The sequence below is a fragment of the Vidua chalybeata genome, chromosome 28 (genome assembly GCF_026979565.1).
Source record: "Vidua chalybeata isolate OUT-0048 chromosome 28, bVidCha1 merged haplotype, whole genome shotgun sequence".
Taxonomy (NCBI): domain Eukaryota; kingdom Metazoa; phylum Chordata; class Aves; order Passeriformes; family Viduidae; genus Vidua; species Vidua chalybeata.
In genome coordinates, this window is record NC_071557.1 from 958,760 (window position 1) to 1,101,326 (window position 142,567).

The 142,567-nt window shown below is 50.0% G+C and overlaps 1 protein-coding gene and 1 long non-coding RNA gene across 3 annotated transcripts; one reads left to right on the top strand and one right to left on the bottom strand.

Moving 5' to 3' along the window:
* Positions 1–3,938: 3,938 nt before the first annotated feature.
* Positions 3,939–97,308, bottom strand: UNC5D (unc-5 netrin receptor D). Its single transcript, XM_053966264.1, has 17 exons — positions 97,230–97,308; positions 60,399–60,617; positions 55,037–55,180; positions 51,629–51,732; positions 36,489–36,669; positions 36,114–36,281; positions 34,975–35,139; positions 31,253–31,285; positions 26,208–26,393; positions 24,310–24,687; positions 21,865–21,949; positions 20,140–20,308; positions 19,021–19,248; positions 16,394–16,543; positions 13,471–13,635; positions 11,442–11,620; positions 3,939–9,047 (listed from the first exon to the last, which is right to left on the bottom strand). The coding sequence occupies exons 1-17, from the start codon at positions 97,306–97,308 to the stop codon at positions 8,846–8,848; spliced, it is 2,835 nt and encodes a 944-aa protein (XP_053822239.1). The 3' UTR covers positions 3,939–8,845.
* An 8,569-nt stretch (positions 97,309–105,877) lies between these two features.
* On the top strand, positions 105,878–112,570 carry LOC128800872 (uncharacterized). 2 transcript variants are annotated; one of them, XR_008435065.1, is made up of 4 exons: positions 105,892–105,969; positions 109,590–109,710; positions 109,975–110,123; positions 110,534–112,570. It is a non-coding gene; the product is annotated as an uncharacterized LOC128800872 (long non-coding RNA). The 2 variants fall into 2 exon arrangements; XR_008435064.1 differs by lacking the exon at positions 109,590–109,710 and having other exon boundaries at positions 105,878–105,969.
* The last annotated feature ends 29,997 nt before the right edge of the window (positions 112,571–142,567 follow it).

Consider the following 142,567-nt stretch of genomic DNA (forward strand, 5'->3'; position numbering starts at 1 on the left):
GTACTGGGATTGAAATAAGCGTGGAAAGAATGAGCTCTGCCTGTCTGGGATATTTCCTAAAGGGATATTTCCTAAAGGGATATTTCCTAAAGGAGCTGGCAGCTGTTTAGGAAAATGAGCCGGGGTGTAACTCATCCTTCAAGGAGATCGGGGGAAATGCACTTTATAAAGAGCAGCGTCCTTTTTTTTTTTTTTGGTGTAAACCTTTTGCTGTGATCTCTGCAAACTCCGGAGCAGGGCTTTAATGAGCCTCGTGTTTGCAGAGAGCTCCGAGTTCCCTCCACAGCAGGGAGAATGAAACAGAAACCATCAGTGAAGGGCAGGCTGCTGGGAAGGAAAGCGCTGCACCTTTCCCACAGTCAAAATTTAATTTGACTTTCTCCGAAGCCAAACGGTGAAGTTCTCTCCCCAGGAACGTGGAATGTGGAATTCAGCGCTGTCACAGCTCCTTAAATGGGTCTGATGGTGACAAATCCTTTCAGGAACGCTTGTCACTCCTCGGCGAGTTTGTAAATTGTGAGTCGGAGCTCAAGGTGCTTTTTCTTGCCTTGCATTTTAATGTTGTTGGTGTTTCCACGAGCCCAGATCTCTGCTCCTCGTTTCCTGCTCACTCCCGGCTCCCTGAAGCTGACAGGAGCCCGTGATAATGAGCAGTAAATAATTGCTAGCCGTGGGCAAGTGTCTGAGCAGGAGCCCGAACATTCCAGGTAATGAGGGGGAAAATTTACCTGCACATCCACCGAGTGGGGCTGGGGAAACCCAGGCTCCTGCTCTCCGAGGTGTTCGTCACCCACAGACGGGCTGGCATTTCTCAGAAGGGCTCAGCTGCTAATTAGCACCTTTAAAAATCCGATTTTTAGCTCAAGACGTGCCAGCAGCTCGCAGAGCTCCCAGGAGTGCCAGCGGTGCTTCGGGTGTTTCTCAGTGCTCGGGAATTTTTGGGTCTGGGCTTTGGGAAGGGCTTTAAGGTCAGTTTGTGTTCCAGGTGAGGTTTCAGAAGCTGCCCGGAGCTTGAGGACGTGGGATCAGACAAAAGGGGAGCTGTGCTGCTCTGAGGGGAAAACGCTCCGGTGGGGAGGGCACTATCTCTATTTTTCTTCATTTAATTTATTTGGGTTTTTTTTTTTTTCAGGTTTTACCTAACCGGTGTTGATGTAGGGCTCTGCATTGGAGCTTGCAATCAGCACGGAGCTCTTTGTCGCCAACTTGCACGGGCTTTGATGGGAATATTTGATTTTGCTCCACTAAATTAGCTGCAAAGCCTCTCCTCCCCTCCTCCGGAGCTGAGCTCAGCTCGGTGGGAATTCCTGTGGGAATTTTGTCCCGGGCCCTGCCGCTCTCCCCGCGTTCCTGGAAAGTCTTGAATAATCAAATGGGTCATTTCTGCTCGCTGCCGTAATTTATTGTCCCGCCGAATCCAGATCTTCTGAATGCTAATGGAAAAAAACCCCATCAGCCGGGCTGGTGCCATTCTGCTTTATGACCTTATTAAATCTTACACTTTCCTATCATGTGGTGACAATTACTGGAGGACAGGCCGGGGCTCCTGCCACCAGCACTCAGCGCTGTCAGCGCCGGGCCCGGGAGATTTACACCCCTGAGCAGTCCTGAGAGACGATTTTACACTGCTGACAGGATTATATAACAAGAGAAAAGGCCATTAACAAATAAAGGAATGAGCGGCAGGGAGAGGGCAGCTGGAGAATGGGGCGGTAAATCCCGGCTCTGGCAGCCGGGATAAAATCACCCGGCGGGATCGTGGATGAGGGGGGCACGGCTGGCACCCCGCACGCCCCGGGGCTCCAGCCCTGCGGGGGATGTCTGTGCCAAGGGATGTCCTGGGGTGTCCTGGGGTGTCCTGGGGTGTCCCTGGAATGTTCTGGCATGTCCTGGGATGTCCCTGGGATGTCCCCGAGTGTGGGCACGGCCCGGCCCTGCGGGGGGATGTCTGCGCCAAGGAATGTCCTGGGATGTCCTGGGATGTTCTGGGATGTCTTGGGATGTCCTGGGATGTCCTGGGATGTCCTGGAATGTTCTGGGGTGTTCTGGGATGTTCTGGGATGTCTTGGGATGTCCTGGGATGTCCTGGGATGTCCTGGAATGTTCTGGGGTGTTCTGGGATGTTCTGGGATGTCCTGGGATGTCTTGGGATGTTCTGGGGTGTCCTGGGATGTCCTGGAATGTTCTGGGGTGTTCTGGGATGTTCTGGGATGTCCTGGGATGTCCTGGGATGTCCCTGGGATGCCCCTGGAATGTCCTGGGATGTCCTGGGATGTTCTGGGATGTCCTGGGGTATCCTGGAATGTCCTGGGATGTCCCTGGGATGTCCCTGGAATGTCCCCGAGTGTGGGCACAGCCCGGCCCTGCCGGGGGATGTCTGTGCCAAGGAATGTCCTGGGATGTCCTGGGATGTCCTGGGATGTCCTGGAATGTTCTGGGATGTCCTGGGATGTCTCTGCAATGTCCCTGGGATGTCCCTGGATTGTCCCTGGGATGTCCCTGGATTGTCCCTGGAATGTCCCCGTGATGTCCCTGGAATGTCCCTGGGATGTCCCTGGATTGTCCCTGGGATGTCCCTGGGATGTCCTGGGATGTTCTGGGATGTCCCTGGGATATCCCTGGGATGTTCTGGGATGTCCCTGGAGGTCCCCAAGCCCGGGCACTGCCAGCCCTGCCCTCCCTGCCAGGCACCAACCGCCAATATTCAGTTTTTTCACGCTCCCTCAAAGCCGGGGTCCTTTTTCCCCTCCGTGGGAATCTCTCAGCTCCATCCCTGATTTCGGGGCTGCTCTCAAACCCTCTCCCGAATTCTGCAGGAAAATCCTGCTCGGAGCAGGGGCTGGCGAGCTAATATAATAATATAATAAAGTAATAAAATATTAAAATAATAAAATAATAAAATAATAAAAAAATAAAAATGTAATTATAAAAATATAATAATAAAAAATAAAAAATAAAAATGTTGAAGAATAGGTGGGGTTTGGAGCTTCCCTGGTGTTGGAAACATCCCCTGGGGTTTTTGTGCTTCCAGGACCCAAACTGGGCCTTCAGGAGCTCCTTGGCACCCACTGGGGGCTCCTGGTGCCGGGGCTTTGTCCCTCCTGCAGTCCCTGCGAGGCACAGGGAGGGTCTGGGGAGCCTTTCACCAACTGCTCTTGGGGAGGACTGAATAATAAATTAAAGGATCACAGAATCACAGAATAATGAGGTTGGAAGAGACCTCTGAGATCACCAAGTCCAACCCATGCCCTGACACCTCAACCAGACTACAGCACCAAGTGCCACGTCCAGTCTTCTTAAAACACATCCAGAGATGGTGATTCCACCACCTCCCTGGGAAGACAATTCTTAAAATATAGAAAAGTTATTATTAAGTTATTATTCTTATTATTATTCTTATTATTCTTATCTTATTATCTTATTATTACCTTCTTCTTCTTCTTCTTCTTCTTCTTCTTCTTCTTCTTCTTCTTCTTCTTCTTCTTCTTCTTCTTCTTCTTCTAAAAGTTATTATTCTTTAGGTGAATTTTTTTTTCCTAATATCCAACCCGTACCTCCCCTGACGCAGCTCGAGGCTGTGCCCTCTTGTTCTGTCAGTGCTGCCCGGTGGAAGAGACCGACCCCACCTGTCTGCACCTCCCTTCAGGGAGCTGTGGAGAGCAACGAGGTCACCCCTGAGCCTCCTCTTCTCCAGGCTGAGCACCCCCAGCTCCTCCAAACGTTCCTCAGAGGATTTGTGTTCCCAGCCCCTCAACGGCCTCATTGCCTCCTCTGGACACGCTCAAACACCTCAACGTCCTTCCCGAACTGAGGGGCCAGCACTGGGCACAGATTTGATTAACAGCTAATTAATTGGATGACTAAAACCAAAAAGGTGTGAGCCGCCCTTCCCCGTGCCTGGCCTGAGCCCAGCAGTGAAAGGACAGCAGGCTCAGGGGTCAGTAAAAGACTCTTTATTCATAAATAGCTGCTATCCATCATTCCCACCTGTACACCTCTCGCCAACGGGGCCTCACAGCTCCGGAACTCGACAGAAAACACCCAAAGTGTCCACTCGGACTTCTCCAGGACAATAGAGCACAGCTGCCTGGCATTACCAAATATATATATATATATATATATGTATAGATATTTATATATGTACATGTGCTGAAAAAAGAAGCCAGTGCAGCCTTTCCCAAGGAGTCTTTCCCAAGTATTTTCACTGTACAACATTCAGAATTTACATCGATAGAACAAGGCACAGAAAGTGTGGTATGAAGCCAAGGCCATGCTTTTGATTCCACGTTCTGTCTCCCTTCCCCGCTGCTTCAGCTCCATCCTCAGAAGGGCTCGGAGCTCTGCCCTCCTTCACCCCAAACACGCCGAGCCCGGGGCAGGGAGGGATGCTCGGGCAGAGAACAGACCTTTCCACAACCCATTCGTTGCACAGAGAAAGGAGCAGAAGAGAAAACAGCTCTCTCTAGAGGAATACTTGTGGGTTTTTTGGGTTTTTTTCCTCTTTTTAGGAATTATTTCTATTTTGTGTTGGACTGGGTTGAAGTTCCTCCTCCCCTTTTCACCTAAGAGCTGGTCCAAAGTTGTGGGAGTTGAAAACGCAATGGGAATTTTGTAGTCTCTTGTCTGACACGGCTCAGAGTCTCACCAGACTGACCAGCACCACATTTTATCTTCTCCAAATGGACAGGAGGAGCACACTTCACGTTTTTGTAGCCGTTCATCAGCTGGGATGGGGCCACAGCGGGACGGGGAGGTGGAGGATTGGTGGAGGTGGAGTTTGCTGTTCCCAAAGCTGTGTCTGTGAGCCAGGTTTGTGTGTGCCCTGCCCAGCTGGGACAGGCACTCAGGAGCCCTGCGGGGCCTGGGGTTGGGGCTGAGAGGGGAAAGGATGGAAAAATCACAGCTTCACCTAAAAATTTGGGGCTGGGGTTTGGGGTTTCCTCCCTCCCCCTCCAGTGCCCGAGCAAGGGACACCTGAAGGAATTCCTTGAGGAGTTCCCCCAGCCATGGATCAATATTCCCAGTTCCAGCGTGGGTTTGGCAGGGGCTGGATGTGCCACTCTGCCAGAGCCAAGGGAGGAACCCCCAAACCTTCCCCTCCTGCCCTGCCAGGCTGGGTGCAGGGCACCCCAAACTTCCCCAGTTCCACCCAAATCCGGGGCTGGGCAGGGAGGTCTGTGCACCCCCCAACCCCTGCTGGAGCAGGAGCAGTGTCCAGGGAGGAATTTCACCAATTCCACCCAAATCCTGGGGCTGGGCAGGGAGGTCTGTGCACTTCCCAACCCCTGCTGGAGAGGGATCAGTGTCCAGGGAGGAATTTCAGCAATTCCACCCAAATCCTGGGGCTGGGCAGGGAAGTCTGTGCACCCTCCAACCCCTGCTGGAGCAGGAGCAGTGTCCAGGGAGGAATTTCACCAATTTCACCCAAATCTGGGAAATGTAGCATGGGCAGGCTCTGGGTGAGGGATGTTCAGCCTCTCCTGATGTGCCTCAGGTGAGAGAGAACTCCCTGGGGGCATCAGCCAAGGAAAGGCCAGAGAGGAAAAACCCTGGAGATCATCCAGGGTCGTCAAGGATTTCAAATCTCGTTTCCTGTTTTCCTCTCAGTTAATTACCAGCCAAGAACGGACACAGCTCTTTGCTGCGGTCTGTGTTTTACAGGCAGGAACAGCCTGAAAATGAAGATTCAGGTGGTGACCAGAAGCCCAGCCCGGTCCCTCCCTTGTTAAACACATCGTGGACCTGAGCTGTGCCTCTCTTTTGTGGAAAATTGGAATTGATCAGTTATTGAATGCTTTAAAACTCACACAGCACTGCCTCGCAGGTGGGAAAGAAGAATGGAGTCGCAGTGTGATGTGAATATCCTGGACCCTGCAAGATCCCTTTTTAGTGATTTATGCTGAATAAGATTCTCTGGAAGCCAGCAGAGCCCAGGCCAGAGAGGGGGAGGGCAGCTGTGGCCAGAGATAAAAACAATGACAAAAGCAGTTCGCTGGATTGTAAGAGGATTGTGTTGATATCTCTTCATCTATTACAAAAATCCCAATAAAATTTCTGTGGGAGTGCAGGGCGGTACGAGATGGAAATGAGCTTTATGGTGCTGGCGGAGCTGGGAGTCATTTTTAAAATGCAGCCATTAGTCTGCAATGAGTCATGGCACAGAAATACCTGGGCAAAGTGCTCAGGAAGATGGAAATCTATTAAAGCAGATTCTTTGGTGATGTAAAATCAGAATGGCTCTTTCCCCTGCATAGAGCCAGGGCAGCCACGTGGAATCTACAGGGGGGAAATTCACATTCCTCTTTCTTTTGCTTTCCGGTTCAAGAAAATTCTTTTTCAATTATCATAATTTATACAACAGAAGAAAGGAATGAATTTTTAATTTCTGGCCTCTAATCCTTTTCCAGGTGCTCCTCCACATCTGTGTTTTGGGTCAAATCATCTGAATATGTGCAGAGATTTCCAAAAGGTCTTTTTAGGAGAAAGGGAGGAAGGAAATAAATATTTGGGGCATTTCTGGTTCATTTGAAGAACACAAGAGCATCAAAGCAGTCAGGAATAGGAAGGAAAACTCGGGAGTTGTTGATTCAGGTTCCCAAAGAGTGAGATCAGCAGCAAAGCAACCTGATTTAGCCAAAGGGAAGAAAAACCAGGGACCAAAACCTAAAGGGCAACACCCAACTGAGCCCTGCCCCGGGCACGGGGGAACAGCTTCCCTCTGGAATCGTCCACTTTGGACATGTATTCCCTTCCAGGACACGACCTCCGTGGGACTGTGGGTGGATCTGGGATTCTGGGGCCGGGCTGGGGTCCCTGTGAGCGGGGTGTCCTGCCCTGGCGGGGTCTGCAGAGCTGCCAGGGCTGCGCAGAACCCGGCTGTTCCCTGAGGAAAGGCAGCAGGGGCTGAGCCCACGCAGCTCCTGCGGCTCCTTTGGGGTGTCGGGACACCTCCCGTGGGTTGGGACAGCAGAGCAGGAGGATGCAGCTCCCAGGAATGCCCCGGGGGACACAAAGGCAGCCTGCTCCGGGAGCAGAGAACGAACTCCCTGCTGCAGGCAGAGCGGGCTGGTTTCCCCGACAACGGCAGCTCGCTGCGCTCGTTCCCCGGGTGCCTCTCCTTGTTTTGTTTTTTCTGATTCCTGACATTTTGTCCAGCGAAGAACAGGTTTCTGAGGAGGAGGACTGGCAGTCACTGGAGATAGAACTGGAGGAGCGTGTGCTGCTGAAAGCAGTGACAGCTTGCAGCCGGTATTTCTGTCTGCCCCTAAACCTGCGCCAGGAGCCTCCTGCCGGGCTGCAGGAGATGCTGAGCTGCAGGCAAGGTTTGCACAGCTCTCAGGATTCCCAAGACTCGGGATTTCCAAGTCTCAGCCTATTCCTGAGCTGGGCAGGCAGCGACATTCGTGATTTCAGAGCAGCAGGAGCAAGGGCAGAGCTGTTGCTGCTGTTGTTGATCTCGTTGTTGCTGTTGTTCAGATTTTCACACTGCAGTCCCGAGTGAAGGAGTAGTTCCAGACTGGACCTGCCCTGGGGGCTGCTCTCAGCCAAACACGAGGCTAAAACAGCCCCCCAAGTCCTTAGTTTGGGTTTCCTGCATTTCCACTACGCTCCCAAAGCCTCATTTCTGTTCCTGTTTCTCCTGACTGTGCCCCGGCAGCCCCACGGGCCGAGGAGCACCTCGGCTAGGGTGAAGGATGTGAGTGAAAGGAATGGTCAAAATAATGCTGACATTTGGCTCGGTACCAGCTCCGCCAGGCCCTTGCTCACAGTGACAGCTCTTTTTTGGTTTGGTTGAAGTCATAAATCATATTTGTATGGAACGGGTAAAAAACGAGGCGAATTCTCCGCTTAGATTCTGATTTTGGGGGTAAATGCAATTTGTAGCTAAACCAAGGTAACACAGCCAGCTCTGCACCCGGTGAAATTCCCAAAATGTGCAACGAAATCAAGGCCAGTGCTGGCAGTGCCGTGTGGGGTTTGTGGTCTCAGTCTGAAACCAAACCAAACCAAAATGAAGCTGTGCTGATTGCCTTCACCTTCAGCTCAGGCACAGAGCATGAAGTAATAAAAATAAATGTCTCAACGTGCTAAAATAGGGCTGGAAATTTCCCGTGTGTTATTTGGTTATTTAAATCCACCCCCAAAGACAGGTTTTTTTGACTAAGAAAGTTTGCAGACGTAGAAAATTAGAAAATTCCTCTGGCGTGTGCACACCCCCCAGTCTCAGAGAGAAGGGGTTTGTTCTGGAATTTTGGTAACAGAGCAGGCAGCAAAGCTCTGCAGCAAATGTACATTCATTAAGGGGCTGAATTTTTAAAACAAATTATTTGGAATACACATGATATGAAATAATGATGAGTTCTTCTAATTCCTCAAGCATCTGAACAGGATAAGGCCAAATTTTCAGTTTTCCTGTAGCAGACATAAAGTGACAACGTGATGGGATTTTAAACCACTCTCGAAGCGAGAAACCTTTTAACCAGGACCAACCTCCAGTGGCTCAAAATATCCAACATTATTTGTTGATTTTCACTAGGCAGTACACGAACATGACTGTTCCTAAACACAAATAACATTTACCTCTTATGGCTCTGTGTCTCTCTCCCTCCTGCCCCGGGACCGACACAAGTGCAGGTTTGTTTGGGGCACCAAAAGGTGGATTTTAAGTGGAGGAGGACAGGGAGAAGCTCGTTTTTCCTCATCACCGGAGGGTTTTTTTAGCAGGGCTGCTTCTGCTCCTCCCGCTGCCACGGATGTGGGGTGGGTCCCATCCCCACAAACCCTCCTGTCCCCCCGGCCCGGGCTCAGGGCCGGGCTGGCCGCGCGTCCCGGCGGGGCAGAGGGACTAAAGGCCCTTCCTGCTGCAGGGGAACTCGGGCTCCTCCAGCTCGGGCTCTGCCACCTCTGAGAGCTTGGAGTGTGTCCTGCCAATCTCCTCCAGGGCACAGGCCAGCGAGTCCAGGTCGCCGTCGTGCTGGTGCCGCGCCTCCCACAGGTCCAGGATGACGGCGGAGGGGCTGCTCTGGGTGGCGAAGAAGGAGAGGTTCCTGCAGGGAAAGGAGAGACAAGGATGAGGAGGAGAGGTTCCTGCAGGGAAAGGAGAGAAAAGGATGAGGAAGAAGGAGAGATTCCTGCAGGGAAAGGAGAGAAAAGGATAAGGAGGAGAAGTTCCTGCACAGAAAGGAGGGAAAAGGATAAGGAGGAGAGATTCCTGCAGGGAAAGGAGGGAAAAGGATGAGGAAGAAGGAGAGATTCCTGCAGGGAAAGGAGGGAAAAGGATGAGGAAGAAGGAGAGATTCCTGCAGGAAAAGGAGGGAAAAGGATGAGGAAGAAGGAGAGATTCCTGCAGGGAAAGGAGAGAAAAGGATAAGGAGGAGAGATTCCTGCAGGGAAAGGAGAGAAAAGGATGAGGAGGAGAGATTCCTGCAGGGAAAGGATGGCAAGAGGATGAGGAAGAAGGAGAGATTCCTGCAGGGAAAGGAGGAAAAAGGATAAGGAGGAGAGGTTCCTGCAGGGAAAGGAGAGAAAAGGATGAGGAAGGAGAGATTCCTGCAGGGAAAGGAGAGAAAAGGATAAGGAGGAGAGATTCCTGCAGGGAAAGGAGAGAAAAGGATGAGGAGGAGAGATTCCTGCAGGGAAAGGATGGCAAGAGGATGAGGAAGAAGGAGAGATTCCTGCAGGGAAAGGAGGAAAAAGGATAAGGAGGAGAGGTACCTGCAGGGACAGGAGGGAAAAGGGTGAGGAAGAAGGCAGAAGGAGAGGTTCCTGCAGGGAAGGGAGGGAAAAGGGGATGAGGAGCAGCCTGGGCTGCAGCCGTGCCCTGTGCCCAGCATGATCCACGTGTTTGGAAAGTAAAACCCCTCCCGCAGAGCTGGGGGGATGAGCTGAGGAGCCCCCGGGGGTGGTGGCTCCTCACGCGGCCCCCGCCCAGCCTGGCACAGGGACAGTGACCACCAGCCCAGGGTGTCCCCAGGCCCAGCACTGCTGCCCCTGGGATGGGCAAGCAAATCCCTTCTGGGAAGCACCACCAGGAAACACAGCAAGGATTTGACAGGGAGAGGAATTTCCAGCAGTTGATGCTTGTGGCCGTGCAAAGACACAACACCTTTTATCTGTGCCTTTCTGTTTTTGTCAGTGTGCCGCTTTTAGGTGATTTGTACAGAATTTGGTAAAGCAAAGTGTTTATCCAAAACTCTTTTTCCTTTGGTTCAGATGTGGTTTATTGAGGCTCCCACGCAAAGCAGGAAGCCAATGGAAAGTTACTTTGCTTGATTTAAGTATTCCTCTGCTCTCCTGGGAATGCATTTATAGAGTTTGTGACAATCAGAAAATATTTTTGTGAGGAAGCTGCCTCCGCCAATTTAATTTAGCCAAGCAGAAAAAGCAGAGTAAGAAGTAAATTGGTTTTTACAGCATCTTTCAGTTTTAATAATCATAATATTATTACTCCTAAGAGTAGAGCATGATTGTCTCTTTTAAAGATGTCTTTCCCTTAAACAAAAAAAAAAAAAATCTGCAGGATTCATTTTGGAACAGGAAATGCACCCATGAGAGCCAAGGGGATTTGTCTGGGAGAATGTGCAGCCTCCTAAGGGCTTTGAACAGCTCCTCAACAATGGACAAAATCCTTCTGCAGCCTTGGACTCCTGAGGGTGGACAGAAGGACGTCCAGCCCAGCACGAGGAGCTGAAACGAGGAGTGAGCCCCACTCAGCCCCTAATTCCCACCCACACCGCTGACACCTGCAGCAAATCTGTTGGAATCCAGGGCATCCCTCTGGCTGCCCTGGCTGGCTCCAGACCCTGGCAGGGGGCTCGGAGACCTTGGCAAGAAGTCAAAAACACCTGTGGCTTCCATTTTAGCCCGTGGGAGCGGCTGCCAACTTTGTGTGAGGAATTACAAACCACAGGGGTTTGAGTAGTGTGGGAGTTGAGTTAACACAGGGTGGAAAAGTAGAATTTTGGGGTTTTTAGAATGTTATTCAGGGGCACAAGATGGAGGGATTTGGGCGTGTCTTAGCTCTTTTCTCCTTCTTGTCCCCCATGTCTTGCTGTGATGGTGACGCTTTTCTATTGGTTTGGGATGGGGACACACCGTCCAACACAGATCTTAGGTATTGGTATGGGAGCTGTGAACATGGTACACGTAATTTTGGGTATATAATGTGGGAGATACCCGGGGCTGAGCAGAAACTGCCATGGCTTCTGTACTAGCTGGACCTCAGCAGGTCAGACAGAAAAAACTTATAGATAAGGAAAAATAAACGACCTTGAAAACTTGACTTCATGCATTCCAGACCTCTTCTTCGCATTTTTCGGGGAAAAAAATGACTTTCACACTGTTGGGATCTTGCCAGCTGACCCCGACACAAACCAACAACCCCTGAACGGCCAAAAATTCCCATTCCAGGTGCCAAACCCCTGCCAGGGCGCTGCCATCACCTGCTGATGCTGTTCTTCTGGGCCAGCATCTGCCAGTCCTTGCCCTTGGCGCTGGGCGCGTCGAAGGTGGCGCAGATGCGCTGCCGGATGGAGCGCGGGATCTTGAAGGCCTTGGGGCCCAGCTGGGCGGGGAAGGCGCTGTCCTCGTGGCCAAAGAAGGTGATGTTTTCTCTCTCAGTCTGCAGGGAACGGCAAAGCAAAGCGGGGAAAGGAGAATCAAACCTCCTCAGACTGCTCCTGTTGCTTGAACTGACAGCAGAAAACGGCTGAGCTAAGAGGTGCTTTTGTGGATTGCAAAAGAACACCTAGAAGGTGTTCCTTCAACATCACGAGGACTTGTGCATAAAAACCTTTAAAATGGTGGTTTTCCCTTCCACGAGTTTTCTTATTTGTTTATTTTTTGTTACAGAGCAGTGCTGGGTTTCTAAATCTTTAATTGCTTAAACCTGGAACATGGACACACGAATTTGTGTTTGTTTCTCTCTCTCTTTGGGTTTTTTTAAACGCTTGAATTCCGTAAGCACCTCAGCTCTCCCAGCCCCTCTGGAATCCAGGTCCTTTGCGGATCTGGCCCTTCTTTTCCCGTGGAATCACAGCAGCCTTGCATAACAGAGTCAAATTTCAGTGCATTACTCATCCGAGAGTGACACAGCATCAATATTAAGCAGCAGCGACGGTGCAGCCTCCATCCACCATTGGTGACAGGTCCCCAGGGCCAGCCAGGCTCGACACTGGGGGCTGCAGCTCTGCCCTGGGCTCTGCTCAAGATGCAGAGCAGGAGAAGCTCCTGCCCTGCACGTGTGAGATAAGCACAGCGACCCGGGCGCTGCGGGGATTGTCACGCACGGAGCGGCTCCGGGGGGGGACTTGTCACTCACAGATTTATTTTGCAGTCAAATTATCCTCCCTCTTCAATCACTGCTGGAGATAGGCATGAGAAAGCCTTCCACAGCAGCAAATCTGCTTGAAGCAGAACGGGAACATGCTCTGGGGACTTGTGTACAGACAGGGCCCTTAAAAACACAGCAGAGAGGGAGAACAAGGCAGCAGCAACACGGGCTGGAGGCACAGAGAGTGACAGAGGGGTTTTATGAAATAACAGCAAAGGAGCAGGAAACACTTGGCCAGTCCTGAGGAGTGTTTGCACAGGATGATGTTCGTGCTGCTCTTGTCCAGCTGCTGCACTCCCTGCTCAGAGCATTTAGGGGTGCGGAGCTCTAATCCAGAAGTATTAATCTGGATTAATCAACAAAGATGCTCAATAAGCTTTAAAAATGCAGCTGCTGAAGTTCTCATGGCTGTGGGACACATCGGCAGCTTGCTCAGCTCTAGGTCTGATTTCTTTTAGCCACGAGCAGGGCCCAGTCCCCATGAGACACAGTTTGTACCCCTGTCCCCAAGCCTCAGTGCTCTGCAAGCCTTCTTGCTAGGAAACTGCAGCCACCAACCCCAACAATAAACTATTAAATTGTCAATAAATTATCGTTGGTGCTGCAGAGTCTCTGTGCCTTGATTTCTGCTGGAAATGGGATCTGCAAGGCTTTAGAGACTGCTTCCAGCTTTGAGCAAAAACTACAGGGGGAAAGGACAAAAGCGGGGAGGGAAGCGGTGCGCAGAGAGCGGGTGCCCCATCCCTGGAAGGGTCCAACGGGTGGGATGGTGCAAGGTGGCCCTGCCCATGGCAGGGGTGGGACTGGATGGGCTTTAAGGTGCTGCCAACCCAAGCCAACTCAACCCAAGCCAACTCAACCCAACCCAAGCCAACTCAACTCAACCGAACTCAACCCAACTGAACTCAACCCAACCCAACTCAACCCAACCCAACTGAACCCAACCCAACTGAACTCAACCGAACTCAACCCAACCCAACTGAACTCAACCCAACCCAACTCAACCCAACTGAACTCAACCCAACTCAACCCAACCCAACTCAACTCAACTCAACCCAACCCACCCCACCCCATCCCAGCCCAGGATTCTGTTCCACGACCATCCCGCCCTACAGACCAGGGGGTGCTGGTGGCTGTACCTCGAGGACGGAGGTCTGGACGTGCAGCAGCTGCTCGTGGCCCTGCAGCTGCCTGACGCACACGGTGCAGCACAGCTGGGTGGTGGCGGGGCTGAAGCGCTCCAGGGAGAAGGCGCCGAGCAGGGGCCGGGGGCTGCCGCGCCACACGCGGGAGAACGGCACCTCCTGTGGGACGGGGACACGTCAGGGACAGGGGACACGGCCGGGGGGGACACACCCAGCCCCGCTCTGCTGGGGCGAGCTCGGTAATGTCCCCTCCAGCTCTGAGCAAAGCCAAAAAAATGAGGATTGTGTTCATGGATGCTGAGGTGTGGCAGTGACCGAGAGCTCAGGGGAACAAGTAACGGAAGACCCTTAAAAAACATGTTTAAAGACACTTAAGAAAGGTGCATTTCACTTCCTCCCCCTTGCCAGGATCAGGATGCCTCTCTGCGTCTCCTTGGAATCACCTTGTAACCAGAATCCAGGGAAAGGAACTTCCCACTGAGAGCTGTCCTGGCCCCGCCACCCTTCCCTTCTCCATCCCAAAGGAACTTCTCACTGAGAGCTGTCCTGACCCTGCCACCCTTCCCTTCTCCATCCCAAAGGAACTTCCCACCAAGAACTGTCCTTGCCCTGCCACCCTTCCCTTTCCATCCCAAAGGAACTTCTCACGGAGAGCTGTCCTGGCCCTGCCACCCTTCCCTTTCCATCCCAAAGGAACTTCCCACCAAGAACTGTCCTTGCCCTGCAACCCTTCCCTTTCCATCCCAAAGGAACTTCTCACTGAGAGCTGTCCTGGCCCTGCCACCCTTCCCTTCTCCTGCCCCCAGCTCCCTGCCTGTCCCCAGCCCCAGGCTGGATCCTGAGCTGGAGGCAGCAGCAGTAGTAAGATGCTCACAGTGCTAAAGGAAACATTAGCAAAATGCTAGAAGTGGAGCAACTGTAATTAGATTTTTTTCAGGGTGATCATCTCTGCTTTCACTCCGAGTGGAAGAACCACTCAGCTGAAAGGAGCTGTGTGAAACAAAGCAGAGCAGCAAGGAGTGCTGGAACAATGAGTGCTTGGAGTATTCCGGAGATGCTTTCAGCTCCACTCCGCGTTTATAATTAAGCTCCTTGCAGACAGAGGGGCTGTAAATCATCTCATGGCGCCAGGCAGAGCTGGATCCTCCACGAGATGCAGGGTGGGAGGCAAATTTGAGCACCCAGAGGCGCCTGCCCAGCCCCTGCCGTGCCCATCCCTGCACCACCCACGGTTTGCGGGGATCCCCGGCGGGCAGGGAGCCCAGCCCCGGGCAGCTGCTCCTGCCAGGCCAGGACAAACACAGGCTCTGAGCAGGATCCTGGTGCCACCTGCCTTCCAGCAGCTCCTCAGCGTGATTGATTCATCTGCTCGGCCTCAGAGCAGGATCGCTGCTCGTCTGAGACATCATTTCCATAAAGCCTCCCTCCCCCACTGCCCGGGGAGCTCTGGTGGTGGACCAGAGACATTCCTGGAACAGGCTGTGTTCAGTTGTTCCTGCCAGGCAGCACAAGCAGCTGCTCTCACAGGGTGGGACGTAGGAGAGGAACCCAGGGAACACTGGAAGAAACTCCACGTGCAAAAATAGATCCTTTTCTCTATAAAGAGGCTGGAACCAAACCAGAGCTGTCACCAGACTTTCCACTGCGAGGGAAGCACAGAGCCAGGGGAGGTTCTGCAGCTCCTCTGAGGAACAGCGACTGTGTCTCTGAGCTGCCCAAGCCACCCCAGTTACAGCAGGTATAAAATGTAAATTTTCCTTTGGTCAGGGTAGCCCTGGTTCAGCCCATTCTGGCGGCACAGGTTTGGCACAGGCTTTTTTCCAGCCCTGAGCCCCTGCTCTGATCAGGCTCTAAGTGGCACTTGGAGGTGGAGTTCCAGTCTGTCACAGACATTTATTATTCCTGTTTGGAGAAGGGATTAGGAGACAATAAATTAATCAAAGTACAGAGCTCTCTAATCTGCTGAGGGCAGAAGTGAATTTGTTGTGTTGAGGGGAAACTCCTCTGATTTGATTTTCTTTTGGGCACACACTGGCAGGTCTCTGCTGGAGAACTGGGACATCCTAACCCTGCTTGGTCTGGCATTTAAAATACAGGTGAGTGAGAAGAACAAACAAAACACTGAAATGCTCTTCTCCCTAAGAAGCTGAAAAGGATTCCTTTATTTAATTTCTTAAACTGTAGCCCAAATCATGCCCACGTTGTTGACGAGGAGAGGCTTGCTCTGGCTCTGGGTCTGTGTTTGTAACTCTCAGAGCCCATTACCCTCATGTTTTGGGGAAGGTGGCAACACATTTAAAATAGGGTTTTTGCCAAAATCCTGGAGGATGCATAACTGTGTCTCTGCTTCTGGGAGAAGGGAAATTGTACATTCTAATTGAGTGCTGTGTTTTAAAACCAGCCCACTCCATGTGCCAGCACATTCCTTAGGATTTCCAGTCATCAAAATCCTTGGAAATTCTTCTTTTGTTTTGATTTTTCCTTTTCGGTTTTCAACAGCCTCTTTAATTAATGGAGAAGAGAAAAACCAATTTGCTGCTCTTCAGTTCTAATGCTTGCTCTCTGCGTGCTGTGATTTGAACTCATGGTTACATTTAAATGTCATTTTTAGCCATATTTCCATAGTTATATCAAAACTGGAATGACAGATATTAGAAACATCTTGAGGAGTGGTTAAGTTTGAGCAGGAATATTTGCCTTCTGTTGGAGGCAACTGAAAGGAGGGAAAGCACCAGCATTTCTGTAAAATGACAAATTTACAGCATTCTGGTGTAAACGAAATCTGTGTTTGTCAGAATCAAAAGGCAACATGTTTTTGTTAAGTGCTCGGGAGGTTTAAAGCTTCTGAAACAAAAGGAGCCTTGGTTCCTTTGGGCTCTCCCCCAGGGCAGAGGGAAGCAGGTGAAATGCCAGGTACCTGACAGGCAGTGAAGGGTTTGATTCTCCACAGGAAGGGAGGGACGTCCAGCACTGAGATCTGCAGGCTGCAGGTGTTGCCTTTAAAATGCAAAAGTTTGGGCTCCTCCAGCAATTGCCCACCTTGGAGTCTTTCATCTGAAACCACTTCCTGCAAGGGAGGAGTGAGAGAACATTTTCAGTATTGGGAACAAACCCCAAATCCAGTGAAAATCCCTCTCCGTGGGGGTCCCGGGTGCCCCCACAGTGTCCAATGCACAGCGGAGTTTCTCTCGTGGGCAGCTGATGGTATTTATATCTAGAAATATTTGACATTGATATTTCCCAGAAGGCTGGGTTTGGGCACTGCCAGCCCCATTTTCTGGGCAGATAATGCTGGTTGGACACGGAATTTTTGGCTGTCTCCCCTCTCCAACACCCCCAGTGCAGCCCAGCACAGCTGGACTCCAGAGCAGCTTTGCTGAGGAACTTCTCTCAGGGCTTTCCAGAGCCCTCAAACGCTTCAGGTGAAATCATTCCCTTCCATTTCCCACCTCTGGGGCACTTCCAGAATCACTGGACAAGACCCTGAGCAGCGTGAAGGGCAGACTCTGGGCAGGGTTTTGCACTACAGCCCTCCAGAGCTCTGTTCCAAGAGAAATTTTTATGTAATTCGGTGAATTTAAAACATAATGGCAAAAAAAAAAAAAAAATCACCCCTGCCGGTGCTTAAGCAATGTTTATTCCTGTGCTGCTGCAGTAAAAACACCAGTGAGGGAGGAAAGGTTGCAGAAGTCTTTAAAAATCAGCAGGCAAGCAGTGCTTCCAAATTACCTTTCTCAAGCCACATAAATTATATCAAATGTGTGTCCATCGAAGGGGTTTAGTGCTTGTCAGGACCAAAGTCGTCGTTAGAGGAGCTCCTGGAATCACTGTGACCTTCTGAAAATTCAATGCTCGAGCTCTCTGAAACTGCACTAATGGATTTCTATTATAAACCTATTTTTCCAGGCATTTAAGTTGCTTTAACCCCTGGTGGTCGGGTTCACCCGAAGGAAGAAATTGGAAGATTTCAGTTTTTGGTCGCCAGCCACAGAGGGAGCAGATTATTTCTTAAGCATCCCCAAAATTCCTGGAGTATCTTGGGGGTGTTTTTGAATGTTCTGTGGGTGCTGCTCTGCCTTCAGGGACAGACGTGGGACTCCTCCCACAGCGGCAGCATTTGGGCAAAACACCACAAGGACCTGGGTCTCCTCAATTTTGAGAGCCAGGAGTTTCCCAGCACACTCAGAACTTCACAAAGGCCCAATTCCGCTGCTGGAGGAGCAAGGAGAGTTTTCAGCCAGGGAAAAAGTCAAAAACAAGAGAATTTTGTCTCTTACATAAACCTGCACCGTGCAGGATTAACTGTCAAACACCACTTGGCAACCCCAACTCCGATATTTTATCCAAAAATCTCTGTAATATCCCATATTTTATCCAAAAACCTCTGTAATATCCCATATTTTATGCAAAAACCTCTGTAATTCCCCATATTTTATCCAAAAACCTCTGTAACTCCCCCACTAATATTGCCTTGCTTTTAGGGCTGCATCCCTCCATAAATGCACGGTTGTCTCACTATCTCCACACACCCGGCTCTCACTCCTGGGAAGGCAGAGAACTGGTAATTATTCTTCTGATCATTTCCTCCAGACTCATCAGGAAGACACCGGTACCCACTAATTGCCTAAGTGTTATAAAGAGGATAATTACAGAGCCATTGTGAGCCTCTAACAATGCTTTTGGTGCCTTGGCTTTTATTAGAGGCACAGAGGCAGCAGCGTGTGCTCCAGTCAGAGCCGTGTTTCCATTCCTGTGCCACGGCAAGGGGAAGGAAAAATTCATCCCACAACTGTTTGCATTTCGGTTCCCCAAAGAACAGCATTTTGTTAAAGCCCCTGAGTTTACCAAGAGCCAGAGAATGTCATTGTTGTGGCCTGGAACACGGTGCAGGAAAATCTTTCTCATCCCAGCTGCCACGTGGGGATTGGGCGCTTTTTTTTTAAAGAGGAAATGCAGGATAATTGAATTTTTGTAAACCACTGCCACCCTGTTCTTCTGAGACTTTTAAAGTTCTTCCTAAATTTCCCGTGCCTTCTGATATTTACATATTTCAACTGAGTTTTCTCACGCACTGTTCATGTAAATAACTTTTTGTTTTGCATTCTTCTTTGTAGGTAGAGAGAATTGATGGAGTGTTGGTTTGACCAGTGTGGTTGGAGAGGTGGCAGCTTCACCCTCCGATCCACTGTAATTTTTAGTATTGTATATATAGTGGAGTCAGAAAATGAAGTTTATTTTTTAGGTTCTTTTTCTTTCCTTTTCCATCTAGCCTGCTTCTGTGAGTCATTTCATGTCGCGGTGTGACAAAGCAGGGCTGGGTGAGTTTGGGTAGTCGAGAATGTGGCAAAAAATGAGAGAGCAAACAAGAGAGTTTGGCTGCCCTAAAGCCCTCAGCGTAAATCCACAACTGCAGGGAACTGAAGGGATTTATTCTAACGGTGCAGCGGCGCTTCAAAAATCCAGTATTCTCATTGGGAGTAAAAGGATGCCGGCATTTAATGGGAAAATAAAGAAAGCCCAGAGGAGCAAAGCGAAGCCATTTACCTGGAATGCACAAGGGGTGTTATCCACACAATAAACCCTCAGATTGTAATCCAGAGAGTTGCAAGACAGGCAGCCAAAAACGGCGACTTTCAGCTGTCGAACGGCGCAGTCTGAGATGGGTTCCCCAATTAGGGCATAAGTTCCAAAGCTGTTTAAGAGAATGTGACAGGCATAAGGATCCAACAGGCAGTAGCAAGAAGTAGTTTCCTCTTCCACAGACATCACTTCCTGCAAAATGAAATTCAGGTTTAAAAAGAATAAAGCGCAGTCCAATCAATAGGCCTCGACAATAGGAGTCATGGCATTAATTCTTTATTTTTATTCAACTGGAATGCAGAGTGTTGCTGGGAGCCAGGCTGCACTCTCGGGGAAGGGGAGAAGGGGGACTGCTTCCCTGAGTAAATATTCCCAATTTAGCCCTGAGTCAGCAGCAGGATTTATGGCCATGCCCTGTGCAGAGCTCGCTGTGTACATACAATAATAATGATGATGCCTAAGCAATTTTAGCAGCTTTTTTCAAGTGCTCTTGACTTTCTGGCTAATTTTTCCCCCCAGTGTCAAGTTAAAAAATTACCTTGAAGGTTAAAGTCAATATGCAAACCTTGAACAACGGCTGGGGTTTGACTTCCTTCCAGAACACCCATTACAGCCACATTTCCCTCCCTCAAAAACTCCCTCTGCCCTGCCTCTGCTGCTCAGTCCTGCCCGGTGTCCCCGTGTCCCTCTGTCTCTGTGTCCTCTGTCCCTCTGTCCCTGTGTGTCCCCACGTCCCTCTGTCCCTCTCCTTGGTGACCCAGCTGTCTGAGGCCAGCACTGCCCAGGGACTGAGTAAATCTGAGTGAGGGAAATGGGACTGGGAATGGTTTAAAGCAGAGCAAAACCCAGGCAGGGGCTCGGAGAGGGACAGGACAGAAGGACAGGCTGCAGCCGTGGGATCCATGCCTGGGCTTTGTAGCCATGAACTTGCTAAAACACCCGAAGCCAATTCTGCTGCTTCTTCACAAAGCGCAAAACCTTTTCGCTGTGATTGTTCCTCTCAGGCGTCCCTCTGTGTCTGTCCCTGCACCACCAAGGGCTAATTCCACCTCCATGGTGGGCACAGGCTGGGGCTGGGCTTACCTCCCACTTGCCCTGCTGCGTCCTCCTTTTGAGGCGGATGCTCCAGTGCTGGGGGTCGGCGTGGGCGCAGTGCGGGATGCTCAGGGCACACGGGGTGCTCACGGCCAGCTCGGGGGGCCCGCAGCTCACCTCGGGCCCCAGCAGCACCTCGGGGCCCTCCGGCTCCAGGCTTGGGGCAGCAAAGACAAGAGTGGCTGTCAGGAGTGAGAATTCACTGAAAATATTTCACTGCAAATCCAAGCACCCCCCCGATCTGCTCATTTCTGCTCCTTTCACGTGGAAGCAGCAGCTGGAGATGAAACAAACCCATCAGACCCCATCTAACTCCAATCAGCGGCTGGTCAGTTTAGGACTCCGGTATTTAAAGCACATTTCAATTTGTTTAACCCAAATCCAGCACTGAAATTGCTCTGTGCCAGCCAGCCCAGCTCCGAGCACCAGCTGGTCCCGTCCCCACCGTGCTCTGCCTTCAAACGCTGCCATCAACAATATTTTCACAGGAGCGAAGATAAAACAAATTATGGCTTAAAAAACACAGGCTCATAAATTCTTCCAGATTGAGTGTGATCTCCCTGCTTTGAAAACCCATTTGTATTCTGCAGGAGGAAGGAGCTCAGTGACTTTTCCAGACTCGGGGAGAGGGCCGTGCTTGGAATTTGGGCTGGGCCAGGTGGAGCCATGGCTGTGGCTGCGGGGCAGGCAGGGGAGAGCCCACCTGAGCTCCAGGGATTCACCTGGGCTCAGTTAATGCCTGCTTCCTCTGCCTGCTGCCTTCCAGAGATGTGGAATCTGCTTCTCTTCTCTCCCACTCCAACAAATTGGACCCACTCCCACATGCACGTGTTTTCTGTATCTCTGGGAATAAATCCCCGGGCAGGAGCGGGGCCAGAGTGGAGGAGAATCCCTTGGACACTGAACCAGCAATTGAAACTCCTCTTGTCCTGCTGCTTTTGTTGCTGTTTGGTTGTATTTTAATCCATTTGGGTGGTGTGATCCCCATGGTTGGGTTCTAAATTACTGTTCCCTCTTCAAATGAAAGCAAATGGTGTTTCCAAGGTAAGAAATAAGAGGAGGAACCTCAACCAGGGTAAAAAATTAGGGAAAGGACCCCAGCCAAGATAAAAAATAGAAGATTCAAGAATAAAACCAGGATATAAAAAGGGGAAAAGCCCAAGCTGGCTTGGGTACCCCGTTCCAGTGCCCGTGCTGACACCCTGACGTAGAGCTGTAGCTGTGGGTGCTCAGAAAATGCCCTTTCCAAACCCCATTCCTGCTCAAGAGAGGCTGGAATGTTCCAAGCCTCCCCTCAGTCCGTGTGTACAAGTGTTGCTGAGAGGGAGACTGCAGGGGAGGAAAAAAAGCCACAACAGGGTAACAAAAAAAAAAGGCCAATTCTTTTTTTTTTTTTTTTCCTTTCTCAAGTGTCACAATAATAAATTCTGCTGAAGCCTCGGTGCTTCCAAATGTCTGTAGGATTCTCAGGCTAAAAAAAAACCTCAAAGCTCTCCCAGAGCCTGAGGTGCTGAGCTCCTCCTGAGCAGGGAGAGGAGCAGCAGGCACAAGAAAATCCCATGGGTTCCACAGGAGCAGCGCTCCAAGGCCATTTTTGGGTCCCTCTCAGGGTGCCAGCAGGGCGGTCACCCCAGCAGTGGCACCAGGAGTGGCTCCCCACGTTCCACCCCAAACCCATTAAGGGAGGCAGGCACGTGAGCCCGGATCTCTCACCTGGACTCCTTCTGGGTGATGGCCAGGTAGATTTCCCAGGAGCTCTCCTCAGGAATAGCCCCGTGTGGAATCAACAGACTGACCCCTGGAAAAGAGCAAGGGCAGGACTGACCCTTGGGAAGGGCAGGGATGACAGGGAGCACCGGCCCCAAGGGAATGGGAATGCTCCTGTGAGCTCCTGCTCCTCGTGGCAACCTCGTCAGATGAGAGGAACATGAATTAGCAAAGGAAATTAAGCTGTTGTTTTTCCATTAAAGGAAAAGACATCTTATTTCCCAAAAAGCTTCTTGGGAGCTCTTTCCTTTTTTGAAATCACACCTGATCATTGTGGGATGCCAGGGAATCTCCCCATGGAGAGGGTGATCCCCACTTTGTCCCCACACATCCCAGCTCCTGCACCCAGGTGATCCCATTCTCCTTCCACAGCACCAGGGTGGATCAGAAGTTAACAGGGGAGTTTTCCACTGGGAAAAATGAAACTGCTTTATCTCGCTCTCAGGAGAGGGGGAACGTGTTTGGCTTTGCATCTGTCACACGATGCAGAGCCTTGGTGAGGCATTGACTCGATCACACTGGAATTCACAACTGCTTGGCACAGCTGATCTTACATAAAGGCAGCAAGAATTACATAAATTTCAAGTGGACCAAATACATATTTTAATAATCTAATTGATGGGCCTATCATTACATAAAGTAGCTAAATATACAGTATGAGGGAATTCTTAATTCATGCCTTAACTTGGTGCCTCTGCAATGTTCCTTCCTCAGCACAAAACCAGTCTGTGGAGAAATGAAAACATTCCCCACGTTGTGCATGCCTGGCCTGTCACTGCTATCAATCCTCTCTAAACACAAACCACGTTTTTTATGGTAACCTTTAAAGCACCCGTTTTGTGGGACATGAAGGATAAAGCTCTAAATCATCCAGTTCAACCAGAGAGCAGCAGATAATCCTGGAGCCACCGCTCATACGAAAGCAGAGCTGAATTGAAAGTGAATAAATATCACGGGAGTTGAAGGATGATAACACCCGGCCGGCAGTGGGGTTTTTGTGCTGCCTTTTGGGGAGAGAAAATACCCAGGGTGAGGGCTGGGATTTGGGGTGATGCAAACACAGCCCTGGGCTGCGACTGCAGGGCCGTGACCCTGCCAGCCTCCGCTCTGCTCTTCAGCTCATTCCACACATCTCGGGGTCTGGGTGTTGGGATGACCCCAAGAGTGTAAAAGTGTAAAAGTCCTCGTTTCCCAGCCCGAGCAGCCAAAGGAGGAGTCTGAATGCGCAGGGTCGGCTTCTCAAGGTTGTTTATTTTCCCTTCTCTAGAACATTCTCTCTCTGCCCTGCTGAGCTCTGTCCAGCAGCTCGGCCGTGGCATTCTGTCTGCCCTCAGGGCACTGTTCACATTTTATACCAAAAACTCCGTGTGCCATGGTTACAATAACGTGCCAATGTCTGTCATTGATGTTGGGCAGTGTGTCTGTGCCTGAAACCAACAGAAAAGTGTCACCAGCACAGCGAGACATGGAGGGCAAGGAGAAGGAGAAGGAGGTCAGGACACGCCCAAATCCCTCCATCTTGTCCCCTTGAACCCCATTCTAAAAAGCCCCAAATTTCTACTTTTTCACCCTGTGTTAACTCAACTCCCACACTGCTCAAACCCTTGTGGCTGTAATTCCTCACACAAAGCTGGCAGTTTTTTCCACGGGCTAAAATGGAAGACACAGGTGTTTTTGACTTGGTGCCAAGGTCTGCGAGCCCCCTGCCAGGGTCTGGAGCCAGCCAGGGCAGCCAGAGGGGTGTCCTGAATCCCCACACACAACCAGCCCTGCAGGTCCCCAGCACGTCCCACAAAGGGACCCTGGGGTCCCACAACTCCTGCCACAAAGCAGAGGGAGCACCCAGCCCGGGACAGGGCTGACGGGAAGGGCCCCGCTGTGGGAATCTGGGGAGCTTTTTGCTCCAAGAAAGGGGAAAACAGGCAGGCAGGAGGGGCAGGAGCCTGGTGGGGCAGCAGTGGGGCTGTGCCCAGGCCTGGCTGCTGTCCGTGTGTCCCCCAGTGGGGCAGGGCTGTGGGGCTGGAGCTGCTGCTGGAATGTGAGCTCTTTATGTAAGATCCAGCATCGACCCTTCCTGGGGAGCCTCTCCTTTGGAGCAGGATCCAAGCACGGCACGGCTTTGATTATCGTGACTTTCATGCTGAAGACATCAAGAGAGGCAGTAATTTAAAACAGTTCAAATAGGCATAATGCCTCTTCAGTCCTCAGGCCAGGCTTCCCTCTGATCACTCGTGTCCTGTGTGGGCAACGTGCCCTACTTCCAAAATTTGCATTAACGGGGCCCCTGCTTCTTCTTTCCTGGCATTTTTTTTTTTTTTTAAATAAAACACCACATCAGGCAGCCTAATCTCAAACTCCTCCATGGGCTTGGACGAGCAAGGAGCTACCCACCTGTGTTGGGGACCACCAGGCGGCCCCCCAGGTGCCCGAAGAGGGCCGAGCTCCTGAGCTCGCTGCTGCTGGAGATGGAGGCCAGGTTCTGGATGAACATGGCCTTGTTCCTGGCCTGGAGGGTCCCGAAGGGCCGGGGGCTGCCGTGGGGGAAGGTGCCGGGGTGGGCCTTGCCGTGGTACTCGGCCCTCTCGGTGACGCCCAGGGACACCATGAAGGAGCTCTGCACCTTGACCTTGATGTCGGCCAGGGGGTTGAACAGCGAGGACTCGGTCATCAGCTCCTTGTCCAGGGGGTCCTGCAGGCAGATGGGGCCGCTGTAGGTCCTGCTGACCGTCAGCTCGGGCTGCAGGGACGAGTTCAGGAGCAGGGAGTTACCTGTGGGGACAGCAGGGGATGGAGGGGACACCTCAGCGATCCTCCCCCGTCCCCTCTGGGACCCTCCCCGAGCTCTCGGAGCCCCAGATCACACCAGGCCACGCCAGAGAGCAGAGGAACTGCTGCCAGGATCTGACACTTCACGTCTGCCACGCCTCAGGCAGCTGCAGAGTGCAGGAATCCGAGGAGGAGCCTCCTTTGGTTTGGATTCACGTTTTTTTGTGTTTGCCCTTTTGCCTCTCTTGTTGTTTTCTTTCCTTACATTAAACCCCACTGGGTGACAACATCTTCCTGCAGACCTTTTACACAAACCCACAACTTCGTGCCTGAGGGAAACTGGGTTGAAAGGGAGGTGGGACAAGAGTGATACATGGGAAGACACCACAGTTATTAATTCTGAGGCGTTTTACCTCAGAAAACACTCTGAAACATGAGGAGTGGATGGATTTTGGGGTCTGAGTCCTCTGGCTGTTTGGTTTTGTGTGGGGTCTTTTGGTTGTTTAGTTGGGTATTTTCAGAGCATGCAGAATGAAAGGTTTTAAGCATTAAGCCAAGCAAACAATTCCCCAGACTCAAAACAAGATTCGAACTGAACCACAAAGGAAAATGTTCTTGTTTGAGACAGTCATTGGGATTTACACAGCCCTAATTAAAGGTTTGGATTTAGAAATGGATGAATGAACTTTCTTCAAACGTCCTTGTCTGCCAAGCCCTTTTGCCAATTTCTTGCAAGTCATGCTTGGTGAGGAACGTCTCCAGGAAATAAAGAAACTGTAAAAACAGCCCCACAAACCCCCCCCCCCAAACAAACTCTGCAACATATTTCCCTTTTCTGAAGAGAGAACAGAGACATGGGGACACTTTCACACCCTGCCCACACTCCCACCCACCCACAATCAGGCAGGTCTGAGGTAGAATGGCAGCACAGAATCAATAAACATCCTGCTTTCATCCCCGTTTCTCTCCCTCCCCACCTTCCTGTTCAAAGGGAACAACATTCCTGAAAACCTGAGTGCTGCTTTTAGTAAAGGTTTTGTCCATGTCTTCTGGCACTGGTGGTTTTTTCTAGAGCTTTAGGGGTCCAGCCTTACACACATCGATTTCCCTCAGTGCCTGTGTTACAGCAGGTTACAAAACACTTCCAGCTGGGGGTCTCAGATTATCAGGAAAAGAATAATTCCTTTTCTTGGAGTGAAGGAGAGCTCTGTCACTGAGAACAGGAGGAGCTCCAGCTGTGGTGCCCGGGCTTGCTCTGATTTGGTCGCTTTGCTTCGATTTGAGCTTTTCCTACCTCAGTCTGGGAGCTGGGCATTTTGGAAGGGACGTGGGGATTTTGGATGCTGGACAGCAGCGCTCCTAAAGCACCTGGAGCGTGGCCAAGGAGGGTGCTGTGTTTGTGGGACAGAGCAGAGCCAACTCCAGGTCCCTGTCCCTGCCCTGGCCGCCCCAAACCCCCTCCCCAAAGGCGGGCGCCTGAGCAGCGGGAGTCTGCAGAGAAGGAAGGAAATCGCCGCACTAACCTTGTCTGACTGTTTTAAAATTAAAAGTCTGGAAGCCTCCCGTGAGTGCAGAGGAATCAATGACATCCACGCCGTACTCACTCTGACTGCGCCGGTACAGGGTCACCCCCAGCGCCAGCACGGCCACCGCCAGCACCGCCGCCGCCAGCCCCGAGTACAGCGCGATGTCCCCGCCGCGCTCCACGTCTGCGGGAGAGAGCTGCGTCAGGGACACGGGGACACGGGGACACGGGGGGACACGGGGGATGTGGGGGTATGGGGGCACCTAACTGTGTCAGGGACACAGGGACATGAACTGTGTCAGGGACCCGGGGACATGGGGGGACATGGGGACATGAGGGGACATGGGGGGATATGAACTGCATCAGGGACATGGGGACATGGGGGGACACAGGGGATGTGGGGGCATGGGGGCACCTAACTGTGTCAGGGACACGGGGACATGGGGGGACATGGGGGGACACGGGGGGACATGAGGGGACATGGGGGGATGTGAACTGTGTCAGGGACATGGGGACACGGGGGGACATGGGGGGACACGGGGGGACATGAGGGGACATGGGGGGACATGAGGGGACATGGGGGGATATGAGGGGACATGGGGGATATGAACTGCGTCAGGGACATGGGGACACGGGGGGACACGGGGGATGTGGGGACATGGGGACACCTAACTCTGTCAGGGACACGGGGACATGAACTGTGTCAGAGACACGGGGACATGGGGGATGTGAGGGGACATGGGGGGACATGGGGGGACATGAACTGTGTCAGGGATGTGGGGACACGGGGGGACACGGGGGGACACGGGGGATGTGAGGGGACATGGGGGGACATGGGGGGACATGAACTGCGTCAGGGACATGGGGACACGGGGGGACACGGGGGATGTGGGGGCATGGGGGCACCTAACTGTGTCAGGGACACAGGGACATGGGGACATGGGGGGACATGGGGGGACATGAACTGCATTGGGGACATGGGGACACAGGGGGACATGGGGGGACATAACTGTGTCAGGGACACGGGGACATGGGGGACATGGGGGGGACATAACTGTGTCAGGGACATGGGGGATGTGGGGACAAGGGGGGCCATGGGCACGTGGGGGGACATGGGGACATGGGGGACACGGGGGGGACATGAACTGCATCAGGGACATGGGGGGACGGGGGGACATGGGGACATGGGGGGACATGAACTGCATTGGGGACACGGGGGGACGCGGGGGGACATAACTGTGTTAGGGACATGGGGACATGGGGACATGAACTGCATCAGGGACACGGGGACATGGGGGACATGGGGGACACGGGGGGGACGGGGGGGACATGGGGGGACACAGGGACATGGGGGACACGGGGGGGACATGAACTGCATCAGGGACACAGGGACATGGGGGACATGGGGGACACGGGGGGGACATGAACTGCATCAGGGACACGGGGACATGGGGGATGTGGAGGGACACGGGGACACAGGGACATGGGGGGACACGGGGGGGACAAGAACTGCGTCAGGGCCGTGGGGACACGGGGAATGCGGGAGACACGGGGGGACACGGGCACGGAAGCACAGCTTTGAGGAGGAATCCACCTTCTGTGGCAGGCCAGGAAACCACACTGAACAAACTTGTAAGGTTACAAAATTCAGCTGCCTAGAACAATTCCACTGCCACACGGTTCGACCAATCAGTCACTACAAGAGAAGCTTTTTTTTTTTTTTCTGAAGCCTTATTTTTTTTTTTTCCATTTTTTTGCCATGAGACCCCCCCTTAAAAAATGCTGTAAAGAGAATTTTAAGCTCAGTTCGGGGTCGCAGAGAGTGAGATACTGGCTGATAATGTAACGATGGGAGAGGCCAGACAGAAAAAGCAAATGCAAAGCCCCAGGGTCACAAAGGCAAACTGGAAACATCTCAGATCCGACCAAAACCACACAAAGCCCAGCCCAAGCCCCACTCCCACCGCTCGGTTTTGTTCCCCAGCACCAGGTGCAGAAGGGGAAGTACAGGCAATAATTACATTTCTATTTCTTCCAATTTCCTATTCCCAAGTTGCTTTGTTGTTACAGGGAATTAATTACGAAACGCTATTGTTGAGTTAATTTCTGTGGGTAATTAGAGCAATGAATGAGGCGGGAGGAGGGAGGGGATGGATCTCCAGAAACCCAGGAACAATTGGGGTCTTTGCCTTCCCAGGGAGCCATGGAGAGCACAAAGCATCTCTAGCTCTTCCCTTTGGATCGCTGCTTTAAAAAAGGAAAGTGCTGAAAATGTGAATTACCCCTCCTGCCTTGCTGGGACGATAAATGATCGAGTCTGAGAGATGCAGAAATATCCTGGCAGGAAAAGCTTCCAGCCCCAGGACAGCTGGGGCAGGATCCCAGAGCTGATCTCCTGCCGCCCAAAGCAGAGCGCGAGGCACTCCTCGGGTGCTCACTGGAACTGCCATTTCTGGCTCTAAATCTCCTCAAGTGCTTCAGCATCTCCTTTTCCATCGATTCCCGTGTCAGGCAATTCCACTTTCCCACCTTTGAACGGCTGTACATGGGTTAGAGATGAGAGGGAGGGCACGAAATCCAAAAAAATGGGAGCGGTTTGACTCGAGCAAAAATCTTTCTGAGGAGAAGAATTTTCTTTTCATTGACTCTGAAGTATCTCCAGAGCTCGAATTGGACACTGGTCTATAAATCTGATAATAAAACCTCTCACAGGAATTCCTCCTGAGGTTCCTTCCCTGGAATGAGTTGCTCCTTGCTCTGTTCCACGGAGCACCTGGAGGAGTCACCCCGGTGATCCCAGAGCTGCCCCACTGCCAGGAAAACCCTCCACAAACCTCAGGGGAACGCAGAGCTCAGAGGCAAAGGATCCTTCCCAGGATTTAGTGGGGTTTTAAACAGCTTGATGCTAAAAAGGGCAAACCCAGAGTGGCTCAGTGTTCCTTGAATTATTCCACGGAACACAACTGCATGAGAAAGGAGCCTTTCTTTTTGGCTTGGGATTTTGGTGTTTCTTTAGAAACAGCCACTGGGTTTTTTTTTTTTTTTTAAGTAATTTTTCCCTCTTCACCTTCTGATCTTTTCTTTTGGAGAATTGCTTCCATGGGAGATTAGAAATTAAGGGAAGGAGGAAGGCGTGGGAAATCTGGGGGAGCACAGTGAGGTTCTGCTTTTATTTTTTCCCAGAAGGGAACAAAGTGGAAACCAACCAAACAAACCAGAAAAGCAAACATTTATGGTCCACCAATTATTCCTTAATGAGGAGCATCCTCCCGGCCCGGGGCGGGAGGGACCCTGGCAGGCACCACGAGTTTTATCCCTTTGTGCTCCAGGATCCCTGTTTGTGGTAATTGCAGCCCATTTTTCACTCCACCTCCTGCCACTGTTACACAACATTTATTGAAAGCACATTTGACGGTAATGAAGTTTCTATTAACTATGATTAAGTTTCATAAAGCACCTGAAGATAATTTAAGATGTGCAGGAGCAGAAAACGAAACATTTGGTTTAGTGCATTAGGAGATGTAATTGATTAAATTATCTCATTTACAAAGAGTGCTTTGCAGGAGCTGTGCAGGGCCCACCTCCCCAGCTCCAGCAGGGAGAGGAGGTCTGGGACCTGGGCAGGAGATCCCAGAGGCTCTTCCCAGTGCTGGGTCCTTCCCCATCCCTCCCACAGCCCAAAGTCCTTCTCCTCACTCTTGGAGCGCGAGGATCAGGAGCCAGGGGCTGGGGGAAGAGACCCTTCAGTGGAACAGGTTGTCCCTCAGTGATCTTCATCACTGGCTTTGATTTTGTGTCCCTGATGAGTCGGGAAGTCCTGGAGCAGCTCCTGCTCCGTGAGCTCTGTGTCCCTGCTCCGGGGTGGAACCCAGCCCTTTCCATCTCCAGGCCTCTCCCAGCCCAAATCATCCCCACTGCAGCTCGTTCTTGGGGAAATCACAAAATCCAGAGGCTGGACTGAGGTTCTCTCAATTTTCTCTATGAAATGGAGCCGCACAGACAAAAAAGTGAGGCCATTGCCAGAGCCCAGCCTGGCCCAGAGCAGGGACCCACCAGGGCTGATTCTGGGGACACCCAGAGGTTCAAGGCATCCTCAGCCCCTTTCGCAGATCCCTGCACTGATTTTGGGTATCCTGAGAAAAAAACCAAGAACCAGGAATGTAAAATCACAGAGTCACCAAGGTGGAAAAGCCCTTGGAGACCACCAAGCACCACCGTGGTCACCACCAGCCATGGCCCAGGTGCCACCTCCAGGGGTGGGCACCTCCTGGGCAGCCCCTGCCAATGCTCTACAGCCCTTTCCAGGGGGAAATTCCTGATATCCAACCCTGGCACAGCTCTACAGCCCTTTCCAGGGGGAAATTCCTGATGTCCAACCCTGGCACAGCTCAAGGCCCTTTCCAGGGGGAAATTCCTGATGTCCAACCCTGGCACAGCTGGAGGCCCTTTCCAGGGGGAAATTCCTGATATCCAACCCTGGCACAGCTCGAGGCCCTTTCCAGGGGGAAATTCCTGATGTCCAACACTGGCACAGCTCGAGGCCCTTTCCAGGGGGAAATTCCTGATGTCCCACCCTGGCACAGCTGGAGGCCGTTCCCTCTCCTCCTGTCCCTTGTCCCCCCGTTCTCCTGCCCTGCTGGGGTTGGCAGAGCTCCGGGTGCAGGACAGAAACCCCAGAGCAGCCCCGAGATGATCCCAGGCACAGAAACACCCTCCAGGTGAGACAGGAGGGAGCTGAGCAGGGCCAGAGCCAGCAGCAGAACCAGATCTGCACCAGGAACCCCAAACTCCTGCAGAAATTCCTTTTTTTCCTGATTCCAAGTGCTCCAGAGCACGCCCAGAGCCAGGGCTCCCTGTCAGATGCCAATTGCTGAGGATGAGCACTCCCCTGGCTCGCTGAACCTGGGATCACAGAGATGCTTTCAGCAGATGCTAAAGCCTCTCATAAAACCTTGGCTCCTACTTAGCTCCTAAACAAATAACCCAAACGGCAGAGAAGATGAGGAAAATCATATTTACAAGAGGGGAAAAAAAAGAACTTACTTTGGGATTTTATTTCATGAAGAGGTTTTTTATCTGAGAGGGAGAGAGAGAGAAAGTTGCACTTAATAAATTTACATGGAGCATATCTATCTCCTATATTGCTTCTGTCTCACTCTATAAATGAAACATTTTCTCCTCGTTTGCTGACAATATGAATATTTTATGTTGTCCGTGTTTTTCTCTTCATCTTCTCTTTTTTTTTTTTTTTCCCCTAAATCCCTATCAGGAAGTTCCTTTGCAGCAATTTCTCACTTGGTTAATTCGGGTTATTTGTTGGCTCTAGCGGATGCTGTTGTTTATTTACACCTCAGCAAGAAGGAAGTTCAATACCTTGCAGTGGATCACTGGCAAAGAGACTCAGGTCAGAATTAATGATTCCTTTGTGTGTTTCATGTATGGAAAGGCTGGTGATGGGCACTTGAATTAGTTATAAGATATAAAAATGCCCAGTTTATTCACATTTTTGTACTAAACACCACCTGTGTGTATGTGAACACACACATCCACGTGCCCCCAACAGATGGAAATAAGGGACAAAAGGGGTTTTCTATGGGACTGCAGCTCTCAAAAATGAGCCTTCTCTGCCTCCCTCATGCCAAGCACTTGAGTCACCATTTATAACCTAAAACCTGCCAAAGTAATCCCTAAAACTGGGAGACTCAGGCGGGTTAGGGCCAATCCTTCTCTTCACTTTAATGTTTGTGAGGATGCTCAGTTCAGAAATACTTAACCCAGGAGATCACTGGATTTTCGGCTCCTCACCAAAAAACCTGGTGGGAGGAGGTTTTTATTTCCCTGCCCAAGGCTGGTTTTGGTTTTGCAGGAAAATGAGGCCCAAAAACACCCAGAGAGGAGGGTCAGGCTGGAGTCTGCAGTGGAGCAACCCCTTCCCTGCTGCTGGCAGGGGCTGTCTGCACCAAACTGCAAAGGGAAAAGCATTTCCCATGAAAATAGAGATTCCTGGATCCAGGAGCCTCCTGGCAACAGCAGCAGCGCTGCTTGGAAAATGGAAAACAAAATGATTTGTGATTGCGCTGTGATTATCCGGGGTGCATTAGTAAAAACATGTTTGCAGGTCAGTCCTTGTGGCCCTACTTGTTTGTTTTGGTTTTGGGCACTGGGAGAGGAAATCAATAGGTTTTGAAGTCAGGAGAAATAACTTTAAAGCAAACAGATAAAAGTAAAAGAAAAAGCTCTCAAAAAAAAAAAAAAAAACCAAAAAACAACAAACCCTCTCTTTTATTAACAGAGAGAAAGCTTTCACCTCTGCAGGGAAGAGAGAGAAATCCACCCTGGCAAAGCATCCAGCTGGGAATACTGGGAGGGAATAAACACGGGGAGAACAAACGTGCAGCACACCAGTGAGGTACTGGGACTGGCTGGGGCCAAAGCCACCTTTGCATCCCACGGAACCAATCTGGCAGCCCTGGAAACCTCTCATCCCTATCAAACCCCACGTGAATCCTCCTCCTGCATCTAAGTCTGGTTCTACACAAGAGTTGCGAGTTCCAGGAGAAATTCCCTGAAGGAAAAGCTCTTCCAGCTGCTCCTCAGCAAGGGCTGGGCCACCGGGACCCACCCAAGGCCAAAGGGAGCACTGGGATGTTCCCAGGTGGTGTCTTGGGGTTATTCCCAAACTCTCCAGTCAGGGACTGAATAAAGAACCCCAGAGCTGATCCATTTTATCCCCCTTGCATTCTCTGCCTCCCGATCTGAACGCTCACCCCAAGGATCAGGATTTTCCCAGCCAGCTCCAGGCTGGCTCTTCCCTGGCACCCTCCATTCCCATCCTCCCCTTCAGCCCAGTCCTTATTTGTTAACCAAAGGGACGTTGCTATTTTTGCCTCACAGAAGGAGCAAAGTTAACGAGTTGTGCCTGATAAAAAAACCTCCAAGAGATTGGTTTGCTGTGGCTCAGGGCTGCATTTCCTCCACAATTCCCCACGGGATGAGAGGCGGAGCAGGAAAGGCACATACTGGAAGATGAACGGGGGAGAAGAGATCTTTTAAAAAATAGGCTAATTGCATCAATTCCTGCCAGCTGAGAAAGCAATTACAGCCCTAAAAAACAACCAGGACACGGGGACAGCTCGAGCCATGAAGGAGGGACGGGATCCCACCTCGAGGTGGAAGGAGCAGGAGACGTGGGGTGCTCCAGTCCAGCTGGACCCACAGGGAAATGCAGCCTGGGGGTGCTGGACGGGGCTTGGAGCCACCTGGGACAGGGGAAGGTGTCTCCACGGAGGAGAGTGGGACTGCAGGGCTTTAAGGTCCCTTCCCACCCAAACCGCTGGAGGAAAAGGAGGGAATGAGTTTGTGCCGACCCCAAAGGCCTGGCAGGGCAGGGCTGAGCCATCTCCCTCAGTGCCACAGGCTCCTGGCACAGTCCTGGCTCTGTCCCTGTGCCTCCAGGCACGGGTGGGGTGTGGCAGTGCCCCCTGGGCTGCCAGGAGGGAATTTGGGGCAGGACAGGAGCATTTCCCACCGGCAGTGACCTGAGTGGGGCCACCTTGAACGGACCCTGGGGACACCACAGATGGAGCCAGGGGGGTGGCAGGTCCCCTCTGCTGTCACACCCCCACCGTGCAGCCTCAGCTGCTGCTCCTCACGCCCTTCCCACACGTCCCCCTGCCAGCCCCCCACGGACGGACACCGGGATGGATTTGGGATTGAGCCAGCCATCAATGGACAGGGAGGAGAGAGACCCCAGGAAACAGCCCAGGATCAGCACTGAGAGCTGAGTGAATGGCACTGCTCCCAAATCCTCCTGGGTATTCTTTCTTAAAGCACAGGGAAGGGAAAAAAAAAAAAAATAGATTACATTTCTGTCCTTGGACACCTTGGAGCTGTTCTGTAGGCAGAGTGCTGAGTGTTCCCTCCCACCAAACCCCAGCAAAATCTGATTGAAGGTCTCAGCTCAGGTATCTCTGAAGCCTGAATAAATACACAGGATGCTCTCTGCCACTGGGAAAGTATTGAAATCTCAGGGCAAAAAAAAGAGAAGTCGTTTTGTTTAGAAGAGAAAAGGCAGTGCAGAACCGTAGGAACAAGGACAGAGGGCTGGTTGAACACAACATTACAGAAAACAGACACATCCTTGTTTCCATCTCCCAGCCCTGGCACTCCTGATGGCCCCCAGGGCTGCTGTTCCACCTGAGGAGGTGCCAGCCCCTCCACAGGGACAGGAGCGGGCTCGGGGCAGGGAGAAACTCACAAATTCCTCCCGTGTGCGGAGCCTGCAGGGCTGCTCTGCCCAGCTCCCCGTGCTGGGGACGGCAGCAGCTTCCCAGTGCCAGATGCTTCCCAGACACTGGTGAAGGGCAAAGCCTCTCCCAGGGAGCTGCAGGTCTGCCTGGGTTTAACTCCTGCTACAGGCAGCAAAAGGAGCAAAATCCAACCTCGACCGGCTCCTGCACCCGCAGCTCTCCCGGGGGGGCTTTGCCCGTTCACTTCCAAGGAAAGGCTGAGGAGCACATTTGGCTATGGAGGCTGGAGTTCCACCCTGCAAACCCCCTGGATTTGGGATTTCAGCCTCACCTGATCGTTCACCGGCAGAGAACGCGCGCAGCACAAATCCAGAGACCCGGAAAATTTCAAACTCCGCGCGGAAAACCAGAAAACCACCTCCCTTTTCACGGGAATGGATCAGACACAGGAGCCCCACCCACAGAGGCTTCCCTGGCCTCCAGCCCAGCTCTCAGGCCAGCCCGGTGTCAGCTCACCTTGGATGCAGAGCCCCTCGGTGCAGTTCTCGGACTCCTGGCTCAGGCCCTCGCAGGGCTTGCCCCCGTTGCGCGGGGCGGGCGCGGCGCACTCCCGCACGCGCAGGTGCTCGCACTCGGGGCTGCACACCGACCACTCGCTCCACACCTCCCAGCTCCCGTCCACTGCGGGCCCAGAAACACAGTCAGCTCTGCCTGCCTGCCCCGGGAGCTCCTGCAGCAGCGCTTCTTTCCTCTCTTTCCCCCATAACTGCACATCTAACACGCTTCTGAGCAAAGCTCCGCAAGATAAACAATGCTTTTAATGAGTTCTCAGCTCAGGGTTCTGTGTTTCTCTTTTGGTGTTGTTAACATCAGCTCCCCTCTCTGCGCTAACCCCACACCCCCCACCTGGTCCCTGATTTCTCCCCCAGAGCCCTGAGCTGTCCTGGCAGGGTTTTGGTGGTGCCCAGGGGAAACACAGCTCTGCCTGCCCGGCCAGGGAGCTCCTGCAGCAGCGCTTCTTTCCTCTCTTTCCCCCATAACTGCACATCTAACACACTTCTGAACAAACCTCCACACGATAATGCTTTTAACGAGGTTCTCGGCTCAGGGTTCTGTGTTTCTCTTTTGGTGTTGTTAACATCAGCTCCCCTCTCTGCGCTAACCCCACACCCCCACCCGGTCCCTGATTTCTCCCCCCCAGCCCTGAGCTGTCCTGGCAGGGTTTTGGTGGTGCCCAGGGCAAACACAGCTCTGCCTGCCCGGCCAGGGAGCTCCTGCAGCAGCGCTTCTTTCCTCTCTTTCCCCCATAACTGCACATCTAACACACTTCAGAACAAACCTCCACACGATAATGCTTTTAACGAGGTTCTCGGCTCAGGGTTCTGTGTTTCTCTTTTGGTGTTGTTAACATCAGCTCCCCTCTCTGCGCTAACCCCACACCCCCACCCGGTCCCTGATTTCTCCCCCCCAGCCCTGAGCTGTCCTGGCAGGGTTTTGGCGGTGCCAGCCTGCCCACAGGTGCCTGGCACTGCACCCACGCTCACACGAAACACAGCTGCATTCCCCGTTCCCTCCCCAACTCCCTGCTGCTGCTTCCCACCGACAGCTGCCCCGTTCCTGCGGCCCCCAAAGGCCTCCCTGGCTGCGGGACTCACCGGGGCAGAGGGAGGTGCAGGTGATTTTCTGCACGGACATGCCCTCGCAGAAGGCTCCCCCGTTGAGGGGCGCGGGGTTGGTGCAGGTGCGCGAGCGTTTCTGCCAGCCCCGGCCGCAGCGCGCGTTGCAGCTGGACCACTCCGTCCACGAGGACCAGCCCCCGTTCACTGCAAAACACCGACGTGGGGGGGGGCTGAGGGGCTGTGGGGCTGGGCCAGAGCCCCCCAGCCCCAAACCCAAACCCATCCCAGCGGGAAGGGCTTGGCTGGGTGATCCCGAGCGTGCCGGATTTGAATCAGCGCAGCAATAGCAGCACGAACCCAAGCAGGGCACGGCAGGCACAGCCACCTCTGCCCCCCAGCCCTGTCACTGACCATAGACCACCACGGTGGCTGACAGGCTCCTCCTCTTGGCCACGATGTTGGCAGCCATGCAGGTGTAGTTGCCCGAGTCGGACAGGCGCGCCTGGCGGATGATGAGGTTGTGGTCGGCCCTGGTGTCGATGTTCTCGTCCAGGTTGGAATCGATGGGCTCCTCGTTCTTCAGCCACTCCACCTGGCAGGGAGGAGCACAGGAGAACGTGGAGCGGGCCAAAGGCACCTCATGACCTCGTTAACTGGATGGGGAAACGCTTCCTTTAGCTGGTAACTTACAAAAGCTGATTTTTCCTCAAGGAACATGGAATAAAATCTCAGAGAGACAGAGAGAGAATAGGAAATTCTCCCAACAATATTTTTACATATTGCTCCTGCTGCACCATGCATTGGATGTTCAAACGCTTGGACAACTACCAGTTCTATAAAACAGATAATAAGTATCATCAATTCCACTTTTCTTTTTTTTGTGAAGAAACAGGAAGATGGAACTGCCTGACATGGCACACCGAGGAAGAGCCGAGTCATCATAACAGATCCCCAGCTGACACAAACACCCTGAGAACAGAGGCCATTAGTGTTTGCTGCCACGGTCCATAAACCCCCTGAAACGCCGTGCACGATGTGTTCCAATCCATCTTCTCCAGTTCACCACCCAACGTCTCCGAGCACGCCCAGGAATCGCCCGCGAGGCGCCTTTCCACTCGAAACATTAACAGAAAATAGTTAAGGCATGGCAAGCTGCTGTCACAGGAGAGCAAAATTAAAAATAGAAATAAAATCAACGGATTCTATTAAAAGACCAAAGAGCAGGGGGTTGTTTTAACAGCTTTTCTAGATCTGGAGGAGCTCTGGCTGTGCCCTGCAGTCAAACTCCCTTCTCCACTCCGCTCAGATGAATAACCTTGTTTAGCAACTTGTGGAAGGACTTGGAACTTTGCGGTAATGAGCTTATGGCTGTGGTAGCTGCAGGCATTCATTAGCACTCAGCTCTGCGCAGATGGGCTGCAATTTGTACATTTTCCAGTTCCTAAACAAATCTGCAAACGTTGACCATCAAAGCCAATTACGTTTGGTGCCAGGCAGCAGATTCCCCTCTGCAGTAGCACGCCCGGCTTTGCTGGGACGGATCCAGCCCTGCACATCCCGGCCAAGGGCTGCAGACTCACCTGGAAAAGGCTCCAGGCCTGGGGCACCTCATCCCGCACGGTGGCCATGGAATGAAGTCATGATTTGACACATCTGTGCAAAGGTGAGTTACCTGAGGGTGAGGTTCAGCACCGCACGTTTCACACTGAAAACGGGGGAAAGGTTCGAGCTCTGTGATCCTTTGCCATCTCCCTGTCCTCCCATATCCAGCCCTCCCTCCCAGCCACTGTGCCTGCAGGAGCCTGGGCACGGCTCAGGAGCAGGGACCAAACAGCCGTGCTAAATCCAGCCATGCCAGACCTCTCCCTGGGCAAAATCCCTGGGAATTCCAGCCATGCCAGACCTTTCCTTGGACAATAACCCTGGGAGTGTGTTCCAGCCATGCCAAACCTTCTCCAGCCATGCCAAACCTCTCCCTGGACAAAATCCCTGGGAGTGTGTTCCAGCCATGCCAAACCTTTCCTTGGACAAAATCCCTGGGAGTTCCAGCCATGCTAAACCTCTCCCTGGGCAAAATCCCTGGGAGTGTGTTCCAGCCATGCCAAACCTTCTCCAGCCATGCCAGACCTCTCCCTGGACAAAATCCCTGGGAGTTCCAGCCATGCCAGACCTCTCCCTGGACAAAATCCCTGGGAGTGTGTTCCAGCCATGCCAAACCCTTCCCTGGACAAAATCCCCTGGATTTTATTCCCTTTTCCTGTGGTCTAACACAACCAACACTCTAGAGCAACCAGCTAATCCACTGGCTATTCAGTTCCCCTTCTGCAGTTAACCTTAACAGTAATTATCCGAGGGGGTTTCAGCAAAGAAATTAGGAATTCAATTTAAATTATGGAGCAGCCGCATGGGCATAAATCAAGTGACAGGAGTTCGATGGTGAGCACACTTTATGTGCAGTGAAATGGGCAGAGAAATGACAAACACGGCCAGCGTTCCCAGAGTTCATTATTTCACAAGTGTGTTTATAAATGTTGACTCTCCTCAGGCCAGGGGATTTCTGGGGTGGTGAGAGGGGTTCAAGGGCCTCGTTCCCGTCAGCCTCGCCCTTGGAGGGAGCACACACTGATCCTGTGTGTGCTGAGCCTGGGAAAGTGGGGTTTGATGAGCAGAAAACATTACAACATTTACATTAAAGCAGAGCATTTCAAAGAATGATGATCCCAGCGAAGGGAGAACATTAAGCAGACGGAACATAAACACCAAAGTGTTGAGACGTGAGATCAAACCCTGATTTGTCAGGGAGGATGGCACTGCCAGTGCTCCCCTCATTCCAGCCCCCCTTCCCTGAGAAAACCAGGTTTATCCAAGGCCATCCCCTGCTCTGCCTCAGCAGATGGAGGCTTTCAAAGATGGGGAACCAAGGGACGGATTTATGGGATAAAAATACATTTAAAGGAGTCGTGATGACAAAAGATGTTTGTCACTGGCAGGGATGTAACCTTTGGGAAACTTCAGCCCCCGCACAAACACTCACAAAGCAACCAGGGAAAATAAAAGCAGCCAAGAACCCAAAACATCTCCCCACTGGGATGAGTGATGGGGTCTGGACTGCAGTGTCTGAAGAGCAAACTCCAAACTCCTCTGAGTTTCACTTCCCTCAAAGTGGAGGTCACACAGTTGCTTGTCCCAGAATTAAATCCTTTTCCTTTTAAGAATTAGTCTGATGATCTGGAACCAGACTTTAAACCTGCTATAAAATGCTGCAGGTTTGTAGAAAAATATCTGGTTTTTTTTTCCCCCCTCTGAAATGCAATCTGCTCAGAATTAACCCCCCCACTTCCCCAGTTTCCAAGGAGGGCTGATCACATCAGGACCTGCAGCTCCGGGGCACGCAGGGATTAACTGGGCCCCTCCCTGGGTGGCAGCAGCCCAATTAGCATCATCATATATTTGTCCCAGTTACAGAAAGCAATTCTCACAGACCAGCTTATGGCATTATCAGAGTAAAATCAGCTCAGCACCCCAGAGCCTGAGCAGATTATGGGAGTTAGAGAACTCTTCTGCCTGAAAAACAAAGCTTATCCCAACTCCAACTTATCCACTAAGAGTTGCTCACCAGTCGTTCTGATGGACATTCAAACATCCCAAGACCTGGGACTGAGTTTTTGGCTCTTTTTGGTGACCTGGTTTGAGATTCCAACCAGATTTAACACCCGAGGCAGCTCCCAGCCCCTTGTGGGCACGGTGATAATTCGGGAGGTCAGCAGACGAAGGGATTCTTGTCCCTGCTTTGGGATTGTCCTCTGCTGCCCTTTAAACACGGCCTGTGCCTCCCCCATGGCCAGTCCCAGCCACATCCACACCCCAGATAACGCAGTGAGGGTGCCAGCTGCTCCTCAGGGGACAACCCATGGCTTCCTGACACCAGGCAAAAGCTCCAGGGTTTGAGATGGGGAAGGTGACTCAGGACAGCACAAAGGGCTCTTGTTCCACTCCATGGTGACGTTTTCCTCTCTCTCTCTCTCAGGTGGAAAAGCAGCAAAAACCTCCTCACCTTCCTCCAACATGCTCCTAAAAATTCAGGCTGGAGGAATGTTCCTCGCTGTTCCAGCTGGAATTAGGCTGGGGATGGGCAGGGCAGGTCCCCCCTTGTCACACTTTCATCTTCCTTTCCACCCTGAGACTCCAGCCAGGAGGGGAAGCCTCCACCAGCACGAATCTCTGGTGAGGGGGGGTTTAACACAAACCCAAGGGCTGCACACACTCCTCCCTGCCTTTATTATTGTTTTATCAACACCATCACAAGCCATTAATCCTGCGCCAGAACCTCTCACAAACACCCGGAGCAGGTCAGCTGTACCTGCTGAAATTAATCCGCTGAGGCAACTCTGTTCCTGAATCGCTTCATCGCAGCACTGTCACACCAGGCTGGCAAGCATATTTTTCCTTCATTAGGTTGAATATATAATCTCATTACAGGAATCTGACACGCTGACTGACCCACAAATCAGCTGGAGGAGGCTCTGCTCTGGGGGGATGCACTCGGTGCTGGCCAGAGGGACCAGCTGAGACCTCCAGAGCTGCTCATGCCCATTTCTCTGTGGTTATTCCCACTGCAGGGCAGCGAGAGGAACGGTGGGTTTGTCTCTACAAGCAAGCTCTGGGTTTGCTGGTAGATAAAAGCAGCACTGAGAGATAAAAGAAACAATGGGGAGGATTCCACTGATTGGTGAATGGAAGAAGATATTTGCTTTTACAAACAAGCTTTAGGTTTGCTGATAAATGAAATTAAGACATTGAAAGATGAAAGAAACAACGGGGGGGAACCCTAAATTCCGTAAGAATTGAAAATTAAAAGGGAGGGTCATACATTAGAGGGGAATCTCTGGTATCAGGTGCTTTGGGAAGTCTGTACCTCTCAAGTACCTCAGCCAATGGGGAAAGAGAGAAGGAAAATTAGGATAAAAGAGGAGGCTGCGTCCTCCAAAAATTGGAGACACCCCAGAGGAATGCCCCATGGCCTCTCCCTTTATTCAAATAAAGTAAAAGGACTCCTCTGTCTCCTTTTTGGACATAAACCTCTGATGCTTGTGGATTAATTTTCCTGACAGCAGGCGGGGAGGGTTTGCTGCACAAACCTCCACCAGCAAAGGGGAGAAATCCTCATGTGTGGCCACAGCTCCTCCTCTGAGCTCTGCTCCCCCTGAAATCCCAGCCGAAGACCCAGAGGGGGGAACACAGGCCAGCATGGGAGGGCGTGAGTCAAAACGCAATTAAAATATGGTTTGGGGTGGGGATAAAGGGAGAGGTGGCAGCCTGGACGTGTGCATCAATTTATAGTGGTAGAGGTGGGCAAGCAGCTGACTCAGGCAGGCTATTTTGGATCCCTGGGATAAAAACACCACAGCTAATGGTACCTTGTCTGCTTCTGGTGAAGACACCATCAGATCCCAAATAAGTTCATCTCTATTCCTATTTTTGGAGTGTCTACCATTAACTGGAGCACTGTTTTTTTTTTTTTTATCTCCATGCATAAACAAATCAGCATTAATAACCCCAAAGGTCATTAGGGATGGAAGATTCCCAGCGGGACAGGGCACACACATGGCCTGGCTTCATGGTGAGCAGAGATGAACGATCCTGCTGCAGCTCAAATCCCTGTCCCCACAGAGCTCAGCAGCGCAGGTGAGCAGCTGAGCCTCAACCTTTGTTTTGCTAAATAGCTCCGAATCGAAGGATACAGAGAAATCCACAGATCTCCTTTGAAACTGGTCCTCAGCGCACGAAATTTGGACGGTAATTAAAGTGCTGCCGACACTGAAAACCCGCTCTTTAGATAAGGCTCCTGGCGATGATGTTTGCAGGTTTTGCCTGTCCTGATAGGCAGGATCACATTTATATAGGAAACGCTTGGAGATAAGGAAATCATCACAGGAAGCTTTCGGTAATTGAAACCAAAGCCTTCCAAGGCTGTAATTGCGCCGTTCCCTCGCGTTCCGGGGGATCGGCAATGCCTGACAATGTTCCTTTTTGTTAGCAGCCTTCAGATGGGACAAAGTCAAGAACACAACTGTGAGATCTCACAGGAGTCACAGAGCGGCCTGGGTTGGGAGGAACCTTTAGATTCCTTAAAGAAACATCTTTTTGTACGCACTGGAAACAGCATTTAACCCAAACTCTACAGAAATACAATCGTTAGTTAACAAATGTGTGACACTTGCCATCACTAAGTGCAACAGGCACCAGATTCCCGACTTCCCGCTTTCCCTTTTAATGCTGTTTACAACTAAAAGAGGCGTTGATCTCTGCGCCCAGAGGCAGAACATTCCCCCAACCATTAAAGCATTTCAGTGTCACCGCTGGTGGGGCCTCCAGCTGCTCCAGTCCCCACCTCCATCACTGTGAACTTCCCAAATCCCTGCGGGCCTCGCTCACACAATCATCCCCGTGATTACAAACACAACGATAAAGTCTCACAACTTCTCCTTTCATGTTCAAGCATTCAAAATTAAAACCATTTCTGGCAACAGGGCCAGAGAAAACAGACACGGCTGCAAAGCAGCACATCAAACCCGGAGAGGCCCCAGAGCACATGTCTGTATAAAAAGGAATTATCTATTCAGGGGAACTACAAAGTTATCTCCCTTCTTTTTTCTTTTCAGTTTAGCAATCTAATTCAGAAGTGCTTTGCTCCAGCACTTCTATTTCATGACCTCGCTACCTCCTGGCTGTATTGATTTATTCACAAATCTCAGAAAGAAAACAAACATTTTTTTTCCTGCTGGAAGAAAACCCCGCGCACAGCTCCCCTGCCCGCCTGAGAGGCAGCTCAGCCCCTCACCCAAGGGCTGTGTCCAATAAAGGGGAGATGCGCAGGGACTGAAGAGCCCCCAGGGGCTGCAGAATGGACAAAATCAGCGGGAGAGGCACCTGGAGATGCTGCTGAGGGGGTGGGAGCAGGGCTGGAAGTGCCACGTGTTATGAACAGTTTCCAGGTGCTCCCCAGAGACGCGGGCAGGGCTTTCCTAGTTCCCATGGCAACACTAAAAGAAAACTACTAACTCTAGCTAAGTACCGATCCCGGACAAGCCCCCAAATTGAAATGAACAGGGCTAATGCCTTTATTAATGTTCAGCTCTTTATTAAAAAGATCAGCTGGGCGACTGGTGCAGGGACAGAGGTGACAAACGGGGTGGCAGATTCAACACATTCAGGAGGACAGGGAAGAGTCCAGAGTGCCCAGCAGGGCGCTGGGGCGGCAGCGGAGCAAACCCAGGCATGGGAGGGGAAGGGCTGTGGAGGAGCAGCTCTGCCCTCAGCCCCAGGGAGTCCTGACCACTCCTGGAGCTCAAATTCCCAAATTCCCCTGCTGCCAGGAGAAATCGCACAACGGGAACACCCGGAGCAGCGCGCGAGGAAGGGCAGAGTGTGGCTGAAGGTGTAACAGCACATAAAATAAATGGAATTTGGAAATGGAACTGGTCTTGTGCTGTCCACAACAAACACCTCCAACAAAACCAGTCTAACTGAGGCCAACTTTTATAGAATAAAGAGGCTGACACATTATTAGACACCTGTGTTATAAAATCAGTCCAGACCAGCGTGTTTGTCCTGTACGAGCCGTGACAGCTCTCAATCTTTGCTGAATGGGAAACTATAAAAGTTATGAATTTGCTCTTAAAAGCAGCTAAAAAATTATGAATTTGCTCTTAAAAGCCCAATCTAAATATCAGATCAGTCACAAATGAGACATTGCACATACCCAGGCTGGGTCCTGAGAGTGAAACGTCTCCGGTGAGAAATGAAACACTTTTATTGTACCTGTAACCAATATCCCTTAAAAGCAAAGCAAATATTGCCATTGCAGATCCATGAGCACCTGGACAAATGCAGGCTGTTTGCACTGAGCAATCCCACCCCTCTCTGTGACTGCAGCAGGATTCATGGCGGGCTGTAACTCTCAGCCTGCTTTGCTGGGGTGTTTTACTGCAGCCCCGTTATCCTGCCCGTTTCAGTGAGCGCGTGCCAGCCCCATAAATACACAAACCTATGGAAAGCAGGCCCTCGCTGCTTCTGGAGCCCTCGCAGCTTTTGAATTTTATGTGGGTTTCGTGTTGTGCTGATGTGCTCGCAGTGGAATGCGTGCTGCCCAGAAGAGAAATGATTTTACATTTCCATTAAAAGCCCTGGCGGTAAATAAACCCCTGGAACTCAGGCAGATATTCCTGGGAACATCTACAGCACTCCATTAAAATGTCAGAATCTGTGTTAAACGTTTGAAAAAGCAGCACTGGATACAACACATTTAAATCTTAAATATATGCATATATTATGTGATAAAGATATTTTAGAGTATTTCACAAACCTCTGCAGAGCACTCAACAGTAACAGTTCAGTAACAGAAAACTATCAGCGATCGTTTAGCGCAACAGCTGCCCTTTTATTACAAAAGAAACCCAAACCCAAAACAAAAACAAGGCAAACAAAAAGAACCTGAAGCTCGTGAGAACGCCACCATGAGCGGAGCAGACAGGAGGTGCAGGGAGAGCCGCGAGCTCCTGCTGATGCTCAAATACCAGCTTTGCTCCAAGTGTTCATTCATAAGAAAGGGATTCGGGGTGAATTTTAAGGCTCAGGTTTGCACCTCGCGCCTCACAATGGGCTTGGCTGCTGCTCCCCTCTCCATCCCAAGGTCTCCAGGTGGGAATTGCCTCCCTCAGCTCCTCCCTGCAGGTCCAAAGGCCCTCAGCATCGTTCAGATTATTAATTAATTATTATTAATTTGAAATCCTGAGGTTTATAAGCATTTATCTCTAATATCAAGGGTTATTTGGCACTTTAATACCAGGGCAGGGACGTTTCTGAGGGACAGGACAGAGCAGTGGTGACAGAATTTATGAACCCCCCGGGGCAGCTTTAGCCCCATTTCACAGCACCCTCATCCTCACACCTGCACATTTCAGATGTCCCATTCCCACATCACACCTGCACATTTCAGATGTCCCATTCCCACATCACACCTGCACATTTCAGATGTCCCATTTCCACATCAGGCCTGCACATTTCACATGTCCCATTCCCACATCACACCTGCAGATTTCAGGTGTCCCATTTCCACATCAGGCCTGCACATTTCAGATGTCCCATTTCCACATCACACCTGCAGATTTCAGGTGTCCCATTCCCACATCACACCTGCACATTTCAGATGTCCCATTCCCACATCACACCTGCACATTTCAGATGTCCCATTCCCACATCACACCTGCACATTTCAGATGTCCCATTCCCACATCACACCCAGGCCTGACAAACCACTCCTGGAGCTTCACTCCCGTGCAGGGAATGGCAGCTCCCTGTCCAGTCGAGGGAGCATCAAAAACCCCGATTTTCAAGCCCACTGAATGAAACAGGAACAAGCCCTGACAGCTGAGAAATCCCAAGCCCATTTGTCACCGATGGAGAGGCAGCAGTGACACTCCCCAGCACCCCACCACACCTGCCTCAAGGATTACCAGCCACCTAAACACTTCTTTTTTTTTTTTTGCTGCTGTACCTGACAGAATTAATATTTTACACTCTGAGGCACCAATAAGGCCAAACACACAGCCCAGAGATTATCCCAAACTTCATTAAATGGGTGTTGACCAAGGATTTTCCAGGTTACAGCTCAGCCCTGCTTTGACAGCAGCCCCGGGGCTGGGGGAAGCAGGCGCTGGGAGGAATTAGCAGCAGCCAGGAGGGTGGAATTCATTGTGTTTGCCGACTGCTGCAGGACCTGTCAGTCACCCTGCTGCCTCCTGAGCTGCTCAGGGTGACAGAACGGAGCTTTCCCCGCTCCTCGTTGCTCCTGTCACCGACTCCAGCTCAGCCCAGGGAGAGGAATCCCCTCTGGCAGAGCTCAGGGAGCACTGAGGGGTGATGGAGCGGTCCCTGCCAGCTGTGAAATCCCTCCAGAGCTGCTCTGGACATGGGAAATGGGAACGGGCAGCTTTGTCAGGGACACAGAACATCACACAAAGCAGGGCTTTCTCAGGGGTGAGGGCTCTGGAGCTGTTTAGGAGCTCACAGCCTCGTTCCCTACTGCACTTGGGGGATGATTTAAAGCGGAGAGCTCTGGGAAGCAGCTGGGTGAGCTCACCTGGCTGCCTCAGGGGTGAGAACTCCCGCCAGGGTCCCTGTGACCCTGCAAGGGGAGGGTTACAGCACCTTACACAACGTGGGAGCATCCCAAACTCGTCTCATGCGCCAGCAGTGCCAAACGCTGCTCCAGTCTTTTTGCTTTGTGCCTTCTCCCCCACCCCAAAAAACGAAGAGTTTCAAGAAACTGAACAGGGCACAGACTGGAGAAAAAACTGTTTGAAGAAACGCTGAAAGGTCAGCTAGGAAGAAAAGGAAAGAATGTGTCGTGAAATTCGCTTGAGGAGAGGAGCACAAGAGAAAGAAAGAGAAGGAACAAAAGCTCTTTTCCTGTACTGTACTGTGCAGGATGCAGCAGAGCCTGTAAAAAAGTCAGAATTGCATGAGCAGGAAGCAAACCCAACCCATGGCCAGAGGTTCTGAGGGTGCCTGACCCCAGGCCGGGCTGCACAATTGCCCCTTGGTAAAGCTGATGGGGCTGTGCTCCAGAGGGACCCTCAGGGAGATATTTGGGATAATAATAATTATACCTCAGGGAGATATTGAGGAATTGTGTGCAGGAATTGTGTCTTTGGCCTGGGGTGTGCCCCTCAGGGACACACACAATTCCTCAGTATCTCCCTGCAGAGGCTGCTGAGGGAATTGGGACACAATTCCTGCACACAATTCCTCAATATCTCCCTGCAGAGGGGTTCCTGAGGGAATTGGACACGATTCCTACATGCAATTCCTCAGTATCTCCCCATGGGGGTTCCTGAGGGATTGGGACACAATTCCTGCACACAATTCCTCAATATCTCCCTGCAGAGGCTGCTGAGGGACTGGGACACAATTCCTGCACACAATTCCTCACTATCTCCCTGCAGAGGGGTTCCTGAGGGAATTGGGACACAATTCCTGCACACAATTCCTCACTATCTCTCTGCAGAGGGGTTCCTGAGGGACTGGGACACAATTCCTGCACACAATTCCTCAATATCTCCCTGTGGAGGAGCTGCTGAGGGACTGGGACACAATTCCTGCACACAATTCCTCAATATCTCCCCGTGGAGGGGTTCCTGAGGGACTGGGACACAATTCCTGCACACAATTCCTCACTATCTCCCTGCGGAGGGGTTCCTGAGGGAATTGGACACAATTCCTCAGTATCTCCCTGCAGAGGCTGCTGAGGGAATTGGGACACAATTCCTGCACACAATTCCTCAGTATCTCCCTGCAGAGGCTGCTGGGGAGCCCAGAGCTGACTCCTGCCCAGGCCAGCTCCCATCAATGGTGAATAAAGGGCTCTGGTCCCACCGAGCCCAGCCCGTGCCAGCAGAGACTCTCCAGAGCTGAATCAACATTTGCCTCAGCGGGGGATTTTCAGCTGCTCTATTTAAATGCTGAATTTTCTTTTTCATTTCGATCCTTAACTCATAAAAACGGAATTTATTTGGGTTGGGTGCCGATGCCTGCAAGCACAGCTGCTCACCAGCTCTCTCTGCTTGCTATGTAAATGCATGAGAAGAGGATTTAAAAGCCTTTTCCAACCTGCCCAGCACTGGGATTTGGGTTTTCTTCCTCTCTTACTGCTGTGCTGATGCACCCAGGGTGCCCCAAAGCCCAGCAGCCTCCCAAAGCAGAGCTGCGTAAAAAGGTCTCATTCCCTGCTTTGTAGAGAACTCTGGAGATGGGAAACCTGCTCCCAGAGAGGGCAGAAATAAACTCAGGGTGGGCAGAAATAAATCCAGGGTGGGTAGAAATAAATCCAGGGTGGGCAGAAATAAATCCAGAGGGGCTGTAGGGGCAGAAATAAACCCAGAGGGGCTTTAGGGGCAGAATTAAACCCAGGGTGGGCAGAAATAAATCCAGGGTGGGCAGAAATAAATCCAGGGGGGCTGTAGGGGCAGAATTAAACTCAGGGTGGGCAGAATTAAACTCAGGGTGGGCAGAAATAAACCCGGGGGGCTGCAGAGAGGCTGAGGGCAGCTGAGCTGGACCTGCCCAGGAAAAGCAGCAGCTTCAGGAGCAGAGCCAGGTGCTCCAGGATGTGGTGCCTGGGGTTATCAGTGCCTGTGCCTGGTTTCAGCATTCCCAGATTATCTGAAGGGCTAAAACAAGAGGTTAAACCTCAGTCACTCTGTTCTCTCCACTGCTGCTGCCACAGGAGGATTTGGTCATCCCAAAGCTGGGCAAACCCACGGAGTTCCAGGCCCCAGAGGGGGACTTTGGCTCCATGGGAGTGCCACCAGATCCTCGGGAAGGGGCTGCAGGCCCAGGGAGCTGCTCCTTGGTCAGCCTGGCTGCAGGTGTGGGATGTGCTGCTGGGGGAGCCAGGGCACGGCAGCTTCACCCTGAGGCAGCCCTGGCAGAGCTGAACTGGAATTTTGCTGCTCCCTGTCTGTAATCCCCGGATTTTGCTCTCACTGCTGTGTTGCTCAGCTTAAGGACCATGTTCCACGCTGAGCTGTGTGAGCAGGCAGCCCCAGAATTTCCCCAGTGCTGGGAAATTCATTCACACAAGCTGGGTTTTGAGCCATTTTCACTTCAGACACGCTCAAACTGTGGATCCAGCCCTTTAATCCATATTCCCCTAACTGCCTTTATGCTTGTTTTGGGCAGAAATGAACACGTGCAAAAGCAAACTTAATCTGGGTATTCCCATTGCTGCTCTCTCCTTCTGGAACAGATGGCAGGAACAGACACTGCTCCCCACAAAACTTCATTTGCAGGAATTCTGCCTAAAGACCCTCCCGGGAGCTCTGATTGGGATTCCTGTGCTGTCCCACCCCACGGATAAATAACTAAATAATGGGGTTAGCACAGAGAGGCACCACTGGCCCCAAAGAACCAAACTCTGACAGCGTTCCTGCAATTCTGCACTTGGAATAACCAAACTCTGACAGCATTCCTGCGGTTCTACACCTGGAATAACCAAACTCTGACAGTGTTCCTGAAGTTCTGCACCTGGAATAACCAAACTCTGACAGTGTTCCTGAAGTTCTGCACCTGGAATAACCAAACTCTGGCAGCATTCCTGCGGTTCTACACCTGGAATAACCAAACTCTGACAGTGTTCCTGAAGTTCTGCACCTGGAATAACCAAACTCTGACAGTGTTCCTGAAGTTCTGCACCTGGAATAACCAAACTCTGACAGTGTTCCTGAAGTTCTGCACCTGGAATAACCAAACTCTGACAGCGTTCCTGAAGTTCTGCACTTGGAATAACCAAACTCCAACAGCGTTCCTGCAATTCTGCACCCACAATAACCAAACTCTGACAGCGTTCCCAAAGTTCTGGACCTGGAATAACCAAACTCCAACAGCGTTCCCAAAGTTCTGGACCTGGAATAACCAAACTCCGACAGCATTCCTGAAGTTCTACACCTGGAATAACCAAACTCTGACAGCGTTCCCAAAGTTCTACACCTGGAATAACCAAACTCTGATAGTGTTCCTGCAGTTCTGCACCTGGAATAACCAAACTCCAACAGCGTTCCCAAAGTTCTGGACCTGGAATAACCAAACTCCAACAGCGTTCCCAAAGTTCTGGACCTGGAATAACCAAACTCCAACAGTGTTCCCAAAGTTCTGGACCTGGAATAACCAAACCCTCCCCAAGGGAGGGGCTCTGGCAGAGCAGGGATGGGCTGGAGCCTCCTACCCCCTCGTTTCCAGTTCTCTTTGGGCTGAACAAACACCGACCATGCCCCAGTCAGCACCCGCTTTGCATCTCACGAAGCACCAGACGAGCTCCTTTGTCCCCAGTTATTTCCAGCCTTATGTTTCCATCCAGGGCTGCATCCAAACTCTAATGAAATCAGTTCCTGGACCAGAAGCAGGGATCCGCTGCCAGCTGCGGGGTTTGAAACCCTCAGCACAGCTCAGCACCCACGGAACAATCGCTGAGGGAGCCTTTGTGGCTCAGTTATTCCCCAGCCTGCGTTAATCAGGGCAGGCTGGCCTTTAACTTGGAAATAAAGCTGAGTTTATCCCCCCAGCCCAGAGCCAGGCCTGCTTTAACGGGTTTAACCCACTTTCCAAAGACACTGAGTTATTTCCAGCAGTCTCTTTACCTCGATGAGCCCAGAATTAGCCCGAGCCTTTATGGGACATTTTATTGGCCAAAACAAATCTGACCTGGTGAGATTTACCAGCTTTATTAGCAGCAATAACAATTTTACTGTCAACAGCAGTAAATCAGGGTTCGTTGGGAACTCCACCACCTTTTATCTGGAGCAAGCAATTAAAATGTCAGGTTTTCATTGGACATAATTCCTACCTTCCACAGAAGACAGACTCCCTGTTCAAGTGGGGAATGTAAAGCTGCCAGTTCAAAGAAATCTAAGATTCTCAGTAAAATTCAGTCAGACCGAGGGTGGTTGGGGAGCCACACCTGTGGAGGTTTATTTTCTCTACAAACCAGATCCATTTTCCAGGGCACACATTCAGCAACCCTGGCAATTCCCTGCAATGCACCATCCATTTTCCTGGTAACGAGTGAAAATGCCACAGAGCTGAGGAGAAGGTCGGAGCAGAGATTGGACTGACAGAGTGAAGCACACCAGAAACCTGGATCCAAACCCAGCCGCTCACTGAGCCCATCTCTGCCTCATTTTCCTCTCCTTTAGCACTTCTGTCTCACTGATGGTGTCTCTGCATTTCTCCTCTTTATTTCCAGGGACATCTGCTCCAATCGCTTCTCATTAACTAAAAGCACACATTTCTCCGGGGTTTATTTTCCTTTTCTTCCTTCAGCTATTACCAACCCCAGCCACGCTGGGGATGAGGGGCAAAACCAACTCCTGAGTGATCCAGCTGCTCCCATTCCCCAGAAGGTGCTGGAGAGAACTGCAGGGTGCAATTAAAAATTCAACGTTTCCTTGGGTTTTAAAGCCCCCGCGGTGGATTTTTAAACACGACCCACTTTGAACCTCTCCCTCCAAGAGCAGCCTGGTTATTGCCATTTTAAGGCATCCCCGTGGTTTTCCTGTTAAGATCCAGCTCTCATCAGCAAAAAAGCCTGTTTAAAGCAAAGCCAAACCCCACCAAATTATTACTTGCAGCAGATTTTCTCTCCCCAGCAACCATTTATCATAATATTTTTAGGTTTGCCTTTTACTTTGTCTTGTTTTTCGAGGAGAAAAGTAATTGCTGGGAAAATGTGCAACAATCTGCTTTCAGTTTGAAAGCGCAGGACTTGAAAATTGTCTGAAAACCAGGATTTCTCAGCAAACAGTCCAGAATGTGGATAAAAAGCCACACTTCTGTAAACCCAGAGAATCCAAAAAGGACACTTGGAGCGTTCTGGGGGAGAAGAGCACCAGGACCAACACCTCCAGCAGCACAGCGGAGCTGAGCCCTGTGCTTCCCCCATCCTTCCCCCATCCCAAAACCCTTTCTTGTGCCCCTGTGCCCACCCCAAACCTCACCTCGGCCGCGGGGACGCCCTCGGGGGGCCGGCAGTGCAGGACAATCATCCCCTCGATGGGAACCTCCTTGCCCTGGGGGTCTTGCTCGAAGTTCTTCCGTAGATCTGCAGGGTTGGAGGAAAGAATTCATCGGAATTGGCGTTCCTCGGGTGCAAGAATTCATCAGGACTGGCATTCCTGCCCCAAAGCTCCAGGGCGCTGCAGGGTGAGCGACCCCGGCACTCCCAGAGCTCCAGCCCAGCCCGGATCCCTGGATCCCATCACCTTCAGCTGTGTTCCCACTTCTCCCCTCTCCAACCCCACCTGTGTTTGACACAAGCAAGGCCAGAATCCCCAAGCCCCAGGCTCCGGCCCTGCACCCCATCTCCAGAGCCTCGCCACAATTCGGAGTTCCACGCGGGAGCAGCGTGGGATCCCCAGGGCGCTGTGGGTGAACTCCGCGGGCTGGAATTGAATTGGATCCAGCCTGGCTGGGCCACGCCCTGCTCAGAGCAGTGTCTGACACCCTGACCTGTGCACATCTCACCCTGGGAGCTGCAGGGAGACGGAGAAAGGGGCCGGGAGCAATTCACAGAATCCCAGAACGGAATCCCAGAATGGGCCAGGGCAGGGAAGAGCTTCGAGGTCACCAAGTCCAACCTGTGAGCTGGGGACAAGCTGCTCCACGCCAGGTGATAATGGAGGTTTAGAAATGTCTCAGAGCTGCTGCAGCACCTGAGGGTGTCTGGGCATACAGAGCAGACACAAAGGGAACCTGGATCCAGCTGGGATCCCGGGATCCAGACACGCCCAGGGATCCCTGGAGTTCCCTGGCTGTGGAAGCAAAGCAAACCCTCAGGGATGTGCCTTCCTGCTGGAGGATGTTCCACTAGGAGCTCTGCTTGCCTTCCCAGTGGCTCCACGGTGGGGATTTACCGCCTTCATTCCCTGCCTGGCTCACAGCTGATGAAATGCAGCCCTGGCACTGCATTTTCCAAAAATGCATCCAGAATTATCTGAGCAAGCTGCGGCCTGCAGGAAGATGCTCACAGTGCCTGCGTGCTCCTTTCCATGATTCTTTGCTAATGTTGATTTTTTCCCCCCTCAGACAACCGATTTCTTTTCCAGTGCTCTCTTTAAGAAGGCATTCATTAACAGCCGGGCTGCGCTCGTGCCTACAAATGCCTTTATTAGGGTGAAAAATGGAGCAGGATCCCTTAGCTCTGCCTTCCCCGCTATCACAAAGAAATACTCACCTGCTTCCTTGGAGAAATATAAAGTGCTGCAACACTGTGGACTTGACTCACAATTCAGAAACATCGGGATTTCAGTGCAAAATTAAAAAAAAAAAAAAAAAAAAGGGATGAAATGAAGCCGCCGGTTCCTCTGTGCCCATCCCAGAGGCGCTGGGAGAACGTTCTGGGTTCTGTCAGAGATTGAACCTGCAGGGCCTCATCCCTGATCCTCCCAGGGTGTTCCGTGAGCCATAAATCCCAGCCCGGGCTGTTCCTGCTGTGCCCCTCCAGCTCTGCCCTCTGGAATTGCTGCTTTTCCCGTCAAACCGCTCGGCTTTGAGCGGAAACAGCCCGGGAAGGGGCAGAGAGGAGCTCAGCTCCCACTCAAAGCCTCCAGGCACCCCCAGAACCCTGCAGGCCGAGCTGAGGAGCCTCTCCAGAGCGCTCTGGGGTTAATGGGGTCTCGGGGCACTGGGAAGAAGAACTGCTCCCACAGTGAGGGGATGAAAAGCCCCAGCACACGGCTCCTCCTGCTCCTGCTCACGCTGAGCCTGGCTCAAATTGCCATTTTGTGGGGCTGGGAAATCACAGCGCGGAGAAAAGTCAATAAAAATTCAATTCAGATAAAGGTCCTTTCAGCTCGGCAATGCAGGGGAATTATTGGCTCAGTGTTATGACAGTTAATGCAGTGAAATAAAAAATTGAATTTACACGTATTTAGACATTCAGACTGAATCAGCCAACAAAAAAATCCGCCATTAATGAAATGAAGGTTTTCTTACACTGTCCTTTTACTGATGAATGTTTGTTTTATCCTGTTAAATGTTTACCCTGGTAAAAGACACCTTTTTATATTGCTGGAGCTGCTGGAACACTTCTGGAAAGTCTCCCTTCAGGTTCTCCCTTTGCTCCTGCCCTCCTCTCCCAGGGAATGTTTCTCCCAGCTTTTTGCAGGCTTCCCTTTCCCGGGAAAGGAAAGATCTGAGTGGGGGGCTCAAAGGAAAAGGGCTCACCAGAGTGGGGGAAGCAATCCCTGAATTCTCCGCTGGCAGGGGCGGTGTCAGGCTCTGGTTCTGCCAGGAAAACATCCCAGGTCTGATTCCAGGAATGGGATGAGGCTTGGAGCAGCTCCTGGGGACAGCTGTGTCTGGGGTCGTGTCCCCGCTGTCCCCCTGGCTGTGAGGATTTGGAACATTTCCCCTTTCTGCAGATTCTGGGGACAGTTTTGTGTTTGGGGTCGTGTCCCTGCTGTCCCTCTGGCTGTGGGGCATTTGGAACATTTCCCATTTTTGCAGCTCCCAGTGGCAGTTTTGTGTTTGGGGTCATATCTCTGCTGTCCCCCTGGCTGTGAGGATTTGGAACATTTCCCATTTTGCAGCTCCCAGTGACAGTTTTGTGTTTGGGGTCATATCTCTGCTGTCCCCCTGGCTGTGAGGATTTGGAACATTTCCCCTTTTGCAGCTCCCAGTGGCAGTTTTGTGTTTGGGGTCGTGTCTCTGCTGTCCCCCTGGCTGTGAGGATTTGGAACATTTCCCCTTTTGCAGCTCCCAGTGGCAGTTTTGTGTTTGGGGTCATATCTCTGCTGTCCCCCTGGCTGTGAGGATTTGGAACATTTCCCCTTTTGCAGCTCCCAGTGGCAGTTTTGTGTTTGGGGTCGTGTCTCTGCTGTCCCCCTGGCTGTGAGGATTTGGAACATTTCCCCTTTTGCAGCTCCCAGTGGCAGTTTTGTGTTTGGGGTCATATCTCTGCTGTCCCTCTGGCTGTGAGGATTTGGAACATTTCCCATTTTTGCAGCTCCCAGTGACAGTTTTGTGTTTGGGGTCGTGTCCCCGCTGTCCCTCTGGCTGTGGGGCATTTGGAGCATTTCCCATTTTTGCAGCTCCAGCAGGGTCTGTGGGTGGTGAGTGACGACCCCACAGCACACCAAGGACATGAAGAGAGGAAGATCATCCCCCACCTTCCCTAAAAGTCTCCATGGAGAGCAGCTCCATCGGCATTCCCTGCCAAGGCCAGCTCAGGGCCCTGCAGGATTCCCTCGGCTCTCCATCCCAAGAAAGTAGGGAAGCTATTTTTCCCTCTGCTGACACCTGTGCTTCCTGGGATGTTCCTGCAGGGACAGAGGTGCCTGGCCACATCCACTGATCCTGAACCCCAACCCCACCCTGGAAGCCCCAGAAAAGCAGGATTTACTCACAAGCGATGCGCACGGACGCCTTCCTGCTCTTGGAGGTGCCCAGGTGGCTCCAGGCCACGCACTGGCACCAGTAATCCTCGGGGCCGTGGAAGTCCTCCACCTGCTGCCTCGTCACGTTGATGGAAACCTCCCGCACCTTCAGCCCTGAGCAGGGAGAGGCAGAGAATCAGCAGGGGCAGGCAGCGGGGCCCAAACCTGTCCTTTAATCAACAATGCCCTTTTCAATCAGGGCAAAGCCCTAATTACGTGCACAGTAATGCAGTGCCGCTAATTAAATTCTGTAAGACGAGCGGGCTGTAATGCACCGAGCTCCAGGAATTGCCCCCACCGTGATCATTGCAACTCCTCCCTCAGAATCCTCATCCCTGGTGCCTCCTTCAGCCAGTCTGCAATTCATGCACTATAAAAATGTCTTTAAAGGACATCTCCGTGCCCTTGCACACCTCCCTCAAACACAGGGGGAGCTGAGCACCGCGGCCCCTCACACCAGCAGGTAAATCCCAGACTCCGGGATCCTCCCGCACCTTTCCTGTGGCACCCCTGGGATGTTCCCCAGGCCTGCAGCCACCTCGGCATGGCAGCCTTGGGAGAGGAAATCCAATCCAAACCCGGCACTGGGAACCATTCGAGAGAGTCAGAGAAACATTAAATGAAACCAGAAAACATTCAGGCCTTGTTCTTGCTCCCCTCTCCTCCAGCGCAGTCCCCAGGCAGTTATTTCCCCTCCACTGGAAATGGAGGCAAACCCAATCTCACCGCATTTCATGCCTGTGGAGTTTATAAAGCAGCAGGAATTCTAAACCTGAACTCCATAAAAATTGGCTTCCACTTAATCTCAGGCATCATTAGCAGCTGGGCAGCCACTCCTCAAAGGCACTGGGAAGTCACTGTGCTCCTCTGGCAGGAGGAGGGACGGGGTTCACTGGGGATGCTCCAAGAGGGAAGCTCAGACAAGCTTTAAATCCTGTACAAAAATACAGGATATTTGATACTTTTCCAGCAAGAGGAAAAGGGGATTTTTACTTCTTTTCATTAAGCCTGGCTTACAATGAAACCCAAAGACAGGGACAAACCCTTGACAGCTCCCCAAGTTGTCTCAAGATCCCCTTCAGTCCCTCAAATATTTATCCCCGTGCAACAAACAAACGCAGGTTTTCTGGCTGCTTTTTTGTTTCCCCCCGGGTTGATGCCGTTTTTAACAAAACTGTTTACAAAGCCTCCCTTTATTTCCTGACACGGAGAAAACAAACCCTGAGGAACAAAGGCTCTGCCAGAGACCCTGCCAGGAAAATGCACCCCCTGAACGAAACCATCCCTGCTCTGCCAGCCAAAAAATCCTTGGGTTCTGGCACGAAAACGTTTTGCAGAGTGATGTGTACAGGTTTGAGGTAAGAGAAGCTCCAGGGAGCTCCCTCAGAGGGGACTGGAGTGCTGGAGACAGAGCAGGGTTGCCCTGGCTGAGGGTTTGGGATCCCACTCCCACCAGGAGCAGCTTCCCAGGGGAAAACCCTCCCTGGGTTATCCAGAGCTGTGCTGACCCCACTCACATCCCCAGCTCCTGCTCCCTTCACTCCTGAGCTGCTCGGGGGCTTTTGGGAAGCAGCAAAGGGAGGCAGAGGTGTGGGAGCTGCCCCAGCACAGCCCCGCCAGGATTTTGATACCAAACAAAAAAAAAAGTCATCACTTGATGATGAATTTTGGAGAAGCTGAAGCCATTTCTTGGCTCCTGGGTGCTGCAAATTTCTGAGCAGGCGTCAGTGAATTCAGGCATTTACAGCTCCAGATTTATTAAGGTGGAATAGTCTCCAGCCCAGCTCTTCCTTTCATTGACACGGCGTTTAATTAATCTATAAATCAGCCTGTATTTAATGTGGCAAACAAAGAGCACACGGTTTGGGGAAGCTGGTGGTTCAGCGTTTTGAGAATGGGCCAGGTAGGAATTCAGGTCCTCTTAAAGGTCTCCCCATTCACCCATAGACAAAATAAATGTACCCAAAACTGCAGAATCTCGGAATTGTTGGGGTTGGACGGGACCTCTGGAGAACACGGGGTCTTTGGGGGAAGTTATGCTTTGTTTATGGAGGAAGTGCAGCTCTTTCTATTTGTTTTAGGAGCAACGACGGAAAGCAAACCTATTGGGAGGAGAGGAATATTCTCCATTTATCACCCCCGTATTTCACCAGCAAACACATCCACCTCCCCTCTGCACCTCGGGAACCACCAGGAAAATCCTTCATGGGGAGTGACACCGGCTGAAAAATCCCCGCAGATCAAAGCGGGCACCTCATAAAGCACAGCGACATTCTACCTGCGACTCCAATAACTCCAATAAGCACCGCCAGCCCAACCCTTTAAATTATTGTGCAAATTAGAACCATCATCTTTTGTTTTACAGTAGAGCCGTGCAGAATATCAAGTGCTGGCTGTGGCACTGAAATGCTAATGGGCTCTGCTGGATGCTCGAGCTGCACAGACCCTGGCAGCAGATGAATAATTGCTCTCCGTGTACTAAACACAACGGAGCTGCAGAGAACTTCGGCATTTGTCAGCTTTATTTGTTTAAATGAGAAAAACACTGACAGCAGTTATTGCTGTAATCCTTCCAGTTATCAGACAAGGAAACTCTGCCGAGCGGGGCTGAGCCTCTGCTGAACCCCAGCCTGAAAGAGCCGGGCAGGTTCTGGAGTGCGCAGGAAATGCAGCAGAGGGAAATTAATCAGCCCCTAATTGCCACACTTTCATCACAGCAGCACCCACGAGCTCGGCTCTCCCTTGATGAGGCAGAGCACAGAGAGAACCAAGTCCCTGCTCTGCCACGCTTGGGAATAAACAGGAAAAGCAGAGGAAGAGCAGCAAAACCACCACGGGGACACTCCAGGCAAAGCCTTCCAGACATCCCCAGGCAGCAGCAGAGTCCTGCAAAACCCTCCCCGTCCTGCTGCTCCTCCTCGCAGACACTCCTGGGCTACTCTGAGGCCTCCATTCCTCTCCTGTAGAACCAAAATCATGGAAAACTGGGCTCTGTGCCCATCACGGTGACAAAGCCCACCCGTGGGGAGTCCCTGCCTCAGGACACTGAGTGCCACTGCAGCCAGGGGCTGCCACAGGAGCTCAGGCACGTTCCCTCCACTCAGCACCAAGCTCAGCCCCTCTGCCAGGAGCTGCCACAGGAGCTCAGACACGTTCCCTCCACTCAGCACCAAGCTCAGCCCCTCTGCCAGGAGCTGCCACAGGAGCTCAGACACGTTCCCTCCACTCAGCACCAAGCCTCCTCCAGCCTGGGGCTCTGCTTGCTGTTTTTCACACTTCTCCACAACCTCTCGGGATTTTGATCCCACACAAGCGGTGGAAGGATGCAGAGGGTCAGACCCTTCAGTGCACCGAGGCCCCAGAATCCCCTTTAACCAAAAGCCTCGCTTTTGGCCCAAATCCCAGAGCAGTTTCTCCCAGCTGGAGCAGACCCGGGCTGTGCCTGGGGACAGACTCGGCCGTGCCCCAGACTGGGCTCCAGAAACGAGGGCACCGCACGCGAGTGCCAAAACCCCAACAGCTGCTGCTCCCCCGAGGCTGAGCAAGAGCTCCAGACGAATTCCCGGCTATGGGGAGGACCATGGTGAGAGAATTCCCCTCAGGGCTGCCTCTCTCTGCAGCTTTGTGCCCTGGGGACCATTCTGGGAACACCTGGACACTGCCCTGCAGTGGGTTTGGGGTCCAGACCTTTGGGGCATCTGCACCCCTGGGCTAAGCCCAGCCCTGCAGCGTTTCTGTGGTCAGGGGAGCTGGCCCAGGGGCTGGAACCAGATGAATTTTCTCCCAACCCAAACCATTCCACGATCCCAAACCTGTTGCTCCGTGTATCAAACCTCAACGTTACCGATGTCATTTAAACCCCACCCGGTGTTACCAATCTTGGTTTGTTCTGTTATTAACCCAAAGCTTAGAAAACATAATTGCAGCACTCACTGAGAGATTTTCTGTAACCATATGGAAGGAAAGCTTTTAGGGACGACATTTCTCCCATATTGATTCAGCAGTGCATTTAGAAGTAAAGGTTATGCCTATTAAATTATTTCTGAAAAGGTAACTGCAAAAATTAAAATTCATTCAGATTAGCATTTACAAAAAAAAAAACCCTCTAATACGAAACTTCTTCAGAATGTGTCACTTCAAAAGAATGCCAAGTACTACTTTAAGAGGTGTAACTTCTTTTTAAATGGCATTTTTGCCTCTAAAAAAGGAATTTCTTGTGTTGCTGGAGAAGGTGTTGTACACAGAGTGCTGCTGCCAAGGCTGGGGGTTGCCTAGCAATGCTGGGAGGGGAGAAAGCAATAACAAGCAGGATTGTGGAGCCACAGCATTAAATTGGTCTGCAATACTTATCAGCTAAATGAGAGAAGCTACGGGCTCTGCTCGGAGCTGATAAAATCTCCTGATCACTCCAAATCTCTCCCTTCTCCTTCTCCTCTCTTCCACACGCGCTGGGCACTGTGGATTTCTCCTGCTCGGGTTATTCCCACCCCAATTCCTGTCCTGGATGGGGCTGGGGCAAACACTGGGGTCCAACCCAGCAGGAATCCCACAAAAACTGGGACTGAGGGGGAATCCCGGGGTCCAACCCAGCAGGAATCCACTAAAACTGGGGCTGGGGCAAAGCCCGGGGTCCAACCCAGCAAGAATCCCATAAAAAGTGAGGTTGTGGGCAAACCCCAGGGTCCAACCCAGCAGGAATCCACAAAAACTGGGGCTGGGGGGAATCCCAAGGTACAACCCAGCAGGAAACCCTTAAAAACTTGGACTGAGGGGGAATCCTGGGGTCCAACCCAGCAGGAATTCCAGAAAAATTGGAGGATTTCCACAAGAATTCCACAAAAACTGGGGCTTGGGCAAAGCCCAGGGTCCAACCCAGCAGGAATCCCATAAAAACTGGGACTGAAGGGGAATCCCGGGGTCCAACCCAGCAGGAATTCCAGAAAAATTGGAGGATTTCCACAAGAATTCCACAAAAACTGGGGCTTGGGCAAAGCCCAGGGTCCAACCCAGCAGGAATCCACAAAAACTGGGGCTGGGGGGAATCCCAGGGTACAACCCAGCAGGAAACCCTTAAAAACTGGGACTAAGGAGGAATCCCGGGGTCCAACCCAGCAGGAATTCCAGAAAAATTGGAGGATTTCCACAAGAATTCCACAAAAACTGGGGCTGGGGGGGAATCCCAGGGTCCAACCCAGCAGGAATCCCACCAAAACAAGTTTCCCTATTCCCAGCTTCCGCTCCAGAGGGAATCAGAGGATGCCCAGGCCCCGGCCTGGCGGGGTCAGCGCTGGGATTCCCGCCGGGGTCGGTCCCGGGAGCAGCTCCTGCTCACCCGTGGCCTCGTCCAGGCTCTCGCGGGACACGTGCTCGTTCTGGTGCACCCACTCCCCGTTGCACTTGAAGAAGATCTGCATGGCGGGCACGGCCCTGCAGCGCAGCACGATGGGGTTGCTCTTGATGATGTAGGAATCGTCCGGCTCCTCCAGGAAATGGGGCAGGGTCCCCGGGGCCGAGGGGATGGAGTCGGGCAAGGCCTCGCTGTTCTCATTTCCTGAAAGGCAACCAGAGGAAAATTCAATTTTTCATGGTTTTTCTATCACCTCGTTTTATTGCTGGAGTGAAAAATCAACTTTGGGTTTTATTTAGGATCGGTTTTGCTCTGGGTTTTATTGAGGATTGGTTTTATTTAGGATCTGTTTTACTCCAGGTTTTCTTTAGGATTGGTTTTACTCCAGGTTTTATTTAGGATTGGTTTAACTCCGGGTTTTCTTTAGGATCGGTTTTACTCCAGGAGCGCCTGCAGAGCTGCTGGGTTGGGCTTTGAAAGGACACACACACAGAGAAAAAAAAAAAAAAATCAAATAATTGAAGTGTAAGGGCTGCCAAATGCCACAAACCAGCATCAAAACCACCAGAAAACAGGTGGGGAACTGAGGGTTCCGAAGCTGCAGGATGTGAAGAGAGACGTTTTCAGCACTTCTGCCATCAGGGGCTGGGGCATTCCTTCAGGATGAGGAAGGTCCCTCAGTTCCCAAATTCCAGAGGCCCTGGAGCAGAGGCTTTGCCTTTGGAACAGCTCCCATCCAAACCCTCATCGCTGCTGTCAAACCCAGGAAATTCCCATTGATCTCCGGCAGCCCTGGATTTATTTCAGCACTTTGTTTTTGGCGAAAATTCAGAGGAAAGCGACGAATGTGGGTGAGAAGGGAATGATTCCTGCAGGAAGATCAGAGAGCACCGAGCACACCCAGGGAGGATAACAGGACACGTGTGAGGATGAAGGGAGCCGGGAGGGAACAGCTGAGGGCACGAGGGAGGTGATGGAACCCAAAGCAACGAAATTAAAGCAGATGAAAGGGGAGTTGCGGTGCTGAGAAGGAAAACAGAACCCTTCCCGTGTCCAGGAGGTGCCAGGATAACGAGAACATTGTTTATTTCTATTAAATCGTGTGTGCAAACAGTCCCCGAGCTGTGCTGGGAAATCACAGCCACCTTCAAAGGGCTGCAGTGCTTTCAGCCCCTTCTCAGGGTGCTTTGGAAAATACCATCACAACTCCCAGTGTTTTACTCCCCAGCGCTGATGCCAATTTCCATCTTGTCAATCTGCAGCAGCGCTGCGTCCCTGCAGGCTCTATTCCATCCAAGTTTTGCAGGAAAGTACAAAAAATGTCTTCAGATTTTGGAGAGGCTGGGAAATCCCAGGCTCCCAGCAAGGCTCCAGCAGCCCTGGAGTGGAGGGAGAGCAGCAGCCAAGTCTGGGAGGATCCCCCAGCTGGAGAACTCCCGGTGACCCGAGTTATTCCGCTGAATTTGCTATTTAGGGCAAGGCACAGAGAAGGAAATCCCAGCCCCACCGAAAGCCAGGGCGGATTTCTCCTGGCAGGCTGTGCTTGGATTGTGTGACCTGGCTTTTTTTTTGGGTGTCAGGGAGATTGTGGGGCTGGGCGTGGCTCCCTCCCCATGAAAACCTCTCACATGGCCAGGTAAACCCAGGTGCATCTTTTCCCTTCAGCATTTCCTTTGGAAATCCAAGCATCATGCACAAAAGCAGGAATGATTCCCTCTCAGGGAGGGTGAGATGACCCCAAGAATGCAAAAGTCCTCGTTTCCCAGCCCGTGCAGCCAGAGAAGGAGTTGGAATGCACAGGGTCAGCTTCTCAAGGTTGTTCATTTTCCCTTCTCTAGAACATTCTCTCTCTGCCCTGCTGAGCTCTGCCCAGCAGCTCGGCCATGGCATTCTGTCTGCCCTCAGGGCGCTGTTCACATTTTATACCCAAAACTCCGTGTGCCGTGGTTACAATAACGTGCCAATGTCTGTCATTGATGTTGGGCAGTGTGTCTGTGCCTGAAACCAACAGAAAAGTGTCACCAGCACAGCAGGACATGGAGGGCAAGGAGAAGGAGAAGGAGGTCAGGACACACCCAAATCCCTCCATCTTGTACGCTGAACCCCATTCTAAAAAACCCCAAAATTCTACTTTTTCACCCTGTGTTAACTCAACTCCCACACTACTCACACCCTTGTGGTTTGTAATTCCTCACACAAAGCTGGCAGTTTTTTCCACGGGCTAAAATGGAAGCCACAGGTGTTTTTGACTTGGTGCCAAGGTCTGCGAGCCCCCTGCCAGGGTCTGGAGCCAGCCAGGGCAGCCAGAGGGGTGTCCTGGCTTCCCACTATTCCCCATTCCCTCACACTCACACAGATATTTCTGTGGTTTACACACGGAATTGCCTGGATTCCTGATTGCAGGACATTCCTGCTCAGGAGGAATCAGCACAACATTCCTGGATAAATAACATTTTCCCATTTACCTGCAGGAGCCTCTCCCAAAGTGCCCTTAATACTCAGGATTTTACCTCAACTCCTCTTCCTCTTGTGATCACCTCTGTTGTGCCATAACTCGAATTCACATTCCCCCAGAGCTGATTACAAATCCCAAAGGTTTTCCATGTCAGTTTTTGGGATTCAGGCCCTTCAGAGCTACCCAAAAAAATCTGTTTTGTAGCAGCAGCAGCAAATGACAGAAGAGAAAAGCCTGACACACAATTCTTGTGGGTTTCATTCCTGGAAAATTACCTTTCAGGAAGGGTTTTGTGTTTTATGCTCTGCACGCGAGGCCAAAAGGGACTTTAAATCTTTTTATGACAATAATAGAAATGGAAAAGAAAGGAGGGAAGGGGAAAAAAAAGTTAGGAACAAACATTAAATTCTTCTCTGAAATAAACACACTGCTGTTGTCAGAACACATCAGGAGATCTGGACAGCAGCAGACAGGGATGAGTCATTATTTCAAAACTGATTAGGATAATTTAGATGCTAAAATGAGATCTTAAACCAGTGAAAAACTGTGAGTTCTGAACTTCTTTTTTAAATTAAGAATTATTAAAAGTGAGTGGCATTATTCTTTTTGCATTAAAAAAAAAAACCCAAAAGTTAAAGTGCCCCCAACAAGCCAATTAACTCATGATAAATGCAAATAAATCTGGCAATAAATTCTGCAGAGACTTTTCCTTTTCCCAAGTGTCCAAACACAACTTCTCTTACACTTTGTGGTACCAGAAAAAAACCCTGATCCCTGTGGGACTTTAACCCCCTGCAGTCAGGATTTCCTCCAGCACCAAATAAATTCAAGTGTCAGTTTGCCAGGGAAGCCAGGGGATGCAAAAATAAAAAGCCTGTTCCAGAATAGAGAATTTTCTCATGCCTGGAACGGTTTCCATGATGAAATTTGAGTCATTATTCAGTCAGGAAAGCAGCTCGGTGAGATTTGCCTACAGTTGCTTCATCAGATGACCCCGGCCCCCACGCACAGTGGGGTTTTTGGAAGGAGCTCAGAAATGGGTGGGAATGGCAGATTTTGTTGCCCACGTGAAATCCTTTATTGCCTCTGCTGTTTGCCCTGATTTGCTGAGGGCCCGGGACAGGGTACTTAGCAAAGCCTAAATGGGAGAGCCAGGAACAAATCCTGAGGAGCTCTGTTGGGGAAGATGAAATAGGAAAGCCTTATAAATATGATTGCCTGGCAAAAGATTTGGAAAATACAGAAATTATAAGCGAGATTGAAATGAGAACAAGCTTTGAGATACCAAACCTTGGTTACTAAAAAACTAGAAAAACAATAGTACAGCTGGAGGCAATCCCCCCTTTGATTAAACAATGCCCTCTACCTACAGACAGCTCCAAGGGTCACGTGGAATGCTCTATCTCACCCCTCAAAATGTGTGGTTCATCCCACACCTGTAACCCTGCCCTGAAGCATCAGGTATCTGTAATCCCACTGGCCCAAGTCTTGTTCCGTGCCCACTTTGAAGCCCCCTGATAAGGTGTGCCCGGGGGTCCGGACGCTCTCTTGGCATCCTCTCCCGCCCCCGCTAGCTCGCTCTCTCTCACTATTTCTTCCTGCTCCGAGCTGTGGCTGGAGGCTCCAAGCAGGGCCCCACACCCACGCCCTTTGCAATAAACCGCGTATTCCAAGACCTGACTGCAGAGATCTCTCGTCTCCACCCGTCCCGACTGTCCAGCGCTGCTCACAGACTGGCGCCCAACGTGGGGCACACCAGCGCTCCCTACAGAGCTCCACCCCAAAGGGACCTCCCAGCTCATCCCGCTCCACCCCGGCACGGGCAGGGAGCCTTCCGCCACACAGCTCGCTCATCTCCACGTGTTCCTATTTCTTCAGTGCTTTTAGCAGAATTCCTGATTTTTTCCTGGCTGCTGTACAGCCCAAAGCCAGATTTAGTTTCATTAAAGAATTTCAAATGTCTTTGCTCAACACCACAGTGGATTTTTTACTGGATATGGACATTTTCCCTCTGAGGAAAGACCCTCAATAAATCGGTGAAGCCTCAATAAATGAATGAACACTCCATTAATCAATGAACCCCTCAATTAATCAATTAACCTCTCAATAACTCAATGAACACTCAATAAATGAATGAACACTCAATTAATCAATGACCCCCTCAATTAATCAATGAACCTCTCAATTAATCAATGAACCTCTCAATAAATGAATGAGCACTCAATTAATCAATGAACACTCAATCAATGAACCCTTCAATAAATCAGTGAACCATCAATAAACCAATGAACCCTCAATAAATCTTCAATTAATCAGTGAATCCCTCAATTAATCAATGAACCATCAATAAATCACCAAACCCTCCATCAATCTGTGGACCCTCAATAAATCTACGAATCCTCAATTAATGAGCCCAGCTCATTCCTGTGTTCCCAAAACTCCCAAATTCCCAGGCCACGCTGAGATCCACAAGTGCTGCAGCTCCATCTCAGCCCTGCTATCCCACATTAACTTCTCCAGACCCTCCTGCTCCCCAAGGATTTAAAGGATAAATTCCAGTGGCTCTGCCATAATCCTTCCCATCAAATGTTTGGGCGACAGGTGGAAAATTGTTCTGCCAGCTGATGAAGGCAAAATCCATCCCTTCCGGCAATTTTCCGCAGTGAAAACTCCAAAAACTGAACGTGCAATAAGTTGTGGAAATAAATCTGGGCTTAAAAAAGAAAAAAGTAAATCCCCCGGCAGCGAGCTGGGGATCTTCAGGTGCAGACGAGCCCCTGTTAAAAATCTCATTTAGAGATCTCTAAAATCTCTCACTTAGAGATTTTAGGGGGTTAAAAATCTCATTTCTCCTGCTGAGTGCAGGGAGAGACACTCGAGGCTGTCACCTCTGCTGTCACCTGTGCTGCTGGGCTGCTCCAGCTCGGGGCTGCTGCCATCATCCTGGGCTTTTGGGGACACTGAGCACACCTGGGGACAGCTGAGCACACCTGGGGACAGCTGAGCACACCTGGGGACTTCCCCTCTGTTCCCTGTGGCTCCGGAGCCAGCCTGGGGTGGCTGTGGGGAAGGGAATGGGACAAACTCTGCCTGGATCAGGGTGGGACCCTGAGAGGGACAGGAGGAGCTGGGAGCAGCCCCTGGGCACTCCTCTGTGCCTGGAAGCGAAGCCAAAGCTGAGCCAGCTCCTCCTGTCCCTGCCAGGAGCACACCCGGGGTCCCTGATGGAGCAGGAGTGCTCTCTGCTCCCCACACATTCCCATTCCTGCTCCCCACACATTCCCATTCCTGGTGTTTTTCCCCCCAGCAGCAGCAGCAATGTCACCCACATCCCTTCTCACACAAACCTGCCTGAGAGTGGCACCAGGACGGGCTGTGGCTGCCCTGTCACACACAGAACTGCTCCCCTGCAGGCAGGGCTCCTCTGGAAGGGCTTTCCTGCCATTTCCCCAATCCTCATCTCCTCCTTTCCTGCCATTTCCCCAATCCTCACCTCCTCCTTTCCTGCCATTTCCCCAATCCTCATCTCCTCTTTTCCTGTCCCCTCTCCCGAAGCTCCAGCACTCAACCCCTGTGCCCCTGGCACCCCTCACTCACACCTTTGTTCCCATAAAACAAAGGAAGTTTGACACATCCCACCTTTGCCCACCAGTTCCAGCCTTCGTTCTCCTCTGGCTCTGTCAGAACCATTCTGAGATTGCCAGACCCGTTTTATGAACTTCCAATTCCATGGAATTTATGGAGGGAATTTCCACCAACCACCCCATCCCCGGCTGCAGGAGGGGAGGGCATCTGTTTCCCCCAGCAAGGATGAATTTGTTGATAAAACATTGCAGGCCCTTCCTGTGCCACAGAGATGAATGTGCATCCCATTGTAATCCCTTCTGCATCCTGAATTTATTTATATCCCAGCTGCACTTATTTATAAAAATGATGTATTACATTTATTAAATATTAAGTAGGTTACAAACTTGAAGAATCTTTCATACATTTATTTAACATCTAGATTTTTTTTTCCCTTTGAGCAATATGCAAGCAATATAAATCTTTAAAGGGAAAAAGGATGCTCCAGCACCCCAAAGAGATGGATCTGTAACTAAAGGTGTCCCAGCACGGGGTGTGTGAGGAGTATCAAACTTCTCTCAGTGACTGACCCGACCTGCTGCCCTCAACAATTCCAGCCAGGAGCCCTGAGCAGAGCGTTTCTGTCCAGAACCATCAGAAATGCCATTTATTGCCCGGCAGAGAGCACAGAGCTCACCCTGAGCCTCCTCCCAGGCTGAATTCAGACCACAAACCCCTCCCAGTGCAATCAGACTTCCCGGAGAAATGGATGAGCGAGGCAAGGAGGGGACTCCCCAGATTAACTCCCCTCCTACTCCAAATTCCATGTTTCACCTGCTCATGTGGATTCCTCGTTCCCAGAGTTGTGTCCCTGATGAGATCTGGGGCTTAGTTAATCTTAATTACTGAGACAACTATATGGAAGTGCTCATTTGGAAAAAAAACAAACACCCCACAACAGGAGCTCAGAGAGAAATTCAGCTTCACCTCATCCAGGCCGAGTGAGAAACCAGGCTCCGAAAACGGGGCTTCATTCCAGAGCTGAGAGCTGGAGAGCACAGCAATAACAAATGATGGAATTACAATTGGAATTACAAATGGAATTACAATTTAGGGACACTCGGTGGCTGAGTGAGACATCAGAGTGCGACTCTCAACGACTGAGCCTGAAATCCCTGATGAGCTCATTAAAACTGGACTGAGCAACGCTGCAGCTCCTTCAGGTGGCTCAGAATTTCTGGGAAAATTGGGCCCATTAAGTATTAATAGAAATAATTCCAATATGCAGTGCCCAATTTAAACAGGAATTTAGAGGAGAAGATTTGGAACCCAGATTTCCCAGTTCCTGTAAAATCCTGTACTGGCTGTATTTGCTGGAATCTCCAGTCCTCGTTGCACTTTGCACTAATTCATTAAATCATTCAATCATTAAATTGAATTTAATGATGGATCTTCAAAATCTGAAATTTTATTTTATTGTGATTGGGGAAAGGAATTTTATCTGCAGTTAAACAATAAAGTTTGGGACGTAAAATTTTACAGTGTTTTTCCTTACAAAACAAATTTGGGATTTCTGCCCAGTTTCTGAAGCGTCCAGTGTCCCTGACAACAGGAAAAATCAAATTAATTGACGTTTTCTACACATGCAGAGAGACTGAGCCACAGATGTTTTAGATCTCTCTGTAAATTCCATCAAAGCAACAAGTGGCATTTAAGGAATATTTTAATGTTGTGTTTGCAGCAGCTGAACACAGCAAACAACAAGGAGGGGGAGCTGGGCACTGGAGCAGTTTTGGGTTCCACACCCAGCCTGTTCTGCTCATTTTGTGCTTTTTCAGGGTATTCAGCTACAAATATTTCCTGATACACAACCTCCATGCAATTAAACTTAAACAGTAAAACATATTGTTAAATAATATTGTTACAGACCTGGGAGGCCCTGGATTTATTGATGTTTGTAGCTCCCATCAGCTGTTTTCTGCTCTGGGACACAGTCAGATTTCCGAGGTGCCGGTGTTTGGGTAAGGGAATAAGGGAATATTTTGCAATTCTTCTCTCACCCTTCCCTTTCCAGTCAGGCAACTTTGGATAAAGCAGTGAGAGATCCCACAAGCCACGGGAGAGCAAAGCCAACCCCACCCAACCGCACCATCCCCTGAGCTGCCCCTGCTTTGGAGGGGAGAGAAAACCTCCCTGCCTGCCCCAGGACATCCTCACAGTCAGGCCTTCCCCCGGGGCATTTCTGGAACTTTCCCGAGCCCCTCCAGGGTGAGCAGGACCTGAGAGCTCCCCAACCCAGTCCCATTTCTGTGAGAAATCCGCCCAGACCATCCCCAGGAGCTGTTTTCCCATTTCCCACCTCATTCCCGCTATCCCCCCGCTCCATTTCCCCCTGCACTGAATCACAGCCCGGGCTGGTGACGCTCCCCTGACTCTGCTGTCACCACCTCACCTCCCCTCCTGCTGCTGTCCCCATCAGCAGCTTCAGCTGCCTGTTTACTCAGCCCCCCGTGGGGGAAGGAACAAAAGAACCCCCCAAAAAAACAAAGGGAAAGAGAAAAACAGCCCCCAAAAAAAGCCCCTTTTGGAAACGCTCTCCCGCAGGAACCTCCCACACCCGCCGCCCCTACAGCTGACGGTTTTGTGCAGCACAAAGATTAATAATTTTCAAAACCTGACATTTTCCATCTGAATCACAAGCTACTTTGTGAGAAATCTTTTCCATACCCTGCTCCATGCTGCTTCTCCCGCTGAAGGGCATTTTAGGCTGGTAAAACGCTTTTGTCATGGTAAAGACCCGGTGGATTCCCAGCTGGTGGCTCTGCAGAGGAACCGGTGCTCCGACACCAAGAGATCCCAAAGGATCCTCATTTCCCACCACATTCCCTGCCCTGGCATCCTCAGGCACACCTTGGAGAACTCCAGCTCACCCGCCCTTGCCCACCTCCCCTCAAAGCAGAGCCCTTCCCGCTGTCCCAGTTCCCCATTTCCAGCCTGGCTCCGAGCAATTTTACTCAATGTTGCAGTTTCTGATCTTTTACAGAATCTCTACACAAGGCTTTTAAGACAAATTTTTTTTAGGAATTTTACGACATTCTACAGAACGTTCCAGATCTCCACGAAGGGGCCTGCAGGTGACATCAGCTCTTGGGATCTCCAGCATTTGCTGGTGGGAAAAACTCCTGCCTGTGGGATCAGGGAACACCAGCCCCTTTTGCTTCAGCATTTCAGAAGGGCCAGCCCAGCATCCTGAGAACACTTCCTTTACCCCCTAAGACTGGAGGAACCTTTGAGGGCGAGATTTTGGGTTGATTTCTAAAGGAATACTTTTGCTTTTCCTTTCTTTTTTTTTTTTTTTTACTTTTGGCCTCCGTGAAATCCGAATTTCCCCTGCTATTGCTCGGTTAACAACCCCAATTTCTTTTCTGCGTGGGAAAGGGAACACCAGGACCCAAACAGCTTTTCCAGCAGATAAAAGGCTCCGAGAAAAAGGGAAGGGAGGGCAGTGATTTTCCTCAAGTCCTGCTCGGGACTGAACTCCTGGCAGAGAACAAAGCCGCCCCTTCAGATCCCAATTCACACTTCAATTTTCCTGAGCCTTGTAATACAAGTCATTACATCCTCCATGACTTATCCTCAAATTGCTGGTAATTTTTATGTTGAACAAGCACACATTTGCAGGGGTTTTCGTGCCATTAGGAGCGGGAATATTCCAATTTGGAAGTGGCGGCTGATGGCTGGAGAGGCAGCGTCCAACCCATGGCCTGAAAGCAGAATGGCTCAGAAACACAGAGCACAGACCTTGGGACTGAATGCTGGGGGGTTTTATAGCACCCAGAGCTAGAAACCTGATGAAAATCTGCTTTTTTTTTGTCCCTAACAGGGCAGGGGGAGAGGGTGAGCAGCCATCTCTGTGCTCTCACAACTCACCAGCCGCTCTCAGAACAAAAACCAGCAACAACATCCCACAGCACTCCCATTTTTTTCTCCCCCAGCACATCAAAAACTATGAGGAGCCTGGCATTAAAATCCGTCTCCTTCCAGCTCGCTGGACACGATATTTGAGTTGGGCTCCTCACTGCTGGGACACGAGGGGTTTATTGGGTGTAAAAAGTCAGCCCCAGTGCTGGGTGAGGACCCGGCTGCCCTGGGAGCAGCTCAGCCCAGCTGGGCTCTCGGGATGGGGAGCGGGACGTTGACCAAGCAGTCTCCCCCTGATTCCATCATTCCCCACGTGGATGTTCACCCCCTGCTGCATTCCCACCCCGTCCCCGTTTTTTTGGATGCTCTCCCGGTTCTCAGTTTGCTGCTGCTCCCCTCGGGAAGCGCCAGCACAGCTCCTGCAGGTGAGGCTGGCTCAGCTCCTCCAGCACATCCAAACCCCGGCTGGAACCTTCCCTTCCCGGTGCTGGGAGCAGCTGAAAATAAAAAACAACCCCCAGGCGGTGCCAGCAGCCCTCAGGCTGCAGCTCAAAAGTCAAGGAGGCCGAAGCACCTGCTTGGCTTCAGCCTGTGCTGAGCTCCTTTCCCGCTCTGACCATCTGGGGGCTGCACTCCGCGAGCGCCGGGGGTGTCTGAGCCCCCCGAACACGGAGCTCTGACCAGGGCTGGGATCAGACACGCGAGGCAGGGCTGGAACCTCACCCCTCCCTCTGCCTCCCCCGTGGGACCAGCTGTGCTGGAGCAGGACCCCTGCGAGGTTTCCATGCTGGAAAACCTCGAATTCCTGCAGCTTCCCGGCTGGTTTCCCCGGGCAGCACGGCAGGGCCCGGAGTGAGGCGCAGCAGTGCACAGACACTGCAATCCCCGGCACATGCAGCGAGCTAAGGGAGACAAACCTCCAACAAAAGGCAGCAAATCTGTTCTGGGGCTGGAGCCCCCAGCTTTTGGCGCCCGTGGGAGCAGCTCTGCCAGAGCAGCGCACGGTGCCACGTTTCATGTTGGGAGCGGAGAACAGAGAGGAGCGACAGCGGCGGCAATTTGTTATTAATAATGTACAAAGCCCTTCCTCATCAGCTCACACAGCCTGTCAGAGACACAGGCATCCCCGGGCTTTGCTCTGAGGCAGAACAAAGTGGAGAGGGTTTCATCTCACTCCTAAACACCAACTGATCCTAAAGAGCCTTGGGAATGTCACTGGGGCTGTGCCGTGGACAGGGACAGGCTGCTGAGCAGGAATCCTCACCAGACACTCCCTGAGTGCCCCAGGAACACTGAGAACTCATCCCAATGAGCTGCTCCCATCCATCCATCCATCCATCCATCCATCCATCCATCCATCCATCCATCCATCCATCCATCCATCCATCCATCCCAGAACTTCCTATGGATGGAAGCTGATTGTAAAGAGCCTTGGGAATGTCACTGGGGCTGTGCTGTGGACAGGGACAGGCTGCTGAGCAGGAATCATCCCCAGACATTCCCTGAGTGTTGCAGGAGTGACACCGGAGCTGCTCCCAGCCCATCCCTCGAGTTGATCCCATCCATCCATCCATCCATCCAATCATCCATCCATCCATCCATCCATCCATCCATCCAATCATCCATCCATCCCTTCATCTTCTCCCATCCATCCATCTATCCATCCCTTCATCCAATCATCCATCCATCTATCCATCCCTTCATCCATCCATCCATCCATCCATGCATCCATGCATCCATCCATCCATCCATCATCCCTCCCTTGAGCTGCTCCCATCCATCCATCCATCCATCCATCCATCCATCCATCCATCCATCCATCCCTTGAGCTTCTCCCATCCATCCATCCATCCATCCATCTGCTCCCATCCATCCATCCCTTCATCTTCTCCCATCCATCCATCCATCCATCCATCCATCCATCCATCCATCCATCCATCCCTTCATCCATCCATCCATCCATCCATCCATCCATCCATCCATCCATCCATCCATCCATCCATCCCTCATTCACCCCATCCCAGAGCCGCCCCTGGATGCAAACCTGCTCCCCTCCACCTCAGACTGCTCCTTTGAGCAAATTCCTGCTCAGGGAGGGGAGGAGAAGCTCCTGTGGGATGTGCCACCCCCTCGGGCCCCGCAGAACCCCTGGGGTGCAGGAGCAGCCCCGGCCGGGCTCTGCCCCCACGCTCTGCTCGTGTGTCAGCAGAGGCTCTGGGAAGAACTCGGAATTATTCACGAGCCCTGCTCCAGTGCCCTGTGAACAATATCCTTTTCATATCTGCAGCATGATAAAATCACTTGTTACTCCACTGCTGCCTGAGTCATCCTCTGGCAGCGTTATTAACCCCGTGCTCACAGCCTGCTCGGGGACTCGGAGCCCTTTTGTTCCAAGACTTGGAGATTTATTTGTCAAGTCTGACAGCTCTGATCTCGTCTTGCAGGGAACAGCAGTGCCTGAGCAGGAATTTATGAAATCATGAGCTGCAGGAAATAGCCAAAATCACAGCAAGGGTTGATTTGGAAACGAGGAGGAGATAAACAACATGGAGATAAGAATCTGCATTTCCATAAGAAAAGGCTCACTTAAAAGATCTGGAAGCATCAAGGAACCGGGCAGTGACAGATCTCACGTGTGCTTAACATGTGGTTTATAGAGTTTTAAGAAGATATAAAAACATTTAAACTCCATCCAGACATCTTTCATTCTGGATCTTGAGAAATCAACAGGTACAAATGAGATACATTTGGTGTAAAAGTGAGAGTGTCTTTGCTCTTGCCCACGTGCTGAGATGAGTGGTGCTACCTTAAATACCTTTCTAAAAGCTCAGAAAACAAGCCCTGGATGCCATTAGCATTATCAAGCCTCATCAGGGCAGCGCTGTGACATTTTAAAGCCATTTTTCATCACAAAACTCCATCATCTCTTGTGAGAAACACAACCCGTGGGCACAGGTAGCGCCATTCCCCATCAGGACCTCCCCAAACACAAACACAGCAATCGATCAGAGCCTGCCCACCCCAAATCCCAGGAGTGCCACGCCCGGGGTGCCCTCAGGCAGCATTTTGGGGACGCTGGCTCGGGGATTTGAGCACAAACCATAAAAGACAGAAACCCCAGCCAACCCCCTCTGCTGTGAAGTTTTGCGTCTTATTTAAAGCCAGGAACCAAACACGCAGATCTTGGGATTTATGGACATCCAGAACCGGCTCTAGCACTGGGCTGGGCGTTAAACCTGAGCCCAGCGCCCACCCTGAGCCAGCCCTGCCAGGCCTTGGGGTCCCCCTGGGCACCCCCCAGCCCCGGCAGGAGCTGCTCTGTCCCTGCCGGGAGAAGACGCCAGCAGAGATGAACCCACCCTTGCCAAAAACCAACCCTCAGCCCATCCTCCAGCAGGCAGGGCTCTGGTGGAGAGGAGCAGGATGGATAAAAAGTGCAGAAACGCCACCCAGGCTGTGCTTGCTGCGCTTTTAACTCGGTAAATGAATTAATTAATAAATAAACTGCGTTGGGATGAAAGGCTCCGTCCGTGGTGCTGGGGACGGACCCCCAGGCACAGCTCAAACCCGGCTCAAACCCCCCTGCAGCATGAAAAGGGGTTTGAAAACTCCGGAGTTCCAAATGCGGCCCTTTTTATGGTTTTAGCGAGTCTTAACTACACAAACAGGGGATGTGTCCTGCGGGGAGGAGCAGCAGAGCAATAATAGCCCGAAATCTGGTGGAACACACTGCTAATGAGGCTGAGCTCAGCCCCAAAAGGCACATTCCGTCTCGTTTTTTGAGGGCTAATTAAGAATAATATCGAGGGGGGGAAAAAAAAAAAAATCCCCACGAAATCGCCGTGTGTGGATGAAGCAGGGCGGGCAGGAGAAGGGGCTCTGCTGCCGGGCTCCTGCAGGGCTGAGAGGATTTTCCATTCTGGCCACCTCCTCCTTGATCTGCTTCTTAACTAACGCGCACCGGGCGGTGAATATTTAACGTTTTCCTCACGGTGGTGTAAAAGCCGGCCATAAAATGAAGCAAAAGAGGAAAAAAGGATGCTCAGAGGTCGGGTTTTCCAAGCACTCTCTGGTCAGAGGTTCATTTCAGGAGAACTCGGAGCCAGCTTTGAAAAAAACTCAAACAAAACCCCAAAAAGCCCAACCAAGCAACAATCCATGGTCAGGCACACCCAATATTCCCAGCGCTGGAATGTGAATCCCAGAGCCTGGAGTCTGCCATGCTTTGCAGAGGTGAGGAGCAGCCTTTTGGGTTTGCAGGGAGTGGGTGTGAGAGCAGATTAAATCCCCTTTTCCCCTGGGGTTAAACACCACAACCACAGCGGGCAGCAACGGTTTCGGTGGGGAAATTCCATTTGGAATCCCGGGGTGGAGGTGGCAATTCCTTGTGGGGTTCTGGGGGAATTTCCCCATCAGCACAGCACAAGGAACAGGCCAGAAGGGGGAACAGCAGCAAAATTACCCCAAATCCGAGGGATTCCCAGGGCTGAAGGACACCCCCAGCCCAGGGAGGAGCTCCTGTTCCCCTCCGAGCCGAGATGAAAGATTCCCTGTCTGGAATTGCACGAGCAGGATGCAGCAAAGCCTTGGCAAACCCAGCGCTGCCTGGTTCTGGGCTCGCTGGCAGAGCCCAGCCATAAATTAAAGGCTGTGGAGAACTTTTCATTCGCCTCGTGCTCCCCTGTCACGCTCAGTAATGCACAACACAACACCCGACAAGCACCGGAGGGAAAAGGGATAAAAGGAGCAGTAGGGAAGTGGCAAAATGAGGGGAAAAAACCTGTTCAGCAATCTTTAATGAGGTCCTGCTGGTCTCTGGCTGGAGCTTCTGAGAGCAAGGCAGAGAAATTCCACATAATTACAACAAAAATCCTCAAACACAAACGGGATCAAATCTGGTTTTTAAGGCAACAACGGACTGTTCCTTTTGTGAGTGACTGCCGTGTCAGAGAGTGCCCGAGTAACAAATCTCCTCCTCATTTTCATCCCATTTCAGTTTGAAACTCTGTATTTTAGATCAGTTTGGTTTGGAATAGATACAGCCTCACTCTTGCCTGCTCTTTCTTTGGCTCAAGAATGGGACTTTTCACCTGAGCACAGCTCTGCCTGGCAGAGGCACCGGCTGAGGAGTGAGAACGGTGCTTTTTGAGGGAAAAAAAAAGCATAAAATGAGGCCAAAGAGGCGCCTGATGGTGGCTCCTGGCCGTGTCTGGATAACCTTGCCCCCAGCCCGCTGAGCAGAGCTTTGTGCTCCAGAGGCAGGAGAGGAGCTGGGGGTGCCAAACCTGACCAAAAAGCAGAATTGTCCCCGTGTCCCTGCCTGCAAACACCAATTTCTGGGAGCTGCAGCCCTGGGCGGGGACCTGCTCTGCTCTCTGCTCTCCCCTCCCCGTGGGAGCTGAACCCGGGCCACGATTGTGATTAATAAAATAAACACTGAGCCGGGGGAACGGGGCTTATTCCAGGGGAGGAATAAATTCCAGGATAAATTCACCTTGTCCCCGCTTCAGGACGAGTTCCCTGGAGCTGCACCACCCGAAGCTCCTGTCATTCCCTTTCCCCTGGCCCCTGGACAGCAGTCGCACTGCCAGCGCTTTTTATCTCTTGTTAAAAGCAATATAAAATTTTTATCTCTTCCTCTGTAGCGACATAAACAGGGAAAGCAAAACACGGCCGCCCTGGGGAGAATTTGGATGGCCTGGCCCTGTTTGTTTCCTAAAACTCCCCTTTTATGGCCCTGCATTGTCCCTGTGAAATATCACCTGTGCCGGTGGCAATAAACCCCCCCCTCTGCCGGGACAGCAGTCAGGGGACAGGGACAGCAAGAATTGCTGCCTTTAATATTCATTAGTGCCACTCTGAGGCACATCGAGGTGCTTTTCGCTGCCGCCCTGAGGCACCTGGAACAAAACAATCCTGGAACAATCCGGCTCTGGGGCTGGGGTAACCCCAAACCCCAAACCCTGCAGGTCCGGGGCTCGGCACAAGGCGAATCCCGGCAGGGAAAATGAGCAGCGAAGTTTAGCCTGGCACCGAAAGTTGCTAAAATGATAATTACAGGAAACAAAAATCCCACTGCCTCTCAAAGGAACAGATGATTCAGCCACATTTAGCGGGTTTGGGGGAAAATACCGGCTGCTGGGGTCCCGTTCCCACAAGCGCTCCCATCGGCGGGCTGGCACCTCCAGTCTGCCCAGTTCAGCCGCTCCCAGTTGCTCTGGAGCCGCCCCCTCTTCAGGATCATCCCCTCCACCCCGCGGGAGCCCCACACCTGGCTCAGGTGAGCGCAGGAGCTCCCAGAGAGAGCCGGGATAACAATTGCCGGGATAACAATTAATTACCGGGATAACAATTACCGGGAAAACGACCCCGAGGCACCAGCCCGCCCCACCCGAGGCAAAAATCCCATTTTGGGAAAGCCCGCAGGGCTCCCCGCAGGGCTCTGACTGATGGCACCGTAATTTGCTGTCACCTCCACGTTTCCCACTTCACTCCGCTCATGGATTTCCAAATTACACCGGAATTGTGTTGTTTGCACTTTTAATCTTGTAAAAACCTCTCCGGCAGCCACACGCGTTCCGTGGGGGAGGATTCCTAATTTATGTAAAGTATTACAGAAAATGATCTATATGACAGTTCGGTGTAAAATGCTAAATGCAAGTCATTACTCACTGAAGATAATTCGAGAGTATTGTGTCAGGGGAGACATTAGATTGCAGAGGATAAAAAGTTGGAATAGGTATTCACATATTTATCCACATTTGCATAATCAGCTGCAGGAGGTGGTGGCTGCTCTCCTGGGCCCCACCAACACACAACGAACTCAACAGCAGTTGGGAAACTTTCCATTATTTCCCAAACTATCCACACAATTCCTGCTTTGGGGTTGAATTTTGGGGTTGGGTTTATTTTTTTTTTTGTTTGTTTGTTTGTTTGTTTTGGGGGGGTGGGTGTTTTGTTTGTTTTGTTTTGTATTTTTGTTTTTGTTTTTTGGGTTTTTGTTGTTGTTGTTGTTTCTTGGTTTTATTTTGGTTTTTTGGTTTTTTTTTTTTTCTCTTCCAAAGGCAGCTGCAGTTCCTATCCCCCCAAAAAAGCCCATTCCTGCATTCTGGGAGCGTTTGGAAGCAGCCAAAGCTGGTCCCAGCTGGCTGGCTGGGATGGGGACGCTGCAAGGGCACTTTGGTACCTGCTCAGTTAAAACATTTCTCCAGCTCTGCAGTGCGAGGATTTACCCCTCATTCCCACGTGGGGAAAGGGGTCCCACATCTCCCCAGCCACGGAGGAGGGGTGGTGACAGGGCAGAACAGGACAGGACAATCCTCACTTACCCCTGGCTACCCAGGGGATTGGGGGCTGCTCCTGAGACTGCTGGGGTGGCAGGGAGCAGCTCCACGCTGCCTTCCCCTGCCAGCTGGCACCTCCAGCCTGCTCCTCTTCCAGGCACAGCTCTTGATTTGGAGTCATTGTTGTTTTTTTTTTTTTTTTTTGGAAATTGCTCCTGTCCCACTGGAAATTGTCCCTTTTCCCCTGAGACTGGCACGGCAGCCAGAGTGCCTTGACTGCATGCCGAGGCAGAGCTGCATTTACACCTGAGAGCATCGGCGCTCACCCCAGCCAGCTCCTGGGAGAGGCCTCCACACCTCAGCGGCTCTGGGGCCATTTCCCTGGAATTAAGGATCCCTCAGAGCCGCAGGAGCTCTCACAAAGCTTCCTCCCCAGCCAGGCAGCTGCATCCCCTTCCCTCTTCCTGATTCTCCATCTGCTGATTCCAGCCCGCACTGACGCCTCGGGATTTCAGCTTTTCTGTTCTCCATCCGTTCATAACCCTGCAGTTCTTCAGTGCAGAACTCCAAACTCCACACACACACTGTGAGCTGCTGCTTCCCCGTTTGGGGCAGACACAACAATTCCTCTCCAGGCTGGGAACCAAGGACACCTCCCTGCCTCAGGCCCTGAGATGGACACAAAAGTGAGTTGGGGGCAGCAAACCTGGGCTCAATGACTGTCGCCCTGGTTATCAAGAATTTTCTAAAGCCTTCTGAGTTTACATTCTTGTAGAGAACTTTCCCACACAACTTTCTGTAAACAACCTGTTGTTTTGCATTCTTTCACAGAGGCGGAGAAATTTGATGTACAGGTAGTTTGTCCAGTGTCGTTGGAGAGGTGGCGCGTTCACCCTCCAATCCACTGGCACCTTTTGAGAGCTATAAAAGATTGGAGTCAGAGGAAATAAATGAGTCTCTTCATCGTGACCAAAGCTGTGGTGCGTCGTTTTTCCTTGTGTCATCTGGTGACAAATGACTTCATCACCTGAAGCTGGAATTGGAAGATTAATCCCCAATATGCAAATGGACCAAACTTACAAAAGTATAAAAACCTGTGACAATCATCCATTTTTGGTTGTAGCCCCTGGGGGGCTTTGTTTGCCCTAAATGTCACTGAAGGCCCTTCAATAAATAGAAATGCTTTTAATTCCCTTAATTTTGTCTGGCCTGTGTTTTTAGGTAGCCCCAAAAGGCATCCCCACAGCCTGGAGGATTCCCCTTTGTGGAAAACACCAATCACTTGTTTTTTAAAATCTTAAAAGTTTGTTAGTAATAAAATAGTTATAAAAAACAGTAATAAAATTAGAGTAATAAAAATTGGACAGTGAGGATTAGGACACTATGAGACGATAAAAAGCAAAGAATTTTGGATGTCTGGGTGTTTTTGGGCACTGAGCTGCCAAAAACATGCCCTGTGAACAAAGGAATAACCCTTAAAAGCAACAGCCTGTTGCATCTTCATAGAGCTCATACATGGTGCAGGAATTCCTTGCAAATTAAGAAATTTTTTTCTGTTTTTTGTCAACTTCTTCCCCTTAATCCTGGTGGTTCCATGAAGAGGGAGAGGAGGTGGAAGGATGTTTGTCTTTTCTGATAAGGAGGCTGTAACTCTTTGTGTGTCCTGTCGCTGTTATCTCTGTGTGAAGAGTTTCTTGATTATCTCATCTTTTTCTTCAGCTTGTAAAAAATACCTTACATCGCAGAGTTTCTATTTTATCATTATGTTGTAACCTAAAACTATATTTAACACACTGCTTAAAAAGGATTAATACAGCATCACTTTCTAACATTACACATGTAATATTCACTGTAATATTTGCGAAAAGCCAATCACAAAATACGCGTTTTTCACGCCCTTCCTGCACTCAGGACTGGCTTTTTCCAGCATCCCCTCTCCTGTGCCACCTGCAGCAGGTGCAGCTCCCTGTCCCCATGAGGGTTTTACCCGCCCTGCTCCCTTCTGTTCCCGTTGATCCACGGTGACCCCTCCCAGACGGAGAAGCAGCTCCGGTTTCCAGGGCTCAAAGAAATGCAGTTTCATTCACGCTGCAGAGCTCTGGCCGTGGCACATTCCTGTCCCCTCTTCCCCATGCTCAGCCTTAAATTTAGGACCTCAAATTGGGTTGGGGGAGGGCCCCAGGGCTCCGGTGCTTCCAGGGCAGCTGGACCCCTCTGCCAGGCTCCAGGGGATATCCAGAAGGGATCCCTGAGGTGTGGGACAGCTTTGGTGTCCCAGCATTTCCCCCCTGAGCTCAGCAACCCTCAGCACACGGAGAGAGGGCTCAAAAGCATTCCCAGAATGTTCCTGAGTTCCTCCAGCAGGATTTGCACTCCCAGCCTCACTGGTTTGCAGAATTCCAGCCCTGGCCAGGCCCTCCCTGCTCCATCCCCAGAAGTCACAAAGCCCCTGGTGAGTCCCTCACAGACATTTCCCCTGCTCGTGGATCCTGAAAGAACATGACAGAGGAGTTGCTCCGATGCTGCACGGAAGAGGCGTCGTAAATTAAAAATTAAAAAGTATTCAGCAGCTCCAGAAAGAGTTCAAGCCCATCTGTTACTGTAAATTACCTTTTGTTCCTTTATCTTAATGGAACCATATGCCAGGGGCTGGGAGCTGACAGCTGAGGGCTCCTCTCTGCCGGTCTCCTCTTTGGGATCCACAATTAACACCCAGCTTTAATCACCCTCTCACACACTCTGCGCTGCCTGGCAGAGCTGGGGCAGAGGCCTCGGGATGATCCCAAGGTGTGGTCAGGGAAAATCTGCATCTCTTACACTCCTTCCCTGCAGCTCCCCTTGTTTTGCTGGGCTCACTGTCATTTATAATGAATAATAATGAATCCACAACAATTAAATTTTATTTGGAGTCCCTGGGGTTTCTGTGCCATCCCCCAATGAAGCTGTGCTGGATTTGTGGAGCTCCAGCAGCTCACCAGGACCACGGAGTGTTTTTAAAGGACCTGAGATGCAATAAACAAAATAAATAAATAAAAATTCCCGTTGGATGGGTGGGAGCAGCACACACCTGACCCTCCTGGAGAGGCACAGATGGAAATCTCAGCCAGCACTGGCTGCCGAGAGCAGACTCTGCCCTCACCCAGACAAACTGCAGGATCTGAGCCCAAGGAATTCCAGCATCCCCCTGATCCTCACTCCCAGAACCACACACCAGGCCTGCCGCAGCCTGGGCTGAAGAAATAAAATTTTACAAAACTTCAGAGAGAAACCCCAGGGGTTTGACAATCTCGCTGTTTTGCTCATTTTCTTGTTTAAAATCCCGCTCAGGAGCTCTTAGGAGACACAAAGATGGGCTTAGTCCGAACTGATCTCCCCGTTTTTCTCCTTGAGGATGAGCTTCAGTCCTCGGAGTGTTAAAGCCTGGAAATGAGGGCTTGATAAGGACAGCAAAGCACATCTCCCTCCCTCCTTAATCACTCCACCAGGGTTTATCTTGTCACAGCCCCAGCCCCATCACAGGCTGCTGAAATCTGCTGGAACTGGGAAATGACTTTGTCCCTCGCTGTCCCCTCCCCACCCTGGCCAGCCAGCACTCCTGGCCTGTTTCCAGGCATTATTCACCCTCAAAATGTGACATTTCCCAGCCTTCATAGCGCCAAAAATGTCCTGTTTCCAGTCATTATTTACCCTCCAAACATGACATTTTCCAGCCTTAACGGCACCAACGACAGTACAGGAGTAAAAAAAGTCAATTCATGTGCTCAAACCCAAAAAAAAAAAAAAAAAAAAAAAAGCCCAAAGAAAAACCTCAAACCCAAAACCCAGGATAAGGATTTACCCCAAAACCCAGGAGGAGGATTTACCCTAAAACCCAGGATGAGGATTTACCCCAAAACCTGTGAGGAGGATTTACCCCAAAACCTGTGAGGAGGATTTACCCCAAAGCCCAGGATGAGGATTTACCACAAAACCCAGGATGAGGATTTATCCCAAAACCTGGGAGGGGGATCTACCCCAATCGTCAGGACCTTCCCAGAGCCCGAACACACAATTTAAAACCGAAATTAAATGAAAGTTAAATGAAAATGAAGCCTCCCACCCTGTGGGGGACACAAATCTGCCCCTCCAGCGCTGATGTGCCACCGGGGTCAGACAGAGCCTGGCAGGGATGAGCAGCAGCCCCTGCTGCAGCACCCCAATTTCCGTGTTCCTCCCCCAGCAGAAACCTCCCCGGGGTTCTGGGGGTGCCCGGGGGGTTTTGGGGGGATTCCCTGAGCTCTCCATGCCAGCAGAGCAGAGCTGCCCAGGAAAGCAGCGAGCTCTCCTAAAAGGGAGATTTCAGCCCAAAATGAAGGAAAAAGATTTTTGGCAGCGAGCTCGTGGAAGTTTCTGCAGGAAAATGGGAATATCCCATGTTTATAGCCAGGCTGGGCACAATGGAAAGGGGAGAAGATAATCCCCCAAATAATCCCCCAAAGTGCTGCTGCCCTGCCCAAAATCCCCTCTGGGAACGCCCAGAGCTGCACGTCCCGAGGCAGCCAGGAAGGGCTGGCTGCATCCACACCTCTCCCATTCATTAATAATAATAATTAATAATTAATAATCACCTGCTTCTCCAGCAGCATCCAGGCAGGAGAGGATGGAAGGAAACGCGAGGGGGAACTCTGGGTGTCCACCCTCGGTGTCACCTCCAGCACAGAAATTATCACCTCTGTAAGTTTTTGAAACATTTTACTATTAAAGCCTGAAATATACTCAGAGCACCAAATGACACCTCCACTTAAATGCGCTTTTCCAGCCCCTAGCCAAGTTTAAAAATAAACTTTGCATCTGTTGGCATTCTATTTCTGCATAGAAGAGAGCAGAACAAATCCTTATAATTTTAAAGATAAAATACTCCACTGAAGATAACGCCACTGCACCACTGCTGGATAACTTCACAGCAGCCACAGACTCCGAGCTGTAAACCCTTTTATGAGGCTTTAGTGCTTGGAAATGAAATTGTAAATGGGGAAGCGCAGATTGCTTTGATTTAGGAAATTGTTGCCATTAAAGAGTTTACAAAGAGCCCGGTGCTGTCCCCGAGGTGTCGGGGGAAGAGCTCCCAACTCCTCAGAAAAATCATTGATATTCCAGGGCTGCTGCTCAGAGCTGCAGGAAAAATCCTGTGCAGTCCTGGTGACCCAGGAGAGACAGGCAGAGAGATTTCAGTTCTATTCCAGGGAAAGGGAAAGGGAAAGGGAAAGGGAAAGGAAAAGGAAAAGGAAAAGGAAAAGGAAAAGGAAAAGGAAAAGGAAAAGGAAAAGGAAAAGGAAAAGGAAAAGGAGGAAAAGGAAAAGGAAAAGGAAAAGGAAAAGGAAAAGGAAAAGGAAAAGGAAAAGGAAAAGGAAAAGGAAAAGGAAAAGGAAAAGGAAAAGGAAAAGGAAAAGGAAAAGGAAAAGGAAAAGGAAAAGGAAAAGGAAAAGGAAAAGGAAAAGCTTTGTTTGGAGCACGGGGGTTACCGGGCTCTCCAGTCACTGTACCAGACTTCCCAAATCCCTGTGTACATGGAATTATCCCTCTCAATTTGCTCTCTGCCTCTGGCCTGGACAATTGGCAGCGGGACAGAGGCAGGAGCAGACACTCAGAAATGAAGAGGCACCTCGAGCTGACTCTGATCTCCTCAGCACCGCCAAGTGCCCACTCCAGGACACAAAGCCAAGGGTTTAAATGAACTGGAAATTGCTGCTCGCTGGGAAACTCCTGACCCAGGTAAGATAAATTCCTCCAGGATGCATTCAGGAATCCAAACGCATCACATAACCCCAGCTGAATCTGCTCTTTAAGTTGTTTTCCAGGCCGTTTCTCACGGGCTGCTGACCTGAGAATTCGCTTTTCAGTGGGGACAAAGGGGAGGGAAAAACTCTGCAGGCACAGCAGAGCACCAAGAGAGGGCAAACACCAGGGTAGGCAGGGACAACAGTGAGAGAAACGCAAACATGCGAGGTATTTTCCAGAAAGTCTCCAGAAAAAATAAAAAAAAAAGAAAAATAATTAAAAAAAAAAATTCAAAATCCCAGCAAAACCCCAGCAAAATTGCCTCGGAGAGGAAACACAAACCCAGCAGCTCCCCCCAGGCTTTGCCAGGGGCAAACCCTGAGCAGGTGGGCAGGAAATCCCTGCTGATTCCCACTGGAGTTCTCGCAAGAAGACATCCCAAAGCCATCCAGGATTTCAGCAGTCTGGGGGAGCCCCTGCTCTCCGCACAGCCCCGGGGAGCCCCAGACCCCAATTCCTTCCTTGCTTGGCTGCACTGGAGGGGAATTCAGAGCCCTGCCTGGTTTAGGGCAGAATTCCTGCCTGGACCTTCCCAGCCCCAGAATTCCAGCCCCACTTCCCAGCAGCACCTCGGGAACAGCTGGCTCTGCACCTGGAGAGAAAGGAATCACCTGGACAGGGATTTATGGCACCAGTTTAGGGTCCTGAGCCTCCCCTCAGCATTTTATAGACATTGGATCTTCACTCTGACAGCAAATCAGCATTCCAAGAACTTTGACAGCAAATCCAGCACTCAGCCATGCCACGGCTCCCAGAAAGGCTCTTCTTGGGGTCTGGGTGTCGGGATGACCCCAAGAGTGTAAAAGTCTTTTTTCTCCCAGCCCAAGCAGCCAAAGGAGGAGTCTGAATGCACAGGGTCGGCTTCTCAAGGTTGTTTCTTTTCCCTTCTCTAGAACATTCTCTCTCTGCCCTGCTGAGCTCTGTCCAGCAGCTCGGCCATGGCATTCTGTCTGCCCTCAGGGCACTGTTCACATTTTATACCCAAAACTCCGTGTGCCGTGGTTACAATAACGTGCCAACGTCTGCCATTGATGTTGGGCACTATTGTATATATAGTCCAAATGTTATACCGTGACAGGAAATAACTCACAGAAGCAGGCGAGATGGAAAAGGAAAGAAAAAGAACCTAAAAAAGCTAACTTTATTGTCTGACTCCACTATAACAAAAGTGACAGCGGATTGGAGGGTGAAGCTGCCACCTCTCCAACCACACTGGCCAAACCAACAGCCCATCAATTCTCTCCACCCACAAAAAAAAAAAAAAAAAAAAAAAGTAAAACAATCATTATTTACATGAACAGTGCGTGAGAAAACTCAGTTGAAATATGCAAATGTCAGAAGGCACAGGAACTTTTAGAAGAACTTTAAAACCCTCAAAAGAACAGAGTAGCACTGCTCCTCAAAGCCCGGCCTGGGATGCACCAGGGGAAGCTCCAGGGAGATCCACGCTGGGTTACCAACACAAACCCCCTGCCAGAAACGTTTCTATCAGCAAATTCTTTCCCACCGACTCTGGAATTTCTCTCTTATTTGATCCTTTAATATTAAAGATGCTTTTGTGCCTTGAAGGTGGAAAATCAAGGACTTTGTTTCCAGGCTTCTGGCAAAGCCTCCCTGCCAGAACTCCGATCCAGGGGTTCAGAGCAGGAGGAAACGTCAGTGCTTCAAGAAGGTTGTTATTTTTTTTAATATCCCCATCCATTAACAGAGCTCTGCGACCTAAATATTGATTGCCTTTTGACATGTTATTGATGAAACCACTGTTTCATGCAATTTATTCCCACAGATGTTATTCAACTTTAAATTAAGCACAATGATTATATCAATTATTTAAAATGGAATTATTAGTTAAATTACAAGCAGCAGCAATTTAAATGGTTATGAATAAATAACAATTTAGGAGGTCAACAAGTGTTTTAATTGGTTTTAATTTGTACGTGCCAAATATCCTCTCAGAGTAATGAGAAGAAAATGGATCCAGATCCAGAGGTGAGTTTCCAGACCCGATGTTACCAGGGCAGCTTGTCACTGCTCTGATTCTGCCCAGACCCAATCTCATCTTGAATTAAGTAATTGGCTCCTGGTACAGATAAAAGGGGCCTGGACAAGCACTCGATTTTCCTTTTTATCTTCTTTAAGGACAAGAATTTGTTCTGCATTCAGAGCTGTGTTCATCCCCCTCCTTCCTCCCACAGCGTCACTGCTGTGAATGGGAACATGGAGAGACTGAGAGAAAAAATAACAACAAAACCAAGAGTTCAGGGCCAGAGCAGCTGCAGGAATTGGCATTTCCAAGGCTGAGCTCTGGCAGGTTTTGCTCCCTCTGACCATCAATGATTGCTCTGCTCTGGCCCAGCAGCTTTAACCTGAAAATCACCTGGGCCAGGGCTGGGGACTGGTGTGTGCAGAGGCTTTCTGTGCCCCAGTGTATGCAGTCTCTGTGTTGCAGGAGAAATTGGTTTAGTCTATGGTTATATAAGAAAAGTCTAATTAAAACCACTCCATCATTTCCTCTCACCTAAAATTTCTACTTTTAACATCTCAAGTCTCAAACGATCTCTTTTCTCTTTCAAATTAAAAAAAAAATAGTGTTTTATAAAACTTTTCTCAGAAAAAAGTTAAAATTCTTAAACTCCCGAAACAACTAAAATCTCACAACAAACTATCAAACTCCCACAACTAAACACCTACCTCCCCCCTACCTCTATCTTTTCTACAACATACTACCAACACATAATATCAAATTTCTAAATAAAACAGGCTCCCTCTTTCTCTCTCTCCCTCTTAAAAAAACTATCTAAAACATCTCAGTATTTCTCCACCCTTCTATCTTAAAAAATAACCTCTAACCTAATTTAACCACAAACCACATAACTTCCCCTTTGCCACGCTGGGCAAGGGAGATCTGCACTCTTCACTAACCAGACCAGGGTTAGTGCTCCCCTGGAAATAACCAATACCTTCAATAATCACTCCAAACATCAATATCCAAACCTAACTACTAATTAATTTAACTCCGACTTCCTAAAAAAATTCGCTTCCCTATCAAACCACAACACTCAGCTAAGCAAAATTTTTATTGACACAAACCCCAACGCTGGCACAGCTTCCATTGGCAGCTCGAGCACTCAGCCTGCCCCTGGCAAACACCCTATGAAAATATCGCCATAAATCACCAAATTCCCATTTCCTGCACGTTTTACTGCCAGAGCTCCCCGGGAGCTGCCTGGGCTCCTCAGGACACCTTCCAGGTTAAATAAAGAGCAAAAAAAATAAAGAGCTTGCAGAAATGCAGCGTGGCCACCAGGACCCATAAAACATTTTAACTGAACACTCATTTAAACGCAACCTTTGGCACTCCCAGCTCACTGAAACACGGCTGGAAAGGCAAATTTATCCCAGCTTCAGATTTACCTGGCTCACGTTCATCCAGGGAAGCCTCCTGCCTGTTAAAAGTTTTTAAAAGCAGACCCAAACCCGCTGCTTTTCAGCCCAAAGCTTCAATGTTCCTTCTGCATCCATGAGCCAAAGCCACCCTGCAAAGTGGCATTCTGTTGCACTGATTAATTTTGGGGATTATCTGAAAATGCCACTTGAAAAGAGGAGGGGAAAAGCCAAGAATGGGAGGGAAAAAGGAGTTAAAAAAGGGGGAAAGGGAACACATCACAGGAGCTGTGAGGATTTTTATTTCCAATTGTTTGTGAGGAGAGGGCCCTTTCTGAATCATTTTTTTGTGAAAAATGCGTATTTTTTGATTGGCTTTTTCTCAAATATTACAATGAATATTACATGTGTAATGTTAGAAAGTGATGCTGTGTTAATTCTCTTAATCAGTATGTTAAATATAGTTTTAGGTTACAACATAATGATAAAATAGAAACTCTGCCATGTAAGATATTTTTTACAAGCTCAAGAAAGAGATGAGATAATCAAGAAACTCTTTGCACAGATAACAGCGACAGGGCACACAAAGAGTTACAGCCTCCTTATCAGCAAAGACAAACATCCTTCCACCTCCTCTCCCTCTTCATGGAACCACCAGGATTAAGGGGAAGAAGTTGACAAAAAACAGAAAAAAATCCTTAATTTGCAAGGAATTCCTGCACCATGTATGAGATCTATGAAGATGCAACAGGCTGTTGCTTTTAAGGGTTATTCCTTTGTTCACAGGGCGTGTTTTTGGCAGCTCAGTGCCCAAAAACATCTGGACCTCCAAAATTCTTTGCTTTTTATTGTCTCGTAGTGTCCCAATCCTCACTGTCCACATTTTTATTGCTCTAATTTTATTACTATTTTTTTCTAACTATTTTATTACTAATAAATTTTTAAGATTTAAAAAAAAACCCAAGCGATTGTTGTTTTTCACAGTTTTGGAGGATTCTTATCTTGGGAGCTGCCTCAGAGGGGTTTGGGCACCGAGGCACTGAAGGGCTCCCAGCCTGTGCTGGACCCTGGGGTGCTGCAGAACCCCTGGTGACATTTGTGACATTTGTGACATTTCCAAGTGGCAGCAGTGCCAGAGTGAGACAGAGTGAAAATTTAACGGGGTAGAAATCCATTTGGATTTAGGTGAAATGTGCCGCTTCGAGCTTGCTAGCATTAGTAAAATATGCTGTTTAGTCTGGTAACTGCAGCACTAGCAAAGCTGCCCCAGCTGAGGAGAAAGAATGTGAATTTCCAAACTGAAGAGATAAGAGACACTCCTCGAACCTTGAAGCAGACAGGGCAGAGTGACCCAGGAGTTCTTTCTGCACTTTCTGATAAAAAACAGGTACAAGTGCAACCAGCTGTAAGTGTAACGAGAAATCAGCAGAATGAATATGCACGAACCTATTGTGGAATTCTATGCATATGTAAATTAGTAAGGGGTAATAAAAAAGGATTGGGAGTCCTCAGGGGCACGCATGTCCTTTGCAGGGGAATGATCCCACACGCGCCCAGCGCTGTAACAAACATACCGTCCCTACAAATCTTTATAAAAATTACCGAGTTTTAATTTTTATCCGCGTTTCAGGAGGCAGGCACAGCACAGGGACAGGAGGCAGGCACAGCACAGGGACAGTGACAATTATGTCACGTTAAGCAGCCTGGGGTTTGTGCCAGCCCGGGGAGGGGGTGCAGGGCGGAGGTCGTGGCTGATGAAATGCACTGACAGCAGTAATCCAGCGGAAAAAACCTCCACTCACATGCAATTAAATCACTTTTTAAAGGGAAAAAAAAAAAACAAACCACCCAGCAGGACAATGCTCTGTGAGCAAACTCCTCTGGAATTCTCTGTCCTCCCTGGAGCCCTTCCTGGGGGAAAAATCCTGCTTGTACCTCAGAGATCCAGCCCTGAACCTGTCCCTGACACCCCCCTGGGCACTCAGGGGGGAACTCACCACGGATGCTCCCAAAGATTTCATTTTAAAAATGAAAAAAACACCAAAAACATCCCTGTGCTGCTCAGACCCTCCTTGTCCTGAGCACAGAGCCTCCAACCCATCCCAGGTTCCCTTTGCTGGCACTTTTCCTGCTGGGTTTCCCTGTTCCAGAGTCCCTGGATTTGGTTTTTTTCCTGTCAGATTTTGCTGTTCCATAGTCCCTGGTTTGTGTTTTTTCCTGCCAGATTTTCCTGTTCCAGAGTCCCTGTTTTTTGGGGGGTTTTTCCTGTCAGATTTTGCTGTTCCAGAGTCCCTGGTTTTGAGTTTTTTCCTGCTGGGTTTTCCTGTTCCAGAGTCCCCGTTTTTTGCCAGATTTTGCTGTTCCAGAGTCCCTGCAGGATTTGCTGCCCGCCCCAGGTGGGTTCTGGGGAACCTTTGAGGGTCTCACGCTGAGGGCACAGGGGGAAGTCACACCCCAGGGTCCTTTGCCCCCAACTTTCCCTCATTCCTGGGGCTGTGGCCAGGAATTCTCCTCCCCAAGGAGTGGGAATTTGAGCAGCGGGGTTTGGGTGGTCACAAACCCTCACCCAGCTCCCCCAAATCCTCACTCCCATTTCAGCATGGGCTGGGTCCCACACACACACAGCCAGGACAGGAAATCTGATTTGAGGGCTTCCAGAAGAGCTCTGGGAACAGGCAGATCCACCAGGAACAGGGCCTGGAATAATCCCCATAAAGATTCCTGGTGTTTTCCCCCACATCCCCTGGCAGGAATTTAGAGCACTCAGGTGTTCTCACCTGCTTGGGTGGGAAAGGAAGGGCTCTGCTCACCCCAAAGCTCATGGGTTCAGTTGTTTTTTTTCCCAAATAAAGCATGAGATTAAATTTCTGGGGCTAATTAAAGAGAAGGTGATGGGGTTTAGGTCCCTGGGCAGTCCCTGCCAGCCTTGAGTGTGTTAATTGTCTGCAAATCCATCCTGCAGTCAATCAGCTGCTGATGGAAGGAACCTGCAGCACACTGGATTTATTTATTTATTATTCTGAGGGTGTGTGAACAAAGAAAACCCCAGGCTCCAGCACCTCCAGGTGAAGCAGCACTATTGTGCCAATTATCTAAAGCCTAATTAACCACAGAGGATTGCTGTCTGTGCAGCATTCTGGAAACAAAAATCTGCTTTTCATCTGGGGATAACCAAACTTCCACTCCCAAGGTCTGACCTGTGCCTGCAGCTCGGGGCAGGGAAGGGAGGGAAACAGGGATGCAAATCTCTGGGAAGGGAGGAAAATAGGAATAAAAGTCCCTGGGAAGAGAGGAAAACAGGAATACAAATCCCCGCAGGTCAGCATTTCCACTGCAAACCGAGTGGGAAGAGTCCACGGCTCCATTTGTTGTGTTAATCCCCCAGTTTTAGATAAAATTCTCCTCAAATGATCCCAAAAAGTCCCTTTTGTTCCCAGCTGAGCCCGTGACATCAGCAGCCCTCCAGGACTAATTGGTTCTCACCAAATCTGTCACAGAAAAGCCTCTGACACCCTCAGCCCCAACTTCAGCAGGGTTTAAAAAATTAGTAAATAGGCCTGAGGAGTCACATGCTGCAGCTGTAATTGAGGAGAGGCTATTTCTGCACTTTCATTTTAATGCAATTTAAGATATCCAACTAAAGCTGGTCCCTTGGAGATGCTCTGCAGCATCCCAGCCCCTCGGACTGCAGGAGAACGAGGGGAGGCTGGGCCAGGCTTTGATTATTTAAAAATCCTTCTCATTTAGGGCTTGAGCCGTTTTACCTTCCTGGACACAGATTAAGTTATTAGGAAATTAATGAAAATCGGCTGCAGGACGGCTTATTTTTATTCCTGGGGGCCTGCAAAAGTCGTTGTCACCCCTGGGAGCACCAAAGGCAATCCCTGCTGAGGCCCCAGCAGCAGAGGCAGGGCTGGGCAGCTTTCCCTGCCCGCGTTTCCCGGGATTTTGGGGCTTTGTGGAGCAGACCCCGCTCAGAGCAATCACTGAAATGCAGGAATATCCTCTGCTTCTGGGGGGGAAAAGACAAACACCAACATCCCACACCTCCCCTGGAGCTGTGGAAGGGATTGGTTACTGGGGAAAGGAGGAGAATCCTTCAGCTCATCCTCTGCCTTTCTTCCCTGTTTCAGCTGTGGGGATTGGCCACAAAATTGATTTTATTTTGTGTTGTACCGAGTGCCAGCCACTGACAGATGTTTGCTGAGTTGGGGCTATTTAATAAAAAGCTGAAGTGAGCTCCCAACAACCTGGGGCTGCAGAGCCCAGCACTTCCCACACCCTGCCCCCTCCAAATCCCCCCACAAGGATCAGGGGGTGTTTCATTCCCAACACCCCCAGCCACACCTAGAGCTGCTGTCCAGGAGGGGGAATGATTTCAATAATCACATTTTAGGGGGTCAGAAGCTTTTCTTTTTTTTCTCCCTCATCTCTCAAACACCAAAATCCTTCCCCCAAAAGTCGGAGTGAGGAGAGCAGAGGCTGAACCAGCCCAGGAAAATGGGGGTTGGGAACCGAACTGGTGCTTCTGGAGGGGGAATTGAGCCTTTCCCAAGCAATTTGCCACCCCCAGCCCCCTTTTTATTCCATCCCCCCTCAGCTCTGGCCCGGGGGTGTCTCCTGGAGGAGCTCAGCCCTAAATCCTGCAGTTTTCCAGGCAGGGTGAGCTCCCTGAGCTCCGGGGGAATTTCCCAGGGCTCAGCCCCAGCCCAGGTGTGCTGAAAATGCCAATAAACACCTCCAAGGCAGACTGGGGGCTCCAGGCTCCAAAAAGAGCTTTTTGAGAGGCCAGAGAGGACAAAGAACATTCTCAGGCTGGCACAGAGAAAAGTCTGATGGCAGCACCCCCAGGTGAAAGGCAGCGACTCTGCCCACCTCCAGGTGTGGGATTAATCCTGGCAAAATGTGATTTTTTTGGGCTCGCCGGGGCTGAGATGAACAAAACAGAACAAAAGGCACGTTGGGCCTGTTTACTAAAAAAAGCCCAACCAAACAAGCAAACAAACAAACAAACAAACAAACAAAAAAAAAACAAAAAAAAAAAAAAAAAAAAAAAAACCCAATAATTCCAAGCAGTTACTGTGTGATTTTACAGAGGAGAAAAAGCCTTTGCGGAATAATCACGTCTTAAAGAAATCCCACAACAATAATCCTCCCAAATGCTGCTCCCCAGACGTCTGCAGCAGAGGCTTTGCAGCACTCAGGAAGCCTCAGCAGGAGCACGAGGCTCCCCCGGCTCACAGAACATTTGCCTTCAGAAATGATGCCTGAAGTTCCAGCTTGTGAAAAACGCCAACCGCTTGTTTTTGGGATTTTTAAAAGTTTAAGAATAATAAAATAGTTATTAAAAATAGTAATAAAATTAGAGCAATAAAAATGTGGACAGTGAGGATTGGGACACTATGAGACAATAAAAAGCAAAGAATTTTGGACCTCCGGATGTTTTTAGGCACTGAGCTGCCAAAAACACGCCTTGTGAACAAAGGAATAACCCTTAAAAGCAACAGCCTGTTGCATCTTCATAGATCTCATACATGGTGCAGAAATTCCTTGCAAATTAAGAATTTTTTTCTGTTTTTTTTTCAACTTCTTCCCCTTAATCCTGGTGGTTCCATGAAGAGGGAGAGGAGGTGGAAGGATGTTTGTCTTTTCTGATAAGGAGGCTGTAACTCTTTGTGTGTCCTGTCGCTGCTATCTCTGTGTGAAGAGTTTCTTGATTATCTCATCTCTTTCTTGAGCTAGTAAAAAATATCTTACATGGCAGAGTTTCTATTTTATCATTATGTTCTAACCTAAAACTATATTTAACACACTGCTTAAAAAGGATTAACACAGCATTGCTTTCTAACATCACACATGTAATTTCACTGTAATATTTGCGAAAAGCCAATCACAAAATCCGCATTTTTCACAAGCTTTTCTGTTTTTCACACTCTGTGCTGCTTTAGTGTAACTCTGAGCTTTGTGTTGTTAGCACGTTCTCTCCACGGGGTGGGGAGACAAAACAATTCCTGTTCCAGCTGAGACCAAGGACAGGCCTCACCAGCTCCAGGCCCAAAAAGCGTAAACAAAGCTGAAGGGAAGAGAGAAAAACGAGGATGGAACTTCATAACCTAAAGCTGTAACTGGACAATTAACTCCAATATGCAAACGGACCTGAACTTCTAAAAGTGACAGACCCCTTACCCACAGCACCAGCCAGCAAAAAAAAAAAAAACAAAAACACAAAAAACAAAAACAAAAAAGCAAAGAAACTAAAACAAAAACAAAAACAAAAAAGCAAAGAAACTAAAACAAAAACAAACAAAAAACCACAAAAAAAAAAAAAAAAACAAAAAAAACAAACCAAAAAATTCATTAGGGATGATGATGTCGAAGTGTAATTCAGTGTAATTCCCTGCATGGAAATTCCTAGAAGTATTTGGCACTGAACAATATTGGGAAAGTCACTGGACTTAATGGAAGTCTCTTAATTAAGAACATTTTTGGGTGGTTCAAAAGGCCACGAAAGGGCAGGCGGGAAGGGGAAGGTGACGGAAACCTCCATCACCTTTGTGCAGGTAAATTCCAGGTGCTCAGGCTCCTCCCTGGCACCTCTGCACCCCTGCCTGCTCCAAAAAGCGATTTATTGGTGGGAGCTGATGGGACACGAGCCCTCCAGCGCTCCTGCCCTGAGCCACACGTGGCACAACCAGAGCACCAAAGTATAAATAGAAAATGAAGCATTTCTGTGTTTGAGGCAGATGAATGTGACCATCTGCTCCAGCAGCATCCCAAAGCCTCTGAAACAGCAGCCTCTGGTGTCAACATCCTGCTCCTTCCCTCCGACTCCACCTTCAACCAGAAGCAGGGCTAAAAATACAGAAAAGACACAGCCGGGGCCCTGAGGCCTCCTCTGCTCGGAGACTTTCCATCTTAGCAAAAATCACATTATTTGTGTTTGGAGCACACCCCGGCGAATTAGAACACAAGGGTCAGTGCTCTAAGCCAGACCAGACTGCTCTAAGCCAGACCAAATATTCCTGCCCAAAGTCAGGCCTGGCCACTTTCTCTCGGAATCCTCTCCCGAATTCTGTTACAGCACATCACAAACACGGCCACAAACGCAGAGAAAACCCAGGGCTGAACAGAACCCCCCACACAGTAATTCCAAACCACGCACTCCTGCACACCCAGCTTTGCCATCCTGCTCTCCAGAGCCCCCAAATTCCCCGTGCTTTTCAGAAAATGATCGTTGTTGCAAACCCTGAGTGGCCCAAAAAGGACAGCAAAGCCCCAGCACCTGCAGCACACCTGGGTCACCCTGGGAGATGGGAAATGGCCCCGCAGCGCAGCTCCTAAACCCCAAGGGAAGGGAGCTCATTCCCTGGGAAGTTTCAATAACATGAGAAAATTAAATTAAATAATATAAATATTGACAGGGAAGCCCACACGAGGCACTGCAGGGGAGTGGGAGGACAGCTGGGAGTGGAGCGTGTGGTTGTTATTTTAATGAGCGCTTCGTCCTAACGAGACCAAAATGCAGAATTTCCTGCGTGGAGCAGCTCGAGCAGAGCCAGGAGAGGTCCCAGCAGCACCCAGCTCCTGCCTGGATTTGTGTTTATCCCGTGGCAAGCCCAGGGCTGGGTTATCAATACCCCAGCTGGGCTATTGGAGAGCAGATGAATCAGTCCAGGACCTCTATTGATTACCCCGTAGTGTTATTGATATTATTATTGATACCTGTGCCCTCAGCCAGGGCTGGCACAGCAGAAATGTCCCACCCAGAGCTGCTGAGTGTCCCCAAACTGCCCAAAACCTGCCCCTGGAGCAGGAATGGGCACAGCCAAGGAGCAGCAGCCCCCGGAGTGGCCCTGGTGGCTCCTGCACTGCCCCAAACCCCAGCCCCTTTAGGATGGAGTGACGGGGACATCCAATTCACATCGTTCAGTGCAGGACAAAAGGGCCAATCTGGGCACCCCACCAGACTCGCCCCCTCAGCAGCAAAAGTTGCTGTTTTCACCCAAAGCCAGCCTTGTTTCTCCGGAGCTGGACAGCAGCGCTGTGAGCACGCAGCTCTCTGACCAGCGGAGATCAGAGCTTCTCATGGCCGAGAAAAAGCAATCAAAAACTCCCCAAAGCCACAGCAAGGCTCGGAGATCTCTGCTCCAACAGCTCCCTGCCCACAGAGCCACCCCACTCCTTCCCGAGCAGGAAAATCCCCAAACGATGCTCGTTTAGCACCAAACGCCCCGATCTGACACAGCTCGAGCTGCAGAGAATTAACGCTCGTGTTCACAGACATCTCCGTTCAGAGATGTGCAACTCAAAATGAGTTTGGAGGCAGAAAGGAGATAATAAATATTAGTGACTCTCTCCTCCAGTTACCAGCCTGTCAGAGCAATTTTTTCCTGTAAAAGCACAAGCCCAGGGCTATCCATGTATATTCATTCCAGCAGATTTCAAATGCCGTGCCAGGGGTTTCTACAACCGTTCCATTTGTCTTTAATCCCCTCTCAGAACAGAAATCTGAGCACAATCTGTCTCTGAGGCAGCTTTGAGACAACTTCATAAACCAAAACCTCACAGCTCCGGGCTTGGAGCTGAGCTTTAACTGCTTCAGCCAGAGCTGCCAGTGACCCCCAGGCAGCACCGCCACCAAACTGCCCAGAAATCACTGCTCTGCCTCACAACCGTGCCCAAAACTCTGCCCCAGCCCAGAATCCCAAACGTCCAACCCGGCGCGTTTTAATTAAAGAGCTGGAATTTGTTACTTGGCAGCACCAGAAGCATCTCCCAGCCCCGAGGTCTGAAATTCCAGCCCCTGACCACACTTCGCCCAGAGCAAGAGCTGCCAGAGGCTCCCAGGGGGGAGGCACAGGAGGCACCGAGCACCCCCATCACTGATTTAGGCACACGGTTCCCTCTGCAGGCACCGACGCTTCTCGATCAAAGTATAATGAAAACCAGGAATTATTCTTTTCCATTCTACTCTCGCCATTTATTTCACTGCCCTCTAAACCGGTGGGGTTCTGTGGGTTGGTTGGCGTTTTTTTTTCCTCCCCCAAAACACCCCCAAAAGGGCAGATTTTGTCTGTTCCACAAAATCCTCCTCTGCTGGAGCCATAATTCAGGGAGAGGTCCGGGCAGATGAGGTGGCCAGGGAGGCTCCAGCACCTGTGGCCAGCGGGCACAAGCCCGTGGCTACCTGAGGATGGTCTCCCCTGCAGAGAGCAGAGCCCATAAATTCCATCCAAAGGAGAATGGAAGCGCAGACACGACGGGAAGGGAGAGCTCCACTGGTGAGGAACCTGTGAGGAGCCGTGAAGTCTGATCGCTCCGCGGTGCGGGAAGGAGCGCTTGTGCTGAGCGTCGCGGAGCTGCTCACCGCAGCAGGCGCCGCCCGCAAGTCCCCGCACTTCCAGCACCGGGAGAAGCCCAGCCAGCCCCGCCGAGGCTGTGGGAGCCCGGGCGGCGAGGGCTGGTGACATCCTCTGGCTGGGTGCCCTGAAGATCTGACTGCCCTCCAGTGATTTACCAGGGAAAAGTTAAATAAAATCACCAAAAAAAAGGGATTCGGAGCATCTCCACGAGCCTGGCACATGGGAAACAGATCCACAGATCCACCCGCGTGTGCGCATCGGCCGGAGGCACCCGGGGGATGAGACCGCGCTGCCCGCGGGGTCCCTGAGGCTCCCGGAGCCCGTCCCGGGACACCCCCAGAGCCAGAGCCAGAGCCAGAGCCAGAGCCAGAGCCAGAGCCAGAGCCAGAGCCAGAGCCAGAGTCAGAGCCAGCCCTGGCTCCGCGCCCCGCGGGCTGCCCGCGGCTGCTGCGGCTGCTGCACCGCACAGCGCGGAGCGCTCCGTGCGCGGAGCCGCAGCCCGCGGGGATGCGCTGCGCCCCAAGCACCCGAACGGCCGCGACCGCCCCGGGACCAGGGCCGGGACCATCCCAGGACCACGGCCAGGATCATCCCGGGACCACCCCGGGACCCCCAGCGCCGTCGGCTCCGCTCCCCACGGCGGTGCGGGTGTTTCTCCGGGAGATGGGATGTGGATGTTTCTCCCAGAGGGACGATGCAGGTGTTTCTCCCGGCGCTGGGATGCCGGTGGTTCTCCCGGAGGTGGGATGCGGGTTTTGCTCCCGGCGCTGGGATAGCGGATGTTTTTCCCGGCGCTGGGATGCGGGGTTTCTCCCGGCGCTGGGGTAGCGGATGTTTTTCCCGGCGCTGGGATGCGGGGTTTCTCCCGGCGCTGGGATAGCGGATGTTTTTCCCGGCGGGTCCCCGCCATCTCCCCGCGTCTCGCTGATCCCGCTCCGCCATCCTCCGGCGCTCCCCCCGCCGCGGAGCAACCGGTGGGACCCCCGCGCCCCACGGTCGCCCCGGGGAGGGCAGGACGAGCCCCGCTTACCTCGCAGCGCGGCCGTCCAGCAGCACAGCCCCAGCAGCAGCAGCAGCCGCCGGTGCAGGCGCGGGGCTCCTCCGCCCATGCTGAGCCCGCAGAACCGGGGATCGAGCCGGGGATGGAACACGGGGATGGAGCCCCGGGATGCGGAGCCCCGGGATGCTGAGCCGGGGATGGAGCTTCGGGATGCGGAGCCAGGGATGGAGCCCGGGGATGCTGAGCCCGGGATGGAGCCCCGGGATGCGGAGCCGGGGATGGAGCCCCGGGGATGAAGCCCCGGGATGGAACCCCGGGATGCGGAGCCGAGCTCCAGCCAGAGAATTGGCCGGGGTTTTGGGGGGTTATGGGCGGTTTTGGGGGGGTTCCCGGTCCTGTCCCCCGCGCTGTCTCGCTCCCGGGGATGCGGCTCTCCGGGGCCGCGGTGCGGGCTCCGCTCCCCGCTCCGGCCGCCGCCGACTCCGGGGCCGCGGCGCGCGCCCGCATCACTAATGAGCCGCCCCTCCCCCCGCAGCCAATTAGGGGCGCGCGGGGCGGGTCCTGCCGGCGGCGCGCGCGCAGGTTTTGGGGGGGGGGGGGGGGGGATGGAGGACAGGTGAGACCCCCCCCCCGCCACCCATCCACCCACCCTTCCCCCCCCCAAATTGCGGCGGGGGAGGGGCAGCCAGGTGAGCTGGGACACGCCCAGGTGAGCTGGGACACGCCCAGGTGCGAGGGGACACGCCCGGGTGTGCGGGATGGGGACACGCCCAGGGCCCGCCCCACACTGTCCCCCACCCCGGGGGTGCGGGACCCGCCAGCCCCGGCCCGGGAGAGCCACTGGCAGCAGCCCCAAGGCTTCCCCCGCAGCCCCGAGGCCAGGCTGTGACACCCAGGCGTGGCCCTGCTCCCTCCCCAGGTTGCTCCACCCTTTAAACTCGCAGGTTTGGGCCCAAAACCCTAAAAACGCATCCCCGTGCCCAGGAACAGGATGAAAAAGCCTCCCCAGCCCACCCGCCCTGTTCTGGGCTGTTGTTATCAATATTGCAGGGGGCTGTGATCTAAAATTCTCTTTCTTGCCCGCGGCAGCAGTTTCCCTTCCCCGGCTAATTGCACATCGATATTTTTATCACACGCCTGATCAGGACACACCTCAAGGGTCCAAGGCCAAACTCCTGGCTCTGCCCGAGTGAAACCACGGCTGCTCTGCTCTGCCCTGGATAAATCCGACCAGGGAGAGGCTGGGAAGCAGAGGCAGCACCTGGAGGAGAGGGCACGGCTGGAGGAGGAACTGTGGCTGGAAAGAACAGCAGCTCTGCCAGGCTCTGTCCTTGGATCCAGCCAGGGCACAGATTTGGGAGATTTGTGGTGTTTTCTTTCCAGTGGGCAGAGGGGGAGAGGAAAGGGGCAAAGCCACGGGGGATCTGGCGTGTCAGAGCTGTGTGGGACACAAACCCCGCAGAAACGGGGCAGGGGGAGGCACGGAATGAGATTTGATGCTCAGGAGTGGAGATTCCCTCAGCACAGGGCAGGAACAGCCAGGCCCTGTTTGCATCGTGGGGCCTGCAAGGAATTCTGGCTGTGGAAGCGGAGCAGGAAAAATTCCCGGCCAAGATGTTGCAATTTTGCGTCCATTCCCCTTTTATTTTGGAAATCAACTCCATTTCCATCAGGTCTTGAGCAGAGCTCAGGGCTCATCTCCTTTCTTTTGGAAATCAACTCCATTTCCATCCCCTTTTGGAAATCAATTCCATTCCCATCCCCTTTAGGAAATAAACTCCGTTTCCATTGGGGTCCAGAGCAGAGCTCAGGGCTCATCCCCTTTTTGGATATCAACTCCATTTCCATCCTCCTTTTGGAAATCAACTTCATTTCCCTTCCCCCTTTTGGAAATCAACTCCATTTCCCTTCCCCATTTTGGAAATCAACTCTGTTTCCATCCCTCCACTGGAATTCTACTCCATTTCCATCAGGTCTTGAGCAGAGCTCAGGGCTCATCCCTTTTCTTTTGGAAATCAACTCCATTTCCATCCTCCTTTTGGAAATCAATTCCATTTCCATCCCTCAATTGGAATTCAACTCTGTTTCCATCAGGTCTTGAGCAGAGCTCAGGGCTAATCCCTTTTCTTTTGGAAATCAACTCCATTCCCATCCTCCTTTTGGAAATCAACTCCATTTCCCTTCCCCATTTTGGAAATCAACTCTGTTTCCATCCCTCCACTGGAATTCTACTCCATTTCCATCAGGTCTTGAGCAGAGCTCAGGGCTCATCCCTTTTCTTTTGGAAATCAACTCCATTTCCACCCCCTTTTGGAAATGAGCTCCATTCCCATCCCCCTTTTGGAAATGAACTCCATTTCCATGGGGCCCAGAGCAGAGCTCAGCACTGCTCCCCATCCGTGCTGGAGCAGCTGCACTGAGCTCGCCCCATCCCAGCCACCCCAACCCCAAACCCCACTCGTTTCCCAAGTTTTGGGGAAAAATGACAAAATGTTTTTCAGTCCCTGCCTGGAAGAGGCTGGGAGAGCGCAGCAGGGCTGGTTCCATCTCCTGAAGAACAGGGCTCGGCCCCTGGTCCTCCTGCAGGCTGCCTTTGTGCTGCCTTCAGGAGGAAACAAATAATTAAAGCAAAAGGAATTTGTAAACAGAATTTTAAGAGAGAGGGAAGGGGGAAAAAATCAATATCTGAGCACATCACATCAGAAGATTCCTTATTCCCTCGCCAACGTGTGCCTGCCAGGCTCCAGCTCACAACGAGGAGTGGCGCTGCAAAGGCACGGAGCAAATATATGAAAAATACATTTCCTTCAACAGCCTTTTAGGTCATTTCCCTGTGTCTGATGCTGCCAAGGAAATAAAAGTAATAATAATAATAATAAAAGCCGAACCCAACCCAACAAAAGCCCCGCAGAGGGGCAGAGCTGGGCCGCTCCACAGGAAAGTTTTCACGTGGCAGAGCATCCTCCCGAGCCTGCCCACGTCAGTGCAGCCACTTCTGCCTCGAGCCCCACTAATTATGGATTTTTGCCTACGCCACGGAGTCTGTGTTTGGTGCTTCAGATAAAAATACCGAGTCCTCAGTTTATAACGCAGCTCTGGTGGGGAAGGAGAGAGCAAAAGTAGAAATAAGGGCAGCAGCTGTGGCTTCAATCAGCGCACTTGGAAATGGAAATAAGCAGAATATTCCACAAAAATAAAATCTCGGGGTGAGGCAGCTTCTTCTGAGCGGGTGGAGCGCAGCTCAAGCTGAAGTTATCCGTCCTTCCAGCGCTGCTGCAGAATAAATAATAATGCGGAATAAATACAGAAATGAAACTCTGTGCACACCAGGGCACTTCAGTGATTCCAGGAATGGAGGCCTGGTCCACGTTCCACAGCTGGAGCCTGCATTTCCTGGAAACTCCAAGCCTGAAGTTTGAGGCAGCTGCACCAAAATCCCACCAAACAAAAAAAATAAAAACCAAAAAGGAGAAAGTTGCTTCGGTTTGGCCTTTCCTGAACATCTCGACCCAGCAGCCACATCCCAGTTGGAGAACACCCCTGGGAGGGGCAGAGAGGATCCAGAATCCAAAATCTCCACCCCACAGCAACTTCTGGGCTCCTTTTCCCCCATCTCAGTTTTGTTGTGGTGCCACTCAGGCACTGAGGAGATTCCTGCAATCCTCCTTGGCTCACTGACCGCGCGGCACTCCCCAGCTGCAGGGGAAATCTTTGTGGAGAGGAGACACCAACACCCCGACCATCGTAATAACCCGGAGAGCTGCGGGCTGAAATAAAAAGGAAAGAAAAGAAAAGCTAAATCCCAGAGGCTCAGCAGGACGCTCCAGCTGAGCTCGCAGAGGCGCTCGGGGTCTGCTCGAAGCTCTGCAGCCAGGTGGGAAGAAACGCTGATGTGTGACTCCAGCTCAGAAGGATGAATGAGTTCTTTATGATAATTATACTATAATACATTAATATACTATTTAAAGGAGATACTAAAACTATAAACCTACTTTTTAACTACTATATTTAACTAAAACTCGTGACCCTCTCTGAGAGTCCAGCCACAGGTGGGTTGGATTGGATTGGATTGGATTGGGTTGGATTGGGTTGGGTTGGGTTGGATTGGATTGGATTGGATTGGGTTGGATTGGGTTGGGTTGGGTTGGATTGGATTGGATTGGGTTGGATTGGATTGGGTTGGATTGGGTTGGGTTGGATTGGGTTGGATTGGGTTGGGTTGGGTTGGATTGGACTGGATTGGATTGGGTTGGGTTGGATTGGATTGGACTGGATTGGATTGGATTGGGTTGGATTGGATTGGGTTGGATTGGCCACCAGGCTCAAACAATCCTCACCAGGATCCAACCAAGCAATGACCCCAGGTAAACAATTCTCCAAACACATTCCACATGGGGAAAAACAAGGAGCAGAAATAGAAATTGTTTTCTCTTTCTTTCTCTCTGCGCACCTGTATGAAAAAAATCCTGAGAGAGAGATTTCCTGAGAGAATCCTGAGGAAGATTTCTGAGAGATCCATGAAATTCCTATGAAATCTAAGAAGCTTTCTATGAAAAATCCTGAGAGAGAGATTTCTCTCACATCCTGAGAGAATGTGCCTGCCGTGGATGCCCTCGGAGCTCCCCACCTGTGCCGGGCCAGAAATCAGGACTTCCATCACCCGCGTGTCAGAGAAGGGCTGGGGACGCAGATGAAAGGCAGCTGCCTCCTTCTGCTGCTCTGGCAAATGAAAACATCCCCGCGGTGCCACAGAGCCGCTGCCGTGAGCGTGAGCAAGGAGAAAAAGAGAACAAACGCACCTGAGCCACTGATGCTCCTCGCCGGGAGCAGCTGCAAGCGTTCACACCTGAAGCGGCAGGTAAATCATTAGCCCCAAACCGGGGAGGGCAGCAGGGTGACCTCAGCTGTGAGACAGCGAGGAGCTGGGATGTTCCTGAAGCTCCAAAATGTCGGAGTCGAGATGGAGAAAATCCAAAGCAACTCCGTTTTCAGGAGGCTTCAACCCCTTTTTATCCAAGCCTGCATGATTTTTATGCATTCTTACAAAACTCATGAAGTTACACTTCCCACAAAGTGCTCACCGGAACAGGCAGTGGCAGGTTTCTCTTATTTCTCCTTCTTTCTTTCTTGGTTTCTGTGTCAACGACCTCGGTATGAAATCCTTTCAGGGGTGGACACGGATCCTCTTCTCAAACTTCTCTGTGGCTCGCAGAAGTCGCTGTAAAACCTCTCTGTGAAAAACACCAACCACTTGTTTTTAAAAATCTTATAACATTATTAACAATAAAATAGTTATTAAAATAGTAATAAAATTAGAGCAATAAAAATGTGGACAGTGAGGATTAGGACACTACGAGACAATAATTAGCAAAGAATTTCGGACGTCTGGGTGTTTTTGGGCACTGAGCTGCCAAAAACGCGCCCTGTGAACAAAGGAACAACCCTTAAAAGCAACAGCCTGTTGCATATTCATAGAGCTCATACATGGTGCAGGAATTCCTTGCAAATTAAGAATTTTTTTCTGTTTTTGTCAACTTCTTCCCCTTAATCCTGGTGGTTCCATGAAGAGGGAGAGGAGGTGGAAGGATGTTTGTCTTTTCTGATAAGGAGGCTGTAACTCTTTGTGTGTCCTGTCGCTGTTATCTCTGTGTGAAGAGTTTCTTGATTATCTCATCTTTTTCTTCAGCTTGTAAAAAATATCTTACATCGCAGAGTTTCTATTTTATCACTATGTTGTAACCTAAAACCATATTTAACACACTGCTCAAAAAGGATTAACACAGCATTACAAAACGACCCTCCATAACACATACAGCATCCAATTTAATATTTGCCAAGAGCCGACGATAAAATATGGGTTTTTCACACTCTCCCACACCAAAACATCATTCCAGGCGGGAGCAGAGAACCCGAGAGGCGTCACGGGGCACGTCCCCATCACCTCCCGGCAGCAGCTCAGCCCTGCAGGGCCGGGCAGAGCTCCCGGTTCCGTCCCCAAGCACTTCTGGCTCCGTGCAGCAGAGGGAAGCAGCCGGCCCCGCAACGTGCTCGGCCGCCGAATTTAAACATTTCTGTCACACCGCGACGCGAAATAACCCACAGAAGCAGGCGAGATGGAAAAGGAAAGAAAAAGAACCTAAAAAAGCTAACTTTATTGTCTGACTCCGCTATATATACAACAATAAAAGTGACGGCGGATTGGAGGGTGAAGCTGCCACCTCTCCAACCACACTGGCCAAACCAACAGCCCATCAATCCTCCCCTCCCACAAAGAAATATGCAAAACAATCATTATCTACCACAAACAGTGCGTGAGAAAACTCAGCTGAAATATGTAAATGTCAGAAGGCACAGGGACTTTTAGAAGAAGTTTAAAACTCTCTGAAGAACAGGGCGACAGATTTGCTTTGGCTCAGCCCGAACGCGGTGAGCTCTGGGCTCGCTGCAAGCGGGTGAAAGTCCAAGTGGAATTTCCTCTGGCTTTAGGGAAAACACCCCGAGCTCAGGAGAAGGAGCCCAGCGAATGCAGGGTTCTGCTTTGCTTGTCCAGGCCTGGCGCTCTACCAGAAAAACTTACTGCAAATGCAGAAACGTCATCAAATCTCGAGAGTCTCTTAAGAATTATCAACAAATCTGCTTTTCTAAGAAAATCTGTATTTTCTAAATACATCCCCAGCTCCAAGTGCTGGCAGATAAAGGAGGGGAAGTTTTGCCTACAATAGATTTGAAGTATTTAAAGTTTGACATTTTGTGTCTTCGGTGTGATATACCTTGACACAGGAACCAAACAGTGCAGAAAACTCACCTTTGGACCCTTTTCTCCCATTGTTCTGGTGTTTGTCAGCCCAAAAAATTGAGGAATTAAAAGCATTTAATCACCCAGCTCCCCCTTACAGGAGGTACCAGAGCCCCAGAGGTGTTTCCTACTCGGGGACTGCAATTCCCAGGCAGGTCAGGGACGGCTGTGACACTGAAATGGGATTTCACAAAAGGCTGGGATTTACCTGCCCTGCTCCCACTCCACCTCTCCAGGAAGGCTTTGAGGCCAAACATTCCTCAAAGTTCCCAGGCGAATCATCCAGGGCCATTGCTGATATATTTTAAATTTAATTTAATTAAATTTGTGAAAGATGTAGCACAACAAGCCCTAGAGTGCAGTGCACAAATTTGGGAATTTCAGGATTGTCCAGGGAGTTTTCTCTTTGGCTTCGAGCCAGGGCCCCCCTTTCTGCCTCGAGTCCCCTTTAATGCCTCAATTCCCCCTTTAATGCCTCAATTCCCATTCCTGCCCTGTGCCCAGGAAGCTGAAGGAGACAATTCCTTGATCCTGCTATAAAGAAGATTTGTGGGAAGGGAGGCAGAAGGAGACAGCCCAGGTAGGAATAATTATGAAGCTGTTAAAAGCCCAGATCATGTGATAAAACCATAAGACTAAATTGCTTTGAAATACAGATTTCTTCCTTTCCTCAACGCTTAGAGTAAAATAATATTAAATAACTGCTGTCTGGGGTTAGATCTAAAGGTTAAAGGCTGGTAATTACTGATTATTTAAAGGGTGGCTGTAATGAACTAAGACAAAGAGACTCACATTTCTAAACCAGGACTAGATTTTAAGGTGGGAATGTGACTGCCAGGAAATTGCTCTTGGGTTTGGAGCCAAGCTGAGATTTGCAATAAAATTCTCACAGTCCCAGGAAATGTGCAGGGCTCCAGTTCAGGGCACTGCTGCTTTCAGATCAAAATACAGATTTTTTTTTTTTTTTTTTTTTTTTTTTAGTAGGAAGTTTGTATTTCCCATGCTGGTAAGACACGCCCATTTTAATAAATCCGGGAGTTTTGCAGGGTAGGACACAAACCCACTTCTCCCAGCGTGGTTTCAGAGAAATCTGCACTGCAAGTGACACGACCTTGATATGGAAAAAAGAAATTTAAAAATCCCATCACTGTGTACTCCATTATGTCCCATCAGGCTTTTCCAACGTGATCCCCAGCAAGGGAACAAACCCCAGAAATTCTCAGGCACGCAGAGATTTCCTTTAACCTCTCATTTCAAAGCCAGCCATGACAGGACACAAAGCCCTTTCGTTTAGCTTTTAAAGGATACAAAATCCAAGCAAAGGAACACAACAAAGCAAGAAAAAGCGCTAAGATTAACCAGGAAAAAAAACTTCTCCGAGGGGGTTTCTATCGGGCAACTCAGTGCTTCAAAAATATTAACTTCAGCTTTGCTGAGTAAAGGTAATTATTTTCCCTTAAGTCAGCTGATTCCTGGAGCCTTTTCATCCGTTGTCATCTGCTGTTCTTCGGGATATTCGCAGTGATTGCGTCGTGGAGGTTACACAATGCAATTCCAATGTAGAAGATGCTTAGTGCTGGAAAACTTTTCAGCACTGGCTGGGGGGCAGCTCCTGCTTTGAAGTGCTCTCTTCAGGGCCCCCAAAGAGAGGCAAGAAACCTCAAAAAGTGGGCAGCGAGGCCTGAGCCTCATTTGGAGCCTCCCTGCCTCCCCGGAGAGCTGCACAGCTCCGTGCCAGAGGGAACCCTGGGGAGGGAATTCACGGAATCCCAGGACGAACGAGGCTGGAACAGACCTTTGAGACCACCGAGCCCAACCTGTGACCTCACAGCTCCGCACCCCGTGGCACTGGGTGCTCTTGGGGGAGGATGCCCAGTCTGGTTTTAAATCCTCTTCCCCCACATCGCTGTGCCCCCGGCGGGAAAGGGAGGCACAGCGGGCTCTTATCAGTGGGATTTTGGGGAGCAGGAGCAGGTACGGCAGAGCTCTGAGGGTAGGGAGAGGAGGGGAGGTGGAGTTTTTGATAAGCAGCCTCCCTCGTGCTGCTGATAAGGCCGGGCTCGCCCTCCCTGCCCTGGCTTCCCTGGCAGCAGCAGGAAGATGAGGAGCCTGAGGGTTTGGGCATTCCCAGGTGGGAACTCAAAGGTGCCAAAGGAGATTCGGGGCAGGGAGGAGGAGGTCAGGGATCCCTCCCGAGCCCCAGCACCGCAGGGCTGGCCCCAGGTGCCACAATGCCCTGGGCAGTGCCCAGCACACCCCTCCCCTCCTGCTGTTTTCTCAAATCCAGCCTTTCCTCATGCCCAGTCAGCGATTTGCCGATCTGTGAGTCGGGAATGGCCCATTTTGTTTCCCAAAGCAGCCCTGGGAATGCTGCCTGCAACCCCAGTTTCTGCAGGGAGAACACAGCCAGCCCTGACCCAGAGGATGCTGTGCTCCAAAATCCTGTGTTCTCCATCACCAGACCTGACATGCCCACCACTGGTGGCCAAAAGCAGAGGTGCAAACCGTCCCAGCTCGGTTCGAGCCTCCCATTCCATTTCAGCTCTAGGTTTTTGGGTTTTTGGGCTCCATCAGCAGAGCCCAGGGGTTCCACACACCTCCCCTTCCCCTACAACTTCCAAGCGAGGTTCCATCCAGCAACAGCTGATTAAAGCCTTGGCAAAACTTCTCTGCCTTCTCCCTGTACCAGATAAAAGCCATTTATTACCCTGTCCCTCTCCAGGCTGATGCTGCTGAGATGGCAGGCCGGGGAATCTCACCCATATTGTCATTTTAATTAAAGCCTGGAAATGGCCGCGTGCTGCTGAGGCCCTGATAAAGATCCTGGTAAAGAGGATTTGCGATGTTATCTGGGCCAGCCCATGATTACCTGCCAGAACAAAGGGGATGTTATTAAACGAACCCCGTTAGGTCCCTGTGGGGGCAGAGGATGAAAACCACACTCGGATCGTTCCTCTCCCCGGGGTCACACGGAGAAAAGGAGGAGCTGCTGCTCATGCCTCGCCGAGGAAAGTTTCACTCCTTTGCTGCAGTTTATTAGAGGAGAAACACCAACTTTAATATCAATTAACTCCTGGGAGATGATGGCTCCTGAGGGCCTGCCCGGGTGTTTGCATTCCCAAACCCAGCTCTGCTTCCCTTTCCCTTCCCAAACAAACCCAGCTCTGCTTCCCCTTCCCAAACCCAGCTCAGCTTCCCTTTCCCCTCCCAAACAATCCCAGCTCTGCCTCCCCTTCCCAAACAAACCCAGCTCTGCCTCCCCTTCCCAAACCCAGTTCTGCTTCCCTTTCCCAAACCCAGCTCTGCCTCCCTTTCCCAAACCCAAACCCAGCTCTGCTTCTTTTTCCCAAACCCAGCTCTGCTTCCCTTTCCCTTCCCAAACAATCCCAGCTCTGCCTCCCCTTCCCAAACCCAGCTCTGCTTCCCCAGGAAAGGCTCCATCCTCTCCCAGTTTTGGTTTAATGATCTCCCCTGGAACAGAAGCCACGGGAGGGAATTTCCAGGGCGAGGTTTCCTTGCCCTGATCCCATCCTGGATCCCAAACAGCCCAAGGCTTCTCCCATTTCAGTGTTTTTTTACCAAACCAAGCCTTTATTTCTCAGTCAGCAGGCCCAGCTGTGGCTCTGGCCAGCCCAGAGCTGGTGCAGCAGGAGGAGCTGCTGCTCCTGTCCTCCCCCAAAAACCACCTCAGCTCCTGGCACCTCACAGCCACCAGCAGAATAAAAAAAAAAAACAAAAACCCTCCCACCCCTGCTCACTCCAAAATTTCTGGGAATTCAGCCCTTCCAAATGAACCTACAACATTTCAGACCTGTAATAGCGGTTAAATTCGTAATAAAAAGTGGAATTGCACAAGGAGGAATTAACTGAGAACCCCAAATAAGTTTCAAACTGCAGCTGTAAGAAAGAAGAGTTTCTGGGCAGATGTCAGAGTCATCAGTAGCTTCTCTAAAATGCATTGTTTTATCTCAAAACAACAACAAAAAAAAATAATGAAAGAAAAGTCACCAAAGGGAGTTGGCAGCTGATAAAAACATTACTCCCCATAAACTCAAGCACTGGAGCAGGTATATGATGGAAATTCACCAGAATTTAATTTTTTTGGTCCTTAAAAAAAACCCCTTATCTTCCTCATCCATGTGCATTTTGATGGGATAACGATTCCAGGTCCACTGAGAAGGGGTGCCAGCTCTGTTCGATGTGTTTCCCCCTCATCCTGGGGCAGCAGGAGCTCCTGAGGCCTCCCAGGAACGCCTCCCATGGATTTGTGTGCTTCCAGCTCCATCTATTGATGGAGAGGAGGGACATGGAGGGGACCCGAGGGGCCTCTGCGCCCCAGAACCGGGAACTGGGGTGCTGTGGGTCTGCTTTAAACTGAGGAATTGGGGTGCTGTGGGGTTTGTTTCAAATTGAGGAATTGGGGTGCTGTGGGTTTGTTTCACACTCAGGAATTGGGGTGCTGTGGGTTTGTTTTACACTCAGGAATTGGGGTGCTCTGGGTCTGTTTTACACTGAGGAATTGGGGTGCTGTGGGTTTGTTTCACACTCAGGAATTGGGGTGCTGTGGGGTCTGCTTTGCACTCAGGAATTGGGGTGCTGTGGGTCTGTTTTACTCTCAGGAATTGGGGTGCTGTGGGTCTGTTTTACACTCAGGAATTGGGGTGCTGTGGGTCTGTTTTACTCTCAGGAATTGGGGTGCTGTGGGTCTGCTTTACACTCAGGAATTGGGGTGCTGTGGGTCTGTTCTACTCTCAGGAATTGGGGTGCTGTGGGGTTTGTTTTACACTGAGGAATTGGGGTGCTGTGGGTCTGTTTTACACTGAGGAATTGGGGTGCTGTGGGTTTGGTTTACACTGAGGAACTGGGGTGCTGTGGGTCTGTTTTACACTCAGGAATTGGGGTGCTGTGGGTTTGTTTTACACTCAGGAATTGGGGTGCTGTGGGGTTTGTTTTAAATTGAGGAATTGGGGTGCTGTGGGTCTGTTTTACACTGAGGAATTGGGGTGCTGTGGGTTTATTTTACACTCAGGAATTGGGGTGCTGTGGGTCTGTTTTACACTGAGGAATTGGGGTGCTCTGGGGTTTGTTTTAAACTGAGGAATTGGGGTGCTCTGGGTCTGTTTTACACTCAGGAACTGGGGTGCTGTGGGTTTTTTTTTGAGGGAACTGAGGTGCTGTGAGGTTTGTTTTAAACTGAGGAATTGAGGTGCTGTGGTTCTTTTTTTTACTGAAGGAATTGAGGTGCTGTGGGGTTTGCTTTAAACTGAAAAATTTGGGGTGCTTTGGGTTTGTTTTAGCTGAGGGAATTGAGGTGCTGTGGGTTTTTTTTTAATTGAAGATTTGAGGTGCTGTGGGGTTTGTTTTAGCTGAGGGAATTGGGGTGCTGTGGGTTTGTTGGGGTGCTGTGGGTTTCTTCTCCTTCCACGGGGGTATTTCCCTACAATATTTGCCTCCAAATCCCAAATTCACCAGCCCAGTTGGTTCATTTTGGCATCCCAGCTCCTGTCAGTATCAGCATTTTCTCCTAAGCGATCACGTAGGAGAGAGAATTAAAAATCCCCTTAAGGTGAACTCGCAACCCTTGTATTTTCCAGACACTTCGTTTCCAAATCGTCTCAAAATATGTGTGATATTGCAAGACAGGGCAACGGAGTTCACAGGGACTGGGTTCGTGCCTGGGAAGGATTTCCTTGGCCACAGCTGCACCACAGAAAGGTGTGAACGTCCCTGGCTTCGCACATTCTTTGTTGTTTCCAGCCATTTCGTTTGGTTTCTTTTGCCCTCACCCCTAAATCTGCTTTGCACAGGCAAGACAACAAAGAATATTTCCTAATTTTCACAGGCAATACAACAAAGAATATTTCCCAATTTTCTCTCAGGCTGTCCCTGAGTAATATCTAATTTCACTGAATACAAATAAAGAAACCTCTACATTCTGACCACGCTTTTTTTTTTTTTTTTTTTGTCAAAAACCTTCAGCCAAAGCCGAACATCTCCCCAAGCACCCGACACTTCTGCTGCCAAGCTCCAGTTGCTATGGGAAGGAGAGAATTCTGCTCGTGCACCAAAACAAAACAAGTCACCTTCAGCTTGGAAGATTTTACAAAACACACGGCTTCCTCTGGCAGGTAAGTGCGATTCCCACAGGATAATTAGCCAGGATGTAATTCAGAGTAATTTCTCCTCTTTCCAAAAGTCCCAGGAGACCTCAGCAGCTCCCACCACCTGCTCCCGTGGCTGCAGTCGGATCCTGCACCTGGAGCTGAGATTTCCAGGGATACCTGCCAGGGAGAAGTGCCCAGACCACGGGATTCAGGAGTGAAGGGGAGGGAGAGGCAGGGTCTCGGGGTTCTGTGGTCAAGATGACCCCGAGATCGTAAAAAGTCTTTTTCTCCCAGCCCCACAGCCAAAGAAGAAGTCCAAATGTGTGGGTTTTGCTTCTCAAGGTTGTTTATTTTTCCTTACTTATAACATTCTTTCTCTGACCTGCTGAGCTCTGTCTAGCAAGTCAGATCGTGGCATTCTTTCTGCCCTCCAGGGCCCTGGGAGCACCCAGCAGCACAGCACAAAGTCCCCTGCAGCCCCCCTGTCCCTGGAAGGCTCTGGAATGATCCTTCCCCTTTGTTCTTCTACGGGTGGAACTCCTCACCCACCACCAAGCACAGATTCTGCTGATGATCTGCCAAAGAAAGCCAAGGTCTGGAAAGGTTCCCTGCTGACCCCAGCCTTCAGGATTCAAGAATCCACGCAGCTTCAGCTGAAGGGCAGGACAGAGGAAAAAGCACTTGAATGTCACTGAGGAGAGGGACGGGAAATGACGAGTTCAGAGCTTCAGGAATTTCAGTTTTAAGATCTGTGTCTATATTGGATGTATGATGTAACACACACACACACATATATATATATATATATATATATATATTGCAAAATCTTCTATTTGATGCCTCAGCACTCAGGGCTTTGCTCATCCAACGCTGCTTTCAGCACAAGAGCATTTTGTGCAAAAAAAATGTGGTTTGTGTTTTAATTTTCCACGGAGTGCAGATGTGAGGCTGCAAAAGGAATAAACCCAAAGGGGCCAGAGCGGCTCCCCCTGCCCACTTCCCAGTGCCCTCCCCTCCCACTCCCTTTCTCCAAAAAGATTTGATTTCTGTCTGTTCCGTTTTGTTCTTATGAGAACAAAAGAATTAAAAATGACTCCAAGAATCAGCCCATTATCTCAGGCAATAATTCGATTAAAGTTGCCATCACCAGGCCAGGCACCCCAAGGATCTGCAGTGCACACAGGAATTTTGGGTCATTCCTGCTGCAGCAAGGAACATTTATTTTTTTCCCTTTTCCACATGAATGCCTGAAACTCCCTTGGGGAATGTTCGACCCTGTCAAAACAAAGGCACGGAGATTTTTAAGAAACAGTTGTGTGAACAAGTAGGACAAAATCCATGAAGAGTGAGCAGGAGAGAGGGAAATTCTGTTTGAGCTCCAGAATGGAGCCAGAAAAGCCCTGGATTCAGGAATCCGTGTGGACACGGATGCACACCCCTATTTACCTGTGTGCCAGAATTCCCACTCTGCCTCCTGCCCTTCCCACTGCTCTCACTTCTCTGGGATTTCCTGGACGTGCTGATTCCCCCCCTCCGGAACAGCAGGAATGAATAAACACCCCCCAAAATGACCCAAAATGACCCAAAACGACCCAGAACAACCCAAACCAGCAGCACAGCATCACCAGGACACTGCAAAGTGATTTTTTGGGCTGAAATAAGAGCTAAAAGCAGAGAGACTTCCCCCAAGCTCCTGGCAGAGCCCGGGAACGTTTCCCTGCCACCACCAAAGCTCCGTGAGGCGGCAGAAAAAGCTGCTCCGTGAATTTTCCAGCGGCTGTGGCTGAAATGAGAACCCTGCCCGTTATAGAACGCAGAAATCTGGTAGTTAAATTCCTCTTGCCTTGTGCTGCTTTGCCTCTATAACTTTGAAAGCCCTGAAAGAACATAAAGTTAAATTTTTAATGGCATTTCAGCAGAACCTCTTTGAATTTTGTATTAGATCTCAATTTAGCCTCCAGTAAAGCCTTTAGGAAAAAAAAAAAAATCCGATGCTTAAAAATGTAATAATCATACAGGAACCTTCCAAAGCCAATATCAAATAGAATGAAATATATTTTATTAATGATACAATTCATAAAATTACCAGCCCTGCCACTCTGTGCCTGCAGGAGAGACTTCCTGGGCTGGGTTTGATTGCACATCCAGGAGCTGCTGGGTTTGCTCTGAGTGGTTCCACCCTGACTGCTCCGTGGCCTCCGAGGGGAATTGGCCATTTCAGGGATGTTTTGTCAGGAAATTCCACCTATAAGAGTAATAAAAAAAATAAAACTATTTTAGGAGTGCTTGATTCTGTAGGGAAGGGTGTGGAGCCATCGAAAACTTCACTGTAAACCCCTGAATTCCCAATAAAACCCTGGGAATTCACTCCTTGCTTGGGGAAATGACTGAGCAGAACCCTGAATTCCCAATAAAACTGGGAATTCACTCCTTGCTTGGGGAAATGACTGAGCAGAACCCTGAATTCCCAATAAAACTGGGAATTCACTCCTTGCTTGGGGAAATGACTGAGCAGAACCCTGAATTCCTTCATGGATCCACCTTGGGCAGCACCAGAGCCCAGCCAGGGCCACACCCAAAATGAACCAAAATGATCCCAAAATGCACGACCACTCACAGGGGCTCTCACTTTTATCAGTTCTGCTCCATTTGCATACTGGAGTTAATTGTCCAATTCCAGCTTTAGCTTATCAAGTCCCATCCTTGTTTTTCTCTCTTCAATTCACTATTATTTATACTTTTTGGGCCTGAAATTTGTGTTGTCCTTGGTCCCCAGCTGGAGAAGGAATTGATTTGTCTCCCTACTCTGTGAAGAGAGCTCACCATCCCATAATATGAAGCCCAGACCCGCGCACTAAAGCAGCACAGAATGTGAAAAATATCAAAGCTAAACCTGAGGCATCAGAAGGGCTGAGAGCTTCACGGATTGTTGGTCATTGCTCCCCTGCAAAGCCCAACAGCAAAGGCGGGGAATTGTCATTTTTCATCCCGAATTCCCGTCAGAGCTGGGACAGGAAGAGCCAACCTCACCTCAGGGCAGAGCTGAGCCAGCGGCAGCTCCAGCCTGGCAGTTCTGAGGGTTGAACACAGCAAAAACACAGGCTGGGCTCTAAAAAGCACAAGCAGAGCTCTAAAAAGCACAAGAGCATCGACTGCCCCACAGGCTGGAGTATCCCGAACTTTCCCCACACATCTGGAAGAGCCAGAGCTGTAACAGGAGGGATTTTCCGAGCTCCTCTCACCCCGCAAACCTTCCCAGTGCAAACAAACAGACAAACAACAAATAATTAGGGAAGGAAGAGGCAGATTTGCAAATATTTACACTCTGAATGTCAAACCTGAAAGAGAGGGAGGCTCTTCTCTCCCCCATGGACGCTTCCCAGGCAGCAATTACACACAACTGCAGTTTACAAGATCCCTTTCATTGTCTGTTTGCTCAGGCATCAATTTCTGGGGTTTGTAAACAGCGCTGCAAACCCGAATTTAAGGAGCTGTAAAGTTGGAGAATAATTTATCACTGAAAATCTGCCAAAAAAACCAATTAGGAGAATTTGTTCTTCATTTAAAGCATGGCTGCAGCCCACTCAGCAGGAGAGGCTGAAGGGAATGTTCATCCCTGATTTCCAGCTCTCCCACAGGGCTGGGAAGGGTCTGCTGGACCAAAATCAGGGATTCCTCCAACAATTCCCCTGGAAGCACCTCTGGAGGTGCCCTTCTTCCAGTCCCTGCTCGAAGCAGGGTGCTGAGGGCAGGGTTTGACCTCCAGCCACAAAAATTTGGGGCACTTTTGTGCCCCTGGCGGCTCCTGGTGAACTGATTTTGTGTTTCAAAGCTTTGAACGGCTCTTCTGAGAGCTTCAGGAAGGAGCAGCAAAAATTCTCCATTTCCCCCTGCAGCAAAGGCACAGAGGAGGAATGGGAGAGCAGGACCCAGGAGGGAATGGAAATAATTTAAATCCTTGGGGGTGAACGAGGCAGCTCCTTCCTGCTGCCACAGCTCGAGCCACAGAGGGAAGGCTGGAGAGACCGCGTCTTGCCCTGATCTTTAAAAGTGTTGAGTTTTCTTTTATGGCTCTTTTGAAAGTTTTAAAGTTCTCATCAAACTTCTTTAGCCTTCTGATAATGTTTACGTGTTTGAGAGTCAGAGCTCCCACACAATTTCACGTGCAAATAGAACAGTTTACATATTTCTCTATGGGTGGAGAGAAATGATTGATTGATCTTTGGAGCAGTGTGTTTGGAGAGGTGGTAACTCCATCCTCCAATCCACAGTCACCTTTGGAATTCTGTAAATCCCAGATGTTGGAATAAAACTGGATCTTTTTCTCTTTTGAACTTCCCAAGCTGCTGTGTGCTCATTTCGTGTCCAATAGCGACAACCAAGGGCTTTTATCATCATTGGTGTGATTCCACCACGGGAAGAGCTGTTGAAAGCCTGGCAGTAAAGAGGGAGATGAGGAAAATAATAATAATAATAATAATAATAATAATAATAATAATAATAATAATAATAGCAGTAGTACTAGAATAATAATAGTAATAGTAAAATTATAATATAATATAATATAATATAATATAATATAATATAATATAATATAATATGTAATACAATAATAATAATAGCAATATGATAATAATAGTAGTAGTAGTAGAATAATAATAGTAACAGTCTAATTATAAATAATAATAATAATAGTATAGCAGTAGTACTAGAATAATAATAGTAATAATAAAATAATAATATAATAATAATATAATATAATATAATATAATATAATATAATATAATTCGTGATACAATGATAATTCTAATAATAGTAATAGCAAAATAATAATAATAATAATAATAACAATAATAATAATAATAATAATAATAATAATAATAATAATAATAATCCACCCATACAGTTCCTTCAGTGGACACTGCTCTCACCTGGCTGGCAGCAGCTCCTGCGCAGGACAGCCCCGGGCACTGGGATCTTCCCTTTGCTCGGATAAAGCTTTTCCCCCTCTGTGGAAGAGATAAAAACCAGCAGGGAGAGCAGAGAGCCCCTCCAATCCAGGGATTTCCCTCCCTGACAGCGCCACACGTGGGGCAGGGGGACTCTCACCCAGCTCCTGCTCTGGAATTCGGGCGCCAGCTGGGAAAAGCTCCCCGGCTCCCCAGGCGGGCCAAGGCACGGCTCCAAGCCCGGAATTCCGGCGGTTCCGAGCAGATGGTTCCGGGCAGAGCCGGGCACGGCAAAGGGCACTGTCAGAATAGAAATGCTGATTATTATTCCAGCAAACAGATGGGGAGGTCTGAGCCAGAGCAGGGCCGCTTGTCAAACATTTTGGGACTGCAGGGATGCGGCGCCGTTCCGCGCGGAGGAGCGCAGGGAGCTGGAAGGAAATGTTCCTCCCCGTGCGGGTTATTAAATCACAGAGGCAATTATTCTGAAATAATGCTGATTGTTCTGGAAGGAAGAGCGATTTGCAAGGAATTACAAGTTCCTCTGCAGCGTGCTGCTTGACTTGGTGGCCCGGGGGCTCTGCCCTGTGAAAAACGCCAGTTTAAAAAAGTTAAAAGTTAAACGTAGTTTTAAAAAGTTAAAAGTTTGATAGTAATAAAATAGTTATTAAAAAAAAAACAGTAATAAAAATTAGAGCAATAAGAGTTTGGATAATCAGAGTTAGGACAATAAAGGACAATAAAAAAACCAAAGAATTACGGACGCATGGCTCACCAACAAAGGATTAACTCTTAAAAGTGATAGCCTGCTGCATATTCGTATATCTCAAACATGATGCAAATATTCCTTTCAAACTAGGAATTTTTCTGTTTATTGTCAGCTTCTCCCCTCATCTTATAAATCAGTCTTTTTGGCTCTGGGGTGTTTGGAAGAAGTCTGTATAGTCTGATAAAGAGGTAACAAATTTTGTCTTGAGATTTTTGGGTGTTTTGTTGCTGTTGTTATTTCTATGTGAAGAATTTCTTGGTTATCTTATCCATTCCTTGTGCTGGTCACAAAAAGGTATTTTACATCACACAGCTTCTATCTTAATATTATGCCATAGCCTAAAACTATGTTTAGCACACTACTTAAAAACGATTAATACAGTTAATTAAGTTACAAAATAACTTTCTAACATAACACATATGGAATTTAATTTAATATTTGCGAAGAGCCAATCATTTAATCTGCATTTTAAACAACCCACCACCCCTCCCAAGGGGTGTGACAAGAGCCCCTCCTCCCCAGGACACCGCCCCAGTTCCCACACTGCATTCAGTGCTCACGGGGAAGATTTAGCGCCCAGGAAATGTCAAATTGTGCCGCGGGAGAGGAGCCCCAGCGTGGCACCGACAGCTCTGACCGTTCGTTAGCTGGCACGAGGCACCGCGGGCACAATGTCGCTTGAATTGAGTTATTGCTGCTCTTCCCTTAGAGGAGAGCAAAAGCCATCCAGATCGGGATGGATTGAAGCAATTCCATGCTGGGGAATAATTCCGCTCCAGCCTAAGTGCGGGCGTGGAATGTTAAGTGGGAAATTGAGATCTCCCGTAAATTCCCCTCCATACTCAAAGTCTGTCTGAGCAATTAAGACCCTGAATTTACTGTTTGCTGTCCAAGGGCACAGAAATGTTACACCCTGGAGCTGTGGAACACCTCGGAGCTGGAATTAAGTTGAAACCTCCACATAATGTAAAGATAGTTCAGACTGACAGATCTTAGATACCAACTCATGTTTCGAGCCCCCTTTTCTTGTTGATTTGAGTATTTACCACCATCCCTTTGAAAAGCTGCTAAATTCAGCTGCTTGTAGCAGATCTGGAGAGTTTTGCACTTTCAAGCCCTTTCCCATCCCGTATTGATTATCAGAGAGCATTTCACATTATCATTCTGCCAAGTTTCCATCCAGCTGAATCATAAATCCCCCCCATCGATCCCTGGAATGATTAAATCACGAGTCTGGACCCCCAGGCCTGGAGCAGAACTCACAGAGAGCAACAAAGGGCTTTAATTAGGCCTGATTGGGCCTGGAGCTCAATCAAAAAGCAGACATGGGCTTTGTTCCTCCTCCCAGTTTCCTCCCATTAAAACCACTGCTGACATGAGGGAGATTCTGGTTAAAGTAACAAAATCCAGTTTTTGGGGTCCCCTGTGCCTGATCCGGGGGGATGGAGGGGCTGCTCAGGACATTCCAGGGGTGGCTCTGCACAGCAAATCCCCTGATCTCCTCCCACTATTTCATTCTTTCACACCTTTCACCCCCTGAGAACCTTGGCAGTAATTTCAGCCCGAGGAGGAGCCCAAAGGCGCCCGGCTTTGCAAAGCCAGGCCCAGCAGCAGCCCTCTGTCTCAGTGAAGGACAGAGCTTTCCTCCCATTCTTCTCCTTCCCGAGACACCAAATGAAGTCTCCTTCGCTGCTCAGCTAATCCTTCCTCTGTCTTGGAGAAGAGATACGTTTTTGTCACTTCCTCCTGCTGATAAGACTTGTATCAAAGTTGGGGGGGAGTGAATTGCAATTTTTCAATTTAAAAGCCTGCTGCTATCAGCCGGAGCCTTGGTTAAACAAATCCCTTGTGGGACGAGAGATAAGAGGCAACATTTTTGTGTATTAAATAGGAGATGTTTCCCGTGCTATAGGCAGCAAATAAATATCTGAAACTTCCTTCTCATGCTCATTGATAATGACTGGCTAAATAGTGCAATTAATGAGATCCCAGCCAATTAGCTGTGCTCTGCTTTGGCTGCTCTCAGGGCTGGTGGGGAGTTGACAAAGACATCTCCAGCACGATTTGGGAGCATTTCCTTGCTCCGTAGCACTCAGCTGTCGGTGCCTGGCAGGTCCTGTACGGATAGACACACAGAGAAGCAGTGCCAGCTGTTGGGCAAGATGGAACAGGAAAGCCTTATAAATATGATTGCCTGGCAAAAGATTTTGAGAATATAGAAACTGTGAGACTGAAATGAAAGCAAGCTTTGAAATAGCAAGCCTTGGTTACTGAACAACTGGAAAACAAATGGTATGGCTGGCTGAAAGGAATCACTTTTTGATGAAACAACACCCTCTGCTTGCAGACAGCTCCAAGGGTCAGAGCAGACCCTACTGGCTTGGCAGGAGGGGTCCAAAGAGAAGTTTTTAGGGTTTAAAATGTAACACAGTATGGTAATGTCATGATTCTCATAGGCTGTATGCAAATGCTGTAGGATTTGTATCTTGTACTGGGTTGGTTAGTGAAAATTAGAATATTCAGCACGGAAGATTTATTGTATTGTAACGGGAATTTCACTCTCTTGCTCTTACTCTTGCCCTCCCTTGCTCTCGCTCTTGCCTCTCTCTCTCTTGCTCTTTCGGGCCTGCTCCGTGGCTGGCAGCTCTCAGCAGGGCCCCTGCACCCACGCCCTTTGTAATAAACTGCATGTTCCAAGACCTGACTTCAGAGATCTCTCGTCTCTGTCCGTCTGTCTGTCTGTCTCTCTGTCTGACCATCCTACCAACGCTCCGACAGCCAGCACCCACAGGGGAAACGGAATTCCTGCTGCCGCCTGGATTATCCTGTCTGCCTCAGTGCTCTGCGTCTCGGCGGGAGTTTGTCCTCACTGCTGCAGGTCAGCTCCACCAAGGACACGTCTCTGCTGGGAGCACACCAGGGACCTGCTGCTGCTGCTGCTGCTGCTGCTGCTGCTGCCAGGGAGGTTCAGGCAGAATCTCCAGAACAACAAACAGCCGGCGCTCCCTGCCTTGGGGAATGGGATCCCTCTGGTGCCCGGCAGGAGCTGGGCTCTCCCACTCGCGGCTAAAGCAGTGAAGGAAATGGCCTAAAGCAAAGTCAGGAAATGGCCGGAGGGATGGAGCCACAGAGAGCGACAGGCACAACTTTCCCAGGTATTAAAAGGCTGTGAGAAGATCAGGGCAAAGAACGAGAAACCATTCTTAACTTGCTGCACCCGGTGTCGTGCGCATGTGCAACATGTTCTGGAGACTTGCTTGCCAAAGGGTGGTTTCCTAATTAACCAGTGGTGATGGTGTTTTAATTAAAGGACCAATCAAGCGCACCTGTATCGTAGCTGTCTAGAAAAGAGCAAGAAGTTTCTTAATGAAGATTTTTATTGATCAGCCTTCTGCAATACACGGAGTCTATACCAGTTGTTACCCGGCTTGGGGCCGTTTACAGCGACAGAGCAGCACAGCCCAGGAGCCTCCTGAAGGGCAGCAGGGCAGGATGAGCACATTCCCAGATCATTCTCCTGGAATTGCACAGCCCAGGAGCCTCCTGAAGGGCAGCAGGGCAGGATGAGCACATTCCCAGATCATTCTCCTGGAATTGCACAGCCCAGGAGCCTCCTGAAGGGCAGCAGGGCAGGATGGGCACATTCCCACATCATTCCTGGCAGGATGAGCACATTCCCACATCATTTCCCCGGAACTGCACAGCCCAGGAGCCTCCTGAAAGCACAGCCAGGCAGGATGAGCACATTCCCGCACATTCCCAAATCATTCCGGGCAGGATGAGCGCAGTTCCACCTCACTCCCCTGGAAATGCTCATGGAAAATTTCATTTTAACGCTCTGGTGAGCCCTGGCCAGGGGTTTGTTTGGGTCAGCGTCAGAGCCCTGCAGCTGGGGGTGACCCAGAGCACCTCGGGGCTCTCCCTGATCAGTAACCCAAGCAGCCATTGATCAATAATCTAAGCAGCCATTGATCAGTAATCCAAGCAGCCATTGATCAATAATCCAAGCAGACATTGATCAGTAATCCAAGCAGCCACTGATCAATAATCCAAGCAGACATTGATCAGTAATCCAAGCAGCCATGGGGGATTGGGAGCTCTGAGCTCGCAGCTCCCGGGTTTTGCCTTCTCACAGCCCAGAAACGGAAAAAAAACCGCGGATTAGGATCTCACCCCCTTCCCTTTCCAAGCGAGAACCCGACCGTTTTCATTGCTGTTATCACTCTGCTCCCGTTCCCTCTCCAGCTGAGTGGCAATTCTGGGAATGTTCACAGCCCCGAGCTGCCCCAGCTCCCCTCCTGTCCCATAAACCTGGTGGAGTTTGTTGTTATTTTTATGGAGTTATTCTGCTGTGCCTGGATTTATTCATTTCAATGACTGCTGGCTTCTTGAAGGGCCGGATTATTTCGTGGAGACTTCCACTTTATGTTCTTTACAAATGAAATCTTTCACAGTTACACGGTGTTATTTTTATTTATATTTTATTCCCTCTTCCTGGCTATTTAAAATAAACTGCTTGCCACAGCCCCAGGAGAAAAATCCTTCAAAGCTAATGACCTTGTTAAAGGTTCACTCATCACAGTAAAATGTCAAACAAGGTACTTTAAGGTAGCAGAACTGGATGGCAAATGTAGCTTTGCATTATTATTTAGGGGGGGAAAAGCTCCTGCAAACCCACACCTAGAGGTAGGGCTGTCGATTCCATGCATTTAAATGTCATTCTTGGCCGTTTCTTGGCATTTTGTGTCAGGTTGAATATAACAGGGACTCCACCAACATAAGTTAACAGAGCTGCTTCTGCCACTAAGCATTGCTTTGCCCTGGAAAAAGGCACAAATGAGGATTTTGCAGGGAAAAAGGTCGGCAGGATTGAGGGTTTAATTTATTTTTGGCTAAGCACTGCTGTCCCAGGGGAGGCAGCTCAGCCAGCTGCCGCAACCTGAGTGTTCCCACCTCGCCAGCCCCACAAACCTGGATCCCAAAACCTTCACGAGGTGTCTGACAGGAACTCCCTGGTGCTCAGACTCTCCCTGCAGCTCTGGGCTGGAAAAGGGGCTGGAAAAGGGGCTGGAAAATGGGCTGGAGCCCCCAAACCCTGCCACACCTTCAGGGGGTTTTATGCCAATCCTTGTAAGGGCAGAATTTTAACCCTAAAGATATTAAAATGGTGGTTCAGCCAAAGGTGGAACACCCAGGAAGGGCTTGGAGGACACACAGAGGGTGAGGCTTGAGGGCACCTTGGCTTGGAGGGATGGACAAAAATCCCTCTTTGGCCTGGCAAAACTCCAAATGTGTGGCTGCCACCACGGTGCCAGCAGGGATTTCTGTGCTGATGCTCTCAGAAATTTCCAGATTTCACATTTCTGTGCTGGTGGCACTCAGAAACTTCCAGATTTCACACAGGGATTCCTGTGTTGAGGCACTCAGAAATTTCCAAATTTCACATTTCCATGGTGATGGCACTCAGAAATGTCCAGATTTCACATTTCTGTACTGGTGGCACTCAGAAACTTCCAGATTTCACATTTCTGTGCTGAGGCAGTCAGAAATTTCCAGATTTCACACCATTTTTCAGGTTCACTCCATGAGTGCAGAACCTTATTCCCAGCCTCATGCCCAGCTTTTAGTCCAAGTTCTTGGGGCTGCCAGAGCTGCTCTCCTGGAGGAGATGAGATTCCAAACCCTTTTCTACCTGAACCCTGCCACTGCACAGAACTGGAGCTGGGCAGTAATTAAATTCCTGGGCATTGCAGGCCGGTGTAATGTGTTAATAAAAAAGTAATTGCACCTCCATTGTTTCTGCAGGTTTGGGTAATTACGTGGCACTTCCAATCCTCTGAACTCACTCCCAGCGAGGGCTCTCGTCACCATCTGCTGATATTTAATTAATATATGCTAAATGTCCTGCTATATTATGAAATCTCATTTAGAAGTGTCCTTAGCTCAGTACAGGGCTGCCCATATTGCAGCAGGACGAGCAGGGACCTGGCCTCGTGTTTCAATAATTCAGATTAAAAAAGGCTCATTAATGAGAGAGAGGTGTTATCTCCCCCCTCTAGAAACGAGCAGAAGGGGAGGACAATTATTCCAGAAATGCAATGAAATACCTGGAGATTTCCCAGAGGTAAAATTTATCTCGAAATCCTTAAGCAGCACCAGGCCTGGCAGTCCTGGCTGAGGGGAGGCAACGCCAGGAGCTGCAGATTCACTCTGGGGCTGGCAATAAAACAGGGAGAAGCCTCCTGCTCCCAAATCCCCAAAGATTTGCCCCGGGCCAAAAAATGCGGCGAACCCCGGATGCAGGAAGAAATGATGATGATGATGTCTGGCTCCAGATCAGAAGGATGAAGGATAGCTTTATTAAAACTATATTGCATTAATGTACTATTTAAAGAGAGACTATCCTCTTCTACATACTTACTTCTTACTTACCTAAACTATCAACTAACTCAAACTCGTGACTCTCTGCTGGGAGTCCAACACAGCTGGATCCCATTGGCCACTGACCCCAACCAACCTTCTGTCGCACCACGGCACGCACGTGAGATGCAAAAGAACTAAAAGAGAGTTTTATTTTCTGACCCTGCAATATACAGAATTTGTCACCCTGATTTTTAAAAAGCGTTACGTTTTCTTTTACAGTTCTTTTGAAAGTTTTAAAGTTCTCTGCCTTGGCTTGTAAGCGCCCACAGCCCCCAGGGGTTCCAGGGGTCCCAGGGAATGCAGAAATGAAAAGATAATTTGCTTTTTTGAGCCCTGGGCAGTACCTGGGTGCCCCCAGGGCTCCCAGGATGACCCAGCTGGGAGCAGGACAAACACCCCAAAACCGCTCTGGTGGCTGCAGGAGGTGAATCACACAGACAGGGCCCTGCTGCCAGTATCTGCTGTGACACAACGCGAGGGGAGGGAGAAGAGGAACAAAACCACAATTATTTCTAACAAGCTTTCCCAGCCACGTCTGTGGGGACTCAATGCAGATTGAACTCTGCTTGTGTAATTTGTTTGTTGCCGTTTTTGGCGAGTGGCTTCATTTCTCACAAAGATCTGCTTAAAAAGCTGCGGGGGGTGATCTGCTGCTACCACCAAAGGCATTAATTTTATTATCTGTCTCTATGAATAAAAACAAGGATGCACAACTGGCTCTTTGTACAACATAAAGACAGAGGGTGTTTCCTAAGCTGCCACAGGAATATTCAATAAAAGCCACCAAAAGCCCCCAAAAGAACAGGATCCTGTCCAGCACGTGGCACAGATCTCACCCATTTCCACATGAATCATTGGCTTTGAGGGAACACTTAAAAATAATAACTTGATTTAATTAGCTAATGTGAAGGAAGAGATGAGGATTAGCAGCTGATTAAAATGCTTGCAGGAAACAGTTATGATTAAGTGAATTAATCCTCCAAGAAAGCCAAGGCTGCAGCAGATAAATCCTGCTTTGGAGCCCAGTGCTCCGAAGGCTCCTCATGCTCTGAGAAGGCTCCTCAAGAGCCCAGATTTATTCAGGAATCCAGAGGGACCTGACCTGCACTCACACAAAACCACAGCCAGAGCAGAATCCATCCCCCAGCCCTGTATTCCAGTGTTTAAATTCGGAGCGTGGACGTTAAAGAGCTCTTGCAGCTGCAATCGCAGCGCAGGAGCTGCCATGAGATATTTCATGAATGAATCTGATTTCCTGTCTCTCTGAGCTCCTGCCCTGCAGCCTGTTCCTCTCTGGCAGCTTCACAGAATTATTGGAAATGAAACATTTCCTCTTGCCCTTTGCCTGGTGCTGCAGGAGGGGAATATTGCCCTGCACTTCCCTATTTAGTTCAGCAGGATTTCAGCAGGATTTCAGCAGGATTTCATCCTGATTTCAGCAGGATTTCATCCTGATTTCAGCCTGATTTCAGCAGGATTTCATCCTGATTTCAGCCTGATTTCATCCTGATTTCAGTAGGATTTCATACTGATTTCAGCAGGATTTCGGCCTGATTTCAGCAGAGGACGTTCTGCCAGGCTGTTCCCAAGGCAGGGAGAACGGCCTCAGCCCTGCCTGTGACTGATTCTGTGATTGATTCTGTGATTGATTCTGTGATTGATTCTGTGATTGATTCTGTGATTATGTGATTGATTCTGTGATTGATTCTGTGATTTTCACAGAATATTTGCTCTCAGTGCAGTTTCTGTGGCTCCAGCACCAGCAGGTTAAAGGAATGAACACCAAAATCCACTCCAAGGAATGACGCCAGAGCTGCTGCCAGGTCACTGCTGATTTGGGATGTGCAGCATTCCTGGGGAAGCCCCACATAAAGCGATGTGGGATGGCCCAGATGGAGGCACTGAGATCTGACTGCTCCAGGAGAAGGTTTGGCCCAGCCCTTCCCTTTGGACATTCTCAGTTCAGTCAGAGAGAAAAAGAGAAAGATTTCTGCCAGGCTAAGCTTGGGAAAAAGCCTGAGAGCAATGTAAATAATCTGTTATCTTGCTTTCTTATAGATCTGTTCTGCCACACTGACCTGAGGCCAGTGTGCCAATCAGGTGAAATGTTTTTACTTTAAGACCAATGGAATTAATGCTCACGATGTTCTCTATAAAAGAGAGAAGTGCTTTTGAATAAACGCTCATTTTGCCTTCTGAAATCGTGCGCGTCATTTCGCCCATCCCTGGCTCAACAGCGTCACTTCCCCGTGTCAGAGGACAGTAAATCCCTTCCCCGGGAGTGACGGGCTGCAGGCACACAGTGACACAAAGGGACACCGTGGGACCTGCAGCCACGGCTCAGGCTGGCTCTGGAGAGCAGGCACGAGGCACTTCAAGGCTGCTGAGCACCAGCTCACGAATCAGCAGATGAAAGCGGCCTGGCCTCTGCTGGCTCTGTCACATCACAGCCCCGGGAGGCCAGGGCGGGAGAGCAGAGTTCAAGAGAGCTGAGAAAAACGTGGGATCAAAAGGAATAAACCAGCTGAAAGCCAGGATTTGATCGAGGCAGGGAGAGCAGTGCCCAACACAGCTGAGGAAATACGGTGGTGCCTTGGTTCGTAGCTGTTGTGTTTCTCAGATTCTCTGCTGCCTGGTGTGTAACTCTGAATATTGGGTGTCAGTAGGTTCTCTCCACAGGGCAGTTGGACAAAACAATCCCTGTGGCTGTGGCACATTCTTTTCTCTCTCTTTCAGGATTTTTCATCGAGGAGCACAGAGGAAAGAAAGAGAAAACATTTCCTATTTCTGCTCCTTGTTTTTCCCTTGTGGAATGTGTTTGGAAAATTGTTTACCTGGGGTGATTGCTTGGTGGGATCCTGGTGAGGATTGTTTGAGCCTGATGGCCAATCCAAACCAATCCAATCCAATCCAATCCAGTCCAATCCAACCCAATCCAACCCAATCCAATCCAATCCAACCCAACCCAACCCAATCCAATCCAACCCAATCCAATCCAATCCAACCCATCCAATCCAATCCAATCCAATCCAATCCAATCCAACCCAACCCAATCCAATCCAGTCCTATCCAGTCCAATCCAACCCAATCCAATCCAATCCAATCCAATCCAATCCAATCCAATCCAATCCAGTCCAATCCAATCCAATCCAATCCAATCCAATCCAACCCAACCCAACCCAACCCAACCCAACCCAACCCAATCCAATCCAATCCAATCCAACCCAATCCAATCCAATCCAATCCAATCCAATCCAACCCAACCCAATCCAATCCAATCCAATCCAGTCCAATCCAACCCAATCCAATCCAATCCAATCCAATCCAATCCAATCCAATCCAGTCCAATCCAATCCAATCCAATCCAATCCAATCCACTTGTGGCTGGACTCTCAGAGAGGGTCACGAGTTGTGAGTGAGTTAGATATGGTAGTTAGAAAAGTAGGTTTGTAGTTTTAGTATCTCCTTTAAATAGTATATTAATGTATGATAGCATAGTTATAATAAAGAAATCATTCAGCCTTCTGAGCTGGAGTCACACATCAGCGTTTCTTCCCACCGGGTTCGCCTGCATTTACAGTAAGTCCCCTCACAGCTGGAGAACCAAGGACAACCTTACCCAAAAAGCACAGACAACAGCAAAGGGAAAGGGGCAAGCTGAGACTTCATCACCTGGAGCTGTAACTGGACAATCGAACCCAACTGCAGAGGAACCAAAACTTATAAAAGTGTAAAAACTCGCGACCAGGACCCATCGTGGGCTCAGTCTGGGTGTGGCCCTGGCTCTTGCCCTGCCCGGGGTGTGTCCTTTCAATAAATACCTGGTTTAGCTCTCAGCCTCTGTTCCTGCCCAGCCTTTCTAGGACTGTGGCTTAGGAGAGTGGAAGCTGCAGGCAATGCATCACGCTGGAGCTGTCCAGGGGCTGGCACCATTCAATCCATCACGCACCTCCCAGCAGAAAGAGTTCTCAAGGAAGACAATTATGGATGGGCACGAGCAGCTGGTAATTGGGGTTAACGATTGGGCAGGTGATTTGTTACCTCAGCCTCTCTCCAAGAGCTGATTGGAACAGAGGGATGGGGAATATTCCTGCCTGCTGGATTTGTTGGATCTTTATTTTGGGTTCGGAGTAGGTTTAACCTGGGATGTGCACACAGACACGAAGGTGGGGCTGCGTTTACCTGGGGAAGTTCTTCACTGAGTGAAATCCCAGAGTTCTTTCCTGAATTAAATCCCAGAGCTCTTTCCTGAGGGAAATCTCAGAGTTCTTTCCTGAATTAAATCCCAGAGTTCTTTCCTGAGGGAAATCCCAAAGTTTTTTCCTGAGGGAAATGCCAGAGTTTTTTCCTGAGGGAAATCCCAGAGCTCTTCCCTGAGTGAAATCCCAAAGTTCTTACCTGAGTGAAATCCCAGAGTTCTTCCCTGAGTGAAATCCCAGAGCTCTTCCCTGAGTGAAATCCCAAAGTTTTTTCGTGAGGAAAATCCCTCCTCAGACATTTCCTGTGCTCTTGTTTGGCGGCCGCCTCTCGCACGGAGCAGCCCGGAACGATTAATCCAAACAAGAGGGATTAATTGGCCAAGGCTCTGTGTCCTGCCAGCAGCTCGGGGAATTGGCAAACCATTATCTGCTCAGATCCTGTCTCTGAGCACATGAATCACCCTGCATGAGCATCACTCTGGATAAAGCAGCAGTGGAGAGGCTGCCGAGCACCTCTCCTCTTTATTTATTGGGAGAACGCCTCAAAATGTGAATCCACTTTATTATTTCTCCCCTTCCAGCCCAATTACTCCGTGGCCTCGCAGCTGATTTTTCTTTGCAATTCACTTATTTTAATTGCTGTGGAGTCCCGAGCTGCAGCAGTTCTGCAGAAATGAAATATCTGAGGAGCAGCTGAACTCTGGCTCTTTCTGCCTCCGTAATTTCTCTCACTTCGGGAGGAAAAAAAAACCCCAAACCCAACCAGGGCTGGCTGCCAGAGAGAGGAGGAACACCTCGGAACTGCTGGGACAAACCTGAGTGCAGCCAAGCCGAGGGGTCAAATCCTCATTTACACCCTGGAAATCTGGCAAGAGGCCAGTTCAACACCCTGGCTGCAGAGCTCCCAGCTTTGGGGGGTAACCCAGAATGTTCCCAAGTATCCAGAGAATTTCTGGTATTTGTTTAGGAGCCCCTGGTGCAGATTCTGTGGCCAAACCCTGCTGGAAAAGCCTCGTGGGCCATTTCAGCTTTTCCCTCTGATATCACCAACATGGGAACTCCCCCAACCCTTTCACCTCCTCACTTCTGTTCATCCCAAATTTTCCTGTCTGAGGTTCAGCCCAAAGAGCCCTGCTCTGAACGGCCTCTCTGGGTGAGGAAATCTCCCCTGGGACACCTGAGCAGCCCAAAATCCCCCCTGGGACACCTGAATAACCCAAAATCTCCCCGGGAACACCTGAGCAGCTTCTGGGCAGGGAAATTTCCCCTGGAACACCTGAATGGATCCATAGGGTGAGGAAATCTCACTTATGACACCTGAACATCCCAAAATCTCCCCTGGAACACCTGAATGGATCCTTTGGGCAGGGAGGTTTCCCCTGGCACACCTGAGCAGCCCAAAATCCCCCCTGGCACACCTGAGGGTTTGCCCTTTGCTGCTGTAACCTGTTAAACCCCAGCTCCCTCTGCTGTGATTCCCTTCTATTTATGGCCTTTCCTGCTTGCCAGGGATCAATTCTTGCCTCATGACAAAAAGGCAACAATGGTTTAATAAAACAAAAAAAAAAAAAAAAAAAAAAAAAAAACCACAAAAAAAAAAGGAAGAAGGAAGACAGGAGAGATTGATTTTGCCAATGAAGAGAGGCAGAAACAGCGGGCGAGCAAACAAGACAGAATAATATCAATAAAAGAGCCCAGGGTGGCTGTTCCAGCCACAGGCAACATTCACAGCACAGCCAGCTCTGTTTCCTCAGTATCCTCGGCTCCCTCCGAGTTCAGCAGCTCATCTCAGGTAAAGGTGGGCACCGAAAATGCTCCTGAGCTTCTCCCACTTGGCAGGAAATGACTGCAGGGAAGGAGGATGGGCCTGCAGAGCCGGGGAGTCTGCAGGTGGGAAATGGAATTCCTTTGGGTAATGGAATTCCTTCTGTGTGCCAGGCACATTCTTCTCTCTCTCAGGATTTTTTCATAGAGGAGCACAGAGAGAAGAAAGAGAAAACAATTTCTATTTCTGCTCCTCGTTTTGAACGTGTTTGGAGAATTGTTTACCTGGGGTGATTGCTTGGTTGGATCCTGGGGAGGTGTGTTTGAGACTGATGGCCAATCCAACCCAATCCAATCCAATCCAATCCAATCCAATCCAGTCCAATCCAATCCAATCCAATCCAATCCAACCCAACCCAATCCAATCCAATCCAACGCAATCCAATCCAATCCAATCCAATCCAATCCAATCCAATCCAGTCCAATCCAATCCAATCCAGTCCAATCCAACCCAATCCAATCCAATCCAATCCAATCCAATCCAAGCCACCTGTGTCTGGACTCTCAGAGAGGGTCACGAGTTGTGAGTTAGTTAGATTTGGTAGTTAGAAAAAGTAGGTTTGTAGTTTTAGTATCTCCTTTAAATAGTACAATAATGTGTTATAGCATAGTTATAATAAAGAAATCATTCAGCCTTCTGAGCTGGAGTCAGACATCAGCGTTTCTTCCCACCTGCATTTACAATACTTCTGTGACCTTGTGGGGTCTGTTTGGACTTCCCAGCGTGGTTCTGCCTCGGACGCAATCCCAGGGCTGGCCGCTCCGAGCCCCATTCCTTCTCTTTCTGCCCACACAACGCCAACGGTGGCGGTTCTGAGGCTCACCACGGAAAGGGCACAAACAGCCCCAGAGCGGAGGGAAAGGGAGCAGCTCAGAGCAGCTGCAGTGACCCCGAGCAAGGTTTGGCTCTGAGTTTTCTATCCAAAGCCAGCAGTTTTTCCTGCACGGTGAAACAGAGTGAAAATTTAACGGGGTAGAAATCCATTTGGATTTAGGTGAAATGTGCCGCTTCGAGCTTGCTAGCATTAGTAAAATATGCTGTTTAGTCTGGTAACTGCAGCACTAGCAAAGCTGCCCCAGCTGAGGAGAAAGAATGTGAATTTCCAAGCTGAAGAGATAAGAGACACTCCTTGAACCTTGAAGCAGACAGGGCAGAGTGACCCAGGAGTTCTTTCTGCACTTTCTGATAAAAACCAGGTACAAGTGTAACCAGCTGTAAGTGTAACGAGAAATCAGCAGAATGAATATGCACGAACCTGTTGTGAAATTCTATGCATATGTAAATTAGTAAGGGGTAATAAAAAAGGATTGGGAGCCCTCAGGGGCACGCATGTCCTTCGCAGGGGAATGATCCCACACGCGCCCAGCGCCGTAACAAACATACCGTCCCTACAAATCTTTATAGGAATCGTGGGGTCTTGATTTTTCGTCTGTGTTTCAATGGAACACCAGCTCGGGAAAGAAGGGGTTTTTTCAGATTCATGACAGAATTTGCAGCCTTTTATTCCCCAAAAGTGTAGGGAACTGAGGGGCAGCAGTATGTTTGTGGGGTGGAGTCTGGCACCCCCAGTCCCTGCCCGTCCTACTGAGGGGATGGAAATCCTTTATCTGCACTGCCAGGACCTGCACCACCTCCAGGGGATTCCCAAGGAATATCCCAGATCACCGAGCTTAAAGGGATCCTTGGGCTTGTCCCACTGGAGCAGATCCCAGCCTGATTTGGGATTAATTCCCTCAGGAATGCTCTGGGTGTTCCCAAACCAGGCTGGAGAGGGGGAGCAGCTTCCCAGGGAAGGTTTGGGATTTATTCCAACCCAGGAGAGGATGGAGAAGCAGCTTCCTAGATGAAATTTGGGATTAATTCCCTTGGACATTCCCAAATTGAACAACCCAGGATAGGATGGGGGAGCAGCTTCCCAGGTGAAATTCAGGGATTCATTCCTTCTGGCCATTCCCAAATTGAACAACCCCGAGTAAGATTCGGGATTAATTCTAAGCCAGGCCAGGAGTGGAAAACAATTTCCCAGATGAAATTTGGGATTAATTCCCTCTGGACATTCCCAAACCAGGCCAGGGAGAGGGAGCAGCTTCCCAGGGGAGATTTGGGATCCATTTGGGATTCATTTGGGATCAATTTGGGGCCAGGGTGTGGGTGCAGCCCCCAGGGAAGCACCACAGGGGAGATTCTCCTCAGCTCTCCCCACATCCCATCCCCAGAGCACCAACTCTGAAGGACTCAGAGCCTTTTGAGAAATCCAATTTGTGTAAAGTGAGGCAGAAAAGCTTTAAAAAAAAACCCCAATTTTCTATTCAGGGCATGAAGGGCCCCTCAACCTGGGAGCTGCATTGAATTTCCAGCAGCTCCTGGAGGACGTGGGGGTCACTCCTGGCTCCGGGGGTGAAGGCTGCTCCCAGCTATTGATCTCAGCACAGCCAGCAGGAATCAGAGCGGCTGAAATTTGATTTTTAGCTGATGGCAACGTGCTGAATCATGGCTTATTGCTGCACCCAGAAACAGGGGATGCAGGTGGGGGCAGCTAAATCAAATCACGCTCGGTGCCTGCAGGAGAAATGTCTTTAGAAGACATTGAAGGGTCATCAAAAACCCCTCTGTGGAAAAAGGGCCCCTGAAATGAAATTAAAAAACAGTGGGAGTAGCAGAAAGGGATGAAATCATGGAAATGAAAGCCTAATTTTAATTAAAATCTCCAAGAACACTCGTGGAGGTATAAATGCATATGCAAATGATATTATCTCAAGGAGACGTAATTACCTGGTGGAGTGGCAGTTGTTTACACCGCTGAATTTGGGTTATTTTAAGTCTCATTCTGGAAAAGCTCAGCTCTCCCCGCTGCACAGAAGAGTTGGAGGTGCTGGGCACTCTGCAAATCGAGGGGAGAAAGAGAATAATTGTGGCAAAATTTGGCACAGAAACCCCAGGAGGGCAGGGCTGGCAGAGTGCAAGCCCCGCAGCAGCACGAGGGGGAGCAAAGCTTTGCTCTCCCTTTAAAAAGTTAAAAATTCACACAGGTTTGAAAATGAAAAAGCACAAATCTGATTCTTCATTATTTACTCATTGCTTTTGTTTTCTTCCCAGAGCTGGCTTTGGCTGCATAAATACTTCATGAGAACATTATTTATATAGTCTCAAATAAAGTGAAGCTTCAAACCCAAAAATATTAACTCTGGGCTCCTCTGGTGCAGTAATTGCTTGCCTGTAAGTATAGAAGTTAGTTTAAAACTATATAAATACATCATAAACCACAATTCGAGTTAAAATGAAAAATTCAGATTTTAAAAGCGGGAGACAGGCACGGTAAGAAAAGCAGCAGAGAAATAACAAAATTTTTAAAAAAGTAACTTTGGCTTGGAGCTGGGAGCTGCAGACAGGATTGGCTGGGATGGGGCTGGGGGCAGGGAAGGTGTGGGGTGTTCCTCCGTGCTAATGAACTTGTGTTAATTGGCTGCTGCAATTAATAGAACGGGTACCGGGCATGGCCCCAGCTCAGAAATTCCCAAAGCATTTAATGCCAGCAGAGCTGTGGGGTCGGGGGACCCCGAGAGGGGGGCTGCAGCCCCCAGGGCACCCCACAAATCCCACGTGGATCTGGATGTTCCAGGGGAAAGGGAAATCCCTCCAGGCTGGGGGTCACACGCCGGCAGGGCTCTGCCAGCTCTGGGAACGGCCAGGACCTTCCAGAAAGAACCACTTGGCATTTTTGGGGTTGTTTTTGTCAGAATAGGCAGCTCTGAACACCCCAGGATTGCTGTTCCCATCAACATCCCATGGGCACAGCACCCACTGAACTCTGAGGGGAAAAATCCAAATAAAATCAGGATTTCTGGTCCTTCATTGCTCCAGCACTGGGAACAGCCAGGATCTTCCAGAAAGAACCACTTGGCATTTTTGGGGTTGTTTTTGTCAGAATAGGCAGCTCTGAACACCCCAGGATTGCTGTTCCCACCAGCAGCATCTACTCAACTCTGAGGGGAAAAATCCAAATTAAATTCTAGGCATTTCTGCCCCAGGACTGCCCCAACACTGGGAACAGCCAGGACCTTTCAGAAAGAACCATTTGGAATTTTTTTGGGTTGTTTTTGCCAGGATGGGCAGCTCTGAACACCCCAGGGTTGCTGTTCCCACCAACATCCCATGGGCACAGCACCCACTGAACTCCGAGCCTCCAAATAAAATTATCAGAAAAGAAAAAAATCCAAATAAAATGGGGATTTCTGCCCCAGGACTCTCCCAGGTGCCAGCCAACTCTGAAGGCATTTGCCCAAATTTTCAGTCAATTCTGCAGGATTTCCTCCTCAGTTTGTTCCTTTGGGGAAGGAAGCAGCTCTGCTCTTCTCCTTCTCAACATCTCAACACCCACTAATGGGAATTAAAAAGGCAAATGTTTGTTGTTTCGCTGCCTTCTAGGAAAATAAAAAGCAGGAAAAAAGGACTCATTCTGGGGTGTTTCTCTGGGGAATTCAGGGGAGGAAGATCTGGTGAATCTGACAGGATTTATTTCGCTGTTGTTTCTCTTCTTGCAGCTGTGCTGAGGGGAAAACAGAGCAAGAATCTCCGAGGGAAAGGAAAGAAAAGGTGATTTTTAAAATATCCGTGGCCCTGCAATAATTTTCCACTTAATATCGCGACACTCTTTGGTGTTGGCTTCTGATTTCCTGCTAAACACAAAAACTGGGCAGGCGATGGAAGGGTGGGAGCACCGTGGTGGGTCAGCAGGAATTATTTCACCTCAGGAACTGGGGAAAAGGGAAAATTTTATTTTTAACCTCGAAAGGCTGGAGAACAGCCAGGTTTGAAGAGTTTCCCGGATGACACCTGATGAAAAAGCAGAACCACCAGGGGAAGAGCTCCTCGAAGTGCTGGGGGGGAGCTCTCCAGGCACTGGAATTCCCGCCAGGAAATTTCCATTTTCACCCCCGGATCCTCATCCCTTGGGCTGAATTTCTCTCCAGGCTGAATTTCACAGGGCTGAACGCGGCCCTGGGTTTCTCCTCAGACACTTGTGAGATCACACAAGCTCTGGAATCAACTGCAAGCCCTTAATTCAATTATCTCTGCTGCAGCTGCTTTCCTTTAAACATGAACTCGCTGGGAATCGCGCACTGAGCGGCTGTAAATGATTGAATTCCTACTTTAATTTGTTTTCTTACGTTTGTAGCTCTCTCCTCCACCCTCCAACACTTCTTTATTTAAAAAAAAAAAAAAAAAAAAAAAAAAAAAAAAAAAGGAGACACAACAACAACAAGCCCCAAGCAGGTATCAGGCTGTTAATAATTGATGAAGCATTTGTAAACCCTTAGCAATGAACAGGAGAGTGACACATGAATAAAACATGGGCAGAGGCTCAGGCTGACAGCATAAAACACCCGGGCTTGGCTTTAAAGCAGCTTTTGTGCGGCAGGAGAACAAAGCCAGGCTTTGGTTTGTGTGTGAGAGGGGAGGGGAAGGTGCTGGGGGGCAGAACTCACCTGGGCAGGTGTCTCAGACCTCCAGCAACAGCCCTGGGATGCTCCTGAAGCTCTATTTAAAAATAAAAATAAAAATAAAAATAAAAATAAAAATAAAAATAAAAATGTCTTTATTATTGCTGTTTTGTTGTTGTTATTACTATTACTTAGTACTATTATGATTATTACTATTTATTATCAATATTACTACAATTACAATTTTGTTGTTATTATTATTGCTATTATTATGATGATATTGCTATGATTGTGATTTATTGCTGCTATTTATTATTGCTATTATAACTATTACTGTGATTCCTCCTCCAAGAGTATTTCTTTGTTACTTTCACTGTTATTTCACCCAATTCCTTGCCCGCCACAGCGAGTGTGAAATACAAAACAGATTCACAGTCATGAAATGCAGAGTGTATAATAAGGAGTTAATTTATTAATTCCTTAATAAATCTGGAACTGATGCCCCAAATTTCACTGATCCCTCCCCAGTCCCTCTCCCTCCCCTCCTGCCCTTCCATTTGCAAGTCCTGGATTTCCAAACCCCCCAGTCTGCATTCCCAAACCCCCTAATCTGGATTTCCAGTATTCCCAGTCTGAATTTCCAATCTGTATTTCCAGTATTCCCAATCAGGATTTCCAAACCCCCAGTCTGGATTTCCAGTCCCCCCAATTTGGATTTCCAGTATTCCCAATCCAGATTTCCAGTACTCCCAATCTGGATTTCTGGTATTCCCAATCTGGATTTCCAGTATTCCCAGTCTGAATTTCCAGTCTGGATTTCCGGTATTCCCAATCTGGATTTCCAGTACTCCCAATCTGGATTTCCAGTCCCCCCAATTTGGATTTCCAGTATTCCCAGTCTGGATTTCCAAACCCCTCCATTCCCTGCCCTTCCCCACTGCTGGGTAACCCCAGTTTAGCAGAAACAGCAGCTAGAATGATAATAATTAATAACAATAAATAAAAAATAATAACAAACATTAATAAATAACAACTAACAATACATTCTAATAAATGGCTCTGGGATAAATAATAATAAATAGAACAATACATTCTAAGAAATAACTCTGGGATAAATAATAATAAATAGAACAATATATTCTAAGAAATAATTCTGGGATAAATAATAATAAATAGTACAATACATTCTAATAAATGGCTCTGGAATAAATAATGATAATTAGAACTATACATTCTAATAAATGGCTCTGGAGCTGTAATAACAGCTCTGGAGGGGGATTCCCTCCGCAGGGCACGGCCCCAAATGTGATATTTCCCAGGCAGCAGCTGTCCTGGTGCCTGCTCAGTGAGACCTGGAAATTCAGACTGGAGATTCAGACTGGAAATTCAGACTGGAAATTCAGGCTGGAAATTCAGGCTGGAAATTCAGGCTGGAAATCCAGACTGGAAATTCAGGCTGGAGATTCAGACTGGAGATTCAGACTGGAAATTCAGACTGGAAATTCAGGCTGGAAATCCAGACTGGAAATTCAGGCTGGAAATTCAGGCTGGAGATTCAGACTGGAAATTCAGACTGGAAATTCAGGCTGGAAATCCAGACTGGAAATTCAGACTGGAAATTCAGGCTGGAAATTCAGACTGGAAATCGGGTGGCGATCTCTGCCTCCACCTCCATCGATATTTCCCGTCTCTTTAATTGCTATTGACTGCAGGAGGCGTTTTTGGTGTGGGCAGGAGGCAAAGTGGTATTGATCCCCGTAAATGAACTTTTCTGCGGCCCCAGTCAATGACAAGGTGATTTCAGAGGGACCTGCAGCAATGCCTCACCCCTCAAACTCCCCCTCCTGCTCCGCTGAAGGGCTCTGTGAGGAAAACTCACATTTCTGCTCTTGAATGCCAAAAAAAAAAAAAAAAGCCAAGCCTGGCTTTGGGCAGGATGAAAATCAGCCCCGTTTGCTCCTTGTACTGAAATGGGAGAGGAGGAAATTAGAACAAAAGCAGATTTAACTTTTAATCCCTCACATAAGGAGCTTCTGCCATGTCAGTTTTTCGTCGCCGCTGCGCGCCCCGTTCTGGGGAAACGATGGTGAGAGAATAAATCAGTAAAATCTTTGATTTTATGCATTGGTGGGGCCCTGGTGCCACCTTCAGCTCCGCCAGGGACCGAAGGGCTGGGAGGGTGTGGGCGCCTGGCACAGCCCAGCCCTGTCTGTGGAATATTCGGGATTCAGGGAATGTTGGTCCCCCTTTCATTTCCTCGGGGTCTGTGGCCCCGTGGCCGCCCTCATGACTGCACAAGAACCTCATTAATGGAAGCTTTATTAAATTAAATTAATGCCCAGCACTGCATGGATCAAAAGCCAGGAAGCAGGGATTTATCCTGTGAGCTTCCTGTGGTGAACACACTTTAAGCAAAATCAGGAATTCTTGAGGCTCCCCAGCTCCCCCTCCCATCCCGCTTCCTTTGGATTTGGGCTTTTATTCCAACCTCTCAACTGCTTATTTCCTCAAATTTGCAGGGAGAAAAGGCAGAGAGAAAAATGGGGCGAACCCCTCTTATTCTCCAAGGGGGGATTCAGCCACCTGAGCAAAATTTAAATTACCACAAAGCAAGTCCCCTCTCCAAGGCACCGCAGCCACCTTTACGGGCTCCTGTGTTTACATTCAGCAACAAATTCTCCTTCCAGACTCTCTGGGGAGATTTCCTCTTTTTTTTTTTTTTTTTTTTTTATGGGAACATCAATAGTTTCCACCTCTGCCTGGACTCATTCAGATGTCAGGAGCTGAATTTGCACCTGAAGTGCATTTGAAAATGCATGAAAATGCACAGGAGCTGCATTTCCTGACGTTTCATTATTGTCCCTTAAATCCCCCGTCCAAAGGAAAAGTGCAACTTCTTTAAAAATCACAAAGATTTTTAAAATATCCGTGGCCCTGCAATAATTTTCCACTTAATATCATGACACTCCTGGGTGTTGGCTTCTGATTTCCTGCTAAACACAAAAACTGGGCAGGCGATGGAAGGGTGGGAGCACCGTGGTGGGTCAGCAGGAATTATTTCACCTCAGGAACTGGGGTAAAAGGGAAATTTTTATTTTTAACCTCAGAAGGCTGGAAAGCAGCCAGGTTTGAAGAGTTTCCCTGCAATGCCCGGGTGACACCTGATGAAAAAGCAGAACCATCAAGGGAAGAGCTCCTCGAAGCTGCTGGTGAGGGGGGAGTTCAGGAATCAAAGCCCAGGATCAAGAGCTGGAGATTTTCTCCTCCCTGCGCTCGCCAAGGGCTGCAGCCTGGAAAGAACCAGCCTTGAGGGCATCATTACCCAAGGAAAATCAAACATTAGCAAAAGCAGCTTGCGGGGAATGAGAATACCCACACGGGGCTTTTTTTATTTGACTGTCATTAGGGGAAGTGGAAGATGTAAATAACCTGGCTGATTTCTAACAGGAGGAGAAGCCAGAGCTGGGGGGAAGGCTCCTCCGAGGCTGTGTCCCAGCGTGATGTTGAATCATGTTTTGGGTCTGATATGGGCGTTTTGACGATTCCTGGAAGGGCAGAGGGATGAGCAGGCTGGTAAACATGAAATTCGCCCTGCCATGGACAGAGCCAGGGGCTGGGCCTGGCTGCAGCTCCTGGGGCTGAGGTCTGGGCTGGGCAAACTCCAGTCCCCCCAAATCCTGCACTGCTGAGGGGATTTGCTCTTTGGGTTCTTCCACCTGAGACCTGGGAGTGCTCCTGAGTGGACCCCAAAGTGGAGGGAGGCAGGGCAGTGTGACCCTCCCGTCCTGGAGCTCTGGGATGTTTGGTGCAGCCCCAGATCCCGCCCTGATCCCCCCAGGGTGGGTTCTGTGAGCGGAACCTCCCCGCAGCGTTCCCAGGAATGGCTTTTGTGGGGTTCTGTTGGGATCAGCCGGGACTGATCCTCCCGGCCCGGAGTTTTGGCAGCTTTTTCCAGTCCAGCTCTGTGCCGTGTGAAGGGTTTGGGGCTGCAGGAAGGGTTTGGGGGCCCGGGGAAGTCCTTCCCTCTGGCTGCACATCAGATTTTCCCTGCAAATCACGGCTCCCATTTCCCTCTGCTGAGCCTTACACGGTCAGGAGCAGGTGGGGAGAGGCTGGGCTGGGCCCACAGCCCCTAAAATCCATGGGAAAATCCATTTAGAAAGGCAAAGTGCCCAGACAGAACAGATTCACACACAGACCCTGCTCTGAACTGCAGGAAAAGCCACCAGAGTTCACATCCCTGATCTTTTATCTTCTCTGCTTTATCTTTTTTACCACCCAAGGTTTGGGTGATGCAGGGCAGAGCACAGGGCACAGCTCTGCATCTCCCTCCAGCTTCTAAAGCCGCCACTCATTTATTTCCCAAGGCTCCCGTGGTGCTTCTGGAAAGGGAATTTACAGTCAGGCTGTGCAAACCAAGCCAGGCCGGGCTGGTGAAACCCCCCCAGACTCCACTGAGCTCTCCCTCCCCCTTTCCCGGGTTTTCATGGACATTTCTGTACATGTGGAAACCCCTTTGGCCAAAACCCTGCCCTGCAGCGAACAGAAAATCAAACAAAGGCAGAGCAGGGCTTTACAAACCTTCCCCAACATCCCCAAAACTCTGCCCAGATTTTCTCCCCCACGTCAGCAACTCTTTCATGCCAAACTCTGCAATGTGACTCCGACTGCACAGTAACAATTCCCCCTGATCTGCTGGAATTAGTGCAACATGTTGTACATGCAAATCTGCCTTTCAAAGGTTTACTTTTTCCTTTAATCACCAGCATTAAAAGGACCTGGTGTTTCCCTTTCATCTGGCAGCAAATTAATTATAAAAGCTATATGGTAATATTAATATTGTCTTACTGGAGATCAATGGGTTTATTACCTTTGATTCTAACACTGCTCACTCGGTGACAAAACCTATATTTGTATCTCCCCAAACTTTGGGATGGTAAGTTCAGGTAAAGATTTAAATAGAAATGTTTTATCTTTTTAAAGTGTTGACTCAGTTTAAAGTTGGAAAAGACAATTGACTTTGGCTCAGTGTTGGGGGAAGAATGTCAGAAAATCCTAAATATCCATTTATGGGGTTTTTTCCTTGCTTTCAGCACCAAGGAGAAGATTCTGAGGAGGGGCCAGGAACGACTCAGAAACCAACTCAGAATAATTCCTGAGTCTGAATTCTGCGCCCCTTTGGAGCAATATTTTCCAGGAATTCAAGCTGAGGCTGAACTTAGAGTCTTTGCTTTCTTTAGTCCCCTGAACGGACTGAATACAGAGCTTTTTCCTCTGCACAGAGTCCCGGAATATCCTGAGTTGAAAGGGATGCAGGAGGATCATCCCAGCCTCGGTAATGGCCCCTGCTCCTGGGCTTTGTTGCACCACAAAGCCACTGAAGTGATTTGGAGCCTGCAGCTCCAGACACGACTCCTCTCGCTCTCAATTTGTTGTATCCCAGGTTTCAGACAATGGATTTCCCATTTGCCACCGACAAAGAACGGCCTCGTCTTCATCCACAGCTGAGCCACAAACCCCAGAGTGCCCCTGGAACCGCCCTGGGGTGAGGATCACAGAGAGCAGGGACTCATTTCACTCCTCAGGAGGAGTCCCTTGATATGAAATTGGATCTGTGATGCTGGGATTACCGGGAGAGACTCCACAGCACACAAATAAATATCTCCACAGCACACAGATACCTCCACAGCACACAAATACCTCCACAGCACACAAATAAATATCTCCACAGCACACAGATACCTCCACAGCACACAAATAAATATCTCCACAGCACACAGATGTCTCCACAGCACACAAATACCTCCACAGCACACAAATAAATATCTCCACAGCACACAAATATCTCCAAAGCACAAAAATATCATCTCCCTGCTGCTTGCCAGAAATCCCGGAGCACCTCAGGCACTCGGGGAGCTGGGGAGGGACACAAAGCCAGCAAAGGCTGGGCTTTAGACTACTTTGGAGAATAAAGCAAATTAAAAGGCCGGTTAGAAACGTGATGTAAAGCACCAGGGTTGTTGGAACTCTGCACGAGGGCGTTGACTGGGAGAATCTGAACTAGGAGGAGCTTGTGGTGGCTCCAGGCTGGAGAAGGATCCTCTGCCCATGGAGCAGGGAAGGATCCCGGGATGCCAGGTCCGTGTGTGCCTGTCTGTGCACGCGGGCTGGAGCCAGCTCATCCGTGGATCGACTGAAACTCCGGATTCCCATCGAGTCCCACCCTGCAGAGTCGGGAGCAGGGCTGCTCCTGGCGGTTCCTGGGCTTCCATGGGAGCAAGGCTCAGTTCCCTGAGCCCGCTGGCTGGAACTGCTGCTCCTGCAGACGCTGTGCTCCTCCGGATGGGAACGCTCCCGGGGAATCCCCTCCTGGAGATGCCCTGCTGGTGTGCCCTCCCTTCCTTCCAGGGATGAGGCACAACGCCGTGGTTCCCCTGTCTGCCCAGGAGCACACCGTGTCATTTCCACCAGGAACACGGCCAGCCGCAGCCGGGCACAGCAAATCCCACAGCTGGGGCTGCCAGACCGGGCAGATCTGTGTGGGAACCCAGGACATCCCTCTGGATACCCTGGCTGGCTCCAGACCCTGGCAGGGGGCTCGCAGACCTTGGCACCAAGTCAAAACCATCTGTGGCTTCCATTTAAGCCCATGGAAAAAACTGCCAGCTTTGTGTGAGGAATTACAGCCACAAGGGTTTGAGTAGTGTGGGAGTTGAGTTAACACAGGGTGGAAAAGTAGAATTTTGGGGTGTGGATATTTTCAGCTCAGTTAGAGAGAAAGAGAAAGGTTTTTTAACCAGGCAAGAGCCTGGGAAACAGTTAAGAAAGAATGTAAATAATTCTCTAATCTATCTTGTTATTCACATTGTTTATAGATATGCTCTGCTGCTGTGCGTCATTCGCTGCCCACCAATGGTGAGACATGTTTTTACTCTAAGACCAATGAAATTAGTCTTCTCAATGTTCTCTATATACAGAGCGGTATATTTGAAATAAATCAGAGCTCATTTTCTTTGCCTTCTGATCTAAAGTTCTCTGTTCCCGTCCTGCTCAACAGAGACATTGGGGTTTTTAGAATGGGGTTCAAGGGGACAAGATGGAGGGATTTGGGCATGTCCTGACCTCCTTCTCCTTCCCCTTGCCCTCCATGTCTCGCTGTGTTGGTGACACTTTTCTGTTGGTTTCAGGCACAGACACACTGTCCAACACCAATGACAGACATTGGCACGTTATTGTAACCACGGCACACGGAGTTTTTGGTATAAAATGTGAACACTGCCCTGAGGGCAGACAGAATGCCATGGCCGAGCTGCTGGACAGAGCTCAGCAGGGCAGAGAGAGAATGTTCTAGAGAAGGGAAAATGAACAACCTTGAGAAGCCGACCCTGCGCATTCAGACTCCTCCTTTGGCTGCTCAGGCTGGGAAATGAGGACTTTTACACTCTTGGGGTCACCTCGACACCCGGATCCCAAGAGATCTGCTGTTCCTTGTGCTGGAAATCCCATGGATTTACTGGGGCTGTGAGCCACGGGCAGGGAAACCTGCTGGGGCACAGCCCAGCACCCCGGGGATTTCCCTTTGGCCCGGGGGTTTGCTCTCAACACCTCATTTCTGGGCAGCATAAATTCTGCACAGAACCGTCCAGGGAACAGCTGGGGCTGTGCCAGGCTCAGAGGAAACCAGGTGGGATCAAGGACAAACTGGGAACTGCAGGGGAAAACTGCACAGGGAGGAAATTCCCACTTTAACTGGGAATTGACAACTTTCTCCACTTTCTTGATTTTCTTTCCCAGCATCAGCTGAAAGCTGGTGAGTTCCATGGGTAACAGACAAAACTTTTAAAATCCCCTGAGAGTTCCAGCCCAGATTTTGGATGGACTGGGAGGCAGAAGGAGGAGCTCCCTCCCTTCATCCACCACATCTCCCATCCAAGCCCTTCCTGCCCTAAAAACTTCCAGGTGTTCCAATATTTCCTTTTGCAGCAAACGAAAGCAGAACCAGTCACCACTCAGGATGAGAGAGGCAATGGAATTTGATTTCGTTTCTGGGTTTTAGGGTGTTTTTTTTTTTTTTTTAGTTTGGTTTGTTGCTTTGTTTTCTTTTTTTAAAATCTCCTCTCTAAACTGGTTCCTCCTCATGTTTTATTTGCGGATCCTGCTGTCCTGAGCCCTCCATGATAAACAAGATGCCGCTGCTAAACCTTCTCGGGAGGGGAGCGGGATACAATTTTCTCTTCTCCTTTCCTTGTTATGTTGTGCCATAAGAACAATAATATCCCTCCCTTTGTAGCATAATTAAAACAAACTGCTGTGCTGTGGCATTTAGTCAATTGGAGCAGTCGTTTATTGCCTCGTATGCAGCAAATCCTCCGAGCTTCCAGCTCAAAGCACTTCTGAATTTTGGCTTTTCGTGCTCTGGCTCAGGAGGAGCAGCTGATCCATGAGCTGCACGTCCCAGGGATGCAGCACTGGCCGTTCCCAGAGCCAGCCATTCCCACTGGCCATTCCCAGAGCCCAGATGAGCTGGGAAGGTTCTGTGTGACCACGGCCAGTTTGAGAATTCCATTGCTCCACCTGCTTCTCAAACAGTGAAACCCTCTGAGAACCTGAGCTCCTGGCAGATCCCATTTTTTGGGGCAGAAGAAGGTGAATTCTATAAACCTTTTTCCCTGGAAGATCCCATTTTTTGGGGCAGAAGAAGGTGAATTCTATAAACCTTTTTCCCTGGCAGATCCCATTTTTTGGGGCAGAAGAAGGTGAATTCTATAAACCTTTTTCCCTGGCAGATCCCATTTTTTTGGGGCAGAAGAAGGTGAATTCTATAAACCCTTTTCCCTGGCAGATCCCATTTTTTGGGGCAGA

What these genes read in the sequence shown, in the direction of transcription:
- UNC5D (XM_053966264.1), bottom strand. Translation starts at nt 97,308, where the DNA reads ATGGGCGGAGGAGCCCCGCGCCTGCACCGGCGGCTGCTGCTGCTGCTG. An exon ending in GGCGTCCGTGCGCATCGCTT is followed by an intron (nt 51,733 to 55,036) that starts GTGAGTAAATCC and finishes CCAACCCTGCAG; the next exon opens with ATCTACGGAAGAACTTCGAG. An exon ending in TTTTAAAACAGTCAGACAAG is followed by an intron (nt 24,688 to 26,207) that starts GTTAGTGCGGCG and finishes CTGTCCCCACAG; the next exon opens with GTAACTCCCTGCTCCTGAAC.